The 144,179-nt window shown below is 35.4% G+C and overlaps 1 protein-coding gene across 1 annotated transcript; it reads left to right on the top strand.

The window, feature by feature from the left end:
- The first annotated feature begins 70,121 nt into the window (after nucleotides 1–70,121).
- On the top strand, nucleotides 70,122–133,885 carry SCN7A (sodium voltage-gated channel alpha subunit 7). Its single transcript, XM_063092342.1, has 24 exons — nucleotides 70,122–70,355; nucleotides 72,831–72,949; nucleotides 73,612–73,701; nucleotides 74,819–74,947; nucleotides 76,304–76,395; nucleotides 83,781–83,987; nucleotides 86,211–86,280; nucleotides 88,600–88,741; nucleotides 92,597–92,803; nucleotides 98,838–98,934; nucleotides 99,621–99,859; nucleotides 100,944–101,117; nucleotides 102,619–102,975; nucleotides 109,740–110,177; nucleotides 113,250–113,355; nucleotides 115,399–115,553; nucleotides 120,132–120,305; nucleotides 122,312–122,419; nucleotides 125,982–126,260; nucleotides 127,160–127,213; nucleotides 127,602–127,739; nucleotides 129,448–129,552; nucleotides 129,887–130,157; nucleotides 132,819–133,885. Exons 1-24 carry the CDS (start codon nucleotides 70,122–70,124, stop codon nucleotides 133,883–133,885), a joined length of 5,052 nt encoding a protein of 1,683 aa, XP_062948412.1.
- The last annotated feature ends 10,294 nt before the right edge of the window (nucleotides 133,886–144,179 follow it).

Here is a 144,179-nt window from a genome sequence, read left to right as displayed (position 1 = left end):
CAAGGAAGTACGGGCGGGCCGACTGTCACTCCACCATACCCTGGACTCCGGCCCCAGGTAAACTCCCTGTTACTGGGAGACAGATACCATCTCTGCGGCCACCAGTTTGGAAAAAAGCCTAACGAATGTCTGGTTGGGAATAGTGTGGTAGGAGAGTTCCCAGGTCCGCTTGAACCTGCCGGAGACCAGGCTGCAGGTGGGCGCTAGACTCGGTTTATACTGGGGGGATACAAAGGTGAACAAGACCTGAGAAAGATCTACATAGTGCTACGAAGGCACCCAGAGAGACCAGTCGTCTGTGCCCAGCAGAAACCTGGTAGACTTCCTGGGCAAGGCGGTGCCGAGCAGGGTCTTGAAGGCCCAGCTGATAGACGAGGGGTGCAGAAGACACGCCCCAGCCCAGCACAGGGCGCACAGAGTGGGGAGACGTGCGGCCAGGGAGGGGGAGACTCGACAGAAACCACACACCCGGTGGGGCCGCCACTGCACGATCTAACAGCCTGGGCCAGAGCACACGGAACAGGGAGAAGTCCTGCACAGGAAGTGAAAGCTCAACAGAGATCACACACCCTGTGGTACGTGATCCACCAGCCCAGCAGAGTCCAAGCTGACCAGAAAGGTGGCTCCCCGGAGAAGCCCAAGACCCGAGACAACCACACACACAAGGCACTAGAGGCCAACTGAGCAGTCACGGAGGGAGCCATACGAAATTGGCAACCACAGCAACATCCTAGTTAGTCATTAGTCTCAAACCAGTGAACTGTGAAACCCCCGGCCACAATGAATAAACACCAAAAAAAAGATACCAGAAATACAAAAAATCAAGAAAGTACACCACCAAAAGTTAATAAATCTCAAACTCTAGATCCTATAGAACAAGAAGCCCTTGAAATGACTGACAAGGAATTTCGAGTGATAATTCTAAGGAAACTGAATGAGATACAAGAAAACTCAGCTAGATATCATGATGAATTGAGGAAAAGTATACACGATCTGAAAGAGGAAATTTACAAGGAAATCAATGTCCTGAAAAAAGATGTAGCAGAACTTGCTGAACTGAAGAAGTTATTCAACGAAATAAAAAACAAAATGGAGAGTTTAACCAGCAGGCTTGTCGAAGTTGAAGAGAGAACCTCTGAACTTGAAGATGGGCTGTTTGAAATAACACAAGCAGACAAAAAGAAAGAAAAAAGAATCAAGGACATTGAAGAAAATCTGAGAGAGATATCAGACAACCATAAGCGATCAAATATCCGAGTCATGGGTATTCCAGAAGGGGAGGAAAATGGAGATTCCATTGAAAACATATTCAACAAAATAGTGGCAGAAAACTTCCCAGGTATAGGAAAAGTCACAGATCTTCAGATCCAGGAAGTTCAACGATCTCCAAATGTATTCAACCCAAAAAGACCTTCTCCAAGACATGTCATAGTCAAATTGGCAAAACTCAGAGATAAAGAGAGAATCTTAAAAGCTGCAAGAGAGAAGCGTCAAATCACCTATAAGGGAGCCCCAATCAGGTTAACATCAGACTTTTCATCACAAACCCTAAAAGCTAGAAAGGAATGGGATGATATTTTCAAAATACTAAAAGACAAAGATTGCCAGCCAAGAATACTCTACCCTGCAAGTCTATCCTTCCGAAATGAGGGACAAATAGTATATTTCTCAGACAAACAAAAACTGCGGGAGTTCACTACCACAAGACCACCCTTACAAGAAATCCTCAAGGGAGTACTGGGTTTGGTTCCTGAAAAATAACTACCACTGCCATAAAAACCCAAGAAAAATCTAAACCCGCTAGTATAATAAAAATGGCATTCATGAAGAGAAAACAAGCTAACAAAAACACTATCTACAACCTAAGGAACCAACAAACAAAGAAACCAAACAGTAAATCAGAAAGCAAGGAACAAAAGACACCTAAGACAACCAAACAACCAATGAAATGCTAGGAATAAATCAACACCTTTCAATAACAACTCTTAATGTTAAAGGCTTAAATTCCCCAATTAAAAGACACAGACTGGCTGACTGGATCAAAAAGCAGGACCCAACTATATGCTGCCTACAAGAGACCCACCTCACCCATAAAGATTCACACAGACTAAGAGTGAAAGGATGGAAAAAGATTTACCATGCAAACAGAAAAGAAAAACGAGCTGGAGTGGCTATTCTTATATCTGACAAAATAGACTTTAAACTAAAAACCATAAAAAGAGACAATGAGGGACACTACTTAATGATAAAAGGACTGATCCATCAAGAAGACATAACAATCATAAATATGTACGCACCCAATGTTGGAGCAGCCAGATTTATAAAACAAACTCTATTAGACCTAAAGAAGGAAATAGACACTAATACCATAATAGCAGGGGACCTGAACACTCCACTGTCAATATTAGACAGATCATCTAGGCAAAGAATCAGTAGAGAAACACAAGATCTAAACAAGACTCTAGACCAATTGGAATTGGCAGATATCTACAGAACATTCCACCCAACAACCTCAGAATATTCATTCTTCTCATCAGCACATGGATCATTCTCCAGGATAGATCACATATAAGGTCACAAATCAAGTCTCAATAAATTCAAAAAAATTGGAATTATCCCATGTATCTTCTCAGACCACAATGGATTAAAACTAGAAATTAATAACAAACGAAACTCTGGAAACTATACAAACACATGGAAATTAAACAGCATTCTACTTAATGACATATGGGTCCAAGAAGAAATCAAGCAGGAAATCAAAAAATTTATTGAAACTAATGAAAACAATGATACATCATACCAAAACCTGTGGGATACTGCAAAAGCAGTATTAAGGGGGAAATTTATTGCATTAAATGCTCACTTCAGAAGAGCAGAAAGATGGCAAGTGATCAACCTAACACTTCACCTTAAAGAACTAGAAAAACAAGAACAATCCAAACCTAAAGTTAGCAGATGGAAAGAAATCATTAAGATCAGAGCAGAACTGAATGAAATTGAAAACCAAAAACAATTCAAAAGATCAATGAATCAAAAAGTTGGTTATTTGTCAATAAATAAAATTGACAAACCGTTAGCATGACTAACAAAAAAAGGAAGAGAGAAGATTCAAATAACAAAAATTAGAAATGAAAAAGGAGATATTACAACTGATTCATCTGAAATACAAGGAATCATTCGAGACTACTATGAACAACTATACGCCAACAAATTTGAAAATCTGGTGGGAGCTAAAAATTAATATATAAATTCACACACACACACACACACACACACACACACACACACACACACACACACACACACACAAACCGGGGGGGGGGAGAAGATATAACAACTACGACATTGTTGGGAGGGAGGTTTTGGTGATGGGGAGCAATAATCAGCCACAATGTATATCGACAAAATAAAATTTAAAAAAATAAATAAAATAAAATAAAATAAAATATTTTTAACCAACTTAATATAACAACTTTTTCTTAATAAAGATTGTGCATTCTTGCTAAGTTGGTTCCTGTTTTATGGCATTTGCTGATTTTTAATTGATTTAGTATGTATTGCTGGTTCAAAATATGTATTATAGATAACATTCTAATATATCATATATTTTCATATGTATAAATATATACAGTACATCATATATCATATATAATAAATACATGACATATAAATATTATATGATGTCCACATATTTATTATATACTTATGTATATAAACATATGCTATGTTAGAGATATTAAATATAATATGCTTTTAAATATATATTATATATTTTATCTTAGCACACGTCTTTTGATGAGTTAATTGAATCCATTTAGAGATTTTTAAAACTACATTACATGAGAAAAAATATACTTACTTTGTATTACTATTTACAATATTGCTGTGAACAGACTGTGTCCCTGCCCTTCTTCTCTAAACTTAATATGTTGAAGCCCTAACCCCCAATGTGATCATATTCGGAAATGAGATCTTTGGGGGGTAATTAGGTTTAGATGAGATCAGAAGGGTGGAGCCCTCATGATGAGATTATAGCCCTTACAAGACATGAAAGAGCACTTTTTCTCTCTCCACTATGTAAGGATATAGCAAGAAGGCAGCAGTCTACAAGCCAGGAAGAGAGCTCTCACCAAGAAACTGAATCATCCAGCACCTTAATCTTGGAATTCCCAGCTTCCAGAACTGTAAGAAATAAATTCCTGTTGTTTAAGCCACCCAGGCAACCTGAGCTGAATAACAGAAATATTTTTCCAAGTTACTTTGTATTTTTTTAATTTTTAATAACTTGTTTTTCTGCCCTATCTTTGACAGATCAAATTTCCTTTGATGGTTTTAAATTTAGACATTCTTTTCAAATCTTTCCCGGTTGCTACCTCTCCCTTCAATCTTATTTTATTTTATTTTTAATTTACTAATATCTTTATCTTCCTGCAAGACAGAATTGGCACTCTAATGCATTCTGTCTTTCTGAGGTCCCCAACCCCTTCTACAACCTTTTCCCATAACAAGTTCTGTTTTTTATCATACTTAAAAAAAAAAAATGCTTTGCAAGTTAAAGATCTATTTGTGAAAAATAAACTTAAACATTTTCAGGAAAATATAGCATACTATATATGTTTTCATATAGGAGAAAATATTCTTAAATCGTATTTCCTTCAAAAATGTTAATAATGCTGAATGTTTTCATTGTGCTTGATAAGCAATGAACAAATATAATTAACTGGATTCTTTTTCTCACTGTTCTGAAATGTGGATGACTAGTTCTGAAGGAATCAAATGAAGTTTTTATCCAGAGAAAAATCATATCTCATTCTGGCAGATTTCTAAACCATTCTGGCTATGAAGATTTGGAGATTAATAAGCAAATTCCGAATTCCAACTGAAGTTAATTTGTACTCTGTGAAGCTCAGATTCCCAGTCACAATTCCACCTAAGTAGTGTGGGCAAATAACTTGGTGTTTCCCTTCTGTCTCAACTTCCTGCTCTTCCTCAGATATGCACATGCATTCTACAGCATGAAACTTGCAGTGGATTAAAGTCACTGTGGAGTGTGGTCTGTATATGAAGCTCAAGAAAATGGCACAGAAAAAAAATCAGCCTAAATCAGAGTTCGGGGAGTTGATTTGGGAAGAAAACCATATCCGTTTCCCTTAAGAGAAGCATTAAGTGAGATTTTAGCCCCATCTAGTGTCCTATATTGGGATCACGTCTCGGAAGTGAAATTAATCCATCATGGGCAAGAATCACAGAGAAGGCAGCCAGCATAAGGCTGGGCACAGATTAAAAGCAAGTACAGTCATAGGGATGTTTTTGTGTGTTTCTTGGTTACTGTCCTGAAAAACAGTCATGCAATAGAAGCCATTCTTAAATCCAAGGAATTAGCCAAATATTTATAGAGCCAATCAATAGAAGTACTCATTCATATATCGGCTTTAGAAATAGGAAGGTTTGAGATGATGGAAATCCTGATGTGATGAAAATAAGAATGTGAGGGTGATGTAAGAGAGGATGACAATAATACCTAGGAATAAGATAAATTATTCATAGTTAAGGATAATGTTACATAAGCATGAATGAGGTATCTTTGTGCCTTTTTTTTTTTTTTTTTTTAAAGCTCAACTGGAAGATTTCAATACATCCATTTTGGAATTGAGTTGAGAATTGAGATAGTAGACAAAAAATAAGTAAGGACATAGAGGCTATGAATAATGCAGTCAATGTATTTGATTACATGACTATGGCTTCATATCGAGAGAGAGACAGGAAGAAAATTAAATTCATCAATTAGAGTATAAACTTTATTGTATTTCTATGGACCTTTACAAAAATTGATCATGTACTTATCTAAAATGAATATCTTAAATCCAAACAATAAATTGTTTATGTATTAAAGTCTCAAAATAAAAGTGGGAAAAAAATTTAAAATATATTCTAATTCCTTGAAAATCAAGAAACTCACTCTTAAATAATTCTTGTATCAAAAGAAACCAAAAAGCAAAAATTACAAACTGAAAAACAAAGAAAAAGAGAATCATTTATAACAAAAACTGTCGGATACTGAAAAGCAAGATTGAGAAAACAATGTAGTGTAAAATGACTCTATTATTAATGAAGAAAGGTGAAAAATAAAGTTGGTATTTGCCTAAAGGAACCAGAAAAAGCATAACAAACACAAAGAAGTGAGGAAAGAGAATTAGTAAAGATGAAAAAGACTAATTTGCTTAAAATATTTTATCAAGAAACAGTATAAAACAAAATCCTGCCTATCTGTATCTGGTTGGAGGGTCCAAACACGATATTATTTCAGTCATCCCAGCAAAGTTTCCAAAGTCTAACTGCCTCATAAAACCAAATCAAAGACAATTTGACATTTCCATCATTACCTTTTTCAAAGTGTATCGATACTCCGTCTAATTTTGAATTGCCTTAAGGGTTTTTTTCCACCCAAGTTGGACCATTGTGATGCCTCACATATCTGCACAGAAGTTAGGAAGAGTTCCAAACTTTTTTGTATAGAACCCAAAGGTGAATATCTTAGACTTTGTGCGCCATATGGTGTCTGATGTCTGTCTCAACCACTCAACTCTGCCACTGTTGCTCAAAAGCAGCCATAGACAATAAGTAAACAAATAAATGTGGCTGTGTTCCAATACAAATTTGTTTACAAATTCAGAAAAGGAGAGAGTGCGAGGATGTATATGGCTCACGGGCCGTGTTTGCTGACTCTGGGTCAGTGTTAAATACTGATTTTAACAAATCATTAATCAATCTGTGAATATTAAATAAGTTCTGTTTCAGATGAAGAAGATATTTGAGAATAAAAATAACAGTGATAATTATAAAATAATAATAATTACGATTACCGTTATAGCTAACATTTTGGTTGGTCTTTCAGGAACTTTTATATGGTGTTTTACATGTAATGTCTCATTTAATATCCACCTTCAACCCTACCAGTATTATTGCCCTTTTCTAGATGAAGAAATCGGGGTAAAGGCAGTTAAGATATTTATACGAAGTTCTAGTTGGAAGGTGTCAGTACGGAATTTAAAGTCATGTCTGTTGATAGATGTTCTAAGCGCTCTATAGAAATATTTGGAAGTCCAGGATCACACACCTGGCACATGAGGGTATTTTTCCGGGGTGCGGGGGACTACTTCTCCTGCCCACTTTTATATGGAGCCACCTGCACTCTGCTTTCCTGGAAGGAATATTTCATCCCACCCTCCTTTCCCACCTTGCCCCAGCACTGAGTTCTTCCCACAGTAGAGGTAAGAGTCCAACTGAGAGTCTGCCCTTCCCTGAATCACATTAAAATGAGTGTAGGACCCAAGCATTATAACCTAAGGCAGCACGGACCCAACTCTCTCTTGTATTTTGGAGAGAACTATGTCCAGGCGCAGCAAATGCTTGCTCCTGTGAATTCCATGGAGGAAGCTGAAGAAGCAGGGTCTCTTTTAGGTCCAGCTTATCCTCTTGCATTGTGGTGGATGCATCAGAGACATGAGGGTGTCAAACTCTAAGCTCCACATAAAGGCAATAATACTCTGTCATAATCTTCAATCCAGCATTACTAGTCAGAATTCTGAACCTATTTTAATACTGGCTCTCTGTATGACTTCAATTGGTTAAGTGCCCCAAAATGGAAAGAATGATTGATTAAACTCATTCAAACCACCTGAATATAGAAATCATAGAAATTATAATAAGTGCCTGGGGCTACTTGAGAACAAGCAAATTTTTTCTGGAATGTTATCGTCTGCCTAGAGTCTACCTAAAGGTAGAGTAATTCTAAAACATGCTGGATTGCCCTCCATTTGACAAGTCTTTAAGAGGGCTTTGTAGACGATTGCCTGTAATGAAGATAATGGAAGACTAACAAATTACAGTCAGAGTATGAAATGGACCAGAACAGAACCTAATGAGACAATATGAAATTGTAAAGGACTGTGGAATGAATTACAAGGGTCAATGGTAGTCACCACTTAAACGAATGGTTTGACATGATGAAGTTTAACTACAAAGCAATGATTGATGGAAGAACAAGCACATACAAGGAAAGATGGCTACCAGTTCTGTTTTCATCTAGTGCTAATGTTCAACCTTATGTAAGAAGAATTTAACTCAGACACAAAGATACATTCTTTAACTTAAAGAATGGTGGCAGGCCAGTATGTGACTGAAATAAGGAAAATCTCTCATTTCCCTGAGAATTTTAAATGAATACCTTCTCCTTCTTTTAGATTCTATAGTTTAGAGGTCTTGTCTAAATCTGTGACTCAAGCTATTCCCAAGGCCTATGTTTTCATGCAGTCAGACATAGCACTTTCACTTGGCAGCATCCTTTGAGATCACAGCCCGTTGGTTTGTACTCTGCAGCTACTGGGAAAGCAAAATTTATTTGGGTTGTGAGAATTCTCCCTGAATAAGTGTAACAGAGGTGAGAAGGATGTCTGGCAGGTAGAAGGTTCTTTCTTAAATTACTTTGTGGATTAAAACTTGCTAATCACATATTTAATTAGCATAGTCAGAGGATACTTTGAAATTATTCGCAGTTTTTCTACATAGCATCAGTAATAACATAAAAAAAATAGAGTTTTTTTTCCAGTTTGCTGTATTTGGATATAAAACTATGCCAAGACGTGAATTCTTTCTGCTGGTTTTAAGTATTTATTCCACCAGCCTTGGAAATGTTCTGGCCAATAGATAGATAGATTTGATGTGCAACAAATGGGAAAAGATAAATATCTATCAATTGGATACAAAAAAGAAATTAAATATTTAGATTATGGGTAGTTATTGGTGGAAAATAAACAATTTTAAGTGCAGACTGTAGTTTAGGATATGCATAAAATGGAATAATTAACATAGAGTAAAATGTAAACATTGCTTCTAATTTACCAGAAAACTTTGATTTGAATTATATGATTCCAGATGCTTCTTATGTACTAAGGTTTATGTATCAAACTGCTATATGCTTGTATGTATCGTTAACTCTTTGAGGCTACTGTCTTATTTCTTCTGACAATCTTTGACAATGGAATAAGAAAATTGGTACTTTGTAAATTAAGCATATATCCAAATCAATAATTCTACATGTATTTACATCTACACTTAGCTCCTCCTTCTACTTCCACTATCAATCTCATACCCCTCCAGAAGTAATCCAGTTGTGGAACAACTAACTAATATATAATAAAGCCACTTAAAGCATCTCTGGAAAAAACAACAACAACAAAAAAAAAACTTGAATTTCATTAACTTTAGAATGTTCCAAGAGTTACTTTGTCTCTTGCCTCAGCAACAGCAAAATAATTGACTCTTTGAGGTGAGTGAATTCTAGTTCTTTGCTCCGTTGCCAACCATAAAACAAAAAATTAAGTTATGCACAAACCATGGAGGTATTACATTCCTATTGCTGCTGTAGCAAATTACCACAAATGTAGTGGCTTAAGACAACAGAAATTTAACGTATTGCAGTTCTGGAGGTCAGAAGTCTTAAAATCAAGGTGTCCACAGAGCTGCATCCTTTCTGGATATTTTAGAAAAGAATCTGTTTTATTGCTTTTTATAGCTACTACAGGCCTCCTGCATTCTTTGGCTCGTGGCTTCTTCCTACATCTTTAAAGACAATAGTGTTGCATCTTCAAAACTCTGACTCTGACACCCCTACCTTCCTTTCAGAAGGCTCCTTGTGACTATATTGGGCCAATCCAGATAACTCAGGATAATTTCCCTATCTCAAGATCCTTAATTTAATCACATCTGCAAAGTCTGTTTTGTCAGGTACAGTAACATATTGACAGATTCTGAGGATTGGGAGGTGGACGTTTTGCAGAAGGGGGACATTATTCTGTGTACCACAGCAGCATTTAGAAACTTGTACATAAATTTAATGTGATCTAGGGAAGAAAACGAAGAAGGGATTAAAAAAGAGAAAGACCCTTTTGGAAACAGTTTAAATTCCTTCTTTATCATTGAAACCACAATGAAAGAAGTTACTATAATTTCTATGGGATGTTAAGTGGAAGATAAATCTGTTAAGGCAGAAGCCAGCCTTTTCAAGACTGTAACATTTTAATCTGGGCCATGAGATATTTTAAAAAATTTTAGATGTAAATTGCCATCTTCTTCCCGTTATCTGTCTTCTGTGTTCTACAGATAGGTAAATGGAAGTCGGAGAAAAAATAGTAAAGAATTTCACAGTTAATACATTTTGTAAAAGGTATACAGTTTCATAATTGCATTCTAGTCTAAGCCCCTCAACCTCGGATGTAAATTTTTATGTGTCTCTTTACTGGTGTTTTTCAAAGCTGCCCCTACAATCTACCCTACAAATTATTATTCTTAACACATGACATTTATCAAATCACTTTGTTGCTTCAATGCTTTTAAGTTGTACCACTTGGCTGACTGATTCATTGCTTAATCAATTATTTATTTCATTAGTTCATTCCACCGATATTTTATTGGCCTAGAAAGGGTTTATGCTAAGCACTGTGCAGAGGGAGGGGGTAATGTAATAAGCACAAAAACTACAAATGCATGTTTCCACAACCTTTTGGGGAAGAAGAGATAACAACCACAACTACTTGAAGTTGATACGACAAGCAAACAGAAAGGACATTGTTGGGGGGGAGGGAGAAGGGAGGGAGGTTTTGGTGATGGGGAGCTGGGGAGCAATAATCAGCCACAATGTATATCGACAAAATAAAACTTAATAAAAAAAAAATAAATAAAATAAAATAAAAAATAAAAAATAAATAAATAAAATTTTTTAAAAAAGAATGTAGTAAAGATTAAAGTTGCTTTTATTTATTTTTAAATTGCCAGATAATTATTTTTTCATTCATTCTTTCACCAAATTATTAAAGAGTTAAAACCATGAGTCATATTCTATTCTAGGTGCTTGAGATAGTAAGGAAAAAAAAAACTAGGTTCCTATCTGTGTCCAATTTCTGTTCAGGGAGGGAGGACAAATATTGAATAATCAGCCATACATTTTTAAAACTATTAATGTGCCAACTGGTATAATTGGAAAAAGCATTGGTGTTTGATATATTGGGGATGGTCAATGAAGATTTCCCTGGGACCTGAGATGGATAAAGGAGGTAGCACAGCTTGCTCTAGGATCCAAAGGAAAGAGTGTGGCTGAGATGCGTTCAGTGAGGTGGATCTTGGAGTGAAAGGAGACTAGAGGGGTATAAAGATGTCAGGCCATGTAAGGCCATGTAAGTAATATGAAGGATCTTGGTCATTATCTATAGAAGAAATGGGTTCGTAGAATCAGTTTTATATTGTGAATAGATTTTTCCTCAAATAGAGACTGCTTGGAATAGAGGATATATGAATGGACCAGTAGGAGGCCACTGCATTAGTATAGGTGAAAGCCGATACTAGCAAGGAGTAGGGTAGTGACTTTATAAATGTGGGTGAGCATATGGACTTGAAAGCTATTTAAGAGTGAAACCAATAGTTTTAAAACCAATAATAATAATACAATATATGTGATAATCAAGGAAAGAAAAGTGTCATGATGACTCCTAAGTTTCTGGCTTGAATAATTAATTGGTTAGATAGCAGCTGTATTCCTGGGAAGACTGAAGGAAATTAAAAATTTGTATTGGATTTATTTGTGACTTGGACAAATTCATCTTCAAAATAAAAGCAGAGTTCATCTAGGATTAAAATCATCATGCTAGAGATAGGGCAAGAATATTGATTAACTATGAATATGTGATTTTAAAATTTACCGTTGAAAGGTATGCATGTTGACTAGATTTGAGTTCTGATTTGGGTGAAAGTGTTGTTAATCACGATAGAAGACACAAAATATTCTGTACAATGTTTTTTTTTTTTTTTCTTCTTTCTTTCTTTCCTTTCATTACTCGGAGAAAATCAAGGAAACCTTTCTGTAAAATTGCAAACTAAACAATATTTTGAACCCAACCTGCTTGGAAACCCAATCTCTACAGCAGTAGGAGCTCTTCCTGGCTGGAGAGAAAAGGTCAATATTAGAGTGTGAGGATAAACTGAAAGCCATCCCATCATGCTGCCCTGCTGCCTGAGGTTAGATGCCTGGAGACTTGGGTGCTCCTGTGGAATTTGAACATAGTAAAGTCTATTTTCTACCAGAAACCAAAGAAATTTGTAGGTACTTCTGTGCCAAGAAAAGGAGAAAAGGAATTTGGGTTAAGAGAACAAACTCTTGTTATAGAAGAGAGATGGAAAGCACTGAAAAGACACAAAAATGTTGCCAATTGTGTGAAGGTCTCCAAGATCAGGCATTGGTAGACAGTATTTCAGCAGAGAATGCCCTTAATACACTAACAGTAGTACAGTTAACTTGGATTCATATGCAAAAGCATAATGACTCTAACAAGAAGAATGTAAACAGTCTGCCTGCAAGTTTAAAGTGGAGAAACTTCTACTCTTAATCACAAGTCAAGGAGTTAGTAAGGTATTCTGCAAGATTAATACACACTGAACTAAGACATAGAAGAATATTTCTTCATAAAGAAATCTGTCTTGACTGCACACCTAACAGAACTTGATCACTTGGTAAAATTAGTGAGGAATGGAGAAAAAAAGGCCGGGGAAGGGGATTTTGGCAGGAGTCCAGGACTAGGTAAGAGAAGGAGACTCTAAGAATTGAGGAACTAGATGTCATGCAGGTAAGGGTCAGCTTCTTGAAGAAAGGCTCTCCCAGTCCCTGGTGAGCTGGATGTCAACCCTGTCTCTAGAATCACCGGAGCAAGCCCAGGGCAGATCCAAAGAGAAAGTGACACACATTTTGTTAATCACTTAGGGATGCTTGCCCTCACATTTCACAGGAGCATTCTTGAAAAGTGAACAATTCAATTATGAATCTGCTGAGTAAACTGGAACATTTCAATGTACCTTTATGAATGTTCACAAAGATACATGAGCAATGAACGTATTGTGAACACAGAGGTCTTGTTTCACCTATCTGGAAAATTTACAGGAGTTAGGCTGGGTGAGGTTTTATGAAAACTAGGCTTTTATTTTTCATTCATTAAAGACTAAAATATATCAATATAACACATATATTAATATACCTATAGAATAGCACACATGTGTACACTTCAATGAATTTTCACAGCCTGAATACAGTACAATCATACAACCAACATAGAGATCAAAATTTTTAAAATAGCCAGCACCGAAGAAAGCTACTCTATATCCCCTCTGTAACACATTCCCTAAAAGAAACTACTGCCCTGACTTCTATCACCATGGATTAGTTTTAGATGCTGCTGTGCTTTATAGAAATAGAATCTTAAAGTATGTGTTCTTTTATGTTAATCTTCTTCAGCTCTATGTTATGATTTTAGACTCATCTAAATTGTTGTTTATTGCAGTAATTTGAATATACCATAATCTTTGTATCAATTCTTTTTTTGGTAGATGTATTATTCTGTTTTTGTTGCTTATAACAAAAAACGCAGAACTGGGTATTTATAAAGAAAACAAAATTTATTGCTTACAGTTTCTGAGGTTGGGAAGTCCGAAGTCCATCTGGTGGTGGTGACAGTGACCCAAGGGTCTCACATTGTAAGATGGTCGAAGCAGAGAGAGCAGAGAGAAAGACAGATTCTCCTCTTCTTTTAAAGCCCTCAGAACCACACCCTTGACCACCATGTTTAATCCATTCACTACTACATAGTCCTACAATCCAATCATCTTATCAAGCCTCCACCTTTCAATTACCATAATAGGATTTCCCACCTTCTTAACAGTCAAAGTGGGGGCTGAGTTTCTAGTACATAAAACTCGAGGGACACAGTTCAAGCTTCAGTGAGTTTTGGGGGGACATAATTCAATCCACTACAGTATACATTTCTATTTTTTGGCTATTAGGAATATTATTTTCATAACATTGTATGTAATCTTTGGGGGTACTTATATATCTGTTAGGTACATATCAAGAAGTTGAATTGCTAACTCATAGGTATGTAAATGTTAACCTTAAATGCATAGTACCACATGTTTTTCCAAAGTGGTTTTACCAATTTTATCCCCACCAACACAATATGAAGTGTGGTATTGTTATTACTAAGTCAGACTTTTAAAGTTTTACCATTCTGGTAGGTTTGCTCTGGTATTTTATTGTGATTTTAATCTGATTTTTCCTAATGACAAATGAAACTGAGTACATTTTCATATGTTTATTGGCAATTTGGATAACCTCTTTTGTGAAATTCCTATTTAAGGTTTTTGCCATTTAAAAAAAAAAATAAGTTGTCTGCCTTTCTGTTATTGAGTTACATAATCTTTTATGTATTCCAGATAAGAGTCCTTTGTTGAGTATATGTGTTGAAAATATCTTCTCCATCTTCATGGCTTGCATTTTTACTCTCTTAATGATGTCTTTTGATTAAGAGAGTTATAAATTTTAATGGAGTTGAATTTGCACATCTTCCTGTTTATGATTAGTGCTGTTCTGTCCTCGTCAAGAAATCTTTTCCTATACCAACATCATGAAGAACTATCTTCTTACAATATCTTCTAGACATTTTATTGTATGATTTATACATTTAGGTTGACTATACTCAGAATTGATTTTTATGTATGGTATGAAGACTTTTTTTCCATATGGATGTCCAATTAACCCACCACCATTTATTGAATAGACTGTCCTTTATCCACACCATTTTCATATCAGCTTCATTATAATTTACTATGAATCAATATGTATCTATATGTATTAGGGTTTTCTCTTCTGATATATTGTTTAATTTGTTTATTCTTATGCCAATACCATACTGCCTCAATTATTGTACCTTTATAAAAAGTTTTTATGCATCATAACATAAATACTCCAACTGTGTGCTTTATTGTCATAATTATTATGTCGAGTTTTCTTGGCTATTTGCATTGCCACACAAATTTCAAAGTCAGCTTGTCAACTAAAAAAAGAAAAAAGAATTATCTGTACAGATTTCAATTTGAATTGCATTGCATATATAGATCATTTGGAGAAAACTGACGTATTTAAAATGCAGAGTCATTACACATACATTAAAAAAACAAAGAAGCACTTATCTTTATGATTGTTATGTCTTCTTGGTGGATAGAACTCTTTATCATTATATAATGGCCTTCTTTGTGTTTTACAGTTTTTGATTTAAAGTCGATTTTTATCTTATATAAGCATAGCTATCCCTGCTCGTTTTTGGTTTCCATTTGTGTGGTATATCTTTTTCCATCCTTTCACTATTAGTCTGTGTGAGTCTTTACAGGTGAGGTCGGTTTCTTGTAGGCAGCATATAGTTGGGTATAGTTTTTTAATTCATCTGGCCACTTTTTGTCTTTTGAGTGGGGAGTTCAATCCATTAACATTTAACATTGCTATTGAAAGGTGTTGTCTAACGTCTGTCATTTAATTGTTTTTGGTGTGATTGTTCAAAGTATCTTTTGTACCTTTTTTTTCCCGTTGTTGTTTGACTCTGGAGTTTGTTGGATTTTTGTTTGACTTCAGAGTTTGTTGGTTTTTTGAGGTGGTACAGTATAGGTTTTTATTCTTTCTCATTTGCCTATGTGCACTACCAGTGGTATTTGTTCTTCCTCATGTATTCATGTTGGTGATGTTTTTTGTTTGTTTGTTTGTTTGTTTGTTTTGGATTCCAGGAGCAGGACTTCCTTGAGGGTTTCTTGTAGGACTGGTTATGTGGCACTGAATTCCCATAGTTTTTGTTTATCTGGGAAATACATTCTCTCTATTTCGCATCTGAAGGATATCCTTGCTGGGTATAGTATTCTTGGCTCACAGTTTATTTTTCTTCTAGTACTTTAAATATATCATCCAATTCTCTTCTGGCCTGTAGGGTTTCTGCTGAGAAGTCTTCTGTTAGTCTGACAGGGACACCCCAGAGGTGATGACATTTTTTTCTCTCTTTTCTCTTGCTGTTTTTAGGATTTTCTCTTTGTCTTTGACTTTTGCCAGTTTGACTACAATGTGTCTCAGAAAGGGCCTTTTTGGATTGAAACTATTTGGGGATCTTTGAGCTTCTTGAATCTGGAACATTGGTGCACCCAGATATATAAAGCAAACATTATTACACCTAAAGAGAGAGATAGACTTCAATAAAATAATAGTTGGGGACATGAACAGCACATTCTCAGCATTGGACAGACCACCTAGGCAACAAATCAACAGAAAAACACAGAATTTAAACTACACTTTAGACCAATTAGACATGGTGGATACATATAGAACATTTCACCCCACAACTAGAGAATATACATTCTTCTCATAAGCACACGGAACATTCTCCAAGAGAGACCACATATTAGGTCACAGATCAAGTATCAAGAAGTTTTTAAAAATTGAAATTATTTCATGAATCTTCTCAGACCACAGCAGATTAAAACTCGAAATCAATAACAAATGAAACTTTGGAAACCATACAAATATATGGAAGTTAAACAATATGCTCCTGAATGACATATGGGGTAAAAAAGAAATCAAACAAGAAATCAAAAAATTCTTCCTCAAAACTAATGATAATAATGACATAACATACAAAACTGATGGCATACTGCAAAAGCAGTACTAAGAGGAAAGTTGATTGCAATAAATACTTACATCAAAAGAATAGAGAGACTTCAAATAAACAACCTAACATTACACTTCAAAGAACTAGAAAAACAAGAACAATGTAATCCCAATGTTAGTAGACAGAAATAATTAAGATCAGAGCAGAACTAAAGGAAATAGAAACCAAAAATAAGAAACAAAAGATCAATGAAACAAAAAGTTGGTTTTGGGAGATGATAAACAAAATAGACAAACCATTAGTCAGAGTAACTAAAAAAAGAAGAGAGAAGACCCAAATAACAAAAATCAGAAATGAAAAATAAGACATCACAACTGATACCACAGAAATACAAAGAATCATTAGAGATTACTATGTACAACTGTATAGCAACAAATGTAAAAACCTGGAGGAAATCCATCAATTTCTGGACACATACAAACTACCAAGACTAAACCAAGAAGACACAAAAAAACTGAACAGACCAATAGCAAGCAACAAGATTGAAGTGGTAATCAGAAATCTTACAACAAAGAAAAGCCCAGGATCAGATGGCATCACTGCTCAATTCTACCAAACCTTTAAAAAGAGGAATTAATGCCAGTTCTTTCCAAACTACTCCAAAAAATTGAAACAGTGGTCATTCTTCCAAACTCATTCTATGAGGCCAGCATGAGCCTGAAACCAAAATCGGTCAATAACAACAACAACAAAAAAACTACAGACCAATATCCTTGTTGAACTTAGGTGCAAAACTCCTAACAAAACACTAGCAAGCAGAATACAGCAAGATATCAAAAAGATTATACACCATTATCACATGGAATTTGTCCCAGAGATGCAAGGATGGTTCAACATACGCAAATGAATAAATGTGATATGCTGCATCAACAAAATCAAGAATAAAAACCATATGATCATCTCAATAGACACAGAGAAAGCATTTGAAAAAATTCGACATTCCTTCATGATAAAGATTTTCAACAAATTAAGAATAGTGGGGAGGTATCTCAACACAATAAATGTCATAGATTACAAACCGACCACCAATATCATCCTGAGTTGGGAAAAGCTGAAAGCTTTTCCTTTATGGACAGGAACAAGACAAGGATGCCCTCTCTCACCTCTCCTATTTAACATAGTATTGGAAGTACTTGCCAGAGCAATTCGACAAGAGAAAGAAAGAAAGAAAAACCAAATTGGAAAAGATAAAGTCAAATTGTCCCTGTTTGCAGATGACATGATTCTATATATAGAAAAGCCAAGAGACTCTACCAATAAACTCTTAGAGCTGGTAAACAAATTCAGTAATGTTGCAGGATACAAAATCAATATACAAAACTCAGCAGCATTTTATACTCCAACAACAAACTAGAAGAAAAAGAAATCAAGAAAGCAAGCCCATTTGCAATATCACCAAAAAAATAAAATATCTAGGAATAAACCTAACCAAGGAGGTCAAAGATGTCTACAATGAAAACTACTAATCACTGCTGAAAGAAATTAAAAAGGACAACAAAAGATGGAAAGATATTCCTTGTTCATGGATTGGAGCAATCTGTGTAGTGACTTCAGCAACTAGGTCTGGGAACACGATTTATGAACATGAGCCTGAAAGCACAAGAAACAAAAGAAAAAATAAACAAATGGGACTATATCAAACTGAAAACTTCTGCACAGCAAAGGAAACAATCAACAGAGTGAAACAACAACCTACAGAGTGGAAGAAAATTTTTGCTAACTATGCATCTGACAAGGGATTAATATCCAGCATATACAAGGAACTCAAGCAATTATACAGTAAAAAAAAACCCAAATAACCCAATTAAAAAATGGGCAAAGGAGCTGAATAGACATTTCTCAAAGGAAGACATACAAATGGCTAACAGGTACATGAAAAAATGCTCCACATCACTAGACATCACGGAAATGCAAATTAAAGCTACATTGAGATACCACCTCACTCCAGTTAGGCTGGCTATAATCAAAAAGATGGTGAACAACAAATGCTGGCAAGGGTGTAGAAAGAAGGGAAACCTCATGCACTGTTGGTGGGAATGTAAATTAGTACAAACACTATGGAAGACAGTATGGAGGTTTCTCAAACTACTATAGATAGATCTTCCACACAATCCAGCAATCCCACTTCTGGGTATATACCCAGAGAAACGGAAATCATCATGTCAAAGGGATACCTGCACTCCCATGTTCATCACAGCTCTGTTTATAGTAGCTGAGACATGGAACCAACCTAAATGTCCATTGATGGATGATTGGATAAGGAAACTGTGGTATATATACACCATGGAATACTACTCTGCCATAAAAAAGAATGAAATACTCCAATTTGCAACAGCATGGATGAGCCTGGAGAAACTTACATTGAGTGAAATAAGCAAAGCACAGAGGGATAAATACTGTATGTACTCACTCATATGTGGGAGCTAAGAGAGAAAGAAGGAAGGAAAGAAAGACCACAGTAGTGCATTGGTCTTGCAGAGGGAGCGACCATTCCTTGGGCTACAAAGTAGATTGGGGGAGAAACAGAGAGGGGAGGTGCATTAGCGATAATTGGGTGGGGGTCTCAGGGTACAAATGCAATTTTTAGTAATGAGTATGCTGCCAGTTTGATTCTGTCCCTCACAGCATGGGCACAAGGGCTGAAAATCAGCTTTGAATCTCAAGAATATTCATAATAAAAAATAAATAGATAGATAGATGGATAGATAGATAGACAGATAAATCAATGTAGTGAAAATGTCCATACTACCTAAAGCCATCTACAGATTCAATGCAAGCCCCACCAGAATACCAATAACATTCTTCACCGAAATAGAAAAAGCAATCTTCATATTTATATGGAACAACAAAAGATCCCAAATAGCCAAAGAAATCCTGAGCAAAAAAAGTAAAGCAGGAGACATTAAACTCCCTGACTTCAAACTATATTACAAATCTATAGAACCAAAAAAGTACAGTACTGGCATAAAAATAGACACGGACCAGAATAGAGAACCCTGAAATCAACCCACGTATTTAAAGCCAGCTAATCTTTGACAAGGGCACCAAGAACACACAATGGGGACAGATAGACTCTTCAATATATGGTGCTGGGAAACTGGCTATCCATATGTAGAAGAATGAAACTTGATCCATACCTCTTGCCATATACCAAAACCAACTCAAAATGGATTAAAGACTTAAATATAAGACTTGAAACTTAAAAACTCCTAGAAAAAAACATAGGGGAAACACTCAGGATGTAGGACTGGTCAAAGACTTTATGAATAAGACCTAAACCACAGACAACAAAAGAAAAAATAAATAAACAATTGGGATGATATCAAACTAAAAAGATTCTACACAGCAAAGGAAACAATCATCAGAGTGAAAAGACAACCTATGGGATGGGAGAAAATATTTGCAACCTACCTATCTGACAAGGCATTAATATCCAGAATACACAAATAGCTCTAACAACTTTACAATAAAAAAACAAATAATCCAATTATTAAAAACGGGCAAAGGAGCTAAATAGACATTTCACTAAGGAGGACATACAAATGGCCAACAAATATATGAAAAATGCTCAACATCACTAATCTTCAGGGAAATGCACATCAAAACCATTTTGAGATATCATCTCACACCAGGTAGACTGGCTATTATCAAAAAGACTGAGAATACAAAACGCTGGTGAGGATGTGGAGGAAGGGGAACACTTCTGCACTGTTGGTGGGACTGTAAATTAGCACAGCCATTATGGAGAAGAGTGTGAAGATTCCTGAAACAACTACAGATAGAATACCATATAATCCAGCAATCCCACTACTCGGTACATAGGCAGAGGGTTGGAAATCATCATGTTGAAAGGCTACCGGCACTTCAGTGTTTATCACAGCTCTATTTGCAATACCTAAGCTATGGAACTAAACTAAATGTCCATCAATGGATGACAGAATAAGGAAAATGTGGTATATAAACATGATGGAATACGACTGAGCCATTAAGAAGAATGAAATTCTGCCACAGCAGCATGAATGAGCCTGGAGAAAATTATGCTTAGTGAAACAACCCATGTGCAGAAAAAGAAATACCACATTTTCTCATTCATAAGTGGGAGCTAAATCCTTAAGTAAATAAATAAACAATAAAGAGACACAGAGAGAGAGAAAGAAACAAAAATCAAAATAATACGCTGAACTTTTAGTAGGCAGGAGAGGAAAGAACTGTAGTTACTAGAGGTGGAAAAGAGGAGAGAAGAGGGAAAGAGAGGGAGTTAATGAGAAATTGGTTAACAGACACAAAGGATGATTACATATTGTAATGATAAATAAGCTAATTATATTGATCTGACCATCATACATTGTACACAACTGTTGAAAGTCAACTTTGTATCCCACATATATGTACAATAAATTATCTTTAAAAAAATACAATAAAATAAAAAAATTTTTCAAAAAGGTAAAAAATATAAATAAATAAATAAATAAATAGAAATCACAGCTCATTAATTAATGTAACAAGACCAACTCCACCCCATTGACTTCCTGCAATTTCATCAGAATCTGTTTTCAAGCAAAACCAAAAAACCAAAAACTACAGGTTAACATTTCCAGTAAAAAAAAAAAAAGGAAGGAGATCTCAATACAACAACGTAACTTTATAATTTAAATAACTAGAGAAAGAAAAACAAACTAAACACCAAGCTAGCAAAAGGAAGAAAAGATTAGAGCAGAGATAAATATAGATTAGAAATACAATATAGAAAAAATCAATAACAAGTAATGAGATTGCAGCAGCAGGTTTTGGTAATTGGCCACAATAATCAACCACATTGTATATTGACAAAATAAAATAAAATTAAATATTTGTTTTTTAAAAAGTCTTCCAATAAAGAAAACCCCAGGACTAGATGGCTTCACTGCTGAATTCTGTCAAACACTCAAAGAACTAATACCAATTTGTCTCAAACTCTTTCATAAATTTGAAGAGGAGAGAATACTTCCAAACTCATTCTACAAGACCAGCATTAACCTCATACAAACTGGAAAAAGACAATGAGAAAAAGAAAACTACAGACCAATATCCCTAATGAACACAGATGTGAAGATCCTCAATAAACTACTGCAACCAAAATCCAACAACATATTAAACAGATCATTCACTTCAAAGAAGGGGGATTCATTCAAAGGATGCAAGGATGGTTTGACATGCAAATCAATAAATGTGATACATCATATCAAAAGAATGAAGGGATAAAAACATGGTGATTTAGATACAGAAAAAGCATTTGATAACATCCAATACCCCTTTATGATAAAAACACTAAACAAATTAGGCATAGAGGGAATGTACCTCAACACAATAAAGTCCATATATGACAAACCCACCTTAATATACTGAGGGACAAAAATTGGACACTTTTCCTCTAAGATCTGGAACAAGACAAGAGTGCTCACTTTCCCCACTCATATTCAACACTGTAATGAAAGTTCTAGTCAGTGCAATAAGGCAAGAGAAAGCAATAAAGGGCATCAAAATTGGAAAGGAGGAAGTCAAGCTATTCCTATTTGCAGATGACATCACCATATACATAGAAAATCCTAAAGACTTTGCTAAAAAATTTCCAGAACTAATAAATGAATTCAGTTTAGTGGCAGGATTCAAAATCAACAAACAAAATTCAATAGCCTTCCTATATGCCAACAATGAAATAGCTGAAGAAGAAATCAAGAAAGTAACCCCATTCAGAATACCTATTGAAAAAATGAAATACCTGAGCATAAGTCTAACCAAGGAGGTGAAAGACCTCTATGGTGAAAACTATAAAACATTGGTGAAAAAAATTGAAGAGGACACAAGTAAATGGAAAGATATCCCATATTCTTAGGTTGAAATAATTAATATTATCAAAATCTCCATATTACCCTAGCAATCTACACATTCAATACAATCCCCAGTAGAATACCAGTCGCATTCTTCACAGAAATAGAAAATAAATAACCTTAAAATGTATTTGGAACTACAAAAGACCCCAGATAGCTAAAGTAATCTTGAACAAAAAGAACAAAGTTGGAGTCATCACACTTCCTGACTTCGAAATATACTATAAACTATAGTAACCCAAACAGCATGGTACTGCCATTCAAAAAAAGACAAATAGACTACTGGAACAGAATGGAGAGCCCAGAAATAAGCCCACTCACTTACAGCCACCTGATTTTTCACAAAGGTGCCCAGAACTTACAGTGGGGAAAGGACAATCTCTTCAATAACTAGTGCTGGGAAAACTGGATATCCACATGCAGAAGATTGAAACTAGACCCCTTTCTCTCACCACACACAAAAATAAATTCAAACTGGATTAAAGACCTAAATTTAAGACCCAAAACTATGAAACTACTAGAAGAAAACATAGGGGTAATGCTATACAAAATGGGAGTGGGCAGCACTTTTTTGAGTAAGACTGCAAAGACACAGGCAGCTAAAGTAAAAATTCATATATGGGACTACATCAAATTGCAAAGCTTCTGCACAGCAAGGGACACTATCAACAAAGTGAAGAGACAACCTACAGAATGGGAGAAAGTGTTTGCCAACTACACATCAGACAAGGGCTAATACGCAGAATATATAAGGAACTCAAACAATTCAACAGCAAAAATACAAACAACCCAATTTAAAAATAGGCAAAGAACTTGAACAAACACTTCTCAAAAGAAGACATACAAATGGCCAACAAGCACATGAAAAAATTCTCAAAGTCACTAACCTTCAGGGAAATACATGTTAAAACCACAAAAGCTACCACCTCACTCCAGTTACAATGGTTATTATCCATAAGACAGAAAATAATAAATGCTGGTGAGGATGTGGAGAAAAGAGAACCCTCCTACATTGTGGGTGGAAATGTAAATTGGTACAGACATTGTGAAAAACAGCATGGAAATTACTTAGAGAACTGAAAATAGATCTGCCTTATCACCCAGTGATCCCACTACTGGGTATATACCGAAGGAAATGAAATCGATATATCAGAAAGATACCTGAACTCCCATGTTCATTACAACACTATTCACAATAGCCAAGAGATGCAATCAACCCAAATGCCCATCAGTGGACGAATGGATAAAGAAATGTGGTATATATACACAATGAAATACTATTCAGCTGTAAAAATAAATGATATCCTATCATTTGCAGGAACATGGATGGGGTAGAAGAACATCATGTTAAGTAAAGTAAGTGAGGCACAGAAAGACAAATACCACATGATCTAACTCACGAGTGGAATCTGGAAAAAAAAAAAAACCATAGTTCTCCTAGAAGTAGAGAGTAGAATAATGGTTACCAGAGACCTGGAAGGGAAGGGGTAGTGGGGAAGAGAAGGGGTAAATTAATGGGTACAAACCTATGCTATCTACCCTAAGTAAATCATTGTGCAGTATATACACATATTGAAACAACACACCATACCCCACAAATATGCACAAGTAAATGTTAAAATAAATAAATAAATATATGTACATAAAATAAAAATATATATATACATAAATATACATATATATATATATATATATATACATATTTTTTTTTCTTTACATAAAGAAAATAGGACCTGAAGTAAAAGCTATGTGCTTGAGTATTATTGATGATTTCAACCCCATGGGAACAGGACTCAGGGATTATAATCACCTGTAAAGCAAAAGCAAGTTTTTGCTTCAGGTTCTAATTTCTATAAATCAAGGGAGAACAGATTTACAGGAGTGCCTTACTAAAGTGGCTACAGCTTTGTAGTAAGGGTGAGTTTTTGCTTTGTCACACTGGATATCTTCATAGAAGCAGATTGGAACTACTGCATCTCAAATAGTTTAAACCAGGAGCATATTGAGAGGGAATTTATTATAGTTACCTCTGGCCTCCTATCCCTTGTTGGTCAAAGATTTTTCCTATGGAGGATAAACTTTCTTTCACTTCCAGGTGTCTCACTTGACTGTTTTAGCTCCTGTCAGTGGAGCTAAATCCTCACAACTGCTGCATGGAACTTTCTTTGGGTTGGTAGTGGTGGGAAAACTAAGGGTTACAAAATTTGGCATTAGGTAATGCTGCAACAGTTTGAAAAAATTTCGTAGAAAATTGGTAGATGGATAGCAACTGAGACCAAGAAATTGGTTTAGAAATTTATAACTGATGGTTATAAATAATATCCAATGTAAAATAAATTTAGAAATACATTAAGAAATCAGTGAAAGTGGAGACTGGGTGGTTAGAAAAAAGAAATAAAAATGACCAATATGGTCATTGGCTTTACAAGTTAACACTTCTTTTTTATATCCAAGTTACAATAATACTGGAAATTGTCTTATTGCCATAAGACATGGCTACTTCCTTTTAGCATCTCCATTTAATTGTGTTTAGAAAATGCTTTCAAACTTGCCACTCAGGGCTCTTAGTAAAGCTTGGAAGGAGGTTTTTTTGTTGCTTTTTTTGTTTGTTTGTTTCCAACACTGTCCACTCAGCTGTCCCATTGGGCCTGTGAAGATTATTACGTTTTTCTGACTCTTGCCATAACATTCTAAGAGGAAGTCAATGCTTAGACAAAGCAGTTACATTAGGAAAATTGAAGCTTTGGAAGAAGCCAGAAACACTCTTCTTGAGTAAATAAAGCAGTCTCTGGGAGGATGATTTGTCAGTGCTGGACAGTAAATGCAGGGACTGAAGGAGTGGGCTCCTACAACTGCTAGCAAACAAATACCTTAAGTTCACATACACAAAATTACTTTATTATTATATTCATGATTCTTGCTAAATCAGTACAGCACAATACTTTGGTGTGTCTAAACTTGTTATCTGAGCTGTCGGTAAAGTGTTGATCCCTGGCCCCATCCCATGTTTACTAGATTTTCAATAAGTTATTCAGGCTATTTTAATGCAAACTGGTTTGAGAACTATGATTAGCTAAGAATCTAAAGGTAAAGAGGCTAACCTTTAGCAGCTAGGAGTATGGACTCTGAAATAAGTCTACCTGGAATCACTATGTTGGGATGATAACTTTATTTCCCTAATAAGCCTTTAACTTAGCATGCTCAATGAATGCTGGCTGTATTGACAACTGTCAGGCAAAGCTCCATATGTTCAATGTCTTTGCTCCTTGTGTGCTGCCTTTTAATACATTTATTTCTTTCCTTTAAGAAGTCTCTGAATGACCATTTTAACTGGATTTCAAATCTGTAGAACTGGGATGTCTTTCATCTAACAAATAAAGTGTCCTGCATTTTTCCAGAGGTCAGGGACCTCTTTATTACGGTCTAGTTACCTCTCCACACCTGGGAAAGACCAGAGGTCCTTAGGTAGAAACATCTTTGTTCAGTTGTGTTAAATGTCAGAGAAACATAGGCTGAGGTGCCACCAAATAACTGGGACACAGGTTAGCAATTCAGGATTCTTTGAAGTTTCAAAACAAGTGAAGAATAACTAGATCTTAGATGAACAAGTAATGAAGAACCTAGGTGAGGCGTGAGGACCCACACGAAGAGAATCTAGGCTATTTTCAAGCAAGCAAATTCTTTGAGAGTACAACATCCTGCATTATTCACATACTCCATTATGTCTCTGACTTTAATAAATAATTAACCCTTATGAAATGAACACCTACCATAAGTTTGAGTTTGATCTAAAGTATGTATTGAATATAATGCTACCAATAAAAAATTTAAAACTATAAATAATGTTTTTTAACCTATTGATTTTAGGTAAAATGAAGCCATTGTGCTCCAGATATTGTGAGTTCTCAGTGAGGTAATCAGTTTTCTTGGTCTCAAGGTCCTCAAGATTCAGAGAAAGTCCTAGAGCAGTAATATATTTCTTACATTATCTTCACTATCTAAATGCATTTTCAGTTTTTCTTCCCTGCTCCTGGACTATTGAAAATCATTAACATTGCAGCGAGACTAATTTTTGTACCATTACAAATTCTGACATTTATTCTTAATGACTCAGTGTGGAAGCCAAAAAGCAATTGCAATCGATTATATGCCTGAAAGTTCTTTTAGTCAAAATTACAGCATCTGTTCTAATTTAAAAATCTGCAATTGTAGATGTCTCAGAAGATAAATTCTCAATTATCAGTAAAATACAGAATATAATTCTCTAAAGCAAGTGTTCTTTTAAAACAAGATCTGGAGCTCGCACTTAATTCTAACTCCCAAAATGCTGTTCTTTTTTTCTAGATTCCTATATAAATGATTGGGTTTTTCAGCTACCACCCCCTACAGTGTAGCAAAAATTTCCTCACATTCTAAGTCTTCTAAACAAATTATATTATTAAAATAAGAGTTAAGCATTGATTTCATACAAATTCCCTATGGCCTGCCTAGAATTTCAAATGTAATCCTTTCACTGAGGGACTTTAGTGCTATTATTTTTTACTCAAATGATTTTATAACCTTCTAATGTCCTTCCTACTAACTTACCTCTTTCCTTTCCTTATCTTTCCCTGTGCCTGGGTTAGGGGAGGCTCAGTCAACTATTTAATAAGGAAAAGGGTTTAGGGAGTAATTAGGTAAGGAACACAGAGAATAATTACAATTTGTAATGATGAACATGCTAGTTATACTGATTTGATCATTACATACTGTACACAAATACTGATAGTCAACTCTGTGACCCATAAATATGTATAATCAAAAATTAATTAATTAAATTTTAAAAAAGGAAAAGAGTGAGTTCCAGGTTTCTTTTTTGTCTTTTCTTTACACCTCAATCCCTACGTATTTCAAAACAAACATGGTCTCTAAAAATATAAGCCTCTTGCTTTCATACCTTATGGCCAAATTTCTTGCAGATACAACTAAGCCAGGTGTTACATGTTTGTTGTTGAAATTGTTGTACTGGTCAAAACTTAGCCATCACTTCTGATGAGAAGTTGTTTTTTTGTTTGTTTGTTTGTTTTTTAATTTCTGATCTAGTATCAGAATAATTTTTCTTGATCCTCTGATACCTCCTATTTGCTCTTTTAATGCACTTATCACATTGCACTATAAGTCCTACTTACTTATCTGTATGCTCTATTAGACTATAGAAGTGATCTGCCTTGTGACTTGCACAATATGTGGCACACAGTAGGTGCTTAACAAACATTTTTTGTATAAAATTAACGGTGGAAAGTCCCTTTCTGCCTGCCACTGGGGAATTAAGAGGCAAAAGGCCTGAGTGATAAGCAGGACATATAATAACCCTATCATTAGTACTCTGTTATCCTAAATGTGCCTTATGAAATACATCTTAAATTCTATAGTGAGAGAGTTCAACTAGATGCTGTCTAGAGATCATTGTCAGCTCTGAATGTCTAATAATATCTGATTTCTGCTGTTCCTTCTAATTAATTTGAATAGGAAGACAAATGGCAGCTAAATAAATGCACTTCCTTACCAATTTTCATATATGTATATATAAACTGAATGTGATGGTTAATTTAATGAATCAACTTGACTGGGTCATGGGGCTCTCAGATATTTGGTTAAACATTATTCTGGGTGCGTCTGTGAGGATACGAATAACATTTGCATTAGTAGAATGAATAAAGTGTATTGTCTTCCCTAATGTGGGTGGTGGGCCTTATCCAATCTGCTGAAAGCTGAGTAAGAAAGAATTCTTTCTTTCTGTCTTAGAATAGAGAAATAGAATGTATAAGAAAGAATTCTTTCTCTGTTTGCCTTACTGTCTTCTAGCTGGAACATAGGTCTTCTCCTGTCTTCAGACTCAAACTCAATTGGAACTATATCATTGGCTCTCCAGTTTGCCAACTGCAGATCTTGGAACTTTTCATGCCTCCGTAATCATGTGAGCCAATTGCTTAGATTGTGTGTGTGTGTGTGTGTGTGTGTGTGTGTGTGTGTGTGTGTGTGTGTGTGTGTGTACACACAAAAGGTATTCAAAAAGTTCGTGGAAATATTCATATTCTCTTTTAATTCTATTTTTTTAAGTACCCCCAAATATATATATGTGAGTATTATATATGTGTGTGTGCAAATATAAGTGTAATAAATATACATATATACACACATATATACAAGTAGTTAATGAGAGGAAGGGAAGAGAAAAGGAGCAAAGGTGTGGGAAGAAAGGGGAGAAAAACAGCAGACACAGACTCTGAATTTTATTTTATCTTCAAATTATTTCAGATATACCAATTGAATCAACTCAAATATCACATATAATTACTAATCTCACCGAAATTGCAGCTAAAAAAAACATAGATCTGATTTCTGAACCAAAATTATGCACAACATCCTACCTCCAGCAGGAAAAAGTGTAATGAAACACTGGGAGTGTGGGAATTGGAGGCTGACTGTTGAGCATACAAGTCTGAGTTTGAACACCAGAGGGCAGCAGGGTATTTTCTTATTTAAAATATAGTGTATCTGAAGCGTATCTTGTTCTAAAGAAAAATTCATCTTGAAATATTTTTCTGTCAGTCACATTTGCTGAATGCCCACTATGTGCAGACCTTTGAAGAATATGTTGAGGGAATTCCTTTAAAAATAACATACGCAGTTCATAGGCATTTAAAATGGAATAATTTTTAAAACTGTCATAGAGCCTATGTTCCCTCCCTAATTAAGTTTAAAAACCAAAGTAACTAATACTCGTGCCCCTTATAGCAGCTGACTATAATTTGTTGAGTGACATTCCACTCCCTTTGGGCAAATTCTCTATGAATAAATGAAAAGAGTTACGTGAGTACTAATTCTCTTCTCCAGTATTCAAACTGCTTCAAATACTAAAAAGGAAAATCCTTGGGGTTTAAGTTCTCAGAAAATCACTTTTTTTTTTTTATTCATGTGAAGTAACACAGCAGTATTCTAGAAATAGAAGGTAGAAAATGTCATTGAAATCAACTTTTCTGATCCCTTTATTTTGTAGAGGAAGCAATGGAGAAGAAAAATGTCTTCCCCAAGATCACACTGTTTTCAAGTGCTACACTGTCCAATATGGTAGCCACTAGCCACCTGTTGCTATTTAAATCTAAATTAATTACAATAAAATAAAAATTTTAAGTGCAGGCCCTCAGTTTCACTAGCTATACTACAAATGCTCAATAGCTACATACAGTTAGTGACTACTGTATTAGACATGCAGATATGGAATATTTCCATCATTGCAGAAAGTTCTTTTTACTAGTGTCAAACTAGAAAAAAAGCCAGAATAAAATCAGATGTCTTGAGAAGATGTACCAGAGAAATTGAGCCAGAAAACTGTGGTGTCAGAAAATACAAAGAACAGGAGAGTTTCAAGAACAGAGGTGTTAGGCAGATGAAAACTTAAAAGCACCATTGATTCTGGCATTTAGGGAATATTCTTCCATAACTTTATACAGCACCTCCCTATTTCCCAATATCCTAACAAGATCATGATTTTACAGAGGGGGGAAATAAAAATTGTAAGAAAATGAGGTATACTGAATTATAAGACATGATAACACATACCAATTAATTATCATTGAACTGTGTTCGATTCTAATTTTTTTAATGTAAAATTTGCAAAATTTTTGTGAAATTAAACACTGAAGGAAAGATAATCTAATATGGCCCCTTTTGGAAGAATCAGCCACTACTTGTGCACCCTCTACAAGGTATTTTATTCATATAAGGTGCTCTTTTTGGTGACCCTGGCAAAAGCATTTCAGTGGAAGAAAAATATTTGCCCTAAAGCCAAATTTCAGAGTAGAATGAAAGAAGGAATGGGGTGAAAGCAGAAACATCAAGAATAAGCTATTTTTTTAAGAAGGTGGTAGAGAAATAAAGAGAGACTCATAGCCCACCAGAAGACCAGGACTTTGTTCCACTGTACCATCTACTTTCCTATTAATAAGTTCACTTCAGACCAGTTCACAAATCTTATGAAACTTAACATAAAACTTTCTAGGTTCGTGCATTTGGGTCTTGTTCCTGTAGAGTTTGTATTACATACCTAATGGTTGGTTGAATTGGGAGAATTTAAAAATTTAAAAAAAAAAAAAACTAATTGAGCAAGGTCCCAAAGGAAGTAGGTAAGGAATGTGTATTCATCCTTTTCTGTTGCTTCTAGCAAAATTACCTGGAACTGGGTGATTTATAAGAAAATAAAATTTATTGCTTCAGTTTCAGAAGATGGAAAGCCCAGAGAACACATCTGGTGACATAATTCTTTGGTGGTGGCCATACAGCAATGCAGGGGTCTCACGTGGCAGAAAATGGTGGAGCAGAGAAGAGAGAGACTCTCATGCTTCTCCTTTTAAAGCCCTCAGAACCACACCCCTGAACGCCTTTATTAATACATTCAGTAGGTCATGGTCTTCATGATCTAATCACCTTTTCAAGGCCCCACGATTTCCTATCGTCAACAGTTGTAGTTGCAATTATGCTTCTAATATATGAACTTTGGAGGACATAATTCAATCAATCCACAGAAGAAAGGAATCAAGAAGAGAGGGGGAAGTTAATATTAGGAAAGAGTACAAAAGCTGTAATTTTGGTCATCATAAGGAAGGAAGGCAGATAGGTAAAGAGACAGTCTTGAATTATCAAATCAAAAAGTTCTGCAACATTGTTTACAGAGCTTTACATTTCCTTTTGATTTTACCCAAGCTTTCTCAAAATATTTTTGTTAAACATAATCTTTACACAGAAAATTGTATTTGTAAAATAATATATTACATTATAAGCTAATTTATCAAGAAATATTAATTGAGCACTTAATATAAGCTAATTGTGCTTAGTACTGTGTTTTTTTTTTTTTTTTTTTGGCTGAGCTTTTTTTTTTAAATTTTATTTTGTAGATATACATTGTGGTTGATTATTGTTGCCCCTTATCAAAACCTCCCTCCCTCCTCCCTCTCCTCCCTCCCCCCCAACAATGTCCTTTCTGTTTGCTTGTCATATTAACTTCAAGTAATTGTGGTTGTTAAATCTTCTTCCCCCCCCTGTTTTTTTTGTGTGTGTATGTGTGTGAATTTATATATTAATTTTTAGCTCCCACCAATAAGTGAGAACATGTGGTATTTCTCTTTCTGTGCCTGACTTGTTTCACTTAATATAATTCTCTCAAGGTCCATCCATGTTGTTGCAAATGGCAGTATTTCATTCGTTTTTATAGCTGAGTAGTATTCCATTGTGTAGATGTACCACATTTTCCATATCCACTCATCCAATGATGGACATTTGGGCTGGTTCCAACTCTTGGCTATTGTAAAGAGTGCTGCGATGAATATTAGGGAACAGGTATACCTTCGACTTGATGATTTCCATTCCTCTGGGTATATTCCCAACAGTGGGATAGCTGGGTCGTATGGTAGATCTATCTGCAATTGTTTGAGGAACCTCCATACCATTTTCCATAGAGGCTGAACCATTTTGCAGTCCCACCAACAATGTATGAGAGTTCCTTTTTCTCCGCAACCTTGCCAGCATTTATCGTTCAGGGTCTTTTGGATTTTAGCCATCCTAACTGGGGTTAGATGGTATCTCAGTGTGGTTTTGATTTGCATTTCCCGGATGCTGAGTGATGTTGAGCATTTTTTCATATGTCTGTTGTCCATTTGTATATCTTCCTTAGATAAATGCCTACTTAGCTCGTTTGCCCATTTTTTAATTGGGTTGCTTGTTTTCTTCTTGTAAAGTTGTTTGAGTTCCTTATATATTCTGGATATTAATCCTTTGTCAAATGTATATTTTGCAAATATTTTCTCCCACTCTGTTGGTTGTCTTTTAACTCTGTTAACTGTTTCTTTTGCTGTGCAGAAGCTTTTTAGTTTGATATAATCCGATTTGTTTATTTTTCCTTTGGTTGTCCGTGCTTTTGGGGTCGTATTCATGTAGTCTGTGTCCAGTCCTATTTCCTGAAGTGTTTCTCCTATGTTTTCTTTAAGAAGTTTTAATGTTTTGGGGTGTATATTTAAATCCTTAATCCATTTTGAGTTGATTGTAGTATATGGTGAGAGGTATGGGGTCTAGTTTCATTCTCCTGCTTATGGATATCCAGTTATCCCAGCACCATTTGCTGAAGAGGCAGTCCCTTCCCCAGTGAATAGGCTTGGTGCCTTTGTCAAAGATCAGATGGCAGTAAGTGTGTGGGTTGATTTCTAGATTCTCTATTCTATTCCATTGATCAGTGTGTCTGTTTTTATGCCAGTACCATACTGTTTTGGTTATTATAGCTTTGTAGTATAGCTTAAAGTTGGGTAGTGTTATGCCTCCAGCTTTATTTTTTTTTTTTGCTCAGCATTGCTTTGGCTATGTGTGGTCTTTTATTATTCCATATAAATGTCTGGATAGTTCTTTCCATTTCTGAGAAAAATATCTTTGGAATTTTGATGGATTGCATTGAATTTGTATATCACTTTGGGTAGTATGGACATTTTCACTATGTTGATTCTTCCAATCCAAGAGCATGGGATATCTTTCCATCTTCTTGTATCCTCTCTAATTTCTCTCAGCACTGGTTTGTAGTTCTCATTATAGAGATTTTTCACCTCCTTGGTTAACTCAATTCCTAAGTATTTTATTTTTTTGGTGGCTATTGTAAATGGGCAGGCTTTCTTGATTTCTCATTCTGCATGTTCACTGTTGGAGAAAAGAAATGCTACTGATTTTTGTGTGTTGATTTTGTATCCTGCTACTGTGCTGAAATCATTTATCAATTCCAAGAGGTTTTTTTTGTAGAGGTTTGAGGCTGTTCGATATATAGGATCATATCATCTGCAAACAGGGACAGTTTGACTTCATCTTTTCCAATCTGGATGCCCTTTATTTCCTTCTCTTCTCTGATTGCTCTGGCTAGTACTTCCAACACTATGTTGAATAGGAGTGGTGAGAGTGGGCATCCTTGTCTAGTTCCTGTTCTTAAAGGAAAAGCTTTCAGCTTTTCCCCATTCAGGATGATATTGGCAGTGGGTTTGGCATATATGGCTTTAATTATGTTGAGATACTTTCCCTCTATACCTAACTTATAGAGGGTCTTTGTCATGAATGAGTGCTGAACTTTATCAAATGCTTTTTCAGCATCTATAGAGATGATCATATGGTCCTTTTGTTTGAGTTTATTAATATGGTGTATCACATTTATTGATTTGCGTATGTTGAACCAACCTTGCATCCCTGGGATGAATCCCACTTGATCGTGGTGAATAATTTGACGTATGTGTTGTGGTATTCTGTTTTCTAGTATTTTAGTGAGGATTTTTGCATCTATATTCATCAAGGATATCGGCCTGTAGTTTTCTTTTTTGGTTATATCTTTACCTGCTTTTGGTATCAGGATGATGTTTGCTTCATAGAATGAGTTTGGGAGATTTGCGTCCGTTTCAATCTTTTGGAATAGTTTTTAAAGAATGGGTGTCAATTCCTCTTTGAATGTTTGGTAAAATTCTGCTGTGAATCCATCTGGTCCTGGGCTATTCTTTGTTGGCTGCCTTCTGATAACAGCTTCAATCTCCTTTATTGTTATTGGTCTGTTCAAATTTTCTACGTCTTCATGGTTCAGTTTTGGGAGCTTGTGTGTGTCCAGAAATTTATCCATTTCCTCCAGATTGTCAAATTTGTTGGCGTATAGTTGTTTCTAGTAGTCTCGAATGATTCCTTGTATTTCAGATGAATCAGTTGTAATATCACCTTTTTCATTTCTAAGTTTTGTTATTTGAATCTTCTCTCTTCCTTTTTTGGTTAGCCATGCTAATGGTTTGTTAATTTTATTTATCTTTTCAAAAAACCAACTTTTTGATTCATTGATCTTTTGAATTGTTTTTCGGGTTTCAATTTCATTCAGTTCTGCTCTGATCTTAATGATTTCTTTCCGTCTGCTAACTTTAGGTTTGGATTGTTCTTGTTTTTCTAGTTCTTTAAGGTGAAGTGTTAGGTTGTTCACTTGCCATCTTTCCATTCTTCTGAGGTGAGCATTTAATGCAATAAATTTCCCCCTTAATACTGCTTTGGCAGTATCCCACAGGTTTTGGTATGATGTATCATTATTTTCATTAGTTTCAATAAATTTTTTGATTTCCTGCTTTATTTCTTCTTGGACCCATATGTCATTAAGTAGAATGCTGTTTAATTTCCATGTGTTTGTATAGTTTCCAGAGTTTCATTTGTTATTAATTTCTAGTTTTAATCCATTGTGGTCTGAGAAAATACATGGGATAATTGCAATTTTTTTGAATTTATTGAGACTTGATTTGTGACCTAATATGTGATCTATCCTGGAGAATGATCCGTGTGCTGATGAGAAGAATGAATATTCTGAGGTTGTTGGATGGAATGTTCTGTAGATATCTGCCAATTCCAATTGGTCTAGAGTCTTGTTTAGATCTTGTGTTTCTCTACTGATTCTTTGCCTAGATGATCTGTCTAATATTGACAGTGGGGTGTTCAGGTCCCCTGCTATCATGGTATTAGTGTCTATTTCCTTCTTTAGGTCTAATAGAGTTTGTTTTATAAATCTGGCTGCTCCAACATTGGGTGCGTACATATTTATGATTGTTATGTCTTCTTGATGCATCAGTCCTTTTATCATTAAGTAGTGTCCCTCATTGTCTCTTTTTATGGTTTTTAGTTTAAAGTCCATTTTGTCTGATATAAGAATAGCTACTCCAGCTCGTTTTTCTTTTCTGTTTGCATGGTAAATCTTTTTCCATCCTTTCACTCTTAGTCTATGTGAATCTTTATGGGTGAGGTGGGTCTCTTGTAGGCAGCATATAGTTGGGTCCTGCTTTTTGATCCAGTCAGCCAGTCTGTGTCTTTTGATAGGGGAATTTAAGCCTTTTACATTAAGAGTTGTTATTGAAAGGTGTTGATTTATTCCTAGCATTTTATTGGTTGTTTGGTTGTCTTAGGTGTCTTTTGTTCCTTGCTTTCTGATTTACTGTTTGGTTTCTGTGTTCGTTGGTTCCTTAGGTTGTAGGGCCGGGCCGGGCATCACCACGGGGCTGTGCCGGGCCGGGCGGCTCCCTCTCTGCCTCTGCATCGTTGCTGTCCCCGTCCTCGGCCGCCGCCGCCTCGGGCCACTCACTCAGTCCCGCGGCGCAGCTTGGGCACTCCCAGGAATCTTCTTCTATGCCGGCCTGAAACTTTGAATCCTGAATAGGGCAGCTGGTCGCCTTCTGTGTGGCCCCGGCCTCCAGGATCCTGGCAGTGTCAACAGCAGCCCGGCGCCATGTTCCCTGTTTAGAGACTTGCTTTTGCAGCTAAGAAACAGTTCTTTTCCCGCTCCATACTTCAAAGCTGTTGCCTGTAAACGAGGCAGCCTCTCCTGCCAAGGGCAAAGTGGCAGTCAGCACCCACGACTGGCCACCAGCAGCGGTCCTCCCTTAAGAGACGGCAAGAGGAAGGTCCACAAGTTTCCCGGCTGCCTAAGGCCCAGTTGCCACCTTTTCCACCTCAGCTACTCCGTGCCAACTGCCGCATCCCAGTACTATGTTTTAATATCTTTGCCTGTTTACTTGCACTAAGGCTAGAAAGATGCAATGAAAGATGCAGATGCAGTATACCTTTAATGATTTTAAAACATTTAGTACATTTGGGAATCTTACTTTTCTTTGCTACTCATGATGCATAATTTATTTTCTGTTTTTCCTCCAGCATCTCCAAAGTCCTTTCTATACTTCACAATAAGTGGTCACAGTTCTTAGGGAGCCTATCTAATTGCGGTGTGGAACTATTTCCTTTAACCAGTCCTATTTATTTTACCCTTAAGTAGATGTTTGGAAATTTCTTTGTTTTTCTGCTATTGTTCTGGTTGTCCTATAACATTCTGTCATTACAAGTCCAATAATAATAAAATATAACACTTATTAAGTACCATGTTTAAGAGCCTTAAGTTAATTGCATCATTTAATCTTCCCAATGACATAGATATATCATCTTATTGTACAGATGACTTAATATATGTAACAATTCTTGCAAATTGTTTCCAAAGCTCATAATCTTAGCTCTTCACTTTTACAGTCCATCAGTCAAAAACACACACACATACATACTTATGAGTGGAAGAGTATAAGACACTGAGACGTAGTGGTATGAAAGATACATTTTCTGACTCTTTGAGTGTTACATTCTGGGATGAAGGTATAAATTAAACAAATAGTGACATAATTAATAGCTTACAATAAGTAATATGAAGGCTCATAACTGTGCTAGCTAACTTGGTTTGGTAGGCAGCAAAGGATGACTTATGGATTTAAAAATGAAAGATAAACAGTTGAACAGAAAATAAAGCAAGAGGCAAAATGGCTTCAGATTCTGTTGGAGAAGTAGGTGACTCATGATTAAGTGATAGTTCTTTCTGCTTTTTCATAGTAGACTGAAGAAAAAAATCTGGCTTTCTCCCTTTTTATAAACATTTCAGATTGGATGTACAGGATTCTCTTTTTTTTAATCTCAGCTGATATTTCTTGTGCAAACTGAGATGCTGTTGCTCCTCCTAGAGCATTTCACTTGGAGTTGACTGATGATTCGTTTAGTTCCCTCAGTCAGCTATAATGTTGAGGGAGGGGCCCTGAAACAACTCTATTGTGTTTCTGTAAGGGATACAGTTACTTCTGGGATGGAGTTGCCAATGGAGGGGACATGCTAAGGTGGGATCTGCAGCCTGTCTGGAGGGCTTCACTGAATGTGAAAGTGGCGTTTGGGAGAATAATGGAGGGAAAATTTTCAGGCTACAGCTGTAAATGCAATATTCACTTAACAAGAAAAGAGCCAATTAAAGATCTGGTGGTTTTTCTGGAAATTGGAAATTTCATTCCTTGTGAGGTGAAAAGATGATGTAGTAGATTGAATTATGTCCCCCCCAAACTCACTGAAGCTTGAATTGTGTCCTTCAAGTTTTATGTATTAGAAACTTACCCCCTCTGTGACTGTTAAGAGGGTGGGAAATCCCATTTAGGTAATTGAAAGGTGGAGCCTTGAAGAGGTGATTGGATCGTAGGACCCTGCAGCAGTGAATGCATTAAAAATGGTGGTCGGGGCGTGGTTCTGAGTGCTTTAAAAGAAGAGGAGGGTTGTCTCTCTCTCTCTGCTCTCTCTGCTTCCACTGTCTTGCAATGTGAGACCCCTGGGTCACTGTCACCACCAACCGATGTACTTTGGACTTCCCAGGCTCAAAAGCTGTAAGCGATAAATTTTATTTTCTTTATAAATTACCAGTTTCAGGTATTTTGTTATAAGCAACAGAAGCAGACTAATACTGATGGGGATACTGTCTCTTTGGATAGTCATCTCTTGAATAGTTGTTTTGTGAACTAATAGTTGTTTTGTAAACTAGTAATTGTTTTGTGAACATGATGCCTGCATGTCTTATTGTTGGTGATGTTAACTTTGTCTTCTTTTTTTTTTTTTTTTTTTGACCGGTAAGGGGATCGCAACCCTCAGCACAGTGTGGTCTGCACCACGCTCAGCCAGTGAGCGCACCAGCCATCCCCATGTAGGATCCAAACCCACAGCCTCGGTGCTACCAGCGTCACACTCTCCAGAGTGAGCCACAGGGCCGGCCCCAACTTTCATCATTTCATTATGCTGGCCCCTATAAGGATATTCCACTGTAAAGTTGCTATTTTTCACTTTGTAATTAATATCTATACTGTGGTCAAATTCTTTGAGACCATCCATGCACATATCCTATTTCTCACTGTACTTTCATCCACTAATTTTAGCATCCATCAGTAAAAAAGTCCTGCTTACACTAACACGACTTTTTTTCTTTATTTATTTTTTAAATAATAGACTTTATTTTTTAGAGCAGTTTTAGATTTACCAAAAAATTGTCAGTTTTCATAACTCCCCCACATACATTTTCCCTGATTATTAACATGTTACATTAGTATGGTACATTTGTTACAGTTAATAAATCAATATTGATACATAATTATTAACTAAAATCCACAGTTAATTTATATTTCTTTATTTTTTACCTCTTGTTCAGTTTACCATATTACCTTTAGTCGTCATATCTTTAGGGTCCTTTTGGATGTGACAGTTTCTTAGGCTTTTCTTGTTTTGATGACCTTGACAGTTTTGAGGAGAGCTAATCAGGTATATTTTAGGTTGTTCCTCTATTAGAATTTGCCTGATGTTTTTCTCATTATTAGTGTGGGGATATGGATTTTGTAAGGAAGATTACGGAGGCAAAATGCCATTTTCATCATATCATATATCAAGAGTCACACAATCAGCATGAGTTATGATAGTTAATGCTGACCCCGCTCACCAGGCAGAAGGAGAGTGTCAGATTTCTCCACGGTGAGATTAACTGTCTCTTTGTCTTTTTTTTCCTGATACATTCTGGGTAATTACCACAACTTTATTTTCCAATCCCTTTAATAACAATAAGAAGAAAAGAAGAAGAAAAAGCCATCATATATTATGTTTCCAAGAGGTCTTTCATATATTGTTTACTTTTTCCAGTTTCATTGAATTAAAATTGGCAAAAATTTTATGTATTTAAGATGTACAGTGTGACCATTTGATATACATATACATTGTGTAATGATTACCACAATCAAATTAATCAACACATTCATCACCATACATAATTATTGATTGTGTACGTGTGTGTTCGGGTGTGTGCATGTGTGTATGTGTGTGTATGTGGTGAGGACACTTAAGTTCTACTCTCCCAGCAAATTTCAACTAAGCAATAAAGTATTATGAACCAGAATCACCATGCTGCACATTAGAGCCCCAGAATCTATTCATTTCCTAACTGAAAGTTTATACCCTTTGACCAACATCTCCTCATTTCTCTCATGCCCCAGCCCCTGGCAACCAGTTTTACTCTCTGCTTCTATGAGATAGACTTTTTTAGATTTCACATAATTAGTGAGATGATACAGTATTTGTCCACATTGTTCCTTTAAAATAGGACATCCCCTTCTTGTTGCATGGATATATTGCTCTTATTTCATAGATTGATTATATTATCTTTCAATTTTTTCTTCTGTGCCTTACTGTCTCTACTGCCTCTGAGTTACTTCTTTCAATAGGTTTGTTTCAGTTCCTCCTTGCTGTGCTGAGGGCTTTCCTCAAATGTACAGTGATTTTTGTTTAGTGATCACTAAAAAACCATTGGATACTCTATGCCCTTATGTGTGTGCTTGACGGTTGCAGAAGTAAATTTTGTGAACCAGAAGACTTTATTCTGGGATAATCCAGTAAGCACGCAACTATTTTGTTGAGGACACCAAAATGACAGGACTGGTAGTTCTACTCTGTGGAGCAGGTCAGAAAAAGATGTTAAAATCTCTCTTCTGAAATACAAAATGTGATGAACAGAATTCTAGGTGCTGAGCAAGAGAAAGAACCTAGAGTGAGAGGAAGAGTCTCATCATTTGGAAAACAAACTTCTATTAATGATTCTGGTTTTAGTCGAGCATTTCTTTTAATCTCCTTCTGTCTTTAAAATCCCAGATTTCAAGGCTCTGTGATGCAAATTTTCTAGAGAACATACTTCTCGCCTTAAGTTATGGAAGAGGGCAGTTGGCAGGGTGGGCTGCTGTTGGACTTAGGGTGGCCTAAAGATGTTCAATCGACTTTCCGTTTCCACCACCCAACCTTGCCAATTGCAAGATAACCTGGTTTCTTCAATTACTGAGACATTCCTGCAGGCTGCAGAGAGAATTACCTTCATTCTCACCAGTATTACTTTTTATAGACAATTAAGTTAGACTTTCTTCGCTTCACTTTACTAAATCAATTATTTTTCCATCTACATTCCACTTCATGTATCCTGTTTTGATGCTACAGATGTCTTATAATTTCTCTGAAGTTGGAGTTAGGAATTTCTGGGTTTTGTACTTGAAAAATCGGGGAGAAGAAAATGTGTGAGAAATTTTTTGAGCTGGCATCCTATTATCAAATGAAAAAACAAAGTGGTAGAAATGAATAAAATAATATAACTATGAAATCTAATGAATTTGAGGAAACAAACAAGAGTCTATTACTATACTATTCAACTGGTTGCTCTTCAGTCTGAATTCCTTGCCTGGTAATTCTAATTTAGGCAGAGAGAAATGTTTCCTGGACATGTGCTCCAGATCTGTCTGTGATTTTGTAATCTATCCTTGGGACCAAGCCAATATTATGAAATAAACATAGGCATAAAATAGTCCAACTTACACTACATGAGTGTGTGTCTTCCCAGGGATATATGACATATTTTCTCTGCTAATTCCCTTACTTAAGTTGGATTTTTTAGTGACTATGTTATCTTTGGAAGATTTTTGAGAAGTCAAATGAGACAATGTGTTTGTGTATATATCCCAGGGGATCTAAGAAATGAGAACCAGTTTAGAAATTTATCAGCTGGTAATTAATGCTCTCAAAGGGTTTTTGCCTACTTTTTTATAGAGGAGCCCAAGAGTTCTTACCATCCATGGCCTGTTCTTTCATTTCTGAGAATTCCTAAGAAACAAGCATTTTTATTTCCTCTGCAATTGTCAAACAGCTCTTTACAGTTTTATTTACTGATCAAGTCCAAATTCTTATAGTTTTGGAACTTAGGACAGGGTTGAAGACTGTAGCAAGGTTTTCTTGGAACAATTCCAAGAAACTCAAACACATAAATAGTCAAAATCATAAGTAGAATGCTATACACATAAAAATAATAATAAAGAACTGATTTTGGTTTTGCAGCACTGACTTTGTATAGGTATGGAAGGATGATAAAATCTTAAAGGAAAAGATCATAGGTATTTGCAAGTTCTATTGCACTTGACACTTGAAAAGTTAATTGATATTTCCAACAGAAAATATAAAGTTTTATGCATCATAAAATTTAAATGATTCAGAGAGACATATTTCTACAATATAATTCATACTATATTCATTCTAAAAAAAGAAAAAAAGGGCCTGGATTTTGACAATAATACAAAACTAGTATCTGTTCCTTATTATTCTATAATAAGGGTAAGGGAAGTATTCATCTACACTTCTGACACTGCCATGTTTGAAGTTAGAATAAACAGCCTTCATTTAAACTGGCTGCAAGGAAAGTAATTTTCTCCAGAGGCCTATCTGGTTCAAGTGCAGTGTGACAGAGCAGGTTTCTCTTGACAAAGCAGAGCATGTGGGTCCAGAGCTTTCACCTTCTGAATACATACTTAGGAAATACCACTTAAAGCATATAGTTGTAAGGTTCTTAAGGCAGAAGTGTGGAAAACAGACCCATCGCACCTTCCCCCTACTAAGAAACTCAGTGGGGTGTGGGGGTAGGCTCCTCATATTATTATTAGGAGCATAATAATTGCCTAAAATTTTCAGAACCAACCTGGTAATGCTATCAAACAGGGGTGGCAAAACATTTGTTTCACAAGAACAACAAAAAAATGGTTGTCCTACTCAACACAAATCCAATGTCATTGGCTTCCCTCGTATTTGACCTTTGTTCCTGTCATTGGTTTCCACATCCTGGGATTAGCTGCCTGTTCATTACACATCATACAAAGCAACACTTTCTATTCATTTCAGATATCTTACTTAAGCTTTAAGATACTTGATGTTATTAAGTTCATTATGCTTATATTATGTTTGAATGTACTGAAGGATGAATAGCATTTTACAAGGTGAAAAGGGATGCATAAATCAGATTGCTCCAAGGGAAAATTCTATGAACTAAAAAATGTACTTATATTGTGACCACAACCTGTGGGGAAGAGAAACTGGTAACCCATAAACTGTCCATTAAAAAGAAATCAAATGGATGTTTAAAGCTACAAAATAACTATTGTTAATTTTTTAAACGTGGTAATAGTATTGGGTTAAATTCTTAAAAAGTTCTTATCATTCAGAGCGATGTGCTGATGCATTTTTGGATAAGATGATGTGATGTCTGGACAAGATGGGGTTACAAAATGAATGGTCTATGGTGTGGCAAAATTTTTCAAACTCCTTTTGAAAAAGAAGGTTCAACACCACTTCCCTTCACCCCCAAACTACACTGTCATGCCCCAGTTTTCAAAATATATGCATACATTTTCCTCTTTCCTGTCTCAAATCATCAGAGTGGGAACAAAATCTAGAGCGAGAAGGTTACAGCAGTTCCAGCCAATTCTTTCCCAAACAGCTACACACCTACACACGCAGTAGCATGACACAGTCTTGTCCACAGCGATGTCCACATTTGGATGCTGCAGGCTGACAGATTCCCCTGCGAGCTCTACTGAGGCAGCTGGGCAAGAGGAGACAGAAAGCCACAGGAGGTGAAGAACCTGTTTGCTGTCTTCCTCTCCCTGCTGGTCACTAGCCCCCTCCACCCCCGACCTAGCTGCACCCTGCTCTTGCACTCCTCTGGGCGTTTCCCGAGCCCCTGCGTTCCTTCACGGCCTCAGGGTCCTCTCCCCACTCCCCCTGCTCACGCATCCCCTCCCTTCCCCGGCAGCTAGCTGGAGAGACGCGGCAGCTGGCTGGAGAGACGCCGCCGCAGCTGCAGCTGTGGTCGCCTCTGCAGCTGGTCTCTGTGGACAGCGCCCGCCCACGCCCGATCTGGAGGCTGAAGTCGCGCATCCGCCCGGAGATAAGGGCGGGGGAGACAGTGGCGTGGCGGGGAGAGGGGAGGGACGAGTGGGAAGGAGACAAAAACAGCCTGCAAGCGGCGGGCGCGGCTCCACCGGCCATCTGGGGAAGAGAGGTCTGTAGGTCAGTGGCTGCGGAGCCGCCCCAGTGCCTGGGTTCCTAGCTGGTAATTCAGTGGGACCGATTTACTGCTGAGCCACAGCTGGTGAGGGCAGACGCCAGCCCTAGCAACACCTCCTAAGCGACAGAGAATCTGTGAAGAAAGAGAAGCCCATAGGAGGAAAGGGTTCCCAGGAGCCCTGCTTCTCAGGGTCCCCTCAGGTGCTGGTGGAGACCTGTCACTTGGCAGCAAGTAAGTGCCTTTTTCTTGCTGTTGTGCAGTCCCAGGATGGTGCTAGCCGCCATCTGCTGCCAGCCTTTCCCATCCACCTCCACCTGTCCCACCCCATACACACCCGTAGGGTCCCCAGCAGAAGGATGGAGATTAAGATTCTGGATATGAACTAAAAGAGCTACTTCAAGAGCAGCAGTGGTCTGTGGGTGTTTGCTTTGCACTACCTGTGGTCAGTTATCTCATCTCATCAGGTAAGCTGCTGAAACCAAGATACTCTGTTAGTGAAAAATTTCTACAAACCCTATATGGCAATGACTTTTATATTGCGCGACACAATAATAGTATAGAAGGAATGAAAAATTTATTCAAGTTGGAACGCACTTCTTTTAAAAGAATCCTATCTCTTGTTCTAAGTAACTTAGTGATTTCAAGATGGGTGCTTTTCACATGAGAAATGACAGTATAAAAGTAGAGGGATAGATGTGATTGGAAATGGTGTGATCAGTTTCAACAGCTGGGCATTTGGGGGTTATTTGGATCAACAGGGCTTTGGGTTTTGATTTTTTGGTTTTTTTGCAATGTTCAGCTCTGTAAAATGCATACTTTCTGGAGGTTTTCTTTTAGAAGTGATGGTGTGACTATGGTTATATGTTACCTCCAGTACTTAGGACATGGCCAAAGCAGGACAAATGATGAATCCATGTGAAATGATACAATGATGGGCCCCCTTCATTAATGGAAATGATGGAGTCAGGTTTCAATACTGAGAAAGAGTTTGGGTAGTGCTTTTTGTGGGTATTTCCCCTGCTGATTATCATTCAGTAGAGTAGTTTATGGCAAAGTAGAAGAAAACTGGGTCCTGTAATAAACAGGGTCCTGGGTATCGTACCTGCTGTGACTAGCCCTAATCAAATGTTCTATAATCCAGCTGCTACTTTACAAGTAAGGAAAATATGGCCCATAAGAAGTCATTTGATAGATTACCTGGCTAATCAATCATTGAGCTGCAAAGTCCAATGAAGAAGTCTTTGGAATTTAGAATTATAAAACTTGATTTTCATCTTTTTGTGCAAATAAAGCAAATTGTTTGACTTGATTAAGCTTTATTTGTAAGTGACACATCAAAAATCCTGCTAAGGACTAATCAACAGAGATTACATCAAGGGTTTTATGAAAGTAATATCATGTGTAACTGTTGGATTTCTCTGTGTTTTTATCTACTTCATTATTGTAGTTCTCCTTCTAAGTCTAGTTCAATATAAGAATAAAGAGGACTTCGAAAGGCTACCCTAGAATGCACTAGAAGTGAAATGCAAATCCATCCTTTGACACCTGTGCACTTTAGAGTATACTCTAAGCTGTAAGCCTCCATCCTGGCAAAAGTGGCCAGCCACTCATATTTAAACACCATTGAATATTCTCCAAATGTGCTTTACCCTCTACCTCTTTTTAATTTGAAATAAGATATGTGGTTCTACTGCCTTGTAATAAAACCATCAAGTATATTGAATATGTTGAATTTATTTGTTCTGTTAATTAATATAAGAGAAATCAAAGTTTAGGCATAAATATTCTACTCTTGACCTCAGAGACTCATTAAAATATTAAAACAACTCAGGGGACAGGTACTATGAGCCCTTCCTTTCCCGTAGATATGTTTGAAGTGGTAGAAGAAAGACATAAAATTGGATATAGGCTTAGGAAAAAGGGCCAACAGATCTCAGATGACATGGTCAGGGCCCTAGACCTGCTGCTACATATCAGTTTCCATCAGAGAACTGGAGGTAGAACCAAGCACTCAGGAACTGGGCCTTCTTCCTGCATAGCCTCATATGGTAGAGAGTTTGGGAGGATATTTGATGTACACTCTCACTCATTTTGCCCAAATAGGATAAATACATGTCCAAGGTATACTAGAAATGAAAACAAAAGGATTTTTCCCAATTCTTTACTTAGGGAAAAAGTATTCTAATACACCCCAGTCCCAGAACTCATAAGCATAAGATCTACATCACAATGGAGGCACTCAGAGACTGACCCTCACCCGCTACCTATCACCTTAGACTTTCTCTTGAAAGCTCACTATGGAGGCATTAGCATAAAGGGACATTCTTGATTTCTGGGAATCTCATCTCATTATTTTCACTAGCCAATGTCAATATTGGTCAGTTGTGAGAAGGACATCTGTAACCCCTGCCACCTCCACTAGCTATCAGCAATGCACAGACATCCATCATCACTTGGGACTAACTTAGACAAACAGATCTCATTTTTCCCTGAATTGGACCCCTTCTCTTCTATTCGTATGGGCTAGCCAATGCCAGGAAGTGGGATCTAATCTTTACGATGGTGAAAGAGAGAACCTTTGAGGTTAAAGGGAATGTGTTCATCTGAGGGCTTCTAGGGATATGGGTCAGCTGACACATATCACTTGACCCAGCTAAGATCATGCTTTTTGTTCAATTGTTTGCTTTATATAAACCAGGTTCCATCATATATACTCCATCCTGGCATCCCCAGTAAGCAGATATCCCTACTCTCTGTGCAGAATTTCTAACTGGATTCACCTGGCCTGGTGCTGGCTGAGGATAACCAGTGGACAGCTCTGACTGTGGCGAGAGACAAGTGCCAGATTGACTGCACTGGCATCAAAGAGCTCGATGGCAATGCTGAAGCTGGGGCCCCACCCATAGAAATTCTGATTTGGAAGGTGTGAGATTAGGATGGAGTATTTAGTTTTAAACTATCAGATAATGATTTGGGGGCCATTGTCACTGGTTAAATATATTGTGTTGAGTGGAGTATTCTGTCCCTTCTGCTTTAAATGCTAGGATGAATTCCCAGTTCACCAGCCTCTCACTGTCTCAGTTCTCCCAGAGGCTGCATGATCTAAGCACCTGAATACAGGCTATAACTTTGGCTCTGGTCCATATCTACTCTCTTCTCCTGGCCCTGGAGTCCTATGCTGGACATTTTTTGTACAACTCAGAATGAGATAAAAGCTAACTCACACTCACATTAATATGTTTCAAGACTTCTTTCTAGATGCTCTTCAATGTAAGAAGGGGACAGGCAGCTTTGTGTTTGGTTCCACATTTGAAAAGCAAGAGCAGCTTTTGGGAGCGAGGGAAAATTATGGAGAAGCAGGAAGACTTGTTCAAAGTTATCAAGAGCAGAGGTAAATAACCAGTTCTAAGAGGTCTCCAGACTCCAGTAAATGTGCCAGTTCTGGAATTTTTTTAAAAAAATGCATTTCATAGATCAAATGATATCTAAAACTATAGACCAAAAGGTTTGAGGGTTGCTGGTGAGTATACAAGTTACATTCATAACAGGATCTTCTTTGTTTTACTCTAGCAGGGGCAAGAACACATTTTTTTTTTAGCTCTTCAGTGACTTCTAACCACATTCTTCTGATCAAAGGTCTGACTGACTAGGGTCATAGAAGACTTAATTCTAGGAAAATTCTGGCTTTTTCCCAATATGCTTGTTTTGGTTGTTGGACATGAACAGCACGGAAGTTTTCATCATATCCGTACAAAGAAGGGACCCTGCTAGTGAATCATAAGTTTGTTGTAAAAAAGCTCATGTGGGCATACTTAAAATAGGGGCAGCTTTTCTTCATGTTCCTGGAATGCTTCCCTGACTCCACTACCTGGCCAGTCACAATGGCTCACCTTAGTGAGACTCCATCTTCCACAGAGCCTTAATCACCTGTCCATCACTACCAGGCATTCAAACCTCCACTGGGCTTTTCTTGCACTCAAGAATTCTTGTAAGTGAATTTGAGATCAGATGCTGATCCCAAGACCTTTTCACATGTCTGCTCCTCTGGTGTAAGTTGACTGTGCCACTTTGAATGTGCATGAAATGCTCTCCTCCTCCCTGGATAGGAGATACCTGCAAAGACCTCTCAGTTCCTAATTGTTTTAATAAACCACCACTAGAATCTAAGTTCACCAGATCTTGGGGGGAATTCAGTTCTCAAAATAGAACTTTTGTATTTGGGAAGAGATGGGACCTGTGCTTTTGAATTTTGGCTGCTGGCTGTTTTCCTAGTTTTTGAATTCAGAGAAATGCCTGAATTAAAATTATTGAGAATTACAATAATTAAAATGACAATGCACATGACAGAATTTTCTTTTTTAAGGCTAAATAGTACTCCATTGTGTATATATTTCACATTTTCTTTATCCATTCATTCATTGATAGACACTTAAGTTACTTCTCTATCTTGGCTATTGTAAATAATGCTGCAATGAGCAGGCGACTGCAGACATCTCTTCGACCTGCTGATTTCATCTCCTTTGATACATAACATTTATGACAACACGGATGAACCTGGAGGACATTATGCTAAGTGAAATATGACAGGCATAGAAAAAGAAATACCGCATGATCTCAAACTCCATGAAGTTGAACTCATAGCAGTAGAGAGTCAAATGGTGGTTACCAGAGGCTAGAGGCAAGGGAATGGACAGGGAAAGAAAACATGTTGGTCAGAGTGTACAAAGTTTCAGTTATACAGGAGGAATAAGTATTAGTGATCTATTGCACAGCATGGTGATTACAGTTAAGTAATGTTATTGTATATTTCAAATTGCTAAGAAAAGTAGATTTTAAGTGTTCTCACTATTAAGAAATGATAACTGTGTGAGGTGATAGATGTGTTAATTAGCTTGATTTAATCATCCCACATATATACATATATCGTAAATCACATTGTACCCCATAAATATATACAATTGTTATTTATTAATTAAAGATAAAATATAAAATGTTTAAATGTCAGTGCATACTTATGTTTTTGAGAAAGTTGCTTATTTACAATTTTATTCCTCAAGAAAACATACTTAGGAATGTGTTGGCCGAAATTGTCAAAGTGAGGGAGTTGATTCCAGAGTTAAGTGGACATATGGAAAGATAGGACCTGAAGCCAAAACGGGTTGACCTGGGAGCAGAACACAGCTGCAGGCAGAATTCAGGTCCAAGAACAAAATGATAAAAGTCAATTAAGTCAAACTCGTTAAACTGTGTGCCAAGGATAAGCAAAAGAATAGGTGTCAGATAATCAAAGCCAAACTAGAAGCAACCAAGTGGAAAAAAAATCCAAAAGCAGAAAACCAAGTGGATTGTAGTAAAGGAGAATTTAAAGAACATCTATTCACACAGATGGCTGCAAAATTCCAGGTGGATTGGTGCATTTCAGTCAAATTGTCCTTTATTCCCAAAACATTAGTGGCAAACTTCAATTCTGGGCTTTAGTAAGATGTATACATGGTAAGTTATATTCAAGTAATATAGAAATATTAACTAGAAAGCAACAAAATCCCCTGATACCTTTATAGTCCCTTTATAGATGTAATAGTTTCCCTGCTTCTAGAGTGGAAATCACGATGCACACACTAGTATATATAACTCTATGCATACAATCATTAAAAGCATTTTATTTAAAGGTGAATGACGTAAATTATTCTCAGCTTTACATTTTTCAGCTGGTCATTGGTTTGGTGAATTTTTCCATATAAGCACAAACATATCCGTTTCATTCCTCTTTATTATTGACTTGTATTGCTTGGTAGCAACATACTAGAATTTATGATATTAACTCCTTAGGGTGGACACATTGTTTCTAGTTTTTGTAATTAAAAGAATGTGTGATAAACAATCTTTGCAAATATGATTTTTCAAACTTCAGCAAGAATTTTTCATAAGGCAGTTTAATTGCTGAGCCAAAGTGGACATAAAACTTTATTTGAGAAACTATTGACAAGTTGTCTTAAAAACAAAAACAAAAACAAAAACACACCAATTTACACCCTTGCCTGAACTGAATGAGGGTGCCCGTTGCCTCCTTATCCAGCTTGTGAAACGTCACATCCATTGACATGAGTTTCAATTATGTGTCTACAATATTCTACTATTAAATTTATTGATGTATTAATTTTATCCTATCTGTCAGAATTACATTGGCTTTAAACACCTTTCCTCATAGGCTTCTGCTTCCTAGAAGTCAATAATAAAATTTTCGCAGCCGCTCATTTAAAAAGAAAGAAAGAAAGAAAGGCAGTACATCTAATATTGTGAGTTGTAAACCCTGGAGGAGAAAGGATTCATCAGAAATCCCTAAGGAAAAAGACTGTGCATCAGAGAATTTAGCTGTGAGTCATCATGGAATGTGGAAAAGATGAAATATAAGCTTTAATCTGTCTATTAAGTGCAGTCAAGTGGCCCCAACCAACAAAAATGTCAGTCTAAATTGGTTACTAAATTGATCAGCAGATATGTTTCTACATTTTCAACAGTATAGATTCTATTTAAAGGTTGCATTAACTCTGTAGCTTTCACTTATACAAATGATACTTTCTAGTCCCCAAAAAACTTGTCTGTTGGCCTTATTATCACTACCTTTTTTTGTTGTTGTCACAATTATCTGAAAGTTATTGGTGCAATAGGCTTGGTACGTTGTTCTTGTCTGATATAGAGCATAAATTGTTTCAAAACAGTTTGAAAACTACTAAGTGAGAAGTCATTTTATCCTTATTTCCTATTCCATGTCAGAGTGAAACTGGTATTTAGGATATAATCCTTACTCTGTGGCTCCACTGTCCTATCATTTGTTTATTTTTATAGTACTCAATGGTTTACATCCTTGTATGCTAACCTGAATCATTTTGGAAATGTACTTGTGTATTTGTGTATGTGTGTGTCTGTGTGTACATAGTGTGTGTATCTCTCTCTCTCTCTCTCTCTCTCTCTCTCTCTCTATATATATATATATATATATATATATATATCAGGTACTTTTAAACGGTCATGAAAAAATAGAATTAAAGGATAATATGAATCTTTACATGAGCTTTTTGAAGTTTCCTCACATTTGTATAAATCTTATACGGAATAGAACATTTCACAATTCTCTTTGACAAAGCTAATCTAACACCTGTTCTCTTCCCTAGGATCAACTTCAGTTTCCCAGAAAACATAGAGGTTGGTTATTTAGATGTTGTAGTTTCAACTCTCTAAGATGGTAAAAAATGGAAGCAAAGAGGCTGTGATTGCCTTGGGCTGTCACCTCCTAGATGTGGAGACTGTCTCCACAGCATGACTATACTACTGGCAGGCTGTGCTCTGGGAATCGAACTGAGGGACAGGGGAAACAATTTGGAATGGGAGAAGAAAACAGAAAAAACATTGACTTCTGGCATCCCCTTTCTTCCCTGTCATTTATGATCTCTAAGAAAATGCAGCTGCTGATATCGAATGCTGTTGACCCAGTCTCTTCCCTGGGGGCTGAGCTACAGAGAGTCCTAGCATTGGCTCACAATTGGGTGGTCGAGTAATTCATCATCCCAGAATGTTTTTGAAAAGAAAAGAGGATGTCATTAATATTCCTCAACAAGGGAGTTTCAAGATGGCGGCGGCTGCGGCGGCTGGCGCGGAGTAGCTGAGGTGGAAAAGGTGGCCACTGGGCCTCAGGCAGCCGGGAAACTTGTGGACCTTCCTCTGGCCATCTCTTAAGGGAGGACTGCTGCTGCTGGCCGGTCGTGGGGGCTCAACGCCACTTTGCCCCCGGCAGGAGAGGCTGCCTCATTTACAGGCAACAGCTTTGAAGTGTGGAGCAGGAAAAGAACTGATTCTTAGCTGCAAAAGTGAGTCTTGAAACAGGGAACACGGCGCCAGGGCTGCTGTGGATGCAGTCAGGATCCCGGAGGCTGGGGCCGCACTGAAGGCGGCCAGCTGCCCTATTCAGGATTCGAGGTTTCAGGCCGGCATTAAAGAAGATTCCTGGGAGCGCCCGAGCGGCGCCGCGACTGAACAGCCCGAGGCGGCAGCGCCGAGAACACGGAAGGCAACAAACCAGAGACAGAGCGAGCGCCCGACCTGGCACAGCACTGTGAGTGATCCCTGGCCCACGCGGCTTCCGCCTGCACCACCAGGCCACTCACTGCCCCGGTGCTGCCTCCATTTGCCCAGGTGCGGGCAGCTCCGCCCTGCTCGGCCATCACTGAGCCCATTTGCTTGGCCTGGCGCGGGGCTTTCCGGACCCTGCGGGCCGACTTCCTCTCCCACTCCCTCCGCGGTTCTCTGGCAGGACTGGGGGTGTGGGGCGTCCCGACCAGTTTTGGGAGGGCTAGGAAGTACGGGCGGGCCGACTGTCACTCCACCACACCCTGGACTCAAGCCCCGGTAAACTTCCTGTTACTGGGAGGCAGATACCATCTCTGCGACCACCAGTTTGGAAAAAAGCCTAACGAATTTCTGGTTGGGAATAGTGCGGTAGGAGAGTTCCCAGGTCCGCTTGAACCTGCCGGAGAGCAGGCTGCAGGCGGGCACTAGACTCGGTTTATACCGGGGGGATACAAAGGTGAACAAGACCCGAGAAAGATCTACACAGTGCTACAAAGGCACCCAGAGAGACCGGTCGTCTGTGCCTAGCAGAAACCTGGTAGACTTCCTGGGCGAGGCGGTGCTGAGCAGGGTCTTGAAGGCCCAGCTGATAGATGAGGGGTGCAGAAGACACGCCCCAGCCCAGCACAGTGTGCACAGAGGGGGGAGACGTGCGGCCAGGGAGGCGGAGTCTCGACAGAAACCACACACCCGGTGGGGTCGCCACTGCATGATCTAACAGCCTGGGCCAGAGCACACAGAACGGGGAGAAGTCCTGTACAGAAAGTGAAAGCTCAACAGAGATCACACACCCTGTGGTACGTGATCCACCAGCCCAGCAGAGTACAAGCTGACCAAAAAGGTGGATCCCCGGAGAAGCCCAAGACCCGAGGCAACCACACACACAAGACACTAGAGGCCAACTGAGCAGTCACGGTGGGAGCCATACCAAATTGGCAACCACAGCAACATCCTATTAGTCATTAGTCTTAAACCGGTGGACTGTGAAACCCCCTGCAACAATGAATAAACACCAAAAAAAAGACACCAGAAATACAAAAAATCAAGAAAGTACACCACCAAAAGTTAATAAATCTCATACTCTAGATCCTATAGAACAAGAAGCCCTTGAAATAACTGACAAGGAATTTCGAGTGATAATTCTAAGGAAACTGAATGAGATACAAGAAAACTCAGCTAGACATCATGATGAAATGAGGAAAAGTATACAGGATCTGAAAGAGGAAATATACAAGGAAATCAATGTCCTGAAAAAAAATGTAGCAGAACTTGCTGAACTGAAGAAGTTATTCAGCGAAATAAAAAACACAACGGAGAGTTTAACCAGCAGGCTTGTCGAAGTTGAAGAGAGAACCTCTGAACTTGAAGATGGGCTGTTTGAAATAACACAAGCAGACAAAAAGAAAGAAAAAAGAATCAAGGACATGGAAGAAAATCTGAGAGAGATATCAGACAACCTCAAGCGCTCAAATATCCGAGTCATGGGTATTCCAGAAGGGGAGGAAAATGGAGATTCCATTGAAAACATATTCAACAAAATAGTGGCAGAAAACTTCCCAGGTATAGGAAAAATCACAGATCTTCAGATCCAGGAAGCTCAACGATCTCCAAACGTATTCAACCCAAAAAGGCCTTCTCCAAGACATGTCATAGTCAAATTGGCAAAACTCAGAGACAAAGAGAGAATCTTAAAAGCTGCAAGAGAGAAGCGTCAAATCACCTATAAGGGAGCCCCAATCAGGTTAACATCAGACTTTTCATCACAAACCCTAAAAGCTAGAAAGGAATGGGATGATATTTTCAAAATACTAAAAGACAAAGATTGCCAGCCAAGAATACTCTACCCTGCAAGGCTATCCTTCCGAAATGAGGGGCAAATAGTATATTTCTCAGACAAACAAAAACTGCGGGAGTTCACTACCACAAGACCACCCTTACAAGAAATCCTCAAGGGAGTACTGGGTTTGGTTCCTGAAAAATAACTACCACTGCCATAAAAACCTAAGAAAAATCTAAACACGCTAGTACAATAAAAATGGCATTCATGAAGAGAAAACAAGCTAACAAAAACACTATCTACAACCTAAGGAACCAACAAACAAAGAAACCAAACAGTAAATCAGAAAGCAAGGAACAAAAGACACCTAAGACAACCAAACAACCAATAAAATGCTAGGAATAAATCAACACCTTTCAATAACAACTCTTAATGTTAAAGGCTTAAATTCCCCAATTAAAAGACACAGACTGGCTGACTGGATCAAAAAGCAGGACCCAACTATATGCTGCCTACAAGAGACCCACCTCACCCATAAAGATTCACACAGACTAAGAGTGAAAGGATGGAAAAAGATTTACCATGCAAACAGAAAAGAAAAACGAGCTGGAGTGGCTATTCTTATATCTGACAAAATAGACTTTAAACTAAAAACCATAAAAAGAGACAATGAGGGACACTACTTAATGATAAAAGGACTGATCCATCAAGAAGACATAACAATCATAAATATGTACGCACCCAATGTTGGAGCAGCCAGATTTATAAAACAAACTCTATTAGACCTAAAGAAGGAAATAGACACTAATACCATAATAGCAGGGGACCTGAACACTCCACTGTCAATATTAGACAGATCATCTAGGCAAAGAATCAGTAGAGAAACACAAGATCTAAACAAGACTCTAGACCAATTGGAATTGGCAGATATCTACAGAACATTCCACCCAACAACCTCAGAATATTCATTCTTCTCAGCAGCACATGGATCATTCTCCAGGATAGATCACATATTAGGTCACAAATCAAGTCTCAGTAAATTCAAAAAAATTGGAATTATCCCATGTATCTTCTCAGACCACAATGGATTAAAACTAGAAATTAATAACAAACAAAACTCTGGAAACTATACAAACACATGGAAATTAAACAGCATTCTACTTAATGACATATGGGTCCAAGAAGAAATCAAGCAGGAAATCAAAAAGTTTATTGAAACTAATGAAAACAATGATACATCATACCAAAACCTGTGGGATACTGCAAAAGCAGTATTGAGGGGAAAATTTATTGCATTAAATGCTCACTTCAGAAGAATGGAAAGATGGCAAGTGAACAACCTAACACTTCACCTTAAAGAACTAGAAAAACAAGAACAATCCAATCCTAAAGTTAGCAGACGGAAAGAAATCATTAAGATCAGAGCAGAACTGAATGAAATTGAAAACCAAAAAACAATTCAAAAGATCAACGAATCAAAAAGTTGGTTTTTTGAAAAGATAAATAAAATTGACAAACCATTAGCATGGCTAACAAAAAAAAGAAGAGAGAAGACTCAAATAACAAAAATTAGAAATGAAAAAGGCGATATTACAACTGATTCATCTGAAATACAAGGAATCATTCGAGACTACTATAAACAACTATACGCCAACAAATTTGAAAATCTGGAGGAAATGGATAAATTTCTGGACACACACAAGCTCCCAAAACTGAACCGTGAAGATGTAGAAAATCTGAACAGACCAATAACAATAAAGGAGATTGAAGCTGTTATCAGAAGGCTCCCAACAAAGAAAAGCCCAGGACCAGATGGATTCACAGCAGAATTTTACCAAACATTCAAAGAGGAATTGACACCGATTCTTTACAAACTATTCCAAAAGATTGAAACGGACGCAAATCTCCCAAACTCATTCTATGAAGCAAACATCATCCTGATACCAAAACCAGGTAAAGATATAACCAAAAAAGAAAACTACAGGCCGATATCCTTGATGAATATAGATGCAAAAATCCTCACTAAAATACTAGCAAACAGAATACAGCAACACATACAAAAAATTATTCATCACGATCAAGTGGGATTCATCCCAGGGATGCAAGGTTGGTTCAACATACGCAAATCAATAAATGTGATACACCATATTAATAAACTCAAACACAAGGACCATATGATCATCTCTATAGATGCTGAAAAAGCATTTGATAAAGTTCAGCACTCATTCATGACAAAGACCCTCTATAAGTTAGGTATAGAGGGAAAGTATCTCAACATAATTAAAGCCATATATGACAAACCCACTGCCAGTATCATCCTGAATGGGGAAAAGCTGAAAGCTTTTCCTTTAAGAACAGGAACTAGACAAGGATGCCCACTCTCACCACTCCTATTCAACATAGTGTTGGAAGTACTAGCCAGAGCAATCAGAGAAGAGAAGGAAATAAAGGGCATCCAGATTGGAAAAGATGAAGTCAAACTGTCCCTGTTTGCAGATGACATGATCCTATATATCGAACAGCCTAAAACCTCTACAAAAAAACTGTTGGAATTGATAAATGATTTCAGCACAGTAGCAGGATACAAAATCAACACACAAAAATCAGTAGCATTTATTTTCTCCAATAGTGAACATGCAGAAGGAGAAATCAAGAAAGCCTGCCCATTTACAATAGCCACCAAAAAAATAAAATACTTAGGAATTGAGTTAACCAAGGAGGTGAAAAATCTCTATAATGAGAACTACAAACCACTGCTGAGAGAAATTAGAGAGGATACAAGAAGATGGAAAGATATTCCATGCTCTTGGATTGGAAGAATCAACATAGTGAAAATGTCCATACTACCCAAAGTGATATACAAATTCAATGCAATCCCCATCAAAATTCCAAAGACATTTTTCTCAGAAATGGAAAAAACTATTCAGACATTTATATGGAACAATAAAAGACCACGAATAGCCAAAGCAATGCTCAGCAAAAAAAATAAAGCTGGAGGCATAACACTACCTGACTTTAAGCTATACTACAAAGCTATAATAACCAAAACAGTATGGTACTGGCATAAAAACAGACACACTGACCAATGGAATAGAATAGAGAATCCAGAAATCAACCCACACACTTACTGCCATCTGATCTTTGACAAAGGCACCAAGCCTATTCACTGGGGAAGGGACTGCCTCTTCAGCAAGTGGTGCTGGGATAACTGGATATCGATATGCAGGAGAATGAAACTAGATCCATACCTCTCACCGTATACTAAAATCAACTCAAAATGGATTAAGGATTTAAATATACACCCTGAGACAATAAAACTTCTTAAAGAAAACATAGGGGAAACACTTCAGGAAATAGGACTGGGCACAGACTTCATGAATACGACCCCAAAAGCACGGGCAACCAAAGGAAAAATAAACAAATGGGATTATATCAAACTAAAAAGCTTCTGCACAGCAAAAGAAACAATTAAAAGAGTTAAAAGACAACCAACAGAGTGGGAGAAAATATTTGCAAAATATACATCTGACAAAGGATTAATATCCAGAATATATAAGGAACTCAAACAACTTTACAAGAAGAAAACAAGCAACCCAATTAAAAAATGGGCAAAAGAGCTAAGTAGGCATTTCTCTAAGGAAGATATCCAAATGGCCAACAGACATATGAAAAAATGCTCAACATCACTCAGCATCCGGGAAATGCAAATCAAAACCACATTGAGATACCATCTAACCCCAGTTAGGATGGCTAAAATCCAAAAGACTATGAACGATAAATGCTGGCGAGGCTGCGGAGAAAAAGGAACTCTCATACATTGTTGGTGGGACTGCAAAATGGTGCAGCCTCTATGGAAAATGGTATGGAGGTTCCTTAAACAATTGCAAATAGATCTACCATACGACCCAGCCATCCCACTGTTGGGAATATACCCAGAGGAATGGAAATCATCAAGTCGAAGGTATACCTGTTCCCCAATGTTCATCGCAGCACTCTTTACAATAGCCAAGAGCTGGAACCAGCCCAAATGTCCATCATCAGATGAGTGGATACGGAAAATGTGGTACATCTACACAATGGAATACTACTCAGCTATAAAAACGAATGAAATACTGCCATTTGCAACAACATGGATGGACCTTGAGAGAATTATATTAAGTGAAACAAGTCAGGCACAGAAAGAGAAATACCACATGTTCTCACTTATTGGAGGGAGCTAAAAATTAATATATAAATTCACACACACACATACACACATACACACACAAACCGGGGGGCGGGGAGGAAGAAGATATAACAACCACAATTATTTGAAGTTGATACAACAAACAAACAGAAAGGACATTGTTGGGGGGGGGGGAGGGAGAAGGGAGGGAGGTTTTGGTGATGGGGAGCATTAATCAGCTACAATGTATATCGACAAAATAAAATTTAAAAAAAAAAAAAAAAAAAAGATGGGCAAAAAAAAAAAAAAATATTCCTCAACAACAGGCATAAACCCAAACTGTCCCCAGCAACCTAGGACTTCTGGTCACATTATTTAAAGATGAGATTGGATGGGTCATAAAGGGGAGGAAAGCATAGAAGAAGGATAGAATTGTTTTCCTGGGGGAGAGTAGGAGACAAAGGAAAAAGGAGGATGTCCCAGTTGTGTTTCTTTGATTTCAAACTTTGGAGCAGTTTTGCACCAGGACCTCTGTTGCCTGGATGTCAAGATGGTAAAGTCATTGCTGAACAGGCATTCAGAAAATGAGGAAAACCAGAGAGCTGAGTAAAAGCAGGTGCCCAAAGAGGTGACAGGATGTGGGTCTTCTGGAGAAGAGATGTTGTTCAGCAGGTATTTGCCTCAGCAACTGATATGCTTCATTTTTAATACTCAGGATATCAGATGAGAAAAAACAACCAAAGAAAATGTCATGGTGTGCCTACTTGTTTAAAAGTGTTTGGGTGGCACTTGATTATCAGCCAAAGGGAACTTTCTGCCTGGCAGGCCACATCAGATTCATCTCAAGGGACTGCAGCCCAAGACACTCTGAAATAGCCTGTCTGAGTTGGGCTGCTGGCCCCTTGATTTTCACTATTATCCCCAAGAGATTCCTGAGATGTAGTCAAGAGCTGGTGTGATTCCAGCCAGCTATACTGAGAGGATTTTCTTTCTCTACAGCTCTTGGTACAGGGTGTTAATCAGAGGCCACCATCGCCTCAACTTCTCTGTCCTCTTAGAGGTTCCAGGGCTATGAACTGCAGATTTGATAATGTCACACCTAGTCATCCTCCCTCGGTCTGGTATATTGTTGAAGGTTTCGTGTCCATCTCAAGCTACCACAGAGCCAGACGAGGTATTAGAGGTTTTATGCTTAGCCTTATACGACATTAGTTCAGACTCTTCTGTCTGGTCACTAATTTAGTATATGTTTTGTGGATCTGTGGGCTTAGTTTCACTGGAGAGAAGCTAGGCAACAATGAAGGTTCGAGGAAGTCTTACAGTCTAACTGCAGATTAAGAGGAAGTCAGCTAGTTCTGAGAGTTCCCTGAGAACCCCAGGGTTGATTCTAGTTCTGCAATTTTTTGAACAGAAATTGAGATCAGGTCTTTCATCTCGGGGGAGCCAGTTCAATCAAAGACCTCAGAATTGAGGGCAAGCTATAGAGTCGGTACATGACAGAGCCTCCTTTGTATTTCTCTGAGAAAGAGCAGAGTGTACTTTTCTTTCACTTGTTGAGCCCTAACTTGGCCCCTGGCCAGAAATTTTTGGTCAGGAATCTGACAGACTGGGTCCATCAGAAATAGAATTCTAGGATGATCCTGGCTTGTTTACAACTTGCTTGTTTTGGTGGGGCAACAAGGGGTAATTCAGAAATCCTACAGGCTAATTTCACAAAGCAGTGAATGTTCTGAGACCATCTGGAGAAGTTGGGGACATTGAGTGGTACAGAACTTGGGCTTAGACCATATTCTCAGGGTGACTGGTAGGGAACCAAAGACCTAGTTGTCTTGGAAGATTCAAGTAAGAACATTTCAGACAAAATCAATTTTACTTTGTATTCCTAGCAATGTCCCTTTTTACTGTCTTTATCACTGTAATAGTGGCATTTCTTAGTGAGGCAGGAGACCCTTGAGATGATCTTATCTGCACCACTCTGTGTCCTTTCCTGGTGTTTCAACTGCCATTAAGCTTTCCTTATGCTCATTGCTTTTAGTAAATTTGCAATCAGATGCAGATAGAGAGATTTGTTTTCATTATCTGGCACTTTTTGTGGATTTCTGATCCTATTGTGTTCATTGACTGTCATTCAGAAGCTTAATGTCCTAGACTGCTCCCCAGCCTAAAGAAGAGACGTTAATTGTTCTCAGATTATTGGACTATGTGACATACAATCTGTAGAATCCAAGTTCACTGGTGTTTGGGATGATTTTAATTTTAGTCTCTGTTCCTCTTGAAACTTTTATCTTTTTCAGAGATGAACAAGGTAAGACTTGGTTCTTATTTGTCTACAAGTCTGTATCCCATTGTCCTTAAATTTAATGACTAACTTTTATTAATATTTCTAGTGCTGCTGCCTGGCACCATGTTTGGCACTTAGTAAGTATAGGTTCTAGAGTGATTGCTAAATAAATGAATGTCAAAAAAGTAACACTATGGTTACACTTATTGCCTTTTATGACATATTAAACTGCAACAACCTTTTTAAAGAAAAATTGAAGTACACTTTAATATATTTGAAATAAAAATGTTAAAATGTATAATTAAAAAATAAGTGAATATGATTATATTATGGAGAAACTTACCACTTCTTTCTGCAAGATAGCATATTCTAATAATACGTTTCAAGGCATCTGAGTGGGGTTAGGACAAAGGAAATAAGGAAGTATAGTGTTATGCAATCTGGAAATTTGGAGGCAGAAAAAAGCCCAGAAGTGGGACCCAAAGTGAGTCAGTCCTAGGTCAGGTTGTATATTGAGGAGTCTTAGCCAAAATTGGCTGAACTGTGGACAGAACACAATTGCAGGGAATCTAAAGATAAGAGCTATAAATCAAAAGCCATTTGAGTTGGGAAAGAATAAAACAATCTTAGGGACAAGAAAAAGAGTTGGAATAAGGAAAGTGATAGCCACACTAGAGTAAAAAAGATGCAATTACAAGAATGTAAACTAGTTATGCAACAAATGGGTAAAGCTTGAGCCAGTTTCGGGATCTAGAGCTTGAATACTCACAGGAGTACATAATCATTTTCTGTCAGATGTTAGGTCTGTCTAACTAGTCCCACACAGACATAGTCCTGCCTTTGGGACTTTGAGTCATTAAATAATAATAGGGATATCTTTTGGGTTACACTTACAATAAAAAGCAATATCATCGGCTCCTTCTAAACCTCACTGGAATCTGGGAATCTAGAGAGAAGTGTGCTATGCCTTATTCATCCAGGAGTCATCATCCGTCATCCATCAACCTCCCTCCAAGCTCTACCTCAGGACAAAAAAATAATAGGGCATTGGGGGTGGGGGATGGAGTAGAAGGGATAAGGTTTCTGAAGAGCTAAAATTTTTACAGCATGTTTTTTTTTTTTATTGGACATCTTGAGCTGCCACTCAAAACCCATTATTATGGTGTTTACACATAGGAAGTTAGAGACAACTGTTAGAAGCAGAAGCAGATAGGTAGAAGTAACTTCAGAGTAGCAAGAATAAAATCTAAAAATCTGATGAGAAAAGAGATATGAATAAATAAAGCAAGAGAAAATGTAAAAAGCAGAGCCCTTTGAGTTTTAAAAATTATTTAAGAAAGTCACAGTGTTGCAGATGAACATTATAATTCATTATTATTACTTTGTTATCAGTAAAAAAAATTAAACTATATTCTGCATATTTTCTTTGTAAGTTCTGAGAAGTAAAGCAATTATGTCAATTAAAAAGATGGTTAAACATAAAAATATAATGCTTTAAAAGATTATACATAGTAATAGCTAATATTTGTTGTGTACTAGTTGGCAGACACTGCTGTAGGTGCTTTATATTTCTTAACTCATTCAATGCTCACATTGCTCTATGAGGTAGGTGAGGAGACTGACACATAGAGAGGTTAAGTGCCTTGCCTAAGGTTACAGTTAGGAAGTGGTGAAGCTCAAATTTGAATCCAGACAATCTAGCTCCAGAACACAGCATTTTTCCCCCAAATATTTACGATAAAACATTTCAAGCATATGAAAAAGTTGACAGAATTGTGCAATGAACACTTATACACTCAACACCTAGAATTTCAATAATCAATTTGTATTTACTTTATCACATATCTCTCCATCTCTGCATTCCTCAAACCACGCATCAATTCTTATTTTTTTATGCCTTTAAAAATAAGTAGCAAAAAGAAGTACATCTCATAAACACTTCATCATTTATATAAATAATATTTGTTTATGGTCTTTTTAAGGTAAAAATGCACAAATGTTAAGGATACCATTCTATCAGTTTTGACAAATGTATACACCCATGTGCTCCAAATCTCTCACAGGATGTTGAACATGACCATCACACCAGAAAGGTCCATCATGCCATCATGCTCAATTCCTACCTACCCTACTCCCAGAGATTACTTTTGTCTATTCTAGCACTTCATATAAATTGGATCATGTAGTTTATAATCTTTCATGTAAGACTCTTTCATTCAGCCTAATATTTTTGGACTTAGTCACTGTTATGTGTATTAATAATTCATCCATTTTTGTTACAGAATTGTACTCTATTGTGTAAAAATACCAGTTTTTATTTTTTTAATCTATTCTCCTCTTGATGTACTGTTTCTAGTTCTCTGTAATTATGTTTTATGTTTTTATATTTTCCCATACAATTATTTTTTATCATTTCTAATTTTCTTCATTTCTTCCTAAAGATTTGAATTTCCATCTGAAACATCCGAAAATATCTTTATTTTGTCTTCATTCTTGGAAAGTACTTTTGCTATATGTAGAATTTTAATTTTACATTTCTTTTTCTTTCAGTACTTTAAAGATATTGTTGCACTGTCTTCTGGTTTTCATTTTTTTCTGATGAGAAGGCAGTGATCATTTTTATCATTGTTTCCCAATATATAATGTGTCATTTTTCTTCAGCTGCCTTCAAGATTTTGACTATGATATACCTTACCAATTTTGACCCATGTGACTTAAAACATGTATTAGTAGTAATAAATAAAATCTGTTATTTTCTAGATTCTTTTTTTTAAATCACAAATGTTAAGTGACGTTTCAATATGCTGTTCTTGAAATCATTCTATAAAGAATTTCACACATTTTTCAAATACAAAAAACTCCTCCATTATCTCTTTATTTCATATTTATTTATATATCCATATAATTATATAACCATTACTATATGCATTCATATATGCACACATATACATATCTACATGTGTATATAAAACGTGAAAAAATCTGTGCACACACAGATTTTAGTTATCTTTATTAACCTACAGATTCGTATTTCTAATTAATCTCTGAAATTTTACTCTTAGATATTTAAGATGTGTTTCATACCCCCAAAATGAAAAACATTAACTCTTCTTTCTCTAATCTCTGAACTGGTACTTCTCCCATATTCCATATTCTCTGTATGAATGACAGTCAGTCATAAAAGCCAGCCTTTATAGACCTCACTGTCAGAACCTATGATCTATGTACATAGTTAGGAATTAATGACTGGGTTTCTTTAAAAATTTGTAAAGATTAAGGAGCACATCATTTCCTACTTAACACCTATTTCTATTTCTAAATAATTCTATATGTGTATACTTTAAAAAATCGATATGGTTACAGAAGTATAAAAAATTAATAGTTGCTCCTTTTGGGGACATACTATTATATATTTTAGTGGCAGTATCTGAGACACATGTTGACTGCTTCTCTTCTTATCTAGCAAAATTATGCTGCTGGGCACAATCTTATGTACGTAAATTGGTTTGACGTGTATACCCCAGGGGTAAGTTTCTATTGCTCGAATTGCTAGGATAAAGTGTATACGTTTTGTTTTAGAGAGCTGATGCCAGATTTCCTTCTAGAATACTTATACCAATTGACTGTACCAAAAAATAGTTAGAGTGTATCCTCATATCCTAGTAAGTAGTTTGCTTCATTAAACTAAAACTTCTATTTTAAGTTTTTAGAAATAAATTCATTTATGCTTTTTTTGGTAAGCTTTATTGTTTTTTTAATTTTAATTTTATTTTGCATTTAAATAATTGAGCCATCTAGAATTTATTTGGACACAGGAAATGTACGGAGCCAAGGATAATGGGAACTGCCCAATTCTGAAACTTCCCATATAAGCTTCAAACAATACAGCACAAAAAACAAAAACAGATAAAACTACACTAAACTCACATTGTCAGCATAACTGACAGAGAGAAGGCAGAGAATGCTCAAACTTCAAAATCCCTGTAGAATAAAATTAAAACCAAACCCATTTGAGGTATATTTCATGCTACAAAGCCTTAATGGAAATTGAGGAAAGAAAGAGAGAAAAGGTAGCTGGTGGGGAAGAAAATTGGTTTAAAATGACAAACAGAAAGAGAATTCCCACTCTAAGTGTGAAAATACTGGAGAGAAAAAGTATTTCTCATGAAATTCCTTGTATCAGTTATTGAATAACTTCCATTTTTTCACTTTGATTTGAAACTGCCAAATTTTTATGTAAATTCTATATTATGCTAGTGCTTCAAATTATGTTTAATGGCAATAACAAAATCAGCATAGGAGAAATGAAACCATGTGATAGGTTAAAACCCAAATTTTAATAGTTTTAAGTTTGATGGAGAAGTAAGTTGTAGTCAAGACCACCCAGCCAGTAAGTATCAAATGGCAAACCTAGTCCAGTGGACGTTCATAATAACTCAGCCTCAAACCACCAAGAACACAACACTACACACTGCCACTGGCTCCATTGCTACTGTTGCTCCCCAACTGGCTGAAAGTTGACACTCAAGCTTCTGCCTCTTTTGCAAAAATGGATTATCCACTCTTACTTCGTGTCATTAGATTCAAATTCAAAATCTTGAGCTGGTGCAATTGATTGCCTTAGCCAAAGGCATGCAGTCAATTCTTAGATCCACGAGAACCAAAAAGAGTTACTTTCTGCATTATCTGGCCATTTCTTTCACTATTAAAGGAGATCTTTCACCATGATTTGTACAATAAGAAATTCCCTAAATCCGGACAGTGGATTACTACGCTAAGCAGAACCTCATCCCTTCCAAATTAATGTTCACTATGCTTGCTCACCTCCAATTTTACAAAATGGAAAATATTTTACTTTGGCAACATTTGCATATAGAAAATTTCTAGACAATCCCACCTGACATCAACTTGTGAGCTACTCAGTGATACAAGTTGGTTACTAAGTTATCTCAGTGAGCCCATTGTTTTTTGGACATTTCTAAAGTCATACTGAGGTATCAATTGTTTACATTTGCCTAAAATGCTTACAGTTTGTAAACATTTTTGTGGTGTAGTTTAAAGATACTCAAATTTAGATTTAAATATATTTGGGTTAGCATTTATCTCTACTACCTAACTAACTTTACATTGATGGAGAGGTCATGAAACTGATCAAGCTCTGTCTCCTCATCTGTAAAATGGTAATCATAAGCACAATGTGCAAGAAAATGAGATAATATAATTGGAAACATCTAGTCCAGCGCCTCACAAATTGTAGTCACTCAGTAAGTGTGGCCATAACTGCCATAAATGTTATAATTAATATTGGCTATACTCAAATTTGAAATTTGTTGTAAGAAAAAATTTTTTCTCTATAAGAATTCACCCCATTTCTCCATACTTCTGCTGGTTCTGCAACATTCTGCTGATATCCAAAAGAAATGGCTTCCACTTTAATCAACAATATAAAATATTGGTACAATCGGAACTTGTTAGAATCCAAGCCTGAATTGACTTTGATACAATTATTGCCAAAAGCTTACTTTAGCTATTCAATTTTTTAGAAAGCAGTCTAATGGACAGATTAACTATTAATCTCTCCATTTTTTCAGGCTTTGGTGATGTATTAAGATAGTTCACCGGAAAGCATAGTGCCTGGACTATATTATATAAATTCCCACAGAAATGCTTTTATTGAATTATGACTTAATAATTAATAATTTATAGCCTGCACTCAACTGTCTAGAGGTCAGATGCATGCCAGTTGCATTTGATAAGTACTTGCATTACTTTGCAATACCATAGGAGACAATGCCTGCTACCTATTCATTCATCTAGTCAACAATCCAGGATAGTTTCATTCAACGTCAAAATTATCACTGACTGGGTTGATAAAAGAATTAGTACTGATGAAGCAGGTACCATGGTCCAGGATTTCTGTGTGGTCTCATTTAATCTTTACAACATTGTGAGATATATATGAGGGATTCCAAATTTTGCATATAAGGAAAGTAAGATTTAGGCTATGTTATTGAGGTCTCACGGCTAGCGGGTGGCAAAAGGAGGAGTCGAAGATTATTTTACTAAGGAGTGTTAACAGAAAAAGAAAAGGCAGATTATACTTGGGCTGTGCTATAAAAAGACAAGCTGGCAAATTGAATTTTGAAGTTTCAAAGGAAGGTGTCTAAAGTAGTTCATTAATGACAGTGTCTGTGCAATAAGTTTGCAACCTCCCTTTGTGTCCACTTGTAAGGACAATATTCTTACCATACATAAGCTTAATAATGTTTGTTAGCAATCAGAATGGATCCCTCAAAGTATCATATATAAGAATTACTTTTATTGTAATCTGAAAAAACATTAAAAATTCTCTTGATTTTGTTAATCCAATGCTTCATAGGATTAGTTTAGCTAATATTTTAGCCCAAACTTTTAGATTATGTGATACTGTGCAACAAATTCAGTCCAAGAATCTTAACATTAGAAGCTTCCAAAATTTCAAGGTATTGAGATTACCAACCAATATTTGGATCAGTTTAAAACATCCCACCCAACTGTCAACAAGTTTCTGCTTTCACATTACTAGTTAAGGGGAAGGTCTAATGTCCAACTCAACTTGTTTCATTTTTGACACTATTTAGAAAGCTTTTTATTATCTTGAGCTAAATCTATTCTGAATTCGGCTCATTGATCCTTGTTCATCCTTTTTGAATAATGCTGAAGTCTAATTTTTTTTCCCACATGAAAATCATTCAAGGGGTTGGGGAGAAATTGAGTAAGGGACACAAAGAATAATTATGATTTGTAATAATGAATATGCTAATAATATAGATTTATCATCATGTATTGTACATAAATAATGATAGTCAACACTGTACCCTAAAAACATGTATAATCAATTATGCTTCAATAAAAAAAATAAAAACTTTTTTAAAAAAAGAAAAAAATCATTTAGATACCTGAAAACCATAAAGCTCCACTTGAGTCTTTTCTGACTCAACTGTAATCACCTGTTCTTTTAGCTGGTTTGCATATGGTGTCATTTTACCTTAATCAACATTCTGGTTCCCTTTGAAAACTCTCCAGTACATGCCTTACACTCTCTACTCTACAGCAGAGTAGAGACAGATGGCCTCCTTCATCTTCCTTCAGTACAAAGGAGCCAGTATTGATTTGCATTGCAATTACTAGTAAGTAAAACTCCTTGACAAGTTTTCTCAGCTCCAAATGCATATCACTTCTGAACTGTACTTGTGGAGATAGGTTATTTTAGTCCAAATTTCAAAGTCTAACACATATTCCTGTTATGTATTATTCTATGAGATTTGGCCCACCATTCTAAGATGTCAAATTTATTACTATTAGAAATTTGTATTTATTTCCCACCTATTATATGCCAGTCACTTTACTAGTCATTTTCATCCATACTATTTTACCCTTTATTTAAGCTAAGGAGGAATCCCATTTTTATGACTGAGAAAACAGGTTCAAGGATATTAAGTAGATCGACTGAGGGCTCTCAGAACAGTAGTAATAGAATTTCAGATTGGAATGTAGGTCTACATAATTTTCAAAGTTCACAATTTTATTTGTTTTATTTGTTTCTACCAGGCTATTCCTTCACCATGACCTACACTGTTCATATGTTGAATAAGTTTTTTAGAATGCAGAGAAACTTGGGTGTGTCCAAAGGTCAGCAGCATTAGGACAAAGACACTGAGCTCTTACAGACCTATCTTATTATATTATCCATCACATATTTTTTCATATTATGAGACATTTTATAAATTGACTTACTGAATTCCAAATATATATTTTTACTTTATTTTTCTTATTGAATAATCAAAACCTGTGGTGATGAAATAAAACATGAATAGAGTTGGTTCATGTAAAAAGAAAAAAGTCCCTGTGCAGTAAGTAATTGTCATAAAGCCCGTGTGTTTTCTTTGAGGAGGTCAAACTACCTTTAGTTCTTCACACAGAAAATTTGGCTCTTCATTTTCTACAAAATGCGGATTAAAAATAACAAGACAGTTCCAAGTCACAGCTGACTGCCAAGGCAAGAAACAGAAGAATTCTAAAAGCATAATGGGTATCATTCAGTAGTTGCCTTTGGAAGTATTGCTGTATTATGTCATAATATAAAAATTAATGTTTATAATGATAACCATGAGTCGTTAAGAAACTAATATATCTCCAAGCATCTCCGTGTAAGGAATATAATTTTGAAAGTCTCATTAAATATTTTAAAGGAAAGTCTCATTAAATTTTTTAAAGGAAAAAATTTCAGTTATCTGTAGCTAATACTTATAAATTATACTTATTAAAAGCATCTTGGCTTGCCTCAATAAAGTTTAATATACAAGGTATTACCATATGTATGTTTGCATGTGTGTACATATTGTGTATATGAATAATCCTTAGGAAACTTTTAATATGCATGTGTTTTGTGCATGTTGTTGAGTAAGATATTTGGAATTAAGCAAATTTTAAGATAAACAATTACAAGTTTTTATGCCATTAGTCTGGAAAGAGAGCCCAAGGAAACACATGCTAATCTTCCTACTCCACATTTCTCTCTTTAAAATTGTTTTGCATCCTAACCCTGAAACATCTCTTGAAGGACTTGGGCATAACAAGCAGCCATTGCTTTGGTGAAAATATCCCTCTCTCTGTCCACAAATGACTGAACCAAGCACAAATGAATCCATAGGCTAGGCTGGGACAATTGGAGTGTCTTTCTATTGACCTTTTTTGATACATAGTTTGGAAGCACACAGTGTGAACTTAAACTGAAAAATCAAATAAAGTTAAGGCTGCAATAATATTTTTGGTCTATGGGCAATTTAGAAGTAAGCAAAAGAAGCCATTCTCCAGGTAGAATGCAGCAGATCTGAAAAGCCAGAAAACTTGTGATCCTATGAATGGCATAAGTAGTCATCCCAGTACTTGATCTTGCATTTTCTTTACCATTTTTATTTTCCATAGTACATTTATGGCACAGAAATGCACTGCATTTTTGCCTTGGAGGTTGATGAGATTGTCTTTTGTATATTTAAAATATCCCCCACCCACCATTTACTCAAGCTATAAGTAGAAGTCTGATTCTTGCAATGATGGTTCCTCCTTAAGACTAACTGACTAATGTTTTTCTTACTTTAATAAACAGGCAAGTAATGTGTGAAAGTATTAAACAACTCAATTTTGCACAACAGAAAATTCTGAGGTAGAACACGTGTGGAATTCTAGAAGGAATTCTATAAGAATTCTAAAAGGAAGTCTATAAGCACTGTGAGCGAAAACATACAATTAAAAAATGCCACAATATCAAGTACAAAATTTCTTATCCCTAAATGCAATAATAAAATTACTAAGAGGGTTTAAACAAACAAATAAAGGAAAATCAGTTGACACTGAGTAGGATTACCTGAAGGGTAAATTTTGACAGGAATTGTATTGAAACAAATCAGCAAAGAAAGAACATATTTGTATATGTGGCAAAAGAAAAAGGTTTATGAATGAGGAATTGATGAATGAAGTTATATTTGATGACCATTATTGTGAGTTGCCTGAAGATGACCTGAAATAGGTAAAAACTAGAGTGGAAACGTGAAGACTACTAGAGCATCCTAACTATAGAATTACAAAATGACTACCTTCAAGTGGATATATAAATAGATAGCATTCAAGATACATAATGGAAAATTGTTGAGAGAAAATTATTTTGTGTAGAGGAGTTGATGACAGAAAAAAAATGTTATGAGTAATTTTCAAGGTAATGAATTTGTGTTTTTGTTTTTACAGTAGTTCAGAGGTTAAAGAATGATTCTAGGCATAGGGAAAGACAATGAAGTTTGTTTTTAACTGTTAAGTTGCTGCCATTGGTTAAATTACCACATAGACAGCAGGGTGAAGAAAGTGTTTTGGGAAAGGTACTTGGCAAATATTTATATGCATAGAGTAATTAAAACTGTTTTTGCCCATGCATTCATCAGAAAAATGGATATAACAGAGAAGGAAGACAGAACTTTAAAGGATATCAGAGTTAAAATTTGGGTTAAAATCTGACCTATACTAACAGTGAGTCTAGGAAAATAATCAGAGTTATGAAAAGAGATACAGAAGCATGGGGCCCAAAGCCAATGATGATTAAGTTTAGGGGGAAAAAAATCTAACTCGATTTTAACAATTAGCTATTGTTAAACACAGCTCATAGTGAAATAATTGGACTTGGCCAGAAGAAAAAAAAAAAAAAAAAAAAAAGATCTGTAGCAGCCTTAGAACTCTTTTATTAGAGTGGAGAAGTTGAAAGGCAGATTTCAGAAAGAGTGTTCAAGACATGAGTGAATAAAGCAGATTGAATTACTCATGAAATTACAAATTAAGTCTTATATTAAGTAAAATAAAACTCAGAACAACCTAGATTTCTACAAACTCAGGATTGTGTTGATTAAATGCACATATTCAGTTTGCTGGTCTCTATTTTTCACATCCTAACTTTCTGTAAGTTTTTCTTCGCATACTGAGCTGTTATATGGAACTGAGGAAAATTAATTTCTTACAGGTATAAAATAGGAAATGTCAACTTCGCCAGAACCTAAGGGCCTTGTCCCCTTCACCAGAGAGTCTTTTGAGCTTATAAAACAGCGTATTGCTAAAAAACACAATGAGGAACCTGACGAAGAAGATTTAAAGCCAAACATTGACTTGGAAGTTGGCAAAGAGCTTCCAATTATTTATGGAAAACTTTCTCGAGGAATGGTGTCAGAGCCCTTGGAAGATGTGGACCCATACTACTACAAGAAAAAAAATGTGAGAATTAATTGAGATTATTGTTACTATGTTTTTATTATTTTATTTCTAGTCATGCAAAAACTGTCATTTGTCTAGATATGACACAAGAAAAGAATGAAGAACAGGGCAAGAGCTAATTGGACTGCACAAGATATTTCATTTTTTTTCAAAACTGATCTCTTACATGGTTGGGTAGTTTGTTTTGTGTTACTTTTCTTCTTAATATATGTACTGATATGACTTATTGTAGATGACTTGCTTTACAGGAGCATGCTGATTGGCCATTTATGGTTATCAATTTTAAAGTAACTGTAAAATGTCTAGAATATGCAGAATGATTTAAAATGTTCAACTTGATAAACTTACTCAAAAGTTAGAGAAGTAAATCCAACCTGTGTGATATTTATCATTTTTATTCATTTATACATTCATACATTCACACCTTATCTCCATAATGATGTGAGACATCCTAATGTAAGTAAAATCTCAGAACAAACACAGAATGCTAAATATGAGAATAATGATGTTAGAAAAGTCAGAGATCTGTGTGGACCAATAAAGCTGAAAGAGTCTTCATTAAGAAAGAATTGGTTATAGCTTGAGGAATGCTTCAAATTTTAATAAGGTGAGGGGAAAACTTTCTATGAACAGGCAAGAGTGGAGATTGATTCTGGAACAGGGGAAAAACAGAGTGATGTTGTAACTGGAAACTTAGCTGAGTTCCAAGTTGTGTCCTCATCTCAATTACCTCTGCCTTCAGTTTTTGCTGTGCTTACGCCATAATAATTGTTATGGCACAGTAACATTAGGGGCAGCTGTAATATAGCAGAGTTCTAAGTACTCTGTAGCATATATATATAGACACGGTAGGCAAAGCTAGCCTTATTTATTGAAGACAAAACCAAGGATTTTGAAAACTAAATCAAGGCCCAGCATTAATTATGGTCCGGTTCCCATGAAACACCTGGGGCAAAAACTGCAAGATAGCTTAGTATAAAAGTGCTGTTATCAATGACACCATGTTATTTAAACATTTGAGTTGTATGCAGTAATTCTGTTACAGATGGCATAGAAATAAATAATTACAAAATTAATAAAACCATTTTACCACTTAAAAGTGGGAAAGCATTGTATATGGAATTATACAATGATATATAAATTGGTTGATTACACATACATAACATCTTGGGTGAAGTTTGAGATGATTGTTCTGGAAAATAGTGTGGAAAGTAAATTTAAATAATTCCATTTATTTTCTTGGGCTCTTTTTAATTCTTATTTTCTCTTTGTATTTTAAATGGAAATAATGAAAATAACTACAATACAGGCCAAAGTGTTCATAGACTGTATGTTGAAAATGTGTTTTATTAAAGAGAATTATTGCAGTTTGGTGTTTATATACAACCAATATTTATAAAATGTTGGTTAATAAATATTTGTATTAAGTAATATATTTTCTATATATATATATACACAAATATAAATACCAGTAAATAGTCACCTCTGTATAATTATACAATTATACAAATATTTATATTTGCATATTATACACGTATATTACATACATGTATATATAAATACTAAAAATATCATCTTAGAATGCTATAATTTATTGTATCTCATTATATTATATACTCTGAATTCTATTATAAAGTGTACTATTTATATCATAATCTATAAAATAATTATATATAATATATTTGTGCATACCCTACAATGAATAATTTTTCCAAATAAATATATAAAGTGAATGTATATATTCACTTTCACTGAATATAAATACCTAAACAAAAATAATAATATACACACTTATTCATATACATATATATCTATTCACACACATACATATGCATAAACACACATGTATACAGATATATGACTTGATTTTTGATTTCAGAATTTTTCTGTTAGAATTTTAATGCTTCCATATTCTAACATGTTATGTTTACATGATATAAATTTCTGGTTTACATATGCTTATATTAATGATTTCAAACAAGTTGGGTTTTATTTCATAGGTAATTTTTAATGATTAATATAATATTTCAATGCACTGGATCTTTTTTACTTTTGCAATCCCACATTTGATTTGCTCTGAAATAACTTTTATTATTTTTACATTTATTACATTCTGAGATGTACCACCTCTGGTACTTTTAAATGCATCTGCATGAGCCACCAGGATATAGTGCTCTTCCTATTACACATTAATTCTGTGGGGAGTCTTGAAGATGTGGTATGTGGCAAATAAATGTCTTGCTTATAACACTAGCGAAACAAAACAAAACAAAAGTGGTATGTAAGCAGATAAGACTAAAAATAAATGAAAATAGTTTTAAAATCTTTCCATTTGGCTTAGTCAGTAAGAAAAATCAAAACGAAGAAATGTGTAACTGTTAGAATCCAAGACTGTAATGACTATTGACAATATGTTTCATAATTGATGAGATTGTAGTTCTGAGTTCTAATCTCACTTGATTTTTTTTCTTACAGACATTCATGGTATTAAATAACAACAGAACAATCTTCAGATTCAATGCCACCTCCATCTTGTGTACATTGTCTCCTTTCAGTCCTATTAGAGGAACAACTATCAAGGTTTTGGTACATCCATATCCTTTTCTATTGGCTTGTTGACTGTGCTTTATTTTTTATGAATATTCATGAGATACCATGCTGATTGTCACCCCTCATGGCATGATGTGAGGGCCGGGTTCATACCGGCAGCATACCCACCACCAGAAATTGCTTTTGTACCCTGTGTCCCCAACCCAATTATCCCCACCTCCAACCCCCCATCCCCCCTCCCCACACTCCACTTTGTAGCCCAAGGAATGTTCTCTCCCTCTGTAAGACCAACGCACTACTGTGGTCTTTCTTTCCTTCCTTCTTTCTCTCTTAGCTCCCACATATGAGTGAGTACATGTGTGCTTTAAACTGTACTAACACAAAATGCAACTGTTCTATTCTTCACATATCACTGCAGTGTTTTTTTTCTTTTGAATTAATATCTCAAGTTAGATCACATTCAGATCTGAATTGTACTCCAATAAGTGTTCCATATTTGAAAATACATATAAAATATATTTTCTAATACATACAATGGTAGTAAATATTAACAAATATTAGTCCACATTGTTGTTCAATGAAATTAATGTTTTTCAACATTTAATGAAATATTTTATCTGAAGTGTATATGTAAATATAAACATATTATAGAAACATACTTTTTCCAATGTTGTTTATTATCCATTATTCCTTGACTGTTACCTACCTATTTTCGACTGTTAATTTTAATTAGTGTCCTGACTGATTGCATGTTTATGACAATGAATAATTTGCCAAAATGGGGACCAGCAGTAGAGTAAGTTATATAATTATATTGTACATAATATAATATATAATTATATTTTATTTTTAATGTAATATATTAAATCACATAATATACCATATAATGTTACATAATTTAATATTTATACTTTATATTGTATTTATGGTATACATTGTAATGTTTATATATAGACCACAATGAATACATTTTCCAAATGAAAACATATATATGTCAGTTCATCAATTTTGTGGTTTTTATGCCCTTTCATTGTTCTTAGTTAGATTTTAAATACCTCAATTTCCTAACATATTAGGTTAACATAATATGAATGTTTGAGTCTTTAGCTGTATGTTTATATCTGTAGTATCATACAAGTGGGATTTTATTTCAAATTTAATTATTAATGATTAATATATTTTAGTCCCTCAGGGGTTTTTTGCTAGTGGAACCCATAGCTGATTTGCTTCTCAGATAATTTTTATTCTTTTATATTCATTAAGGGAGTTTTTATTTTGTCTTTCTTTCTGTTCTGCTTCTCTTCTCTTTTCTAACCAATGTGAGTAGTCCCACTTGCTTTAGACTACAGTGATGGAAAGGCCCACTAAATTTCCTAGGGAAGAAGCCTTTCTTGAAGTTACTTCCTGAGCTTTAACTCTGTTCTTAAAACTAGGTGACTTTGGAAGAGAACTATAATACTGATTCACCATAAAAATCCTTGTGTATGTATATAATAAAATTAGGTCTTACACACTCCCTTAATTATTGAGTTAATTGTTGTATAATTCCTACGTGGAATAAATTTGATATTTGATGTTTTCATTATTTACCTGCATAATAGATAAAGACTGTCACCTCTAAGCTAGGACTTACTGAAAAAAGTTGATAGTCAAATTTTATGGCTAATGCTATAAGACATAGCCCATGCTAGAAGCCCTATCTAAAACCCTATGCTAAGGTTCAGAGACCACTTACATTTTTTATTGTTGCCTGTTTGGTTGGTGGCTAGTTGGTTTTAGCCTACCAAGCAGATCCAGTCTCAGCTTTCTGATGACTTATTCTCAAATACAAAATTATTATCTTAAACACTGTGTTTCAGAGTTGACAATGTATTATTCTCACCTTTAATATTGATATAAAAAATTTTCTGCAGGAATACTTTGCTTGGAATTTACACATTTGAAATACTTGTAAAACTCTTTGCAAGAGGCATCTGGTCAGGATCTTTTTCTTTCCTTGCTGATCCATGGAACTGGCTTGATTTCAGTGTAACTTTCTTTGAGTGAGTATTTCTTTAAATTGCAACCATCTTAATGTTTTGCTAAGTAAATGCTTTTCAAAAAAAATAGCTGAGGTCTACAAATATTTCTGCCTGCAAATATTCTGATAGTAAAGAATAAGTCGTAGTCATAATGAATTCTCTCAGGCAGCTCTCTCTGAGCTAGTCCTCAGAATACATGATGAAAATGAAAGGAATGGACCTTTTCTGTTTTCTCTCTGGAGAAAGATTGAATTTGTGCATATAGTTACTTTTTTTCAGTGAGCAGAGAATTCCCTGAATACTTACAAAAAGATCCTAACATATTTGATTCTCAGTCCTCAGTCTACATTTCATTTAGCTACATTGCTTAAGACCAGTAAAGAATAAGGTATTTTAAACACACACACATACACACTCACATTATTTTACATACTAATGATTTCATGTCTATTTTTTTCAGTGCTTCTGTTTAGTGTATTGTATTCTATTTTAAAGCTATATAAATAATCACTGGCATCAAACTCCTGTTAAACTAATTTTAAGTGATATTCTATTTGTAGATTTTTGGTCAATTATTTTTTAAAATAACCTTATAAAGAGCATTAGCAGTGTCTGGCATGTTGTAATCAATCAAAAATAGTAGCTAACATCATTGTAATTATTATCATTACTACTTCTACTGTTACTACCATTATGTCTGCTGTTGTTGCTGTTGCTGGTAACTAACACGTAGCTAACTTAGCTAACACTTAGAAAAGCCTTACTATGTGCCAGGTGCTTTTCTTCTATGCACTTTGCATATATTAACTCATTTAATTCCCACAAAAAGCCTCTGGATCAGGTAGTATTATTAACCCCACTTTACAATTGAGGACACTAAAGCAAGAAAGATTAAGTAATTTGTCCATGTCACACAGCTAGTTAATGGTAGAGCCTGGATTGCTACAGTCTTTCTCCAGAGTCTGTATGCTTAACAACCTGCCTTCTACTATCATCACCGTTCATATCATTGTCATCATCATCATCATCATCAATTTAAATACTTAAAATGAATCTCATTCTTAAACTATTAATTTTTATTTTAACTATATTTTCAGTAATTAGATAAAATAGTAATGAAGATAATATAGAAAATTTTATATGGAGTTAAGAGTCAAGATTTTGTGACCTCTCATAATATAAGTTTGTGGATTAATATTTACATGGCCACCTAGCACTGTGCCATCCTTGTCTTCTAATCAATAATAAAACTATCTTCAAAACAGAATAATCTGAGAAAAGGAAATGTTTGGAAATACAGTTTTAAAAATAAGTTTCAAAAAGTGTAAAAAGCCAAAGGTAAGTATGACTTCTAAATAACTCTAATTAATTTCACAGGCTTATAACAAGATATTCACCTCTAAACTACATGCTAAGGCTTCAAACTGCAAGAACTTTGAGAATTTTGAAAATTATTCCTTTAAACCAAGGTAAGAAATATCATTCCTTTTCCTCATTTTGTTTTATGTACTGCCTTGTATTCATTTCAACTTCCCTGTTATTGCTCAGACAAAATGTTAAATTGAACAATGTTTCCACTTTGAAACCAATGAGTTAATCTGATCTTTAAATTTACTTCTCACTTCAGGAAGGGCGAGAAAAAGAAATTACATTTGACTGGTATTTATTTGGTGTGGTTCAGTACTTACAATATCATAGTATAGAGACAAATCAAACATTTTTATTTTTAATTTTTAATTCATAGATTTTAAATACGAGCTTATAAAATTGTCCTTGGACTTCTGAAAGAGACAGCAGTCTGGACAAACTCTAATCTGCCTTCTTCTTTTCCTCATTTGTTGAGAAACTAGTTAAAATGAACAAAATAACATAAAATAAGATAAATTCACCTTTGCTCTGAGTGTTTGGATAGGGTACAATCCATGTGCCAAAATGTTCAAGGAAGTTCTACTAAATAAGGTAGAGCTGTGAACCATATTGATGGAAGACGCTGAGGACTAATTTACAGCTCCCATTCCAGGGGATATCCCAACAGAAGTCCACCAACACCTTCTAATTTATTGTTCTGAATGAATAAAAACAGTCAGATACGAACAACTCCACTCAGAGTGTTTTGGCTGCTGAGTCAGAAGTACTATTAAATAGTTGTATTAAAGTCACTATTTTCTGCACATAAAAACATTAGTACAGATACTTATACTTTCTAGAAAATTAAAAAAAATAAATAGTTGTATTAAGAAACTCAAGGGCAAATGTAATAATACCAAAAATAAGGTCTACAGGCAAATTTTGGGGACTGGAAGACAATGAAGGCCAGACACATGCATACTATGCACTTGAAGTCCAGGAAACATTGAATTGTACACATCAAACCAGTGACTTGTAAGGTTTATGAATTACATCTCAATAAAGGTGTTTAATAAAAATGGTCTGTGGCATGGCAGCTTTACCAAATCAAGTGAAGAAACCTCACAGTGAGTTACCCCGGTGGCAATTTCCACAACTCTAGCTCCCTACTGCTCCCTGAATAATACTAGAACATAAAATATCATCACCTGCATCTTCATCTTAGGGTCAGAGGTTAGGATTATAAAAGACGTCAGGTGAATTAAAGTTAATACAAGAGTACACTCACTAGAGCTGGGAGCACATAGGCTGGTAGGAACCTTTCACTCTTTTTTTAAGGGTGAATAAACAAGGTACATTCTAGTAATATGGAGTGTATAAAAAATATTTAGCAGTGCAGAAAGAGAAATACACTATTTAAGGGAAAGAAAGTAATCCTTTTAAATGTGTGTGTGTGTGTGTGTGTGTGTGCGCACGTGCTTAAGGAATAGAAGGAAGTGTAAGAAATCATCAGTTTCGATGTCCCAATAGAAGGAATCCTAGACTCTCTCAAGCAGAAAATGAAAATGAGATTATAAAATAGGCCAATACAAATAACTTTAAGACAAAAATGTGATAAAATTATAATACCCCAAGTGAATATTCAATGGTAATAGAAGCAATACAATATGGTATTTTCAGTGCATCCAATAAACACACTTGCATAAAGAAAGACTAAAGGAGTTCTGTACTAATGCAGTGTGTGAGGAGGGAGTTAAAGTATAATGCCCTCTAAATTGGGAAGGTACTTTGAGACTAAAGAAGGAAGCAAAGTCCATTTGGTAATCATATATTTATTAATCCCGTGACTTATAAACAACAAAGCTGGACATAGTGAAGAATCAGATGTCAACAGATGAGAGCTCTCCCTACAAATAAGTCAATGTTTATACAGCCAAAGCCCCTGTTACTAAGAATAACTTAAATGGAAACATCTTAAGAAAAATAAGGTAGTAACATCATTCACCAGGTAAATTGTGATCTATGGGGCAAAAGGTCTTGTGATTTTAGTGCTTAGACCACTGACACCACCTACCGTAATGAATCATTCACTCCCTGAAACCTGTTTCTTTTACAGCTTGCCCAAAGGTTAAGGTGTAACTGGTCAGTGAGGTTACTCAGGAGGCAACATGGCAGATGGGGCACAAAATGGCATTGGTTTTGTTCACCTTCTAATGAGCAGTAGAGACAAAAGTGAGATGAATTAATGAAGGATAGAAAACTAAATTTCATCTCATGAATAATTGGTGATCCTGAAAAAGAGACCAGAATAAATGTAAAAGACAAATTATTCAAAAATATACTAGAATTTTTTAAAAATTTCTTAACTAGGGAAAGCCTGCAAACAGAAAGGGTTCATCTTACATTGGACAAAAAATAACTAAAAAAATCTAAGGTACACTTAGACATATTATTAAATTTTTTAAATTTAAAGTATTAAAGAAGTATTGTAAATACATTACAAGCAAAAAAGCAGAGAAATAGATACTATGGAAAGGTTATCATCAGACCTCCTGATAATAAATGTGAGTAGGTAACAAAGTTTCAGAGCTTGGGGAGAGTGTAGACAGAGAGGATGTGGCACTAGAATTCTATACCTGTCATTCATACGTAAAGTCAACAGAAATATATTCTCAGGCATGCAAGATTCTGAAATTTTATTATATGTGTATCTTTCCTGAATATCTACTAAAAAGAGTATGAAAATAAAATATTGAACAATGATAACATTTAGTTCCAAAAGTAATCACAATGAGCTCTGAAACCATTTCAACAGAAAATGATTACAAATTACTGTTGTTTAATTGGCTGCAAAACAGAATGCAAATATTATAACTCAAAAGTTACAACAAGCACATCTGTGGGTCATTCTTGAGCTAAAGATATATTTTGGTTTTGTTTTAGAAAACTTTAAAATAGATGCCAACTTATAAAAATCTGGTGATTTTACATTAAAATCTAAATTAACTTGGATGAATTGTCAGCATAGATCCACATGCATACATGAACAGCAACAACCTGCTTTAGTGGAGCAGCTGCCCCTTTTAGTCAAGCATAGTCATCCAATTCCCTCCACTTTCTACTTGCATGAACTTATGCTTCCTGACGAGTCCTTCTAAGGATTTGAATGTTACCCTTCTCATAAATCATGAATGATAATGTATAATGCAAAATACTTAATAATTCAATAATTATAACTATAATAATTATAACATCAAAAGACCTAAATTATATTAACAAAAAAGTAAGAAGTGGAAATAGAGAAATGTGAGAAAGTAAATATGATTATTTCCGTGTATGTTGGGACTAGAGTAGATTAGTCTTATTTTTGATGTAGAGATTTACATGTTGGTTCAAAATAAGAACTTAAACTTGATATAAGCTCTCAAAACAGATATATTTCATCTAAATTACTAGAGGAAAAACAGAAAAAAACAAGTTTATTTTAAAAGGATAGGAAATGCAGTAAATCATAAGGAGAATATAGAAACCAAGAAACATAATGGTAAAGCTATCTCCAAAAGTAAAGCTAATTTATGAAACTAAATTCAATGGGTTAAATTTAACATTAAATCAGAAATAAAATTAAACTCTGCAAGGGACATACCTAAATTAAACAAAATGAAAGTTTAAAAGTAAAAAGGACAAATTTCTACCAGAAAATCAAAATCAAAATTGGCATATGGTCCAGGCCTTTCTAACAATAAACTGAATGGAAAATAATAAGAAAAAATTTTAATAAATTTAATTCTGTACAAATTTGATAGTGAATTTTTTTACCTTCAAATAAAATTTCACCTACTAAAATTAAAGCTCCACAAGAAACTGGGTATACAATAGAGATATATAAGTACACAAACATATACTTTCTTATTTAAGACTTGCTCTTAAAAATAATTTTAACAAAACAGTATAAAACAGTTTTTCTTTTCTTTTTTTTCTTATTTTGTCGATATACATTGTAGCTGATTATTGCTCCCCATCACCAAAACCTCCCTCCCTTCTCCCTACCCCCTCCCCCCAACAATGTCCTTTCTGTTTGCTTGTCGTATCAACTTCAAATAATTGTGGTTGTTATATCTTCTTCCCCCCCCCCCGGTTTTGTGTGTGTGTGTGTGAATTTATATATTAATTTTTAGCTCCCACCAATAAGTGAGAACATGTGGTATTTCTCTTTCTGTGCCTGACTTGTTTCACTTAATATAATTCTCTCAAGGTCCATCCATGTTGTTGCAAATGGCAGTATTTCATTCGTTTTTATAGCTGAGTAGTATTCCATTGTGTAGATGTACCACATTTTCCGTATCCACTCATCTGATGATGGGCATTTGGGCTGGTTCCGACTCTTGGCTATTGTAAAGAGTGCTGCGATAAACATTGGGGAACAGGTATACCTTCGACTTGATGATTTCCATTCCTCTGGGTATATTCCCAACAGTGGGATAGCTGGGTCGTATGGTAGATCTATCTGCAATTGTTTGAGGAACCTCCATACCATTTTCCATAGAGGCTGCACCATTTTGCAGTCCCACCAACAATGTATGAGAGTTCCTTTTTCTCCGCAGCCTCGCCAGCATTTATCGTTCATAGTCTTTTGGATTTTAGCCATCCTAACTGGGGTTAGATGGTATCTCAATGTGGTTTTGATTTGCATTTCCCGGATGCTGAGTGATGTTGAGCATTTTTTCATATGTCTGTTGGCCATTTGTATATCTTCCTTAGAGAAATGCCTACTTAGCTCTTTTGCCCATTTTTTAATTGGGTTGCTTGTTTTCTTCTTGTAAAGTTGTTTGAGTTCCTTATATATTCTGGATATTAATCCTTTGTCAGATGTATATTTTGCAAATATTTTCTCCCACTCTGTTGGTTGTCTTTTAACTCTTTTAATTGTTTCTTTTGCTGTGCAGAAGCTTTTTAGTTTGATATAATCCCATTTGTTTATTTTTCCTTTGGTTGCCTGTGCTTTTGGGGTCGTATTCATGAAGTCTGTGCCCAGTCCTATTTCCTGAAGTGTTTCTCCTATGTTTTCTTTCAGAAGTTTTATTGTCTCAGGGTGTATATTTAAATCCTTAATCCATTTTGAGTTGATTTGAGTATACGGTGAGAGGTATGGATCTAGTTTCATTCTCCTGCATATCAATATCCAGTTATCCCAGCACCAGTTGCTGAAGAGGCAGTCCCTTCCCCAGTGAATAGGCTTGGTGCCTTTGTCAAAGATCAGATGGCAGTAAGTGTGTGGGTTGATTTCTGGATTCTCTATTCTATTCCATTGGTCAGTGTGTCTGTTTTTATGCCAGTACCATACTGTTTTGGTTATTATATCTTTGTAGTATAGCTTAAAGTCAGGTAGTGTTATGCCTCCAGCTTTATTTTTTTGCTCAGCATTGCTTTGGCTATGCGTGGTCTTTTATTGTTCCATATAAATGTCTGAATAATTTTTTCCATTTCTGAGAAAAATGTCTTTGGAATTTTGATGGGGATTGCATTGAATTTGTATATCACTTTGGGTAGTATGGACATTTTCACTATGTTGATTCTTCCAATCCAAGAGCATGGAATATCTTTCCATCTTCTTGTATCCTCTCTAATTTCTCTCAGCAGTGGTTTGTAGTTCTCATTATAGAGATTTTTCACCTTCTTGGTTAACTCAGTTCCTAAGTATTTTATTTTTTTGGTGGCTATTGTAAATGGGCAGACTTTCTTGATTTCTCCTTCTGCATGTTCACTATTGGAGAAAAGAAATGCTACTGATTTTTGTGTGTTGATTTTGTATCCTGCTACTGTGCTGAAATCATTTATCAATTCCAGCAGTTTTTTTGTAGAGGTATTAGGCTGTTCGATATATAGGATCATGTCATCTGCAAACAGGGAGAGTTTGACAGTTTTTCAATGGAAAGATATACAGAGGATTCATGATAGCTACCAAATAAGAAGTACACAGTGCAGGTATACATACTGTTAAAGTTTGTAATGGTAACCGCAAAAAAATACATTAATCATATTTCTCTTCTAATAAATACATTAAGAGCAACTTTTTTTGTTTTTTTGTTTGTTTGTTTTTTGAATGTTCCAGTTTTTGTGAGGGCTTGAGGGCTTATTATATACTTAGTCTGGTTTATACGTTGATTTAATGTCTCTTAAAAACATTTTGAACATGTGTATCAACACTTTAACATAGTCATTTTGATAAAAAATTCCATTTCTAATATAATATACTTGAAAAGATGTGCTTATAGTAAAAATGGTATAATTGTTAGTGGCAAAAGTAGGCTATAAATATATATTTCAGTTCATATGTTAAATACATAGTAAATAAAATTGAATATTTTAAATTAAAATTAAATTTAAATATTCAATTTAATTTAAATTTAAAATTTAAATTTAAAATTGAATATTTCAGTATGTATGTTAAATATATACATAATTAAAATTGTATATTTAATACAAATTATCACATTTCTTTGTCACATGACTTTATTTCAACCCTATCCTATTTCACTCAAGAAATCTAATCATCTGAGATCATTAAAAATAAGAGATTTTCAATTTTCACAATAATATATAAAATAGATATTATTATCCCAATTTTAAAGGTAATAGAACTGAGGCACAGAAATGTTGATAACTTCTTCAACATCACAGAGCTAGTGTATTCTCATTCCTTGTTCAGCTGAGCAGTTGTTAGTAACCGAAATACACACAGATCAACAAATAAGAAGAGAGAATGAGAGAAAGAAAAAAGGAGAGAAGAGAGGAAGGAAATTAATTTATTCCTCGAAATGATAGTAGTTTCAACTCTGAGATAAATTACATTATTTTTGGTTTTTGTCTCTTTTTTATTTCTTTATTTTCAGAATTTGCCATGTAGTATTTAATAATTAGAAAAATAAATGTCCTTAAATAAAGCTAGCTTTAAGTTTGAATTTTTGATTAGTAAGTTTTCTAATATAAATACAGTTTACATACATCACAGTTGTATTGTTCACATTTCAATCATTAAAATTTTTTACAAGTTTTATTTAATCAGCTCTCCAAATGGAATTCTTATACTTTAATTAAAGTTTAGTACGTAATACTGCTATTTCAAACTTTTTCTTGTATCAACAATTCTAACCCATTTTGATTTATAACTTTACATCTTTACTTAAGTTCATAAACACTGTTCATAAACACAATCAGTAACCAAGAGAGAAAGGTTGTATTCTTTATATAGTAAAGAGAAACAAACAAATAACTAATTTTCAATACTGTGTCTGAATTATTTTGTCAGGTGTCATAAATTAGCAATAATAACGAAACTTCAATAAATAATAAAGAAACCTCAATAATAAAGAAACCTCAAAGAATTAGATTGTAAGACACAAAGCTGCTGATTTCAACGGGGTACGCATTTGCTACAGGAGAGGTTTGCTAATGCTTTTTTACTAGGATATTTTCTTCTGTCAAAAACAACCCTTTTTCTTTTCAGGTCTGAAGTCTCTTGTAGGGGTCCTGATCCATTGCTTGAAGAAACTTACTGGTGTCATTATCTTAACTCTGGTTTTTCTGAGTGTATTTTCTGCAACTGGAATGGGGCTCTTCATGGGAAACCTGAAGCACAAATGTTTGAGATGGCCCCAAGAAAATGAAAATGAAACCCTGCACAACAGAACTGGAAACCCATATTATATTCGAGGTAAAAATCACTTGCCATCTATATCAAACATTAAGATTTTTCTCAACAGCAGAGCAGTCTTCACAGAAATGTTGAAGAGCAACTATGTAAATAATATAACTATTATAGAACCAATTATGTAACTGCTATAACTATGCTCAAGTACTAATTTGGGTCAGTTTCATTTATCAAGATAGCAAAGTTCCCAATCTCCAGAGAGCTAAATCTGGGAAATCTGAATTTTGCAGATTTTATTCTTTAAAAAAATACAATCAAAGTCTTATTTGCAATTTCATCAGACAGACCTTAAAGTAGGATCCTCATATTATTACTTTTCTTCAATAGTACTTTATTTAAAGTATAAACGTTTTAAGTTAACTAATAAAAATTTAGAGATGAACTTAAAAGTAAAACAATGGTCTATGTTATAGAAACTCGTACTATTATTGGATTTCCATTACTGCTGCGCATTTTAAATGCTTTGAGTTATACCTTGTTAAATAATAAAAATATTTCAATAAAATAATAATGTAGAATAAGCATTGCTTAGCTCTTATACATAAGTAGTTTACGTGCCTTATCTAATAGCTTCACCATAATCCTTTAGAAGAGGCATTAGTAACTCCTACCCTGTTACAAAGAAAGAAATGGAAGTTCAGAGAAATTAAGTGAATGTTCTAGGGTACTGTAACTACTAGGCAATAAACTGGGATTCTAACCAAGCTCAATCTGGCTTTAAAACCCATTCTCTTTCACAGGGCCATATTCTCTTACTGGATTTTTCTCTCACATTAAAATTATCTGGTCCTTTCTGACAGTATTAAGAAAAAATAAAAGCATATTTTTCAACTATCAAAAATAAAATATTGATTAATTATCTGTAGTTATTCTATATTAATTTTATGTTTTGTATTTAATAAGTTTAAAAACAAATCAAGAAATTTTACTTTTTGGTTTATTACATAATATGATTATGATGCAGATAATACAGAATTATTAGTAAATGAGTATGTGAAATGTTTTCTTATCATATGTGTATGTCATGCTTCTAAAGTTAGTGGTGAGGACTAGAGGAGACAGATGTTAAATCTTAGATTCCAATTAAATGCGCTTTGGTTTCTTTTATGTTGTAACAAACAATATGCTAATTATTTGAAAAATAAACAATTTTGTTACTTCACTGTTTATTACTAAGAAAGACCAGGTCTTTTTCACCCTTGTTTAATGTATGATATACCATCAAGAAATCGCTTTGTAAAGATTACCACTTGAAAATTTGTTCAGTTCTAGTTATACCGTTTCCTCAAATAACATGTTAGGAATTGCTAAAAATATTATGTTTGCAAAACATTTTTTAACCTAATTGCCAGGTCATAATTCTTGCATGTTGAGGAATACTTGGGACCACCCAGTGCTAGTAATGTCAAATTTTATTTGGTTTTTGACTGCCATTGAAAAAAGTTTGACCAATGGTACATAACTATTTATGGCTTAAAAATTCTTCTAAACTTATTTTAGGTGACCAAGTGAAATTAGTTAAGAATGGAGTAATTCATTTATATATAATGGGTTTGGTCTCTGTGACTTGAAATCAGAACCTAAAAAATCCTAATAAGCATGTATATATCCAACCCTGGCACCTGATATCTACAAGTACCCAATTTACATTTTGATTATATTTGGGTTGACAGCATATTAGGATATCTGGATAAATTTTAAGGGGCTATGTCTTAGATTAGCTTGGGTTGGGGTTAAGATCAGGTGACATTAGAGCAAGTAACTGTCACTGGATGCTCAGTGTAGAAGAATCAGCTTCGAGATGAAAAGAGAATGCACATTAAACCCAAAGACAGAGGAATCTGGCTATCTGCTCAGAAGATCATCAAGGAATAAACCATGGGGGAAAAACAATCCTCAGCTTTCAAACAATGTAGTCTTGGTAATTTTCTCTTCAGAGATCTGGCATCTCTGACTGGTTTTATTCATTTTCCTGAACTTTAATTTTGAAAGGGATTTTCCTCTTTCTATGCTAAGCTGGATAGTATTCAAGGCAGTGAAACAGCTGGATTCCCAAACGCGTTTTGGCTTGCCCGTCAGATGCTAGGTTTAAAAAAAGGCCAGGGTATTTGCTCCTGTCCTCTCAGCTGCAGAGAGGGTTGTTCATCTACTGTGAAGATCTGAACAGACTTCAGATACGCTAAAACAGGATTCGATATAGAATATCATTTCTTGCCAATTTTTCAGAAACAGAAAGTTTTTACTATTTGGAAGGAGAAAGAGATGCTCTCCTTTGTGGCAATAGAACAGATGCTAGGTAAGTGATATTAATGTTTTCTTGTATCAAGTCAGTATCACACATCAGTAGTATTTATTGAACAATTATTGCTTTTACTGCTGGTTCCCATTTGCTTACATTATTTCATTTTATCATCAAAACCATGCTGAGAAATTATCTTTTAATTTTGAGCTGCTATAACAAAATACTGTAGACTGAGTGGTTTATAAACTATAGAAATTTATTTTCCACAGTCTGGAAGGCTGAGAAGTCCAAATCATGGTGCTGGTGAAGGCCCACCTTCTGGATCATAGATGGTGCCTTTTTGCCATGTGAAGATATGGCAGAAGGGGCTAGTGGTCTCTCTAGGGCCTCTTCCCTAAGGGCACTAAGCACCCTCATGATCTAATCATCTACCAAAGGCCCCACCCCCTAGTACCGTTCCATTGGGGATTATAATTTTAATATGTGAATTTCGAGGGGACATGAACATTCAAAATAGACGAAGCATGCAGTATAAAATCCTATTAATCCAATTTTACAGGAAAAACAAAAAACAAAACAGGCAGACTAGCTAAATGATTATTCAAGGCCAGGAAGCTCCCAAATGGCATAGATGGGACTTAAACCAGATCTGATCTTCTGTTTTCAGTGTGCCCCAGAACTAGTGTGAATTACCAAAAAAGACAATGTAAGTCTGTCCTTTGGCCAGAAGCTTTTGGAGAAAAGAAATATTAAAGACGTACTTTTATTTTACTTATTTTATGTCTTGTGTGTCTTCTATGGCTATAATTTACATAAGTAAAAAGCTTGTTCTTAAAAACAGTGTTTATAGATAATTCTTTGGTGAGATGATGAAATTCTCATGTCTTATTGTTCAGTAGTTTCATATGAAAATTATAATTCAGAAAGTAAAAACAGCATGCTTCTCGGCGATGTACAACTCGTGTAATTTCCCTGTGTTGCTTTACTCAGCTGGGATAACTTGACACCCATTTGTAGGCTCAGCTCTTTTTTAGGCTCTGGGGCCCAGATGGACAAAGGGCACATGGCGGAGAGGAGCATGAGTTATATAGTTTAGTTAAATTCAGGCGATTGAGACCTTTTATCGCTTGCTCAGCACAAATCTTTTGCCCAGCTTCAGTTGGGCTTCCTTTCTATTCTCAAATCCAAATTGTGAACCCATCTCTTTGTTTCTGCCCCATCCCACTTCAGCTAACCCTCTTTATGTACATTCCAAACTCAGATATGACCTGAAATGCCTTTTGAAGATATCAGGTCATGGATATTCAGAACAAAATGATATATTTCAAGAAAAGAGTCATGCAGTGTTCCACCTGTAGCAGGCACACTTTGCTGCATGGTGAACTACCCCAAAAGTCGGTGGCTCAAGACAACAACAAGAATTCATTGGCTCAGACTCTGTGGGTCAGCACTTTAGCAAGCCCCAACACACATGTGCTTTTTAAACCTCTGCCTGTTCCATTAATGATGTCGAAAACTAGTCACATGATCAAACCCAGAATAATGTGGGAGGGAACTACAGGAGGGCCTGGACAAAGGGAAGCATGCTTTATTGGGCCCCTACTGCAATAATCCACCACAATACCCAAGCCCCTCGCTAGATAAAAGTATGAGGACTCTCTGAAAGGTAATGAAATAAATATTTAATCTGATCTTTCTCCCTAAGTGCAAATACTGCTTATAAATTATTGATATGATAAATGTTTCCTCACCCTTAAGTAATGGAATCTACAGGTTTGAGGGAAGATTATCTGAAAACTGAACTCACAACTACTACAGTTTTATTTTTATCAGTACTGTTTTCCATCAGTTATACTTTCACTATGAAGTTCGGATATTTCCCCTTTGATACTGGGTAATAGGAAAACTATAGTTACTAATAATGTATTGTATTCCTGATAATTGCTGACAGTAGATTTTAAGTGCTCTCACCACAAAAAAATAAGTATGTGAGGTAATTATTTGTTAATTAGCTCGATTTAGCCATTCCACTGCGTATACGTCCCACAATGTATGTATTTCAAAATACCATGTTGTACACAATAAACATAAACAGTTTTATCAATTTAAAAATAAGAACAAAAACTAAAGCCTTGGCAAAACCATTTGTGAGGCCCCTTTTTGAGTTTAGCTTAATTAACACTATTCACTTGTATCAACTTAAAATCTAAATTATTTGAAGCTTTTTGGCTAGAAGTTGTTTGGGAGAAAACTGATTATTCCCTGTGGAAGAGGGGTCCCTCTGGTATTCATGGGCAGATGTTCTGTATTTATAATTTGGCCATAATCTGAAAGTCACTTACCAGTCAGAAGTTTTTCTTTTGCTTTCTTTAGTCAGTGTCCTGAGGGATATGTGTGTGTAAAAGCTGGCAGAAATCCTGATTACGGCTTCACAAATTTTGACAATTTTGGCTGGGCCTTATTGGCCCTATTTCGGTTAATGACTCAGGATTACCCCGAAGCACTTTATCACCAGGTAAGAAAGAGAATCTGCACTGCAGTTAAGTATGGCACCGTGCCTTTCTTTCTAAAATAATGGTCAGATGTAATATTGTTTATTAAATTTTTATGTGGAGAAGAATCTGAGGACAAAAAAAAAGAGAACCAGAATTATTGAATATTAAACTATATGCTGGCCACTGTGCCAGGTCTGTGCTTTTTTGCATGATTACTTATTTAATCTTTGGAAGAATTTTATAAGTTTTCTCTTTCTCTATCTCTCTCTCTATATATATACGCACATACACATGTGTGCATATGTGTGTGTGTGTGTGTGTGTGTGTATCTATATATACCTATCTTTTATATGAAGACATTGTAATTCAGAGAAGTTGGATAACCTTCCCAAATTTAGAACAGGTGAACCTTCCGGAGCTAACTGTTCTGTTCCAAAGTCTGTGATATTACACATTTGATATTAACTAAGTAAAGAGCATTTTTAGATACTAATTCTTTAGTCAAAATATTTTGAACCTATAAGATTGCCATGTATCAAACAGTTATTTATTGAATATGTACAACATGCTATTTCTTGTTATTCTTCTATTTTTTCTCATTCCACTTTAATATTCAATCGTGCTCCAGTTGGCTTGCTGTTATGAGATTTGAAATACACATTCTGAGTCTGTCTTTATAACTAATTATGTGTGTGCCAAAGATTCTCAGAAAGGTATAATACTCATTAAAATGGGAATTTCGTTTTTCTATGAAGAGAAGTTTCATTACAGAGGAACATACCATATTATTATCAAAACAACATAGCTAATATCAATAGATATTGAATAAAAATAAATTGCTCTAAATTCTGACATTATTTATAGATAAGGAGATCATCATTTCTTAAAACGTGCATGCATACACACACACCATATGTATTTTGATTGACTAGATATATTGTGGGGAGTGTGTGTGTGTTTATATACAGGTCATTAATAATCATAGGATAATGTAATTTATTTGGGACATAGACAAAAGTTCATAATATATTGTTAAATGGAAACCAGGTAGACTGAACATACATGTAGTACAATGGTATTTTTGGTAAAAGAAATATGTGAAAGTATTACAAGTGACTTTTTTTCTTTATGCAAACTGTATTTTTGTAGATTTGTTGGATTAGTATTTATATTGTTATGCTATCTTCCTTTTAAAAATCCTTCAGTGTTTTCCAAATTCTTATGAGATGAAATTCAAAGTCCATACACATGATACATAATGCCCTTTAAGATCTAGTCTCTGCATACTTCTCCAGATTTATTTTCTAACAATATGCCAATATATAATCACAGCTTTATTTGAGTATAAAAAAAAAAACTTGCTGTTCCATATTCCTTGTTTCCACATACATTATACACTCTGCCTAAGTTTAAGTTTCCTTCTATCTGCCTTCAGTCTCATGACTCAAAGCCAGAATTTCTTCTTTAATTTCCTCAAAACCCTCTTTTCAGAGTAAGGCACGTCCAACACAGGAATCGCACAGTACACTATAATTTCCCCTGATAGTGATATTTTAGTTCCTTGCTCACCTATTTCTCCCAATAGGAGATAAACTGAGAAGTATTTTGACTTATTTTAATTTTTGTGTTCTTAGCCTCTAACACATAGAAATGCCTAATGAAAATTTAATAAACAAAAAATGTAAGTGAATATGTGTGGACCATATCACTTTATATCTTAATAAGGTCTTCCTTTTTTTCTTATAGCCCCCAAAATGTGTTAGGTAATTTTCTCGTTAGTATTGATTTAAAGGCTGTCTTGGGCTGGCTGGTTAGCTCGCTTGGTTAGAGCACGGTTGTATAACACCGAAGTTAAGGGTTCAGATCCCATAATGGCCAACCGCCAAAAAAAAATGAATAAATAAAGCTAGTTTTTTCCCTCTGCCAGTGAAATGGGAAAGCAGTCTGGAAGTGTCCTGGTGTTGGAGTCCATTCAGGACTTCATCATTATTGTGCTCTAAGTATTAATTAACTAGTGTAGATAGAATTTGCTTTGACTTGGTCTGGATTTGTACTCTCAGGATTGCCTTAAACTAAACTAATCATGGCTAAGGAAGTCCAGCAATTATTTCCAAAGTGTATAGCTCATGTTTTGAAGCATATTATTTTCCAATAATTCAATAAATATTTATTTAATCAAAATACTCTTTGATATACCATGGGTACAGAAATGAATTTATTGTGTACCTGCCATGTGCCAAGATCTTCATGTATATATCATTTCATTTGATCTTCATAAAAAACCTATGTACACAAAAAAGATAATAAAACTAGAATTTATACACTTTTTTATGCTAACAAGAATATATACTTTTATTGTCCACTAGCATCATATAGTGGAAAGAGCAAAAGTTTTAGATTCAGACATTTTCCCATAGTTGTGTGATCTTGGGAGCTACTTTCTCTGTCTGATTTTCATTTCTCTTCTGTATATTGGAAATCATATTAAATATTACACAGTCACATTGCACGGAATGAGATAATAAATGTATTTACCAAATATGCATGGCCTGCAGTGTACTCCATACTTATTCTTAACTGCTGAATGTAGTACAGCTAGTTCAGGAGTAAAAATACTTACCCAATGCTAAACAGCTGACTCACTGGAATCATAGGGCTCATTAAAAATACTTTTAGGGCTGACCAGTTAGATTAGTTGGTTAGAGCATGGTGCTGAAAACACCAAGGTCTAGGGTTCAATCCCTGTACCGGCCAGCTGCCAAAAAACAGCAAAACAAAAAAATACTTTTAAAAACGAATATTCTCTAGGTTAGTAAGAACTTATTTATGACTGAATGTTGCAAATTCCTATTAATCTGTAAATATTTTTGACTCCGTTGTACCCACACAATATTTTCTGTAAATAATACTTTTCTACCGATTTGAATGGGTGTTTAAAAATTAAAACTATTCCCATTTGTTTTCTTGAATTTTGTTCATATACTTTTAATCAATGAGGATAAGTCAGTGAACAATATTTTGCATTTGTAATGCTCTATTTATAATTTCCTAAATTTTTAAATTTTCTGTTCTCTCAGGTAATTATGAAATAAAATCTAGTCAGTGCTTAGTCTGGAAATCTAAATTTTAAAATTTTTCTATCTGTAAATATCACCTACTGTAATGACTTCATAGAAATGAATGATATGACTTTCCTATGTGGTTTGTCTAAAGGTTCTTTCACTAAAATAGATACTCTCACAGGTGAAGAAATACTCCTACTCCCTCTCCTTGTATAAACCTGATTTTTCACCTTGTGATTTTTCCATAAAGTAACAATCAGAAGAAAATAATCTCCAAACATTCTCAGACTTGATTAAACTTCATATATTTAAAGATTCTACTGCAAAGAAAGTAACTTTCCATGTTGAGACTGTCCAACTTCTTTATTGATAGATGATAATTTTTTCTTTCAATGTATTTTCTCTATTAACAAAAACATAAAAGTCAAATGCTCACCCTAAATTAATTAAATTAGTAAATTCTTCCCTTTGTTTTGTAGCATATATTTTATATATTATATATGCGACTAAAGATGAAGAGCTTTTCAGATATTTCTGTAGGTAGAGCCAGTACTTAAACTGTCTTGTGATTACATTCCACTTATGACTAAATTATTCTCATAATGAGTTTTTATTTTTCATTTTAAAATAGGAGAATACAGGGGCCAGCCCCGTGGCGCACTCGGGAGAGTGTGGCGCTTGGGTGCACAGCGGCACTTGATCCCCTTACCGGTCACAAAAAGAAAAAAAAAAAAAAGACAAAACAAAAATAGGAGAATACAGGAAAATAAATAAAAATTTTCCTCTTTTGGCCTATCTTCCTCCTCTCCTTAGATCCTGTATGCTTCTGGAAAGGTCTACATGATATTTTTTGTTGTGGTGAGTTTTTGGTTTGCCTTTTATATGGCAAGTTTGTTCTTGAGCATACTTGCTATGGCCTATGAAGAAGAAAAGGAGACAGCTGCTGAAAAAGCTAAGAAGATTGAACCAAAATTTCAACAGACTATAAAAGAACTTCAAGAAGGAAATGAAGCAACTGAGGTATACTCTTTTTAAAATGCTTTTTAGAATCGCAGTGCTAGAGATATCTTCTCAAGGCTTTGGAGTATATTGCCTTCTGATAGATGCTCATATCTGTGTGTGGTACAGAAAGACCAAAAATGATTTCAATAAGAAGGCTTACTTTTGTAATGTAACATTCTTTCCTTAATGCACTGTGGTGAGACTGACCATCTTTAAAGACTTCTTTAAAAGATTTCTTTTTTATGTGATTGTTTTGTTTCAAAATGCATATTGCTACTGCTGATAAACTATGGGTATGTTATATGTTTTTAGAACTTGACTTCTGTTAATATAGGTATAGTTCATTAATTCAAACCTGCTTCAGACAGCATATCAGAATTAATTCTGGAAAATGTGTTTAAACTCAAAAGTGCTAGTGCCTTCCATAATTTAGAAATTAGGAAGTACTGAAAGAATGGATAAAAGTACAGTAATGAAGTTGTAAAGAGAAAAAAATCACTTTGTTGGCTTTCTTGTTCTTTCAAGGGGAAATACACTGTGCATCATGATTTAGGGAATTATTTTATCCATGCAATAATTAAATCCTTGATTAGTAAAACCTAATAATGTTTAACTGTAATTTTCAATTACCTTAGTGTTGTGTTTAAATATTTTTTTAGATTTTTAGCTTCATAGAGTAGCATTCAGGAGTTGTGAAAAATCACCTTTAAAAATCTGAGTTGTGCCATAAGGGTGCTAAACAAAAATAGAGCAAGACTGTGGAAAGCAACCAGAGGTAGCTTTCTTATATTCTGCAGGATCTGGCAATCTCACATCTCTTCCAGGAACTACCTTTCTGGTAGATGCAAAAAGGATCTAGATTGAAGCAGAGGACAAAAGACAGAGAGAAGCCATACCCAAGACCCTTCCATATACAGAAGAAAAAAAGAGATGGGGGGAAGTAAAGAACCAGCATATACTCTGGCACTTAGTGGAATGTGTAATAAGGCTGTCTAAGAGGTTCATTAATACCAAAGGTCTCTTCTGAGTTAAAGAGCGGGAAATGTTAACTTCCCCATAACCCTTTTATTAAGTCATCCTGAGTGAAGAAGCTCGAGAAAGTCATTGTACCAAAAAGTGGGGACTGCATGACATGATGTAGGTTCATACCCAATTACTTGACAGACACTTGTGTCCATAACATGCATACCATTGAACAAGAAGCAATTATGGACTGTATGAAGAAAACATGTATAAAAGGAGGGTATTGAATATAGACATTTTATCGCCCATGAGTAAGTCACAGAAAAACACATTACAAAAGCTTTCTGTCTCTAGAAATGAGTCCAGGGTCCTTCAGACTGAATGATTAGGGTCTGAACGATATATTGAATGCATAATTTGTTCTGAAGTGGCATTTCAGAATCTCAAGGGCTTATGGCTACACACAAATGTATCCAAGAGCATAACAATACTTCTCTTATGCCAAGATGAAATGCTCTATTAAGTCTGCTTATGAAGAAGTTAGATATTTCCCAGTTTCCCAGTATCTCCACTTATTTTGCTTCTCTGGATGACATAAAGCTTTTTTGGTTTTAATTAAAATGTTTTAATTATAACTAATTTATCTTCCAGGAAGAGTCCTGGAACATTTTGTCATGAAGAGTTTTCTGGGAAGTGAAACTAAAACAGGATATTTATTTTCTTTCTCTTTTTTATTTATATGTGAGAAAACAATGGAGAGAAGAGAATTTTAAATGGAACATACCGAGGAAACTTTAGGTGACTGATCTAAGACTAGTCAAATTCCAATTCCAATATCTATGCAATACAGGGAGATTGCATAGATGTTTTATATTCTCACATTATAGGAAAACTGTAGATCATACTTGCTAAGAGCAGAGTTCTGCAATCAGATAAATATAGAGTTCAATACATTTTAGCCACTTAATAGATGTGTGATATTTACCACATCTGTTAACCTTTCTAAACTTCAGCTTCTTTATCTGTATGAATGTATATAATGATAGTACCTGTCTTATAGGTTGTTGTAGGTCCAAATGAAATAAAGGCATGTAAAACACTTAGCAGTGCTTAGACCATAATAAGCAACTAAAAAAAGTTACAAAGAAATATTAATAAAAATATAATAACATGTCAACATCATATTAAATATAGCTTTTACCCAAACTATCATACTCAGCAATCCACATTAAGACTACTTGGTCTTTATAGAAAAATATGTGTCTTTGAATAAACTCAAATTTTAGAGGTAAATTATTTCATAACAATATTAATATTATGTGACATTTATTCTTTATTTACTATGTTCTACTCAATACCAAATGCTTTACATACATTATCACATTACCCCTGTGAAAACTCTTTGAGGTGTAGGAATTATTTCCATATCTCCCATGAGAAAATTGAGATTTAGTCTCCAAAGTAGCAAATGTAGAGCTTGATTGTGGAAATCATTTCACAAATATGTACATATATCAAAACATCACCTTGCACATATTAAATATATACGTTTTGATTTATCAATTATACCTCAATTTAAAATTTTTATAGTTGTACCCTATAAAATTTAAGTCACATGTAATAAAGATTATATAGAGCCAATGGCTAACTATAGGGAACGCAAGAAGGTGCAGCTGTCCCAATGAAGGAAAATCCATCAACATGAAATTCTTAAGTCATTGACTCTATTTAGAGATAATTAAACTAATAATGATAATGATAATAGCAGCAGCATACAATGTTTATTGCCAATTACGTGCCAAACATATAATGTGTCCTCATGAATTCTTAAGTTTAATCCTCACTGAGGAGTTTCAGCTGCAAAGTTTGATCTTTACTCACTGGTGTCTTATTTCTCAACACTAAGGAAAACAGCTCATCATTCAGCACTTTACTTCCTTGTTCTAGAGGCTCAGTGCCAAAACTATATTATTCTATCAGTTACACAGCTTGCAGGTGAAACTTTCTTATGAATTATTAGCTACTGGCAAAACTTCAGTAAGAAAATCAGATATATAAAACTGTAGGAATACAAACATTTAAAAAATACTTGCCACATCTACATTGACATTCTTATAGTGCATCTATCTAATTAGTTAAAATATTATTAACAATTGCACCAAGCACTGGAGATATACAATTTTTAATACATACAAATAGTGTTTATCTTCGTGAAGCTAACGTTCTAATGAGGAGATAGACTATAAAATTATTGTAAACACAAAACTGTATCTCTAGGACAATAAATTAATGTTTCTTAGTGTTATAAGATAGGAAACACAAAACACCATGTACAATATATTCTTGCCACAATCTGAGCTAAGTCTAATAAGCCATTTTCCAGAGACTATAGGATAGAGAAGAACATATTAAGTTACACTGAAAGGACACAATCTGCCAAATCAAGAACATGGAAAATTTTATAGTACAAGAGACCCAGTATCTTTAACAAATGAATCATGTAGAAAAATAATAAATTAAAATTACTAGATAATTAACAGATCTAACAACTAAACACAATGTATGGACCTTGCTTGTGGTTTGAATGGAATAAATCAACTACAATAAAATGTTTTTGAGCAATGAAAGAAGATTGAGTATGATCTGGGTATTGGGTAATATTAAGGAATTACTGATTTTGCCTGTTGTAATAATGGTGTTGTGATTTATGTTTTTTCAAAAGCTTTATCTGAAAATTATATGAGGTCTGAAATTTAATTTGAAATATCTCAGAAAAAAAGCTGGGTAAGAAATAAGTTTTGAAAAGAAGACTATAATATTATTAATTGGTGAGGCTGGATATTAGGCACCTGGTTACTCACTGTATTATTCTCTATTTAAAAAATTGAAACTGGGCAAGTGCAGTAAAGCAGAGAGACATAGTGCTTTGAGAGCCTTTGAGAGCTTTTTCTGCCTAGTATTTCTCCTAGGCAGAAAAGGTTTTTATGTTATGAGGAATTGACATTTGAACTGAGATGTGAAAAATGCATTCATGCTAAATACAGGAAGCAGGAGATCTGAGTCCGAGATAAACATGTCAGATATTCATAGCTAAATGCATGAAATGTGACTGGGTGCTTCTTTATTCATACCTTCTCTCCAAAGAAAACTGAAACCAGTTTTGAGAGTAAGAACTCTAGCCTCTTTTTCCAGTTTAATTTTAATGTTACACTGTCCAAAGTTCAGCCCCTAAACTTTTTTTAAAAAGTTTATTAGCTCTAAAACTATCCTTTAAAAAAAAAAAAAAAAAGGAGAGTTATTGGATTATAATCCTCTCAATTTGCACTGCAGAATGGATACATCCTTAGTAATTGGCTAACGTGGGCATTCATTGAATATTTATGAGAAGCTCAATCAAGGTAAACATATTACTAGACTGATACGTGTTTCATTCATTTTATATTCTAAAATATATCCATAGTTCAAGCCAAACTAGTTGAGAATGAAACACTGGCTATATCAACGACATTGGTTCTACCTCCTTCATCTGCCCCTCCCCCCGCCCCCAACAATTATCTTTATTGAATTGCTCTTTGGTGTGATTCCTGCAAACATTGTCACTATCTGAAACAGCTCTGTAAGAAGTAATTCCTCTGTATTAAGGATATAGTTGAGGATATTATGCATTATATTACAAAGAACTATCTTTAAGAAGATACACACCTGAGAAACTCATGTCTGATCTTAATTTTTTAAAAAAAAGAAAAAAGAAAAAAATTCTATTTCTATTGGTTTTTATCTCATGAAAATTTGGAATTGTATAAATTATAACTTATGTAAAATTGTAAATCAACTAAAAAGCACTTTCTGGGATAAGCAGTGTTTAATTAAATAAACCTCACATGCTGAGCTTTTAGTTTTCTTTTTCAATTAAAAAAAAAAGTGAGGAAACAGAGCTCTGTAGGCCCACAGAATCTGTCATTTTCCTGATGAAACTCAGTACTCACTATGATCGGTTTTAACCTCCTCCAGCTCTAGTATTTATGAAATTAGAAGGGACTTGACTGATACTGAGTGAGATGAATATGATGATCCCCTTGGTATCTCGTATGCCACTTCAGACATAGCACAGCAGAATTTGCCACTTGGAGTGTTGCGTTGGGTTACTGGTAAACCTCCACCACTAATTCCTTCAGTGCTGGGCAGCAGCAATCCCCAACTCAGTTAACTGTTCTGAAGCAATCTTACCTATTTACCCCAAGTTAACCCCATTTTTGTGTGTGCCAAATGTAAAAACTATTGGGAATCGCTATTACATAATATCACACACCCATTGTCAGGCTCGTGGAGTTTAAATCCAAAAACAATTTTACACATGGTCACTAGAAATGTCTATGTCTATACTTATGATAGTTACAGAACTTGTAATATCTACGTGAAAGCCTAGTAGTTTTGAGTGCCATTCCAATGCAAAATGAGCAAAGCAGGGTCTCTTAAAACAATTAATCAAGAGACATGAGAAACAGAAAGAAATGATTCCTTTATGGAACTATGTCTATCCTACTCATTTAGTATTATACACGTTCTATCCAAAGCAACCCTTTTAAATTCATTCCATTAACTGATAAATGTTCTTCAAGGCTTATTTTATCATCACAAAACCAAATCATTTTGATTTTATTAAGAGAATTTACAAAGTTATAAAGTTAACATACATGTAAGGAAAAAATGTAAGGTGTTAGGAAAATATTCTGTTATTACTCAACAGTGTTTTTGGTGATTTTATATTTCACAATAAACCTAAAGCGCATATTGAATTCTTTATCAAATATGGCAGTACCACTAACCTTCCCTGGTCCTTACTCCTTTTATAGATGACCTCATAGTATAAAGTTTTACTGAGTTGCAAGTTATGTACATTCTTTCTCCAAATAATTCTAAATTAGTTTAATAGTGCCTATGGTATAAAGAGTGACTAATGATAGTACCCAAATAGGCTCCTGGAGGTAAGAATCAACATTTTTAGGAAGGTTGTATACCTTCTTGTAGTTATAGTCTTGGATTTACAAATGGGAGAAGCCAGTATTAGACCCATCAAATTTCTTTTCAGGCTAAGACTACACAAATAGAAATGAAGAATAGATCACCAGCTGCCATGAACACATCTTTGGATATATTGGAAGATGCTACTCTCAGACATAAAGAAGGTAAAGTAAAAAATATTTAGACACTCAATGGAAAGTAATATCGTAAGTCTCACTTTTAAAGAAATCCTGCAATTTCTTCAGAATTTTAGATCATTAACCAAAATTTAAGGAATAACATTGAGAATATTAAGATAGACGATACAGAAAATATCTCAGAAGCATAGTGTTTTAAACACCAAAAAGGGTCACCAAAAAATACCAAGGAATTTTATTTGTTTAACATTTAGAACATATTGAAGTATTAACTTGTGACTAAAAATAGAGACTGGAGTATATAACATTAATATTTCAAGGTTATTTCTAGACTTGTCTCTACATTTTTTACATATGATCAATAATTCTTTTTCATGGACAACATTGAAAGGCATTATTTTATAAAGCATATAAATCTAGAAATTATATATTGTAATGTTCTCAACTATAGTCCATATTTGTTTTCTTGGGAGATACTCCTATGTTTTTCTTATATTCAGTTTGCCTCATTTTTATTTGTCTAACTCAGCACTTATGAACAAAGTAGAGGAAACTTACTTCACTCTGCTTTTTATTAGTATAGAATATTTATATTTGTTAATCCCAAATCAGAAGACTAATTTCATCTCTCTTTGCACGCAAAAATCAAAAATATCTATTAGTCAGAACTTAAACAATTTACTAACTTTAACTTTTCTGTTCTCTCATTTCAGAACTTAAAGAATGTAGGAAGAAATGCCCATTGTGTTGGTATAAGTTTGCTAAAACTTTCTTGATCTGGAATTGTTCTCCCTGTTGGTTAAAATTGAAAGAGTTTGTCCATAGGATTGTAATGGACCCATTTACTGATCTTTTCCTTATCATATGCATAATTTTAAACATACATTTTTTGGCCATCGAACATTATCCAATGAGTGAAGAAACCAACAATTTACTCAGCATTGGAAACCTGGTAAGATTCTCATTGTACATTATTTTCATTTGCAAGTTCAACTTTCTTTTATTCATCATTATTGCCTTTATTTTATAACTCCAATATAATGTAGTGTGCAGTTCATTATTACTGAATGAAGTATTGTGTTCATGCTCAGCCTCCTTGTAAATGTTCTTGGCACTGAATATTTTTACAGCTGGAGTTTTAAATTCTGCCATTTAAATTTAGGATTCTTAGACAGTTACTTGAAGTCAAATTAAATGAAAATTATTTATTGCACCTCCCTTCTTAAATATACACTCTCTTGGTACCATCACCCCATAGATCAGAGTAGGGCAGAGATAAAATAATAGGCACAAGTGTTTCATTGACACCTGAATTCTGAATTCCGAGTACAGTAGCACCTGGCCCTGTCTTTTCTAACAGTTTGTCTTTGCCTTAAATAGGAGTTTATCATTTTGGCAAACTATTTTTAATATTCATCTGTCCTTTTTCACATACACTACAAAAGACAAAACAGATCTCTATGAGTTTTTTTAGAAGTCACATTCAAGCAAATGTATATTGTTTAATTTTCTTTGCTTTTATTTTTGTTGTTATTTAGTTGCTTAGGACTAATAAAAACAGCCAAACTGCTACCAGTTTTGAATTATACATTTACTTGATATAAAAACAGTAATTTCTAGCACAGTTTTTAAAAGATAGTTCTATAGGTTTACCTTGGGCATTTTTATGGATCATATATGTACCTTTTAATTTTTTCACAGGTTGAAAAATTAAATATCTTAACCTGTACACTGTATCTTAAAAGGAACTATTCAAAATGGAATTTCACCCTCAAATATTCTCGTGTTTTTTTTCAAAGATGACCTTTATTAAAATAATTGAAGATTCTGTATATAGTTTGACATTATATTGTTAAATAAAATGTATGAGTCTGTCATTTTAATACAGACTCCGAAACTAACCAGATCTTGACAGACGAGCTGCAAAGAACCTGACAGTAAAAAGTTAACACTGTTTGTTAAGAGTTTCTGTGTATGAAGGGTCTGATACAGCTATTGGAATCATATTCTCACCCATGTGTTTTGTTTTTATTTAGGTTTTTATCGGAATTTTTACAGCAGAAATGATTTTAAAAATAATTGTCATGCATCCATATGGGTATTTCCAAGTAGGTTGGAACATTTTTGATAGCATAATTGTGTTCCTTGGTTTAGCAGAACTTTGTCTAGTGCATATTGAAGGAGTAGCTGCGTTTCGATTGTTCAGGATGGTAAGTTGAATCCAAGACTTAATTTTTATTTCACCAAAGTTTATGTCAGTTTTTCAGACATAAAATGAGATAATAGTAACACCTATACCATTGGGACATTGGCAGTATTAGATAAATTAATTCACATATAAAGTGCTTAGCACCCCAAGAATGAGTAAACAGTCTCCAATGCTATTGTTTGACCAAAGCATTAAACAAAATAAGGCCATTTAAGCAGCAAATTTGAGATGTAGTTCTAGGAAGCAGGGCCAGAGCAAGTAGGTAAGTTTTAAACAGCAAGGTAATGAAGACTCCCAGAAGTGCAGCCAGTATGTGACTAAGAAACTGGAACCAGGTATTTCTAAATGTAGGGTAGAAAACTTTAAAAAGGAAGAGCAGTCAGGTCACCAGAATGTTATTATGAAAATTATTAGGTCAGAATCAGTATACGTCTACATTGTAGGCTGATGGTGAGAATAAGAACATTACACAAAGAAATAATGTTATTAGAATGGTATTTACAGAAATATTAAGCATTTGATAGGTAAAATGTTGTCACATTTCAGTGACAGATTAAAAGAATGTAGCACAAATCAAGAACAATTAAGTAGATTTTATTTTATCCAAATAAATGATTACTTCCTAGAGGGCAGCTTCTTCAGAATCCTGTCTTAAATCCTCATCCATAAACTTTTCTAATGACTAAGAGAAATATATACTGGATGTAGTCATCAAATTTATGGATAAATGAAGACTGGCAAATGCAGAAGTGTGCTAAAAGTATCAAAATGTCTTAAAGGCTAGTAATGGACTGAATCTAAAGATGATTAAATTTTGCATGAATAAATGCAGTCTTCTGTCAAGTCCAGAAAGCAACTATATAAAATGCACGTATAAAAATGATGTATGGGTTTCAGATGACTGTGAGTTCACTGTGATATAGTGACCAAAAATGTTAAGATAATCTCATACTGTATAAATAGAAATAAAAAATCAAGTGAAAAGAAGGGAAATATTTAGATTAAAGCTAGTATGTTGTGTTTGGTCTTTAATATGTTACTGTAAAAGGGAAATACATGATAGGAACTTAGTGGAATTCAATGGTTCCTGACAAACTTTTTCAATATCATCTATATGACAAAATGTAGAAAATATTCAATGCATTGAGAAAAGCGAAAGCAAAGAATGGATACTTGCCCTGCCAGATACTAAAATAAAAAATTAGAGTAATTATAATAGTATAATATTGAATGGGAATTGACAAATAGATCAATAGAAGAGCATAGGTATAGATTTAGTGTACAAAATCCTTAAGATATATTAAGAATTATATATAAAATGAATATTCAGTGGTTAATGTTAATAATGCTTAAAACTGAACACGACTTTAAAGGCTATGTTCACATACAGGTATGTGTATAATGCTGATAAATATATTAAATACACATAGTAATAAATACTCACCAGGTTTTTTGTTCCTTATTTCTTGTTTTTCTTGCTGTTTTCTACATTGCTCTGTTAGTTGCGAATTTTCAAATTGGGGAAATATTGGCCAACATTTCAGATTCTGATGCTGACTCTTAGTAACTCATTGGTGGCCCTGAAAGACTTGGTCCTGCTATTGTTCACCTTCATCTTCTTTTCTACTGTGTTTGGGATGAAGTTGTTTGGTCTGAGTTACAAAAAACATGTCTGCCGCATAGATAAAGACTGTCAACTCCCACACTGGCACATGCATGACTTCTTCCACTCCTACCTGACTGTGTTTCGTATTCTATGTGGAGAGTGGATAGAGACCCTATGGGACTGCATGGAGGTAGCAAACAAATCCTGGTGTATTTCTTTTTACATGATGGTCATTTTAATTGGAAACTTATTGGTAAGTAGTCCATACTTTTACAATGTCCTTGAAAAACTCATATAATGTATTCTAGTATTTTCATAATGTGGATTAATGGGATCCAGTGGTCTACAACTGAATTGTCCAATATGGTGACCACTAGTCACTTGTATCTATTAACAGTTGAAATATGACTGGTTTAATTTAGGATGTACTGTAAAGGTAACATAAACACTAATTTTAAGCCAAAAAATAATATAAATCATATCATTAATAATTTTTATATTGAATGCATTTTAAATGATAATATTTGTGTTTAAATACATTCATTTAAATAAAATACATTAGTAAAATTAATTTCACCTGTTTTTGTTCATGCTTTTTATGTGGCTATTGGAAAATTCAAAATTGCATATGTGGCTTGTGTCGTATTTCTGTTGAATGCACTAGTTTATAACCTTGCTACTCAAAGTAGCATTGACCTCATGTGAGAGATGGTTAGAAATGCAGACTCTCAAACCCCATCCAGACCTATAGAAGCATAATCTACATTGCAACAATATCCCCAGGTGACTGGTGTACACATTAAATTTTAAGAAGCACTTAAAGGTAACACTGGCTGTCAAACTTGCCTGCACATTGGAATAACCTGGGGAATTAATAAAAATATGCTGATGCCTTGGATATATTTTTAGAGATTCTGAATCTATTGCTATGTGATCATGGCCTGATTATCAGGAGTTGTTTTTTGTTGTTGTTGTTGTTTTGCTTGTTTGTTTGTTTTAATCCTCAGTTGATTAAATTGTGCAGCAAAGATTGGAAACCACTGGTCTATAAAACTGTTTTGCATTAACTAAGAGAGAAAGTTTTCACTTTTAAATTTCATAATAATTGAAGTGGTGTAATATGGGTTGATAAGTAGCTTCCACTGCTTCTTACAAAAAGATATGGCTTATTTAAAAAGTGGTTCTTACAGAAACAAAAAGACTCAAAATTTCTTTTCACTCAGATGTCATAAAGATCAAGTACATTCCCCAAAAGGCTGAAAAACTCACAGGTTAGACTCAATTTTATCTCTGCCTTTCCTCATTGCTTCTATTTCACCTTGGGAATTCCCCTGTCATACACTTATGGCACTAATTGTTTTTTTGTTTGTTTGTTTGTTTGTTTTTTATGTACTTACCCATGTTTCTTATAAATGGTAAGCTTCATGATGGAAGGGACCATGACTCTTCTGTATATCATAAAGCATAGAACAGTGCTGAACATGTAAAAATACTCCAATATTCTCTGTCCATTGTAGCTATTAGTACATTTCCAACTCCCAGTGATATAAAATACTATTCTAATTGGTTGAAACTGAAATGAGCATGTATATCAGCATACATAACTCAGAATATCAGAGATAGACCTTGCTTCAGTTGTGGTATGGAACACAGTTTCAGATGGAATCCTTAGAGACAGGTGCTTGTATATATCAGGTCTGACTTTCTCTGTATACTCCTTGCTGGCTGGTATCCTATGTTTTAACAAGATGGTTGCTACAGTCTAAAGCCTCACAATTTTTATATCACATCTAGTAGAAGAGAGAATTTCTTTCCTAGAAGTCAAAACAAAGCTTTCCTATTATCTCCTTAGCTCTGAGTCACATGTCCCATTCTGAACTAACCTCTATTGCCCAGGGTGTAGGATTTATTTATTATGTTAAACCACTCGGAGCCTTCCCTTGGAGATGGAGATGACATCAGTCCAAACCCAAATCTTATGGCTAATAATGAGATAAGTGTGATTTCCCAAATGAAATGTAGATTTCTGTCTTCAAAAAAGCCATGGCTGTCGAGAAAAATGACAACACACACACACACATACTTCAAAAGCAAAGAAACACAAATGCTGAGGCAAAGATACAGGTTATATTTTTATGTATCATGTAATTGCCACAGCATAATATTCATATTTGCATAATATATATATTTGCATCAACACTTCTAGGTTTTTTTTGCCTATGAACTTCAGTCTCTTTTTTTATCCTTTCTGATCAGAAACTTCAAGTCAACATGCAGGGGGATTTGGGGATTTCAGAATAAAATGGAGTTACATGAACCTCCATTTCAAATTGATTAGCTGTTATATTTCTTAGCTCTCTAAATCTTGTAAGCTTAATTCGTCTCAACAGTCATCCAGCTGTGGAACATCATGATAATAACACTTGGATATATACAAGGTGAAAAAAATACAAAGAGAAATTTTTTGAGGTTGTTGTTCTTTTTACTCTCCATACTTCCGACATGCATTGTGTTAAAGGAAGGTATTCCTATTTTTAAAATGTAATTTGTCTTATTCCTCTAGCAAAATTCCAACAGTGATTCTGAGCCTTAAAAGAAAATCTTTTTAAAAATATCATCATATGCAAAAGCAAGTCAAGTAACTTTTAAGTAGTTTTATGTCTTGTTGGGTTGTAGAAAAAGTACAGAGTTCAGATTCAAACAAACAGGTTCAAATTCCAATTCTATCACTTATTAATTAAATGGCTTTGTGCCTATGACACAGCCTCTTTAAACCTGAACATAACAATAAACGTGCCTTATAGAGTTATTGTAGTTTAGATAAAATCATATAGCACCCTATAAAAAAAAATAAATGTTTGCTTTTATTTCTTTACATTCTAAAAAATTTTAACCCCTACGTCTACATCAGAGTTTTGTTAATTATTTAATAGTATTTAGAAGTTTCAGTTAGGCAAACATTACAGGCACTATTTCCTCCCAGGTGTTTTGCCTGCAATTTAAGTAGTTGCCATCAGGTGAATTTTAATACAAGAATCTTGTTATGGTTACATAAACCAATGAGGGATAGAAAGACAAAAAGAAGAGAAATATAGAACAATACAAAACCCAGTTGCCTTTTAAAAATAAAAAATTTGATCATAAATATCTATGTTATCCTACATATACTTATATATTTCCAAATTAAATATATTTTAAGTACAACTAGAACAATATTAAAATAAGAGAGCCTCATTACGTGTTAGATTCCTTAAGACATGTTTATTTCTTAATTCCTAAATAGAAAAATAATTACTTAAGTCTCAAGTTTTCTTTTTTTTTCACACTACTTGATTTTTATTTGAGTTGCTCCATTATCATCTAATAGGTGGATATCTTTGAGGAGGAAGAGAGTAACTTTCAGGGGAAGCGTTTTTTATTGAAACATAATTTCTTACATATATTGTGAGGTATGGAGTTGAAAATCAATACCTGTGTACAATGTGTGATGATCAAGTCGGGATAATTAGCATATTCGTCATTATAAAATGTAATCATTTCTTTGTGTTGAGGACATTCAATCTTCTGTCTTCTAGTCATTTGATAACATGCAGTAAATTATTGTTAGTTATAGGTGGCTAAGTAGACTGTAAATCAATAGAAATTATTTTTCCTAATTAGCTGGTTTGTGTTCGTTAACACTTTCTTCATATCCCTCTTTTCTTCCCCCTTTCATGGTTCTGTTTTGTTCACTGTTTTGTTCTCTTCTTCTGAAAGTTCAATATACTACTATGATTCTTGTTTTTCTTTCTCTTTTCTTTCTTTCTTTCAGCTCCCACTTATGAGTGAGGACATATGGTATTTCTCTTTCTGTGCCTGGCTTATTTCACTTAACATAATTTTCTCCAAGCTCTTCTATGCTGCTGTGAATGACAGGATTTCATTCTTTTCATGGCTGAGTAGTATTCCATTGTGTATATATACCACATTTTTCTTATCCAGTCATCTGTTGATGGACATCTAGGTTGGTTACCTATCCTGGCTATTGTGAATAGAGCTGTGACGAACATGGGAGTGCAGGTATCCCTTTGACATGATACTTTCCACTACTTTGGGTATAGACCCAATAGTAGGATTGCTGGATCATATGGTAGTTCTATCTGTAGTTGTCTGAGAAACCTCCATACCATTTTCATAATGGCTGAACTAATTTACATTCCCACCAACATAGGGTTCTTCAGGGGAAACTTTTTAACATTTTGTTTTATACACATATTTTATCTTTTCTTTCTTAACACAGAAACAATAAATATATGTTTTGAATCTGGTTATAGTACAGTGACTAGAAGAAAGGTACTCTGTGTTTATATAGTATAATCTCTGTGTTTCCTCCTCTCTTCATTAATGATGAAATTAGAACATAACTTTGCCATTTACACAGCCTGATTTTCCTTTTTAATCCTTTAAGAGACTAGGTTATCTTTAATTCAGAGCACATCTGAACAAAGTATAGCATTTTGCAATGTTATGAAGTCTTTTTCTTATACCACATTTCCAAAGCATTTTGAACTTTTAAGATTAACTTTATCTTCAGCCTTTTAACATTTTCACTATATAAGTGTGTTTATACGTGTGTGTGCGTGTGTCTACGATATAAGAAATTTTACATTGCTAATTTCTTAAAATATACATTGGTATAACATAATTTTTCCCTGTCTAAATCTTGGCATGAAATCTATTAGTTCATTTATTTCATAATTAATTAATTTTTCAACAAACGTTTATACCTACTTTCCACCTAGCAGTGTGCTGGCAATCTAATTAAAAGAAAAAATGGTTCCTCTTCATATGAAGCTTACAGTCATGAAACCTTATCTAACACCCTTTCCTTATTTTACACTGTGCCTAATACCTAACCAAACAAAGGAGAAAAAAGAAACAACCATCTATCTTTAGTCATATTTGTTCTCAACTTCTTACATCAAGAACCCATTGTGCTTTGAGAATGAAAGAGATGCTAATATTACGGCTCCTAAGAGAGCTGTGGAGCCTCTACCCACGTTATCTCTAAGTAAGCCTCATAGCCAAATGAGACACTACTGAGAGAACAATTGTAGTAATCTTGGGTATTGACATTTGATCATTGTCTTTTCAGTTTTTATTTTTTCTCCTCTGAGAGTCTGTCTTGTGGATTATAGAAAATATTTGTTAGTTGTTCAGATGATCTCATCTATAAGAAATTTCCAATTCTGAGTCATCTTATAGCCTAAATTTTATTGCTATAACAAAATTATGGTCAAAATAAGATTATCTATTTGATGACTTTATTATCTGCAATAATATTTTGATTTTTTCCATATGAGTCTTATTTGTACTTTTTATTTTTCCTAAGAGATATAAAGATCGAGGTAGAGAGAAATAAAAGTAATCCATTAGGATTGAACAGTATTTGGTGGGCAGTTCATACTATCTTACGTGTGTATGTCCATGAGAGAAAGACTAATTATCAGAGTGTTAAAGAACCTCATCTCTTCAGAAAGACCTAAAATTCTGAAAGAAGTTTTAAAATATGAGTGTTTGGGGATCTTCACATGCTTATTTTATTTTATGTACACATATATAGTCAGTATAATTGTTTAAAAATAGATCTCAGTATGTGAAGAAATCAGAAACACAGGCAAGAAAATGTTTTTACATAAATGTTACGTACATACTATGTTTGTGTGTACACATATATATACATATGTATAGTGTTAAACATAATGTATGCAATTTCAACTTTCCCCTTTAAAAATAATATGTAAAGCATGAAGAAAATCAAATCTTCAAAAACTAAAATATTTGATGACACGGGAGAAAGCTGCCAGAATAGGCAAAATGCTCAAATCATCACTCCAGTTCTAAGAGAGTAATAAATATAAATCCACAACACTAGAATCCAAAAATATAAACCTATATCTGACAATTATAAACAAGATTAAAATCAGCTTATCTGGAAACTGAACATCTCTTGATCATATTTCTCAGTGATAGTAAAGATCAAATACACACTATCCTTGAGTCGAAAGTTACAAGTATTAGTAATGATTCTTCCATCACTCGTTTCTTGTTTGACCAAATTTATTACAACAGAGAATCAACTAACCACCCAACACCTGTGCTTGCTTGGCTCAAAAACCGTTAGATGTGGGTTTCAGGACCACGGACAGCTCTTTCTATGTTCTTCCTCCTGGGTTTGCAGAATCATTACATGTTTACCTGGGATAGATAGGGTTAAAGGGAAGTCAGCAGCCTGGAGGAGCAATTCGTTTTCTCACCTTAGGTGAGACAGGCTGGCTCAGTGGGAAAAATAAGCTTTGGAATAAGACAGATGAGTTTAATTTGTGTAACCCTCGATATTTGACATCTGTAAGCCTTGGCCTTTTTAATCTGTAAAAGAGACACAAATCATATTACATAGGATGCTGTGAGCTTAAGATGAGTTCTGGCTATACAAACTCCTTGTGCAGCACCTGACACATTGTACATGAGTAAGAGCTAAATAGCACTGTACTTTATATGCTCGGTTTTCAAATTTCAGATCAGCTTTTCTAAAAAATTTATTTTTTAAAAAATTGCTATTAGAATTATATGTATTTGTTGTATACAACAGAATGTTTTGAAGTGTATATATTCTTAGAGAATGGTTAAATCTACCTAATTAACAAATGCATTTCCTCCTTTTTGTGCTGAGAACACTTATTATCCACTCTCTAGGAGTAGGGAGTACAAAGGTGGTTATCTGAGGCTAGTGTGGATAAAGAGGAGGAGGAGTTGGGGAGATGTTGGTCATACGGTACACAATTACAGTTATATAGGAGAAATAAGTTCAAAAGATCTGTTGCACAGCATGGCTCTAGTTAATGATAATATACTGTACTCTTGAAAAATGCTACGAGAGTGGATATTAAGTGTTTTCAATTAAGTGTTGATCTTTTTATTGTTTAAACTGAAACAAAATGTGAGATACATTTAGCTTCATTTTTCTTCTTCATTTAGATACTTTACCTGTTTCTGGCATTGGTGAGCTCATTTAGTTCATACAAGGCTGCACCAACTGAAGAGAACGGTGAGGCAGAAAATCCCCAGCTTGCAATGGCAAAGATTAAGAAAGGAATAAACTATGTGCTTCGTAAAATATTTTCCGTAAAAAAACAAAATATTTCAAAGGAGACAATGGACCATGTAAATAATATGTATGTAAAAGAGAATGTCTCTGACCACACCCTTTCTGAATTGAGCAACACCCAAGATTTCCTCAAGGATAAGGAAAAAAGCAGTGGCACAGAGAAAAACACAACTGAAAATGAGAACCAATCACTTATTCCCAGTCCTAGTGTCTCAGAAACTGTACCAATTGCTTCAGGAGAATCTGATATAGAAAATCTGGATAATAAGGAGACCCAGAGCAAGTCAGGTGATGGAAGCAGCAAAGAGGTAAGTTTATTTTTTACGTTCTGATTGATTATTGTTGATTTATGGTATTGTCGATAGGGAAGTAAATCAGTACTGAAGTTCCATAGTCAGATTACCCATTTGATCGAGCTCCACCACTCCTAGCTCCTGATTTTATGCTCCTGATCAAATTATTTAAGCTTTCTAAACTTCAGTTTTCTCATATGCAAATGAGGATAAAATTGTACTTATTTCTTCAGGAGGATAGGAGGATTAAGAAAAATAGTTCAATAGCATATAGAATAATCCCTAGTATATAGTAAGGACTTATAAAACAGATGATATAATTATGAAATTTTATAAATTAGCAAGCAGGTGGTTTGGGGTGATAAAAACTGTACTGATGAAACCTAAGTGTTTAAAATTAATGTGTATTACTGCAGAAATCACTAAACTTCCCTGGGCTAGATCATCTTTAAAACATGAGATAGGATTAGAAGAGTGCTAATATTCTTTGTTGCTTGCTAAAATTCTAAGATTTTAGCCAGTTCATTTCTGCAACAAATGCTGTAACATATATAATTAAGCTGGACTAAAAAAATAAAGAAAACAACTAGTTTGAATTGTGAAAAGTTGGTGGTTTTATAAAATCCTGACTAAGTCAGGGTCTCGTTGAAAGGAGGGTAGATATTATTGTTCACTTAGTTTCTAAAATGTACACCTCATTGGAAACAGTCTTATTGCTTCCTTTTGCAAGTAGCATAATGTGTTAGTAGGAGGTGTGTCATAATAGTAAGCTACACCTACAGCGATCACATATGCACTATGGGCTTCTTACTTTGGACCCCACTGGAGAATCATCTCAGATCACTCAAAGGCACTGGGCAGGAGTAGGAAATGTCTCTTTCCTGCTTCCCAATGTGTCTGGCACCACTTGTTTCCCAGTCCTGTTCTGGTTTGGCAGGTGCTCTCTGCCATTACTTCTCAAATTGGTCTTCTAACAGGAGTTCAGTTTCAATTATTCAGTGTCCTTCCAACACCTACCAAAGGCATTGTTGCTTTAGTTAGAGAATAGTCTCAGGTTCATTTACCTTTAAGTCATTACTAGAAAACAGAAAAATTCCTACCCAGCACACTTCTCTATCTTCATTAAAAACTTTGAGTACCATCCATTTCTAAGTAAAATGGCTATCTACCACAGCACATCATATCAGAGTGTTCCATTAAAAAGCATGGAGTATGAAAATACACAAGAAAGATGTAACTTAAAATAACTGTAAATGTTGAAGTTGCAGAATTTGTCATTTATGCTGAATAATTATTTGATCCTGTTGATTGGTCAACTACTCACAGAAAATGTATTCATTAATTTATATATTTTGTTATATGTTTAATATAACAAATTTTATATGGTTATATAACAATCAGACACTTTCTACTTTATGTAGCTTATTGGTATTTAGAATGTCAATCTACCAAAAGCCATAAAATAAAACATAAAAATTACAGGTCATCTGATAATTCAGAGGTACAACACTCCCGCTTCCTTGGTATTTGCACTTTCAGCCTTTTTAAAATTACAAATATGCATATATGAAGTATCTTCGAAAAGGTTATGGAAAGATTTGTGTTATCTTTTAATTATATTTTTCAAAAGGTTTTTGAAGTTCCTTTGTATTATGAAAATAACATCAAACTTTGCATCAGGTTTTGTAACTTGTTTTTTTATAATGTAGTAATACATCATGATCACTTTCTTATGCCATTAAATAATCTTATACCAAAATAAATGATTTACAATATCGAATCTTGATGTATTTGCAAAATTATAGCAATACTTACTCAGAGGTTTTTGAAAAAAATAATATCAAATAGGTTATGTGCAAGGGTTTTTTAAATGTTTTAAAAATATAAAGGTCAGGTGTATAATTTCAATTATTGAGTGCCTAAATATTACATTCATTTACTTATTGCATACTCTCAAATTTAGAAATAAAGAAAATATAAAGAGAATTGAAACAAAAAGATGTGTTTATTTAAGAGGAATATTCTGCTGAATACTTTATTTTTTTAAAATTGAGCACCACGATGACTTACTGACAATTGACCATGTAAGGACTAAGGCAAACAAGCTTTTTAACTATATTTCCTTGACAATTATCATGCATAAGATCAAGAGGTAGAACAAAATATTTATAACATTTTTTGCACTCTATCTAGATTTTTTCTCAATTTTTAAGAAATAAAACTGTTTTTATTCCAAATGTTTTAATACACTTATCTTGATTTTGTTTTAATTGGAAAATATTACCTATATGCTAATAACTGTAGGGTCTTGGTGACTTTAAAAAATGACATGCTGTATATACATTTCTGAATAAGGAAAATAAAGCACTGTGAGAAAATAATTTTAAGTAAAGGGAGAGTATGTCATTTGCATTATTACCAAATGTACAAAGCCATGAACCTGTCTAGACAACCTTGAACATCAGTCAAGAGCAGAGTAGGAAAGAAGGTCAATCTCTGAATCCAGGATCATTCCATAGGGCTTGTGCAACTTTCCCAGGTCTGTCCTTGGTGTCCCTGTGCCTTTCCCTCATTTTACTTTATGATAACCTCACATCAATCCTGTCCTATGATGACATACACAAGAAAGTCTGGACCAGATTTTACAATAAAAACTAAGTGCACTATTATCTACCCCCCTGCGGCATCAAGGGATGATTTGTTTTGATGCTACTCATCTCATGGAAATAGAATATATGGGAAACTTGTGAGTAACTTCAGGAAAACTTTGGAACCCAAATTCTTTTGTAAATTGGAGGTAGCCTATACATCTTTTAGAAACAAAGTGTTATCAACTAAATATTAATTTTAATCTAAAAGTTATTTTTGCTTAAATTAAGTATTTTAAAATAATTTCTTAAAAACTTTAACTCATACCAATATGAAAGCAGTTTAGTATCAATCATGAAATTGGCCTAAACTCCTTTAAGCATCATAATATTCTTTCTGTATGTAATTGTTCTCACTTCTAAAAATAAAATAAACTTTAGCTACAGTGAGTAAATGAAACTTTAATCACAACTTTTTTGGTGGGATTTTACTTTTTAGAAGATAAAGCAATCTAGCTCATCTGAATGCAGTACAGTTGATATTGCTATCTCTGATGAAGAAGAAATGGTCTATGAACGTGAAAAGCCAAGACATCTTAAAAACAGTAAGAAAAAAAAGTTTCTTTAGTAAATTTATTGAGATTAGACTAAATTTCTGTAATTCTAAGCAATATTATTGATTTTACTTTTAATTTGGAAGAGTTTATTAATTTGGCTAAGGGATACATACACAAATGTGTGAGTTCATATGTGCGTGCACCCACCTGTATTCTGATAGACATTTATAGTAAATGTCAAGAAAAAAGTCAACACTGGGAAAAGAAGGAAAGGGACTATTTTCTAGAGAGTCTGATGCAGTAGATAAGAGGGTTGACTCTGGAAACAGACAGCCTGAGTTCAAATCCCAGTCCGCCATTTACTTATCCTCTCTGATTCAGTTTCCTGATCTGTAAAATGAGGATAAGAAGACTTACCTAGTGGTATTGTTAAACAAGTTTGTGTATGTTTGTATGTGTATATGTGCATACATGTGTGTATAATCTTAGAAGAGAAAGAAGCTAGCCAGAAAAAAAAACAACACAGTAATAATACCATCAATATCATCATACTTTAACTTTATTAACTCAGCTTACAGACATATAGATTGATATAGTTAATGCAGACGAGAACTATAAGTAGTGTGGTGTAAGTGGTATATTATTGATAATGTATTTAATGATATTATTAAATAAATAATAAATAAAATATTTAATGATAAGTTTTTATACTATAAGTAATATTGGGTAAAAATATATAACATACACAGTTTTATATTGATAACTACGTAACTGTGTACATTATAATAGAGCATGATTTAGGAAGAAAACAAAATCAGTATAGTTACAGCAGCACTGGAAAAAATATACATATATATGTTGAAGTGAAATCAAGTACTTTTAGAACTCATGGAATGGGATCGATAATTAAAATACATATATGAAAGCACCTTATAACTTTCATAGGAAAACAAATTGTGGTAGTGATATTTATACGTTTCACATGAATATTAAGAAATGTATAAGGCTTCAGTTTTCTGACACACTAGATATTTAACACACACCTCTTGATGACTTATAATTTAAATTAGTTTCCTAGTAAGATTAACAAATTACTACAGGTTTGGACATTCGAAATCACTCGAAAGTCATCAAAATGGTAATTGTTAAATGCTCTAATTCCTGTCTTCAAAATAAGAATCTGTTCACAGTAGCTTGAGTTGTAGGACTTGTATCACCTAAAACAAGGGAGGAAGCATGTTCTTCATTTTTTTTTTTTTAACTAGAGATGTATAATTTGACACTAGGAAAAATTCTAAAGTGAAATGTTTTGACTTCAAACTCCATCCACCATGTCTTCATTTTCTTACCTGTTAAACACTCTCTTCTCCAGCCTCAGGTTTTTCTTTTGCTAACCATCTTGACTAGAAGGTGGAGTTCAGCCCCATACGTGTGTTCTCTTCCAACAAAGTGCTCCAGAATTCAGGTCACCTCCTTAAATAGTCTCAATCAAAACTTCCATTTCCATGACACCTAAGAACTGCAATCAAAACATTGTAATTGATTTAACTAATATGAGGGCACTTCAGAAAGTTCATGGAAAAATTCATGTTATCTTTCAATTCTATTTTTCCTTGAACTTTTTGAGGTACCCTAGTATTATAATTTTTAACATCTGATAAGTATTTACGTTTTTCAAATGGAAATGCTTGTTATGCTATGTGAATCTTCAGAAGGTGACATTCAGGCATTATGCCAAAAGGTAACATTTAGGAGATGGGGTGTGGGTGTGTTAGTATTTTTTTGTGTGGGTGGGGGATACGTTCTATCTCGGACTGCTCTGCAGGGTGAGGCAATATTCTGTTATCCCTGCCTTTCACAATGTCTTTCTTCCAACTGCTAACAATCTCACAAATCCAGTTTTTCTTTTTCTTCTCAGCGATTGCAGTGGTCACGACAGCAGAGGTAAAAATCCAATGTTTGTATATCAGAGACCACCTATATTAGAATCTGTGAATAAATAATTACTAAAGCATATGGCAGAAAGTTCAAAATGTTTACTTTTTCATGTGCTTTTTAGATTTTTATGCTTAACAGTTTTATTCTTGACAGGTTATGGACGGAGATTTTCACCTGGTCAAAGCAGTAGAAACTCCAAGAGAGGAAAAATTTGGCAGAACATGAGGAAAACCTGCTGCAAGATAGTTGAGAACAGTTGGTTTAAGTGTTTTATTGGCCTTGTCACTCTGCTCAGCACAGGTGCTCTGGTAAGTGAGCAGCCCGGAATGTGTGATACTTTTATCCTTTTTCTGTTAATTCAGAGAGTTACTTTTCCCAGAATACTTAGTATGGTATCAAATTTATATTCTGTGATTTTAGTTTTAGAAATTAAATGTTACACTTTTTTAGAAAGTCTACATATGCATCATTCAATATTAAATTTAATATTGATATTAAACATATATCAATAGTAAATAAGTAATAGATTTCAAAATATATGAGTTACAGTAAGAAAAGTGAATGTGAACAAATAACTAATTTTTCTGGTTTTAACGAAGTTTCATTTATAAAACAGCTTAATAATTTGGACATCCAAAACTGCTATATAATGTTTGCACTATGGTCATCCGCCAATCCTACAAAAAAAGTACACACCACACAACATATTCTAAATGTTACATTTTGGTATATAATGGGTAAATGTTTAAATACATTCATCCAATGGAATACTGTGCAGCTATTTTAAAAATACAGAAGTAAAAAAGAAAGGTCTAGAATAAATTAGATGGTATGCTGTATTTTATGTAGGAAAGGAAGAAAAATAGAATGTATACTGATATTTGTATTTGATTAAAGAAGATCAGAGAATGCACCTGTGTAGCTGTCACTTGGATTGAGAAACAGAACATGACCAGGACTCCAGACCCACACTCCTACCCCTCACTATTACTTCCCCACTCCAGATGGTTGACCAGCATGTGGACTTCAACTGTCATAGATTAGTTTCACCCATTTTTGAACTTAATTTTTTTAAAAAGATTCAAACAGAATATACTTTTCTATTTCTTCCTCCTCCAATTTTGTTGCAGCATCCCACTCCCTCATGATAATCAGGGTCAATTATCTCTGCTAGTCTAACTCCATTTTTTTGTCACTAGTCTGCTAGCACAAGAAGCCAAAATTGACAAGATGATATTTTAGCTTTGATTTTAGCAGGAGACATATTATGTCCCCTAGTGCCCTATTTGGGGGCCAAAGACCTCTAAATATACCTATCCTAAGGTGAGGAAATGAGAAGCAGAAATACCCACAAGTGGGCTTGCCAGGTGCTTCACACTGCATCTTTCTCCATCACAGATTCTTCCAGTATTTTGGTATCTTCATACGGCTTAAATGGAAAGGCTGCTTGAAATATAGCCAATCTATTTTAGAATCTTTTCTTGCATCAGATCCTACAGAAAACAGCTATCTTCTGTATCATCTGATAACAGGATGAATCGATATCCCCAAGTGTGAAATTTAACCCTCAGAACCTAAAAAGGTCAATGAAGCATTCTTTCTTTCTTAGGGTAGGCGGTGCATGCGTCTCTCCAATGCATACAGAAAACCTACCATGTCTTGTTCATCAGGTCTGAAGAACATGATATCAGTATAATGGATCATTATGATGTTAACTTCTGTGTTACTGGAAAGCACCCCCATGTCAACATGTTCTCCCTTTTCTCTAGCTTTATATTCTATCCCCTTTGATCAGCCTATGGTGAGCTAATTAATGGTCCCCAAATATGTTCATATCATAATCCCCAGAAATTTTGAATGTTAATTTTCATGGCAAAAGGGTCTTTGAAGATGTGATTAAGACACATATTTAGATGCGGAGATTATCCTGGATTATCTAGTTGGAACTGATGTAATCACAGTGTTCCTTACAAAAGAGATGCAGGAGGAGATGGAGTCAAAAGAAAAGGTCATGAGAGGATGGAAAAGGTCATGAGAGATTGGAATGACAGGCTTTGAAAATGGAGGAAGACGCCACAGGCTTAATAGTGGAGCCACTAGAAGCTGGTAAAGAAAGGAAATGGATTCTCTGCTCAGAGCCTCCAAAAGGACCAGCCCTCCTGGCACCTTGATTTTAGCCCAGTGAAACTGATTTCAGATTTCTGACCTCAAGAATAATGAGTATATATTTGTGTTGTTTTAAGCCACTAAATTTGTGGTAATCTGTTGCAGCAGCAATAGGAATCTAATACACAGCCCCTTCAGCAGCCACTGCCAGGAGTACGCTCCTGTTCCCTGCTAGTATGTTGTTACTGTGTCCTGCATATGTACCAGATCCTCTGGCACACAATCCTTCTCCTTGCTTAGCAATTTCAGTACATCCCTAGCCACTTTCTAAAGAGATTTGACTCTATGTATACATCTGGTGGTCAAGAGACGATGTGGATGTAGATCTTAATGAGAGCTTGTTTAAGATACTTCCTTCATTAAAGGCCCCTTCATGGTTCTTGTAGGGAAGTTCTGGAGCCCAAACTATACCACAGAGTCGCACCTTGAGTGAAGTATGAGAGCTGGCATTTTTATTTCTGTATCATTCAGCCATTGACTGAGGTGTTTCCCTCTAGGAGTGGAAGCATTGCCTCTTGGGTGAGGTGGCTCCTGTTTGGTAGAGTCAATTCTCCAGAGGGCTTCAGTTTTGCGTTATTAAGCAATACTCATAGTCACTATGGAACAGGTAGATTTGCCAGTAAAGAGGCTCTTAGTAGGCAACTCCAGAACCCACTGCAATGTCCAATATGTACTTGAAAAGTACATGTCATAGGATGTTTGGGGGTGCAATTTTGTCATTTGTTGTTTCTACTGTTCCCATCTGCTATACCCTTGCTGATATAGTAAAGATTGTTTTAATCTAATATTAGTTATAGAAAGAATGTGTTAAATCATTCCACTATGGCTATTTTTTTTTCTAAATCTCCTTTTAGTTCCATTAATTTTTCTTTACATATTTTGATGACCTGTTATTTTGTGCATACACGTTTATACCTGGGATATTGAACCCTTTATCATTATGAATGTCCCTTTATCTTTAGCAATTTATTTTGTCTAATTTGATATTAGCTTTCTTTTGTTTAGAATTTACATGATAAATCTTTGTATTCTGCATATACTCTCAACTTTCTTCTTTCTACAATTATGGCTTGTATGCTTTTCATTGATACAGCAGCTCTGTGATGCTTTAAAAACAGACACTTTATAAACTTTATACAGCTTTTCTAGTTCTCAGCAGGAACACTGGCCTGGTGGAAATTATTCCACCCATGCTAATTGAAGTGGAAGCTTCTGTACATCTTTTATTTTTTAAAAAAATTGAATCATATTGCTTGTACATATTTATGTGGTCAGAGTTATATTTCAATACATGCATACAATGCATGGTAGTCATATCAGAGTAGTTAGCAAATACATCAGGGCAAATCTTTATTTTTTTTTTTGTGATGAGAACATTTAAGCTCCTCTCTTCTGGCCATTTGTGAACATGCAATAAATTACTGTTAATTATAGATGCCTAACACTGTTGTACACTACTAGAACTTACCTTTCCTATCTAGCTGTAATTTTGTGTCCATTAACCAACCTGTCACTTTCCCTTCTCCCCCACCCCTTCCCAGTCTCTAGTAACTACAGTCCTACTCTACTTCTAAAAGTTCAACTTATTGGTTTATGTTATTTTATTTTTTTAGCTCCTGTATATGAGGGAAAACATGTGGTATTTATCTTTCTGATTTCACTTAACATAATGCCTTCCAGGCTCATCTGTGTTGCCACAAATGACAGGATTTTTTTCTTTTTCATGTGTGAGTAGTATTCCATTGTGTATATATGCCATGTTTTCTTTACTGTACATCTTTTTATTATATTTTGCATTATGTACCTATTCAATAATAAATAAATGTAACAAAATAAAATTATTTAAAATAACCTTGGATGATATTTATAATCTGCTTTATAGATACTTTTACTCCATAATTTGTTCAGTTGAAAGTCAGCGACTCTATTGTTATTTTATATTTACTTTTTTTAACAGTGCATTTTAAGAATCACATCATTCTTTACATGAGATTATTTTAATTATTTTAATCCTTGTTTACCTCTTGTCCTTGATTCACATTAATACTGAAAGTCTTCCTGAGGTTATTAGTACTTCATTGCCTACTTTTAATGCTAAAAAATATGCAATTGCTTTGAATGACATTTTCAGACTTCATGTATTTTATCGTTAAGGTTGACTTATTAAAACTGAGAAACTTTGAATAAGTAATTACTGTATAGTTTTATTTCATATTCATGTGTTTCCACTGGCTTACCTGATTATTTCTGCAGCAAGTCAAGTTTTGTGACTTTTCTTGTAATGGATGTATGGATTTCTAAAGACACTTTTTAAAAAAAATCTCTGTTCTTCTCTGAACAAATAGCATATATCTGTGAGTTGGCTACCATAGATAAGACCTATGTCATATATAAATAAAGATTTTGTCTCTCATGTTATGTTTAATAAAGTGATTTGAGAGGAGCTTTACAGATCACTTTTTGAAGCAATTACGAAGTCAAGTTCATCCTCTGTAAGAAGTTCTGGGAGCAATTAATGATGTCAACTATAGGCATGAGATCAGAAAATGGTACTTATTGATTATGTCAATAAACATAAGCAGAACGAACCAGCCCTCAACACTACAACCTGCGTCAATGCGCATCATCTGCTTATTAGTGACAGGATTTTATTTCCCTTCTATGTCAAAGAAGTTTTTTGAAATGACATGTACACCTAATCCTTAATTTTTTACCCACAGGCTTTTGAAGATATATATATCGATCAGAGAAAGACTACTAAAATCTTATTAGAATATGCTGACATGATCTTCACTTACATCTTCATTCTGGAAATGCTTCTAAAGTGGATGGCATATGGTTTTAAAGCCTATTTTACTAATGGGTGGTACAAGCTGGACTTCATGGTTGTTATTGTATGTATTTTAAAGTAAATTTTAAAGGCTATTTTAAAATTTCATCTTCTTTCTTCTTCTCTTTCTTCTTTACCCTTACTTTTTAACTCCATTTTCCTTTTCCCTCTCTCTGTACCTTAGCAGTCATCAACATACCATTTTTCTTCATTTATCACATTTAACATCTGTCTTTTTTTTTTTCATTCTAAAATTTAGAAAATTCACACTTCACTCCTGGGTTATTGTAATAGTCACCTATGAACCCACTGCCAACAGGATAGATTTGTTGCACAATATTTTGAAAATTTCAGCTCTCTAAGAATATTTAAATTCTGTTGGCTTGATTTTTAAATCATATCTCCACAATGATACTACTTATCAGACCTTTACTAGTATCATGCTGAGCCATGCTACCAAAATTTCTCATTTGGATGACTGAAGTAGATCCTGAACTGGCATGCCTGCTTCCACCACTGCACACCTTCATTCTATTCTCCATACAGCAACCAGAGTGACTGTTGCCAAATGGAAGTCACCTCATGTCACTTCTCTTCTTGGAACCCTCTAATAAACACCCCCATCTCACTCAGAGTAAAAGCTACAGTCTTTGCAATCAAAGGCCTACAAGTGACTACACAATCAGATCTTGTTTCCTAACATTCTCTATCCACTCTCTCCCCTACACCCCATCCAGGTCCATATACAGCACTGGCTTTCTTGAAGCTCCTCACACATGCCAAGATTATTTCCTTCTTAGTGGCTTGCACTTATTCTATTCCACCTGCAACTTTTGCTGGCATTTATATCTTGGCTGAAATGAAAAAGTCCTTCAAAGTTAGGACTTTCCTCACTACCCTATTTAAGACAGTGAATACTCCAATAGTCCCTTTCCCTTTCTCTGCTTTCTTTATCCCCATAGCCTCTATTAATGTCATACAAATTATTCATTTATTTTGTGTACTATCTGTCTCCTCCCACCAAAAATAAGTTCCATTAGGGCAGAATATTTTCTCAGGTTTCTTCTGTCCTTTATCCCCTGGGCCTAGAACAATTCCTGCCACATAGTAGGGGCTATAATTTTTGTTGGATGAACAAATAGTTCCCTATTCTATAAACAATAATGGAAGCTCCACAATCTATAATTAATGACTTAAAATAGCTGACCTCTGTCTTCCAAAGTAATTCTTACAAATTAACCACCTACTCCAGCCAAACCACACTATGCTTGCAACTCACCTTCCTGTTTCCTAGCCATTGTTCTCATGTGTCCATATCCCCCCATGCTTATGTAAGTGAAATTCTTACTTCAAAGCCTACTTTAAGACCATCTCTTTAGTACAGGGTAAAAAGAACAAATTTTTCATATCTGTTGACTTGAAAATATAGAACTTATGGAGATACAATAAAAGTTAATCATCGCTTTTCCACCTTGCTCAATATCTATTAACATTTATTAACCTTGAATCATTTTATGGCATACATATTTACTTTAAAGTGTCATCTCAGTATCTACTTATACTTTTTAGTAATTTGTACTTTTAACTTAACAATAGTCATAACCTTCTTGATGCCTGTCCTCTGAAATCCAATTTTTTCTATCATCTTAACCATATTTATACATGGATGTGTATGTAAATATATTCCAAATTTTGTTTTAATGATTACATTTCATACTGTTGCTGAATTGCAAATAATCATAAAACTGACTCAATCTAATTTCAAACTAAGAATATAAATACTAATTCTTGATCATAAAGAATGTAAAATATATAATTTTTGTTTATCTTAGTAACATATGCACCTTATTACCAGAAAATATTTTTGTCTCATCTTTTTAAGTGATTTTAACACAAAATGATTTTTATAATTTTCTGTAAGTCATTATTAAGATATTTTGAAATATATATTAAAATATTTCACAAATTTATTGGTAAGGTTTGTGTATCATTTTTGTAATAAGTGCAAAGTTCACATGTTATTTTGATTAAAAATGGAACCTTATTCACTTTCTTTTTTTAAATATATAGGTGTTTTGTCTTAGCTTAATAGGCAAAACTCGGGAAGAACTAAAACCACTTACTTCTATTAAGTTCCTTCGGGCACTCAGAGTTCTATCTCAATTTGAAAGAATGAAGGTAAGAGAAAACTTTCTAAGCTAATCTGTAAGTTGTTATTTGTGATTACTAAATCTCCACAAAGCAACAAGCTTTGTTATCTTCTCATTTGTACCTTTAGCAATATTAATACAACAAAAATCTTATATTCTACTGCTTAAAAATAGAAAGGAATAGGTATGTTAGTTATGTTACTAAGATTTTTAGGTCATTATTGTTCATAATATATGAAAACTAATTTTAAAAAGCAAAAAGGAACTGATATTTGAGAAAGAAAATACAGTTCCAAAACTAATACCTTTCTAATTCACATAGATATATATGAATATTAATGAAATTGTTTCAATTTTAAAAATATAACTCTCAGAACATGAAACTTTGGATCAGTTAACTTAGTTTTTAAAATTATAAGAACATTGTACACACTAGTTATTTACTGAATGAAAGAAAAGTTTTAATTTTTTAATTTAATTTTATCAATATACAATCTGGTTGATTTTGGGGCCCTCTTCCCTCCCCCCTTCCTGCCATCAACCGTATATCTGTTCACTTGTCTTAACAACTTCAAGGAATTGTGAGTGTTGTGTCTTCTTCCCTCCCCACCATTTGTTTGTGTATTTATTTATTTATTTATTTATTTTTGGCTCCCACAAATAAGTGAGAACATGTTGTATTTCTCTTTCTGTGCCTGACTTGTTTCGCTTACTATAATTTTCTCTAAGTTCATCCATGTTGCTGTGAATAGTAGTATTTCATTCTTTTTACAGCAGAGTAGTATTCCATTGTGTAGATATACCACAGTTTCCTTATCCGCTCATCTGATGATGGACATTTGGGCTGGGTCCAACTCTTGGCTATTGTAAATAGTGCTGCAATGAACATTGAGTACAGGTATACCTTTGACTTGATGATTTCCATTCCTCTGGGTATATTCCCAGCAGTGGAATCGCTGGGTCATATGGTAGATCTATCTGAAATTGCTTAAGGAAGCTCCATAACATTTTCCATAAAGGCTGCACCATTTTGCAGTCCCACCAACAGTGTATGAGAGTTCCTTTTTCTCCACAACCTCGCCAGCATTTATCATTCACAGTCTTTTGGATATTAGCCATCCTAACTGGAGTGAGATGGTATCTCAGTGATTTTCATTTCCTGAATGCTGAGTGATGTTGAGCATTTGTTCATGTGTCTGCTGGCCATTCATATATCTTCCTTTGAGAAATGCCTATTAGCTCCTTTGCCCATTTTTTAATTGGGTTACTTGTTTTTTGCCATAAAGATGTTTCAGTTCTTTGTATATTCTGGATATTAATCCTTTGTCAGATGTATATTTTGCAAACATTTTCTCCCATTCTGTTAATTTTAAAATAAATTTACTTTCTTTTTTATCACACATCACAAACTATGAATTCTTACCTGTCCTCTCTCCCTTTTTTCCATGTTAAAGCCTCTTTGGAACAACATTTTAATATAAATGCTAAGTGCATGATTGATAATAATATTTTTGTAACTCATATGAATGAGAACTTAGGTCTGATCAACCTATTCCCCAAAATATTAGATTTACTAGTATTAGATTTATCTGAGGGAAAAAAAATTGATTATATGGCAAATAGAGCAAAATTTTAATTGTCATGTACTTCAAAACAAAAAAATCAAAAATGGTAATTGTAATTTGTATTATAACCTATGAAACAGATTTTATTAACCACATCATGGAAGCCCACAAGGTGGTGATATTCTTCTATGCTTTTAAAGTAAAATAAGGTAGAAAATAAGCTGAAAAGGAAAAAGTAGTTGAAGAGGACTGTAAGGTTGAGGATAAAGAAAAAATAGCCAAATTTCCAATTTAAATGCAGCTTAGTGATAGTAAAACTTCATAGAACATTATTCTGGGACTACATACTACAAATAGTCTATTGACTCAAAACACATAAACACACAAACACACTCTAAATGAATGTCACTAAAATAAACTTGTCATTATTGTTTTAAAAAAATTATGGAATGATACTACTTTTTTTCCTAATAGGTTTAGATACACAGGGGGAAAAAAAGAGTGCTGAAATCAGCAAGTTGTCTTCCCCCAATTTAGAGAAAAGTAGGAAGACATTTGCTAGAGAAACTCGCTCTGTTTGTCAGAAATTAAGCACTGTACCATTTGATGTTGTGCATTCATTAGAATGGCAGTGAGATAGTGGCCATGGACAATTCGATATCAGGAAAATAGTAGCCCTGGTTAGGTCAAGGTCGGGTCCAGACCTGAAGCCTCATCTCAACCCCTGGAAGTTCTGTAGTTAAATTATCCTTAAAGATATATCCCTAAGTATATTAGGAAGCTATGTGCTTACAAAGTTATTTTATGTATTTAATGTTTAAGGTCTCAGGAGCTCTTTATTTCTCAAATATTTGTGGCAACCATGTACACTGTTTTATTCTCATATCCGTGGATTTTCTAAAGACAGGCATTTCTTCCCAGCAGAAGCATCAGTGGACCTCTTAAAATATCTAAAGTATCAACAAAACATTTGTGTCCTAGTTTTAGAAATAATATGTTATTGAACGCACAATTATAAGTCAAAATATTAATTCAAGGACAGAAAACTATAGAATAAAGTATAAGCAAAAAGATAAATATCGAGTATTCATTGAGGGAAGGAAAGTTTACAGTCGTAGAAAAAAGAATCCATGGTGCTTCAGAATAAAAGTGAAAGATGTAAGGTCAGAGGAGGGAAATCAAAAATATAAATGTTAAGAGAAAGAGAAAAATTGTGGGACTGAAAATATTCTACTGGATATAGCAACTGGTTTACACTTGCCATAACAGCTTCAGTGGCATGATAAAAATAAAATTCTGATTTAAATATTAAAGAGTGAAGATAGTTGAGGAATTGAAGACAATTATTATAGACTATGGCCAGTATTCGAGTTTCGGTGGAGGACTGATCTCCCAAATTTCTCACTCTCACCAGTGACAGAGAATGGTGCAGTGAGGAGGTTTGAGGCTTCACAAGGTACAGCTGCCCCACTCAGTGTATCCTGAAAGTGTCTTCCCTTCGCTTCACTGATGCTACAGTTTCTGGCCTTCTTATGTCCCCTGCCACTCCTTCATTGTCTTCTTTGCAGGCTCGTCCTCCCTAAGGTTAAAATCCTCAAGACAGTGTTAGACCCATTCCCTCTCATTTTGTATGCTTTCTAAATAATCTCATACATACACATAGGTTGAATTATCTTGACCATTTCTGGTACAATATAGGAAATCAATAAACATGAGTTGAGTTAGTGAAATAATTATGTATCCTAGTATTTGTACTAATCAGCTCTGTTACCTTTTAATATTTTTTAGTACAAAGATTTTGAGAGTATCCGGATTCTTAATGTATATTTTTTATTGTAAGTAAATTGCTATTTGGGTTATTCCAATACTGGCATGTGGATTATGGAATCTTTAGATATGGCTTTTTTGTTGTTATTTTTTCAATATGACATTATATCAATTAGTATTTTCAATTTTATCATAAATTAAAATAGTTTCCATTTTTTTTGTCTAAAGTTTACATACATGTTCTTTTTTATATGCCAGGTGGTTGTGAGAGCTTTGATTAAAACAACTTTACCCACTTTGAATGTGTTTCTGGTGTGCCTTCTGATCTGGCTAATTTTTAGTATCTTGGGAGTACACTTATTTGCTGGTACGTTCTATGAATGCATTGACCCAACAAGTGGAGAAAGGTTTCCTATATATGAAGTCATGAATAAGAGTCAGTGTGAAAGCCTTGTGTTTAATGAATCCATGCCATGGGAGAATGCAAAACTAAACTTTGATAATGTTGGAAATAGCTTCCTTGCTCTGCTTCAAGTAGTAAGTACACTTTTGACTTTTTTTTTTTAATCAATTATGTGTCATCCGTGTTGTAGGTTGAACGTGAAGGACAAATGCAGATTATTAATATATTTGGTTATAAAATATTTTTAGCAATCATTAATTAATAGATAAATGTTATGGGACATACTATACTGGAGTCATTCATAGAGACCAGAGTAAAATACAGCCCCTGCCCTGTTGGGAGAATGAAGTGGAGATCAAGGTAGGACTGACAGAGGAAACGGCAGGTGCCAGCCAAACCTATTTTCACCATCATTGGTGAGGTAATAGGGTCATAATTCATTGGTCCAATTTGGGTTACTGCTATTTTTTGGTTTTGGTTGTTTTTTTTTTTTTTTCTATTTAGTGCATTGAGAAATGACTATTTAATGATCCAATATATAGCAGATGTGAAGAGGTGGATCATTCCTCTTTTATCTCCCCCACAGAAAAGCACATGTATGGCAGCTACAAGTTACTGTGACACTTGGCGACATATATTTACTTACCATTTATCTGTCTATTTTCTTATTTCTCTCTCTTTCTATTTACACTGTCATAAAATATTTGGTTATTAGCTACCAATAAAGTAAGTATTTAAAATAGTTGGTAATGAGGCTGGCTGGTTAGCTCACTTGGTTAGAACACGGTGCTGATAACACCAAGTTCAAAGGCTCAGATCACCATACTGGCAAGCCACCAAATAAATAATAAGTAAAATAGTTGTTAATAGACACTGCAATAATGAAAATGTTAAAGATCACACCTATACAGTATATTGAAGTGTGGTAAACCTTACTATCAAATATTTTAGTGTATTAAAAACAGATTGAGTTTTACTTTTTGCCATGAAGCAAAGTTTTCCATAAGAATTAAATATATCTCATTTTTTACAGGCAACATTTAATGGATGGATCACTATTATGAACTCAGCAGTTGATTCTATTAATGTAGGTACAATATAATCTTAAAGCCATTGTTAAGGTCCAAGCAAAGTCATTTTGCAATTCAAGCACAGGACACCAGCAATAATTAACAGAAATTAAGTACATATTAGATTGGGTATTTAACAGACAATTAAATCCTTCCAGGATTGTATACAATGATTGACCCAATAAGCCCATTTGAAAGATTACCAGATTTGTAACAATGATTAAATCAATGAAATAAATTTTTAAATCCAAAGAAACAAAGAAACAGTATTCTTTCATGAAAGAGCAAAGAGAAAACATACCTCAAGTAACATTGTTAGATTTTCTTATCACGAACTGTTTTACCCATTTGATGTTTTAAAAAGTCAGTATCAATATATTGCTTATTTTGCAAATTAACTTTTAGGTAAATGTGCAGCCTAATTTTGAAGACAACATCTATATGTATTGCTACTTTATCAACTTTATTATCTTTGGATTATTTCTCCCTCTGAGCATGCTGATTGGTGTTATTATTGCCAATTTCAACAAGCATAAAATAAAGATAAGTATAAATGCCCTGCTTCAAATATTTGGTTTTGGATTTTTTAATGTCATTTTTATTTGATAAGTATCTAAAAAAAAAATATTGATGTTCCTGTACATAGATGAACATTGCTAAAATGTTCATCCTTATGTTATTTTCTATATTTGCCTATATATACAATTTTATTTATTTATTTATTTTTATTTTTTCTCAATGTTCCTAATGTTTTATATTTTATTTTTATTTTTATTTTTTTATTTTAACTTCTCAATATACATTGTAGTTGATTTTCTTGTTCCTTTACCTGTTCCTCTTTCCCCGCTCCCTGTCTCTGCTCTCCCCGCAACTACATCATATCTGTTCACTTGTCTTAACAAGTTCAAGGAATTGTTGTGATTGTTGTGTCTTCTTCCCCCCACCCCACACACACCCTTTATTTGTTTGTATATTTATTTATTTATTTACTTATTTATTTTTAGCTCCCACAAATAAGTGAGACTATGTGGTATTTCTCTTTCTGTGCCTTACTTGTTTCATTTAATATAATTTTCTCTAAGTCCATCCAGCTTGTCGTGAATGGTAGTATTTCATTCTTTTTTATAGCAGAGTAACATTCCATTTTGTAAATATACCATAGTTTCCTTATCCACTCATCTGATGATGGACATTTTGAATGGTGCCAATTCTTGGCTATTGTAAATAGTACTGCAATAAACATGGGAGTGCAGGTATCCCTTTGGCATGATGATTTCCATTCCTCTGGGTATATTCCCAGCAGTGGAATAGCTGGGTCATATGGTAGATCTATCTGTAATTGTTTAAGGAACCTCCATACCATTTTCCATAAAGGCTGCATGGGAACTCTGATACATACACATTTTAAAAGTTAAAAATTACAAGTGTTTTTGTATATATGCTTTGTAAATAATAATGTGCTGAAAAACAAATGTTGTAATGTTGTGTAATGTTGTGTATCTGCACAAATATGTGAAGAGTTCAAGAAAAAAATTCTTTACTAGGAATTTCAACCCAATAGGATAGCATCCTAGGATTTCTTTCTAGGTTTCTAGTTCGTGATCTCTGTCAATTTTACATAACCAGGTCCTCATTTGAGGCAGTATCAATTCCTAATTCCTAGATTAGCATGACATTATTCACATCATATATTTTGTGTAAGATACTGAAGTTAGCACTAGAAACACAAAAATGAATAATGCCTAGAAGGTGTTATGAAGAAGTAGGCACAAGATACTTTTGGAATAATAGTAAAAAATATCATCTGATAGTATTTGGAAAATAAAGTAATATATGAACATATAAAAATACATATATTACCAATTCTATTTATTCTGATTGTTAAAAGGTACAAATCAACTTCACCTTTAGCTATTGAGTTCAACTTTTCTTAGTAAACCTTTCTAGATAACTCCTGCTGTTTCTCCTTTGCCCCTCAGTAATCTGAAAAGTGCAAATAGGGTTAATTGTCCACAGGAAATTGCACCAAAAGATTACTGAATATCAGTCACTACCAGCGTGTATTTTATATGTGTTTTATATGGACTTTTGTGCAAAAAGTCAGACATGTTCAAACGTGGTTTACTTCATTACAGTTAGGCCTATTTTAAAGGATTAAATCAATAACTGCCAAATTTTCTAAGATGCATATTAATATAAAGGAAAACTTGGATTAAATGTGACTTGAATTTTTTTTTTTTCATTTCTTTACCAGGGAGGCTCAAATATCTTTATAACAGTAAAACAGAAGAAACAATACCGTTGGCTGAAGAAGCTGATGTGTGAGGGTTCTGAAAGACCAATACCTCGCCCAGGAGTAAGAAAATGTCTAGATTTTTTTTCCAGCTTCAAAAAAAAGTTTCTTTAAATATATGCTTTTAAAGATGAAAGTATGCTTTTAAAAGCCTTAACAAATGCTTTGCACAAAATTTATAAAATGTGTTCATTGACAAAGGTTTTAGTGACATTTTGTTTGTTTGTTTTGACTATATGCTATAGTTATAGTTGGGTGAAAACTAAGACCCTCACTTATTCTCCAGTTTATTCTGGAAGAGAAGTTGTAGAATCTTAAGACTGTGTGTGTGTACATACATATATATATATATATATCCTATTAATAAAACTATTACACTTGTTTTCTTTATCCACAGAACAAGTTCCAAGGGTTTATTTTTGGCTTGGTAACAAATCAAGTTTTTAATGTTATCATTATGGTTCTTATCTGTTTCCAAGTAATAACAATTATGATACAAAGTGATGAACAGAGTCCACAAATGGAAACTGCTCTCTACTGGATTAATTCAATTTTTGTTATACTGTATACTACAGAATGTGTAATGAAGCTCGTCTCTTTCCGTTGTTACTATTTCACCATTGGATGGAACATTTTTGATTTTGTGGTGGTCATTTTCTCTATTACAGGTAAGATTTTATTTGGTCAAATTTTCACTTGTAATAGTATTAATTCAGGCAATCTCTTATAGTAAATGTCTTTTGAGATATAATCACTTAACAAGCAAAGAAGATAGAGATCTTTTTTTATTCCCAACAGGCATGCCTCACATTTTTGCATTCATATATGTACACACCGCCTGACAAATACACAATACTCAAAAATATTTCTTGAACTAATAGCATGAAGTTCATGTCACAAATCACCAGGTAAATGCTTAGTTACCCCTTTAGTATATTATGTACATTAGTTTTCTAAGATGACACTAGAAGGATCTTTATATCTTAGAATGATATAACCTTTTGAGCTCCCTAGTGTTCCTCACCCTCTAATATCTAAAACAAATTACAACTTTTCCAACACTAGGCTTTTAGACTTTAATGAATTTGTCACTAGTTTTCTCTTACTTTGAATATATAACTCTCTTACTTAACAAGTAGACTCAATTATCCTCTTTGTTAAAGGATATTGTGCTATATACAAAGAATTTAGTAGTAAACAGGATAGGCATAATTCCTGTATATGCATAGTTTATAGTCTATTAAAGGATACAGACAATCATACAGCACATTCTAATGCTGTGCTATTAAGGTTATGGTAGGAGAAGCACAGAGTGCTGTCACAGCATAACAGAGGGAGGGACACCTGATCAGTAAGTAGAGATCAGAGAAAACTTATGGGAGAAGCAAAATCTAAAGAGAGACCTATTGGATAAGGGGGTAGCCAAGTAAAGAATTTAGGATAAAAGTGTTTCAGACAGAGAGAAGTTTATTATCTGCCTCCCCATAACACATACCAAAGTGTAAGCTCCGTGAGAGCAGGAACAATATTTAAGAACATATTGTGTCAAGCACTATTCTGTGTATTTAGTGGTGGAAAATGAAGATAAACTGTCTGCCCAGTTGTGCTTCCAGTAAATTCTCTCATTTAGTTGATGGTTAAAGCAACGCAACTGAAAGAAAAATACAAGAAGCCTGATAGAAACATACATGAAGACAGGAGGGGGCTGATAGGAAGAAAAGAGAGGAATTATAGAATTAAAAAGCACTTTGAGAATTAAGTGGGAGTTATTTCATCAGAGAGCTGGAAGGAAAAGAAACTGCAGTGTGAGGGAAAGCTTTCAAACTTGAGGTTTCAGAAGGTCAGCTATCCTGGGTCCAGAATGTGGTCGTAGATGTGGATGACTGAAGTCAAATGATGGAGAAGTTTACTAGAGTTGAGGAAGCCAAAGACTGAGAGGCTGGCCTTTCAATGGATTGTTGATGGTAGGTGCTGAGGTGGAAAGGGAAAAAGGGAGTGAATTACTAAAGTCTTGAATGAATATAAATGAGGAGGTATGAGTAGATCACAGAGCCAAAGAATGGAAGGAAATTATATACTTGAATGTCAGGATCCACAAAGCATCAGAAATTTCTTTTATTTTTTCTTTATAAAAATGATAAAGAAGTGTCTGGAAATCACATTGAAAGGAAAAATATTTATTCCATCTTTCTACCCTGAAGAATATAGAGTAGGGAGAAATGAGCAGCCTACATTTGAGAGGGTTTCAAAGGAAATATCCTTAAAATAGTCAAATTTTAGGAAAGAGAGGAAGTTAAAAAAGTTTAGTTGATGAGGATATAGAGAAATTCATTTACAATTAAATGGGGATGGTTTCTGTGTAATGGAAGAGTTTAGAAGATTGAGGAGAAATAAGAATTTGGGTCAGAGTGGAAGATGCACTAAAGCAGTGTGGAGATAAGGGTAGAGATAGGCTAGAACATCAGAGAGAATGTCATCTTAGGCAGTGACAAAGTTTAACAGAAATGTGAGGCATGATCCTTCCAGATTCAGAAAACATGCAGTCTCATTTAGAAGCTTCATGAGATTCTCCCTTCCACCATCTTCTCAACTCAAAATGAGCCACACTCTCTCCAGTACTTCCAGAGAACATCCCTTATGCCTCTTATGATAACTACAACTTTACCTTGTTTCATAGTTCCACACTTTCCTCACCCACCCACCACCACTATGAAAAAGTTTTAAGCAAAGATTAATTTATTTAATTTACATTTTAAAGCCCCTGAGGCCCAAATACTATTTATGAAATAAATAAATTAAACTACAATCTATGAATCACTGAATGCCAGACATTTTGTAATTATAGCTATCAATTAGGTTTTTCTGCCGTGCCTTATAATTCAGTGTCTATTACAAGTTTCTAGATTAAAAGGTCTTCGAGGACAGAAATCACGTCATTCATCTTTGCATATTTGCATGACAACTTTATTAGGCAATCAGTAAGGGTTGCATGGAGCTAAATTTCTTGATGCAACAGCAATCAGAAAAAATTATGACTACTTCCCTACATTTTGGATTAAGGTTGCCTGTGATTCCATACTCTTAAGATGATGGTACAAAAGATTTCTATTCCAAATTTTACTAGATACCCTGAGCATTGACACAATATTTGGCTAACGGAAACTTTTAATTTGCTAACTGTTCAATGAGAGGGATTAATAAAATGAGAGGGATTGATGAAGGATCAATAAAATATAGAAAAAACAATTAAATGTAAAATAATTTATGTTCCTCTAAATACAAATGTATTGAGTAATTTTATTGTCTGCTGTTTCTTTTCCCACACCAAGGACTGTTGCTGCCTATGACAATAGGATCCTATCTTGTGCCTCCTTTACTTGTGCAACTGATACTTCTCACACGGGTCATCCACATCCTGCGTCTTGGGAAAGGTCCAAAGGTGTTCCATAATCTGATGCTTCCTTTGATGCTGTCCCTCCCAGCATTGTTGAACATCAGTCTTCTCATCTTCCTGGTCATGTTCATCTACGCCATCTTTGGAATGTATAACTTTGCCTATGTTAAAAAGGAAGCTGGAATTAATGATGTGTCCAACTTTGAAACCTTTGGCAGCAGTATGATCTGCCTTTTCCAAGTTACAACATTTGCTGGTTGGGATGGCATGCTCAACGCAATTTTCAATAGTAAATGGTCTGACTGTGATCCTGATAAAATTAACCCTGGAACTCAGGTTAGAGGAGATTGTGGTAACCCCTCTGTTGGGATTTTTTACTTTGTCAGTTACATACTCATATCGTGGCTGATCATTGTAAATATGTATATTGTTGTTGTCATGGAGTTCTTAAATATTTCTTCTAAGAAAAAAGCCAAGACCTTGAGTGAAGACGATTTTAGGAAATTCTTTCAAGTGTGGACGACATTTGATCCTGACAGGACTCAGTACATAGACTCTAGCAAGCTTTCAGATTTTGCAGCTGCTCTTGATCCTCCTCTTTTCATGGCAAAACCAAACAAGGGCCAGCTCCTTGCTTTGGATCTTCCCATGGCTGTTGGGGACAGAATTCATTGTCTTGACATCTTACTTGCTTTCACAAAGAGAGTTATGGGTAAAGATGTGAGGATGGAGAAAGTCCTTTCAGAGATAGAATCAGGGTTCATGTTAGCCAACCCTTTCAAGATCACATATGAGCCGATTACAACTACTCTGAAACGCAAACAAGAGGCGGTTTCAGCAACCATCATTCAGCGCGCCTATAAAAGTTACCGCTTAAGGCAAAATGACAAAAATACATCAGATATTAACATGATAGGTGATGAAAGAGATGTTCAAACTACTAAAGAACATGTCTATTTTGACAAAGCTAAGGAAAAGTCAACTCTGCAGGGCCAGATCTAATTCCAGTTACCACCTCTTACCTTCTTTATATCCCAAACTAGTTAAAAGTTTAAATCAGAAAAAAAAAGATCAGAGAAAGTACAGATTATGATCAATTGTTTACAAGCCATGGAAGTTAAGCTTGTATTTACAAGACTCCTTGCCAGATTCACTTTTTACCCCTTTATGTTCAATCTAACCAATTTATCAGGAAAAACAACCCCGTAATATTGCTGCAGTGAGTTAAAGTGGGTTAAATTTGCCGTTTGACAATCCGGGGTTTGTTTTCTCTAAATGGCTTATATAGTGTGTGCCTCTCCTGGAGGATGGGGGGGAGGGGAGATGGTGGTAGAGATTAGCAGCTAAGAGGGCTTCCTTGTGTATTGTTTGTCTAATTTGATGGGCTTCAAGTCACCACTATTGGGACTTAGTTACAAATAAACCAGTGCTTTCTTAATGTGGTATAGTTTTTAAAAAATAGTAAAACGCTACAGGCCATTAAATCATAAACTCGCCTAGACAAGTGCCAATTGGGGGAAGGGAGAGGGAAGTTCTTTAGAAAGTGCCTTTGAGATCAATCACAGACACTTTCAGGCTCATTAAAAACACACATTTGAACAAGATTGGTTGAAGCCCGGTTTTTGTTTTTGTCTGTTCTTTTTTTTTGGTACTGGAAATTAATGTTACATTGCTCTTATTGCTCTTGGACTCCTGGTTTCTCATCTCTTTAACTAGTTCTACCTAAGCTCCAGCTCTTCAGCAGGATGGATTTGTAGAACAAGAAGCATAAAGGAAACTAGAGTTATTGCCTATATTTCCCTCATTTTCTTCCTATTTACACATTTCTAAAAAGTATTTACTACATTTACTAAAATGACATAATAGATAATATGTTAATAGACTCAAGCTTTACCTTATCATAAAACTAATGTATCTCCACCATTTATCTGTCATGTAACATTGAGTGTGTAAGATCTGGCAAATGCATGTCGTAATATAAATTAGAAGAGTTGAGAGCAACAATTATGTCTAGAGATGCTCACAGTGTCTTGACCTTTAATAGGGAAACTGTGGCCACTTTAAAGTACTTTTCACTGTATTTTAGGCTTCTTTATAACCTAGAGAACAAAAATGATCATTCAAACTATGAGGACTGTGAATTTGGAGATAAAAGTGTAAGTTTGTTGTTGTTTTATAACATTAGTGTATTCAAGTTAGTTTTCACTTATTTATCTTTCCAAGATTTTTTGTTTTCATCTCATCATATACATAATTACTCTGTAAAATGTCATATTTGAAAAATGTTAAAATCCTAAATATTAGTTTTCATTACTGAAATCGTTTTTGAAAGATAGGCACAAATAATTGTTTTTCAAATGATTTATAAAGATGCAGTCCTTTACATCCATGTAGTTTAAGATTCAATTTGTTCCATTTGTATGAAGATTTACTTGTGTGCCTATGAATTCCTAAAGGATTCAAAAAGATAATCTGTATACTGTTGACAAAAAATAAGCTTTAAATATATTGTATGACATTCAATATTATTTACGTATCAGTAATTGTATTTTATTATGAATGCACGGTCTTGAGCCTTAACTATTATAGTCTATTTCTGCTCCTAAGAAATTTAATAATATTACCAAGATGCCTTTGAGGGATCCCCTAAGTAAATGTAATTTTGGGGTTCTGTTTTTTTCTATGTGTTCCTTCCCATGCTCCTCCAGTTCTCCATCATGTGATGGGGACCAAGGAGGAATCAGTGTTAACTTGGTGACATGGTGACAGCTGGTGCTTTATCTAAGCTTCTCAGTTTTCTATTTCTTGGGAATGCTTTAATGTATAAACTGCTTCAGATGTTTAAACTGAGTCATAACTTGCTTCTGTAAATTCCATAAAGACCACAAACTGATTTTAGTTTGAAAATCATAGCTTTTACTTATAAACTGTTTGCCAATTACTTCCAAAAATTCTGTAAAGAATTATTTTTAACAAAAACATACAATGTATTCTACTTTTTAGATACTATAGAAAATAATAAAAACAACCTGTTAACTACACTAATCATTGTTTGTTCAATTTGATAATACAGATTGGCAGCTTTGTATAGTACAATTTTTTAAAATAAGCCTTACATTAGGGCTTATTCATACAGGCTCAAAATTCAAAACTGACAACAACTTTACTTTCTTTGGATCATTTAATTTTATAAAATAAAAGTTATTAAGTTTACCAGAGGCCCCTTTACATTGACAAAATGTAAAATGCTCTCCTATTAAAATCATAATTATAATTTTACTAGATATATCTGATAGATCTTGGATGTGGTTGGCACCATCTTGGATATGACCAGTGCCATCTTGGACATGGCTGCATCACCTTGGACATGACTGATGTCATCATGGACGTGACCAGCACCATATTGAGTACGAAATGGCCGCCACTCTTTACCCTACTTCGTGGTTTCCTTAAACAAAGAAACCCTCTACCTCATGGTTTCCTAGACAAAGAAAACCTTCCACTTCTGCCTGGAGGTACCTCTCATCTTGACTATGTCACCCCTACCCACCACACCAGCACCAATCGTCGGCTTGATCCCACACACCAGCACCCTCTCCCCCTCCCTGCCTGCATTTTTTGTGCCCACCAACCCGTATAAGTGTATGTACTCCCTTTAGCAGCTGCTGCCCCGCCATTTTGAGTGCAGCCTGGGAGGTTTTTCTTCCTTTAATAAGCTTTGAATGGTACCTGGCGTTTCGGCTCACTTTCTTTCATTTTGGTGCCGAAACCCAGGAAAGGTCTTGGCTGGACCTTTGGCCATCCCCTCTCTTGGGTTGATTGGCTCCCAGCCGCCCTTCCCGGAACTGCTGGACCGGATGCCCCCGGGACTCTCTTGTTTTCGCCCTGCTGCTTCAGACCGACACATCCACCACCAGCCTCATTTGGGTGAGTTAAGGGAGTCCTTCCAATCTATTCCTATGGGTTTTTCTCGATCCTCTGTCTATGACTATGGTCTCGCTTGAAAGACCAGGCACCTGGCTGAGAAAACCCCTCTCCTGCCCTGGTTACAGGGGATGCTCTCATACCGGTGGCTGCCCTCTGTCTGAGGGGGAAGAACAACAGGGACGCCTCTTCTTGTTCCTGTCCTCTTTCTACTGGGACTGCTGCTCTTTCTCACCCTCAGCATGGGATCCTCTCAGACTAAACCCTCCCGATCTACTCCTCTGGGGTGCCTCTTGGCTAATCTACGACCTCTCAGCCTACAAGGAGATATAAAACCCAAATGGCTCCTTTTTTATTGTAATCAAGTCTGGCCTAGATATAAACTCAATAACACATCCCAAAGGCCAGAAAATGGCACCTTCAATCTGGCCACCCTAACAGATCTTGATAACTTCTGTCACAGAAGCGGCAAGGCAGGAGAGATTCCCTACATTCAGGCTTTCTTCTGTCTTCAGTCTCGCCCCTCCCTCTGTACGCCCTGTACTGCATCCTGAATCCTCCTTGCCCACACTTGGCCTCCCCCATCAGATGCCAACCCTCCCTTCGATCCCTCAGAGCACTCCACACCCCGGCCTCCGCCATATGCCTCCAGCCCCTCCCCAGCCCCTTCACCTGCACCAACCCCTCCCCCTTCACCACCCTGCACCCACTCTTGGGATGCCCCCTCCACCCATCCGGCCCCTTCTGACCCGCCGGCCCCTTGTATCCCCTTCGTGAGGTTGCTGGTATGGAGGGCATTGTTCACATTCATATTCCCTTTTCTCTTTCTGACCTTTCTCAGATTGAAAAGCATCTTGGATCTTTCCAAACTGACCCTGATACTTATGTAAAGGAATTTAAATACCTCTCACAATCCTATGACCTCACCTGGCATGATATTTTCATGATCCTTACAACTACCCTTTCGCCTGAGGTTTGAGAACAGGTCTGTTGCAGCACAACAACATGCAGATGAGTCACCTGCTCAAAACAATAGATTGCCCACAGGTCTGGAAGCCGTCCCCCATGTTGACCCCAATTGGAATTATCAGAGTGGACATGGGGACTGTGACCTCTGAGATCAAATGGTCACCCATATACATTCTGCTTTACAAAAATTTAACCACAAATTGGTTAACTATGATAAATTGAGAGAAATTACCCAACAATCCACTGAGAACCTCAGAGAGTTCCTAACCCGTCTCTCAGAGGCACTACAAAAATAGACCCTCATAGATCCCTCTTCCCCGGCTGGGATGGCTCACCTCCATTCCCATTTTATCACTCAGTCTGCCCCAGACATTCAGAAAAAACTAAAAAAACTCGAAGATGGCCCCAATTCCAGCCAGAGAGATCTCCTTAATCTGGCTTTCAAAGTTTTTAACAATAAAGAGGAGGAGGAAAAGAAGGAGCAATACAAGAGAGATTGGGACAAATACCAGCTTCTGGCCGATGCCATCCAGGGACCCTCTACCCATTGAGCTCAAATAACAAAACCTCAAAATGTGCCACCTGGCAACTGTTTCAAGTCGGCCAACCGGGCCACTGGGCTCAAGCCTGTCCTAACCCTGGGCCCTTTCCCAGGCCTTGCCCACATTGCAAGCAGGAGGGTCATTGGGGGGTCGACCACACTGCTCACCGGAGAGGGAGCCACCCCACCAGTAAGACCATCCTTTCCTGAAATTCTTGGCTTTGCCCAGGAGGAGGACTGACAAGGCTCAGGGTTCAAGGCCCCCACAGGGATCACCACACGTGAGCCCAGGGTAACTCTCCTCATAGCAGGTAAGCCAATCTCTTTTATTATTGACACAGGGGCCACTTACTCCACTCTCCCTGAATATTCAGGGCCCACCACTTCATCCTCTATCTCCATGGTGGGTGTTACAGGACCCAAATGCCACCCTCAAGTGACACCACCCCTCTCCTGCACCCTCCACCACACCCACTTTTCACATAAATTCCTGGTTATGCCCCAATGCCCTGCCCTTATTGGGACATGACATTCTCTCAAAGTTCAGGGCAACTTTAATCTTATATGATCTAACACTTTCCTTGCTGTTGTTGGCCCAAGCTGCCCCAGACCTGGACTCTGTGGACTCCACCTTTCCCTTTTCCTCTAACCTGGTCAATCTCATTGTACATGATACATCTTCCCCCTCCATCACCACTCATCACTCCCCCATCCATGTTCTTTTAAAAGACCCTTCTCTTTTTCCTAGCATACCTCAAAACCCCATTGCTCTCAATCATCTCATAGGGTTAAAGCCCATCATACATAAACTCCTTTCCTCCAACCTTTTACAAGCCACCATACAACACATCCATCCTCCCAGTGAAGAAGTCCAGTTGCTCATACCACGTGGTTCAGAACCTCTGAGCCATTAATGTAGCCATTTTACCCATAACCCCAGTCATTCCCAATCCCTACACCCTCCTATCCACCACTCCTACTATGACTCATTTCTTTTCAGTCCTTGACCTCAAAGATGCTTTCTTTTCTATTCCCCTTCCCCCCTTCTGCCAAGACTTGTTCGCCTTCACATGGACCAATTCTGACACAGATTGATCCCAACAACTCACCTGGATGGTCCTGCCCCCAGGGTTTCAGGATAGCCCCCACTTCTTTGGCCAAGCCTTGACTTGAGACTTATTTGAACTTCCGCCCACTTCTAGCACTATACTACAATATGTAGATGACCTTCTCCTATGTAGACCCTCATATGAGGACTCACAGGCCCACACTGCTCTCCTTAATTTCCTGGCCTCCAGGGGATATCAAGTGTCCCCCAGCAAGGCCCAAATTTCTTCCCCTTCAGTCACCTATTTGGGAGTCCACCTTATTCCCAGCACCAGAGAGATAACGGTAGTTCATAAGAATATAATTTTTGAACTCCCTACCCATGCCACAAAGGGTGAAATCCTCTCTTTCTTGGGACTTGCAGGGTATCTTCACCTATGAATCCCTAACTTTGGCATACTAGCAAAGCCACTTTATGAGGCAGCCAAAGGGGATCTCGCCATTCCCTTAGATCCCACAAAGCCCATTCATTCTCCCTTCCAGCGATTAAAAGCTGCTCTCCTCACAGCCCAAGCTCTATCTCTCCCAAACCTGTCTCATATTTTTATGCTAGATGTCCCCGAGACCCAAGGATTGGTGGTTGGGGTTTTGGGACAAGAGGCAGAAGATATTTTCTCCCCAGGTGCATGCCTCTCAAAACAGCTAGACACCACAGCCTAGGGATGGGCCCCTTGCTTACGAGCCTTGGCAGCAGCTGCCCTTCTAACACAAGAAAGCTCTAAATTAACCTTTGGACAACAAACAGTTATTTGTTCCCCCCACCACCTTCAAGACCTTGTCAGTCATAAGGCAATGTCAATTCTCTCTCCCTCCCATCTACAACTTATCCACCTTACTTTCATTGAAAATTCTCAGTTTTCCTTTAAACCTTGCCCTCCTTTGAACCCAGCCATTCTCATCCCAAGGCACTCTCAACCCATAGAACACAATTGTATGGAGGCACTAGATTTTTTCCTCAACCCCTTTCCGCACATTTAACCACACCCCATTACAGAGCCCCAACACGCATGGTTCATAGATGGGAATGTCACCTCTGCACCAGCCCCCCAGGTGGGATATGCCATAGTAAACTTAACACAAACCATCAAGGCTACTCCCCTTCCTCCTAACACCACCACCCAACAGGCAGAACTTATTGCCCTCACCTACGCTCTCACCCTGGCCAATGACAAATGAGTCAATATATACACGGATTCTAAATATGCCTACCACATCTTACATTCTTGTGCAGCTATATGGAAGGAGAGAGGATTCATGACCACCCAAGGAGGGCCCATAAAAAATGGACACCTCATCATGACACTTCTCAAGGCTGCCCAGCTTCCAAAAGAGATCAGAGTTATACACTGCAGGGGGCACCAGACCTCCAATAGCTGCATAGCTCAGGGTAACAAACAAGCAGAACTTACTGCAAAACAGGCCGCTCAATCATCAGATCCCCACACTTCCCTCACCCAGGTTCTTCTTATGACCCCTACACCTTCACCCCAGTACACCCCTCAAGAGGTACACCACCTCCTAGAACTGGCGGCACAAAAGAAAGATAGCTGGTATGTTATTTCTTGTTGTTATATTCTCCCTGAGACACAAGTGAAAGAAATCCTCTTAGATTTCCACAATACAATTCACATAGGCCACGAACCCCTATCACACCTCCTCCAGCCTTTATATTATTATTCCCACATGACCAAATTACTTAAACAAATCACCAAAAACTGCCCCATTTGTTCCTGTTGCTCCAATCAGGGTGGCCTCCAGATCTAATCCTTTCCCACCCATCAGGCTAGAGGCTGTACTCCTGGCCAAGATTGGCAAATTGATTTTACCCACATGCTTCCCCACAAGAAAATGTGCTACCTCTTAACCTTAATAGATACCTTCACAGGATGGGTAGAGTCTTTCCCTTCCATTTCAGAGGATGCAGCCACAGTGACATGAGCTCTAACCTCAGAAATCATCCCCCGTTTTGGCCTACCCACCAGCCTGCAGTCAGACAATGGCCTGGCATTCATTTCCCAAATCACACAACTCACAGCCCAAGTGCTAAACATCAAGTGGAACCTTCACATACCATATCAGCCTCAGTTGTATGGCAAAATAGAAAAGGCTAATCATCTCATTAAAACACACCTCACCAAATTGTTCATGGAGCTTCATCTTCCCTGGACACAGCTCTTCCCTTTGGCACTAGCTCACTTATGGGCTGACCCCCATAAACCCACTGGCTTCAGCCCATTTGAACTCATGTATGGCAGGCCCTTCACCTTTACACTACTACCTCCTGGCTCATCACCTTTAGGCCAGTATCTCTCTACTCTTTTGCTTATTAGGGACCTTCTTCATGAACAAGCCAACCTTTTACTACCTCATCCTTTCCACACTGCTCCCTCAAATTTAAAACTAAACCCGGAACAACAAGTATACATTAAAACCCAGACCCCAAATCCCCTCTCACCATGCTTGGAGGGGCCTTATAGAGTACTTCTCACCACCCCCATGGCGGTAAAGGTACTAGGAAAGACTTCTGGGTACCACTATCTTTGGTAAAATTAGCACCTGAGGCTCCACCCAACGAATCTATGCACACCACCCCAGAGGGGTCCCTCCACTCAAACCCTAACTCAACATTTCCTTATACTTTGTCTATCTTAGGACCTACAAAATTAAAAATTTCCAGGACCTCCACTCTTCCCCGAATTCCAGAGGAAAAATAATCTCCCCTCCCAGCAATCATCCTCTTGCTTTTACAGGCCCACTCTACCTTGCTCATACAAGAGCCACTCCAAGATTGATCCCAACTGGCTGTTGTGAGTTAGCCATCATGGGACATGATAAGTACATGCCACCCTGTGTCTCTAATCTTTATTGCACTACTTGTCCTAATACTGGCTATAGGATTGGTGTCCACTGCCCCAAGAGATTGCAGCAACATAGAAAAAATTCTCCTGGCACTCCTATACCTCCTGTCAATAGGATATTTCTTAGCAATCTTGCTGAGTCAATGTACCTTCTAAATTAACTCTTACTGCCCCAATCCCAAAAGAGATGATATTTCCTCCAGCAGTTATCCTTTCACTCTTACAGGCCTGCTATCTAATCCGAGACAGATCCCAGCCTGCCTCCTTTGACGTGAATAACATCCTTGAGTGAGTGACTGAGCTAGCCCGGCAGGGTGTCCTTTGTGATTACACCCCCTATGAATTTGCCCTCTACTCCTTTTTTCTATTATGTGTTCTCTCAGCACCCCCCCCCCCACCTTTTTCCTCCTTCTGTTTCTGTGGCTCTAGCCATTAACACAGGTATCTACTTCACCATAAACATAGTGCATTTCCCAAGTCAGAATCTTAGGGTCGGGATGGACAATCAGCACACAGGCACTGGCTAGACTTGGGCATGGGATTGTCCAAACTCGTTTCACAGCTATTACACATCTTCTGGCTCCCTGCTACAATAGGTCCACAGCCACATCATGTTCCCATGAGAAAAGGAACTACTGGATGGTTCTTTCCAAGGAGGATTCTGCTGGAGCCCAGTGCCCTCCAAGAGGCAGATATGTGTGCTTCAGTAAAACCACGCACCTAAGTTATAGCAGTGGGGAGGGCTCCAGGATGAAACACGTCAAAAACAAATTAAACAAATCATTAATAGTCTTACTCCCACCCAGCCAAGCTGATGTCTTCTCCGGCTCCCTTGACACCGATGTCCATCCCAAATGGAACCCAAAGTTATACAGCTCCTCAATGCCACCCACCATTTACTTAATTATACCTCCCCCTCATTAGCAGGGGGATATTGGCTCTGCCTGCAATCGACCCTTCCCCAATACCAGGCTACCCCCCCTATCTAACTTCAATCTGTCTAATTGGCCTACAGACAACCATACCTCAGTCCTCTCGAGAGTGGTGACCACCCACATCACTTTAACTCAGCCGGCAGGGTATTGTCTAACACATCTTACTGGCAATACAGAAGTGGGCAATCTCACAGCAAAAGACTGCAACCAGACCATTCCAAGGGACAATACACACATCACCTGTAGCTCCTGGAAGGGGTCTACTTTGTGGGCCATTTTCATATCAATGCCTTCCACAGAACTGGATGGGAACTTGTGCCTTAGCAATTTTAACACCCCAAATTAACATTTTCCCTGGCAACCAAATTTTAGAGATCCCTCTGGTGGCTCATACTCAGGTGAAACGAGCTATTTAGGTCATTCCCCTGCTCCTCAGGCTCAGCATAGTGGCAGGAGTGGGAACAGGAGTGGGAGGCATAGCTACCTCAACAGCTTACTATCATAAAGTAACCCAAGAGCTAGCTGATGGAATTGAACAGGTAGCCCAAACTATGATAGCCCTCCAAGACCAATTAGGTTTCCTAGCAGAAGTTGTCTTACAGAACAGGCAAGTATTAGACCTGTTAACAGAGGAGAAGGGACGTCTCTGTGTATTCTTAGGAGAAGAATGCTGCTTTTATCCCAATAACTCTGGCATCATTAGAAATATGGCCCCAAAACTCCATGACCAAGTGGTGAAAAGGAGACAGGCTGCCACCGATTCTTGGGAAGGGTGGAGCGAGCTATGGAAATGGATGCCTTGGCTGATGCCCCTGCTGGGACCCCTTACCATGCTGGTACTTCTCCTGTTGTTTGGCCTCTGTCTTTTCCGGTGTTTTTCCAATGTTTTGCATGACCTTATGCAGGCTTTTGCCAACCAAAAGGTAACCAAACTGCTCATAGAACATAAATATCAACCTCTC

This window comes from Cynocephalus volans, chromosome 1, assembly GCF_027409185.1.
Source record: "Cynocephalus volans isolate mCynVol1 chromosome 1, mCynVol1.pri, whole genome shotgun sequence".
In the NCBI taxonomy this organism is placed as follows: domain Eukaryota; kingdom Metazoa; phylum Chordata; class Mammalia; order Dermoptera; family Cynocephalidae; genus Cynocephalus; species Cynocephalus volans.
The sequence above is the reverse complement of the archived record's forward strand: the minus strand, read 5'-3'. Positions and strand labels throughout refer to the sequence as shown.

Excerpts from the sequence above, each read along its gene's own strand:
- SCN7A (XM_063092342.1), top strand. The coding sequence starts at position 70,122 with ATGTCAACTTCGCCAGAACCTAAGGGCCTTGTCCCCTTCACCAGAGAG. Across the intron at positions 70,356-72,830 it reads ACTACTACAAGAAAAAAAAT|ACATTCATGGTATTAAATAA; the intron begins GTGAGAATTAAT and ends TTTTTCTTACAG. Across the intron at positions 127,214-127,601 it reads CAGCAGTTGATTCTATTAAT|GTAAATGTGCAGCCTAATTT; the intron begins GTAGGTACAATA and ends ATTAACTTTTAG.